General features: G+C 52.2%; 1 protein-coding gene across 9 annotated transcripts; it reads left to right on the top strand.

The window, feature by feature from the left end:
• Nucleotides 1-34,520: 34,520 nt before the first annotated feature.
• SCN8A (sodium voltage-gated channel alpha subunit 8) lies at nt 34,521-138,264 on the top strand. 9 transcript variants are annotated; one of them, XM_062202207.1, is made up of 27 exons: nt 34,521-34,796; nt 54,765-54,883; nt 57,219-57,308; nt 57,881-58,009; nt 59,771-59,862; nt 69,797-70,018; nt 71,262-71,325; nt 72,392-72,533; nt 74,332-74,538; nt 75,303-75,596; nt 82,293-82,494; nt 86,730-86,737; nt 93,908-94,040; nt 97,741-97,979; nt 103,376-103,549; nt 105,280-105,636; nt 110,543-111,013; nt 111,752-111,869; nt 112,362-112,516; nt 115,091-115,264; nt 120,804-120,926; nt 126,556-126,840; nt 129,376-129,429; nt 129,716-129,853; nt 130,707-130,811; nt 133,278-133,548; nt 136,815-138,264. In XM_062202207.1, the coding sequence occupies exons 1-27, from the start codon at nt 34,521-34,523 to the stop codon at nt 137,960-137,962; spliced, it is 5,790 nt and encodes a 1,929-aa protein (XP_062058191.1). In that variant the 3' UTR covers nt 137,963-138,264. The 9 variants fall into 9 exon arrangements, with proteins under 9 accessions (XP_062058191.1, XP_062058188.1, XP_062058187.1 ...); XM_062202204.1 differs by lacking the exon at nt 86,730-86,737 and adding an exon at nt 89,204-89,206 and having other exon boundaries at nt 82,293-82,655; XM_062202203.1 differs by lacking the exon at nt 86,730-86,737 and adding an exon at nt 89,204-89,206 and having other exon boundaries at nt 82,293-82,688.
• The last annotated feature ends 2,824 nt before the right edge of the window (nt 138,265-141,088 follow it).

The raw sequence follows: 141,088 nt of genomic DNA, 5'->3' as shown, positions 1-141,088 counted from the left end.
ATGTGTTTTGCCCTTTGGGTTGTAACAGGTTGTTTGCACTTTGGCACTTTGGCTGCTGAGGCCTCTGGCAGGTTCACTTCGCCTGCCCTCATCCTGGTAGGAGGTGAGTCCCTCCTTGCTTTGTGGATCTAGAAGATGCTCCAGGCTCAGCTTGAACTGGTAGTGCCCCTGTCCCAGCTCTAGAATGGCTGTTTTTCTTTCTTATTTTCTTATGGGGTGGTGGGGAGTGAGAGCAAGATCTTCCATCCGCTGGTTCACTCCCCAGTTGGCCGCAATGGCTGGAGCTGCACCGATCTGAAGCCAAGAGCCAGGAGCTTCTTCTGGGTCTCCCACATGGGTGTAGGGGCCCAAGTCCATCCTCCACTGCCTTGCCAGGCACGTTAGCAGGGAGCTGGATCCGAAGTGGAGCAGCCAGGACTTGCAGCTGCACCTGTATGGCATGCCAGCTCCACAAACACCAGCTTTACCTGCTACGTCACAGCGCCAGCCCGAACAGGCTGTTTGTCAAGGAGTCCTGGTTCTTTTTTAGTAGAGATCAAGATCTGAGCACTGGACTGTGCCTTGCTCCTGGGGCCTCTCAGTGGGAAGTACACATACACAGGTTGAGTGTCCTATATCTGAAATGCTTTGCACGAGATGGGTTTTGGGTTTGTGATTTTTTTTTGAATTTTGGAATATGTGCTTATTATATGTAGTGCGGCACCTTGGGAATGGGACAGAATTCTAAATGCAAAAGCCACTTACATTTTTAAAGAAACTTCTTATTTATTTTTCACTGATGTAAAAATGTACAGCTTTCTAAGGCCATTTATGTTTTATATTCCATTTTTACAAAGGTGATTTCTTAGATTTATTTTTGACTGCTGCCTGTCCCATGAGGTCAGGTGTGGAATTTTCCACCTGTGGTGCCGTATCTATGCTCAAAGAGTCTCAGGTTTTTCAAAATTTTGGTTTTGGGCTTTGGAATTAGGAACATCCAGGCCTATATGTACTAACCCACGCGTGTGTACGTATTTAAAGCTGCTTCTGCGTCTGCCCATCTGTGTATGGCTTGGGCATGCTGCGGGCGCCCTCTTACAGTTCCGACCCTGATGGGTAGCACAGAGTTCATCATAGCATCCTCCCCCACCCCCCGCCTGGCGTATTTGCTCTTCCCTCTCTGACAGTGCGAAGCCTGCCCGTTGTCAGCTAGGGCAGGAGATGGTGGAGCTATTTCCTCAAGCCTGTGTGTGTGTGAGGCAGGCGTGGAACTGTGAACTCACACCCCAGCACGTTCACCAACTAGGGACAGAGCTCCTGCACAGGTCCTTTTAATGTCTGTGGTTGCCCTTCAAAGCAATACTTTCCAAGGTCACTTAGGTCAGCCCCCACCCCTTCGGTGAGTTTATGCTGTGCATTTTGTTCCCTCTGTCTTACCCGTGTTAGTGTCACTTGCCACAGTCTGTGTTCTATTCTGGGGTTCCCTGGCTTCCTGGAGCACTCTCAAGTTTCCATGCATTGTAGGGTACAGCTCTGTAGGCTTTTGACAGATGCGTGGTTGTGTGTGTGGCACCCCAGTAACATTGGGTTCCATCACCTTACAAATGTCCCTATACAACTCACAGCTGCCCCCCACCACAAACCCTGCCAGCTGCTAATCTGTTTTTCTGCCCTTTCCAGAATGGAGTCATATAATACATAGTCTTCTGCTCGCCAAAACGCGTTCAAGGCTCGTCCGCATTGTTGCGGGAATCGATAACTTCTTGAACCCTTTTGTCGCTGAGTTAATTTTCCGTTCTGCGGACACGCACCTCAGTCTGTTTGTTCATCTGCTCGTTAAAGACGTGCTGGCCATTCCTGCTTTTGATGCTTGTTAAGACAGACCTACTGTAACTGTTCGTGTCCATGTTTTTGTTTGAACAGGGTTTTCAGTCCCTTGGGGTAAACACCTAGGTGTGTGATTGCTGGGTCATGTTGTGGTATGTATGGGTCATGTATGTGGTATGTGTGTGTGTATATATATGTATATATATATATGTATATATATAGATATACATATATATATATACTACCAGACTGAATTGTTAGTGTTTAAACACTATTGGGGGGAGGGGGAGGAGAGCAGAGGGGATAGTTAAATAACTGCTAAGATTCAGGCTTTAAAAAAGTCCAAGTAGTTATTTACGTATCTGTGTAATGTTCAGCTCACCCCGTGACTGCTGTGCCTGCAGCCTTGCATTTGGGAAGTGGTGAGTGCCAGAGAGGAGCTTGCTTCAGTCTGCAAAGGGATTCGGGGTCTAGTAGGACAGGTAAGTTCTTCTAAGCACAGTGGAAGCCAGGGTGCAGGACTCAGCAAGGCTACATTCTGGTTCTTTGCATCTGTTGGCCGTGGGAATGGTTGTATCTAGTTGATGTGTCACCTTTAAGAGAGAGAGGGAGAGAGAGTATCTACCCACTGGTTCATTCCCCAGATGGCCACAATGGCAGGAGCTGGGCCAGGCCAAAGCCAGGAGCCAGGAGCCTCCTCTGGGTCTCCCACATGGCTGTAGGGGCCCGAGCACTTGGGCCATCCTCCACTGCTTTCCTAGGCACATTTGCAGGGAGCTGAATTGGAAGTGGAGTAGCTGGGTCTCAAACTGGTGCCTGTTAGGGATGCCAGCATCGCAGGCTGGGACTTCAACCCACTGCACCATGCGCTGACCCCCGTTAGTTAAATTTCCAAGAGAAGAGGGGGCAGATCCTGCCACAGAGGACCAGCTTTGCTCAGGAAGCAGAAGGAGCAAGTGGGTGTGAGACAGGGCAAGGGCAGTGGTTTAGGGCTGACTAGTTTGAATGCCTGCAGCTGGCCTGGGGGGGTGGGCAACAGGGGCCTGGGGAGAACCCGCGCTTGCGGTGTGGATACACGAGGTACGCCAGAGTGCAGCCCACAGGTCTCAGGGGAGGTGTAAATGCTTTGGCCCTGTGATCAACAGATGCCAAATACGGAATCTGAGAGATTCCTTCATAGAGCTCTCCCCGCCCGCCTGCTGAATGGTTTAAAACAGCGCAGAAGCAGGATGCAAGATTGCCTGTGTAGAAGGAAGGCTCCACCCTCGGATGCGCTTTCCAGTGAGCAGGCCTAGACTGGCCAGCTGTCCCGGGGGGCTGGCAAGTTCCTGATCTCCTCTCGCTTCTTTCCCCGGCACACATTCGTGTTGGAGACGGAAGTGCCTTGTCTCCCTGTGCTGTCTCCCATCCCCCACTGCCCCATGCGGCCCCCACCAGTCGCTTTCTGGATGTGTTGTTAGATTTCGAGACGCTTCACGGTTATGGATTCGAGTTTTCACATGGGCGAAAGATATAAAGGAAAGTACGTCACTGACAGATTTCTGTTTGACAATCTGAGGGCAGATATTGTAACTTAAGTTTCGTCTTTATTGAGCTAGCTTTTTTTTTTTTTTTTTTAATTTTAGTTTGATGGGTTTGAAAACAGAGAGGTGGGGGGTGGAGCAAGCCAGTGAGCAAGCACTCCCCCTCTGCTGGTTCACTTCCCAAATGCCCTCAACAGCCAAAGCAGGACCTTGTCAAAGCCAGTGGCCAGGAAGTCAGTCTAGGTCTCCCGCCTTGGGATAAGAACCTAAGTACGCCTCCCAAGATGCACATTAGCAGGAAGGTGGGTTCCAGAGTAGAGCTGGGACTTGAACCCAGGCCCCTCCAGTCTAGGACATAGGAGTCCAACAGCTAATGCCTGGCCCTGGGGAAGATTTTTTTTTCTTTTTTCTTTTCTTTTCTTTCTTTTTTCTTTCTTTCTTTTTCTTTTCTTTTTTTTTTTGACAGGCAGAGTAGACAGTGAGAGAGAGAGAGACAGAGAGAAAGGTCTTCCTTTACCGTTGGTTCACCCTCCAGTGGCTGCTGCGATCGGTGCGCTGCGGCCGGCGCACGCGCTGATGTGAAGCCAGGAGCCAGGTGCTTCTCCTGGTCTCCCATGCGGGTGCAGGGCCCAAGGACCTGGGCCATCCTCCACTGCCTTCCCGGGCCACAGCAGAGAGCTGGCCTGGAAGAGGGGCAACCGGGACAGAATCCGGTGCCACAACCGGGACTAGAACCCGGTGTGCCGGCGCCGCAGGCGGAGGATTAGCCTATTGAGCTGTGGCACTGGCAAGGGGAAGATATTTTTTAAAATGCACAGAGCTCTCATTGGTTGTCTTGGCTTTTTACTCTTTCTTTCTTTCTCTTTAAAGATTTATTTATTACTTGAAAGTCAGAGTTACACAGAGAGAGAAGGAGAGGCAGAGAGAGAGAGAGAGAGAGAGAGAGAGAGAAAGAGGTCTTCCATCCTCTGGTTCACTCCCCAGATGGCCACAACGGCTGGAGCTGCGCCAATCCGAAGCCAGGAGCCAGGAGCTTCTTCCAGGTCTCCCACGTGGGTGCAGGGGCCCAAGGACTTGAGCCATCCTCTATGACTTTCCCAGGCCATAGCAGAGAGCTGGATGGGAAATGGAGCAACCAGACTCAAACTGGTGCCCATGTGGGATGCCGGCACTGCAGGTGGCGGCTTTACCCACTGCGCCACAGCACTGGCCCCAGCTTTTGACTCTTGCATCTAACAAGCAGTAATGGAGGAAGCAACATGGTCATGTGCGTGGCCCAGGAGTGTAGAGATGAGCATGGGGGAACATTAGGGACTCAGGACCAGGGGTCAGGAGACTCGCCCAGCACTGTTTTTTGTTTTTTTTTTTTTTTTTTTTTTTTTTTTTGTTAAGGTGTGCATTTTGGGTAGAGGCTGTCTACCAGAGAGAGAGCTCCAATAGAGAGTTGAACTTGATACAAACTTGCTGTTGTCCAAGTGAAATGAGGCAGGGAAGCCCACACTCCCAGGGCATCCCAGAGGTGAAGGATGTTACAGTATAGCCTGCCGGAAGGAAGGGCCCAGAAAACCAGCAGGGGATGAATGAACCAATCTCCTTTGTTTGGATTCTGACCCTGACTCCAAGAAACAAGAACTGAGAGACCTTGACCTTCTCTGAACTTTTCTAGTGTTTGTAGTCTACAGCTGTAATTTAGTCATTGCATGCTGTTTTGGACGTGTTCGTGTTGGCAGTTTGAGGGCAGCAACTAAAGAGGATGGGTTTTCCTCTCCTACAGAACCTAGGGTGCAGGGTACTCTGCAGATACTCACGATCGACTGCTTAGCACTTGTCCTCAGTGTATGTAGTTTAAATCAAACCTTCGAGGACTCTTGGAAAGCAGCACATATGCAAGCGAAGGAGAAATCGGCATGCAGACTGGGAGGGTGAGGAGGGAGGTCCTGGTCTTGACCCTAGAGACGGTGTGGGAAACAGAAGAGGGGCGTGCTAGGGGCATGGGGCATGCTGGAGGCAGGAGGAGAATACCACCGCGGCAGAGGTCAAGTTGGTGCCCTTGTTACATTGCAGGTGTTCGCTGTGGCCGTGCACAACCTGCAGCTCTGTACCAAAGTGGGTCACAGGCATTGTAGGTGACGATGCCCTTCAAGGTCGGGACTCTGCCTACAGAGCCTCTCGCTTCTGCGGAAGGCATCCCTTAGGCTCTCGCCATCACTGACAGCATAGTCCTTGTCAAGAGGTCTGGCTTTCGTAGCAGACAGGGCAAGCATTAGCAGTCTTTGGAGGAGGTGTGCCAACGTTTGGGTTACTTTCCATCTGGAGAGTGCAGAGGATTCTCGCTCTTGTGAGGATGCTCACAGCTCGGGGCTCGGCGGCCTGAGTGCTGGCCCCAGCCGTAGATGACTGAGAGCGACTGTTTCCAAGTGGAGGAAAGAACTGAGTGTTGGTGCCCGCGAGCCTGTTTCTCCCCTGAAGTAAGGGCATCTTTCTTATCCGCGAGTTAACAGCAGGTTGGCTAGAAGCCGCTGCCTTCCTGTTCCTCATCGGTGTAGCTGCGTATTAGTCAGTACCAGGCTGGATGATGTCTTTACCGGAAATTCACACATTATCTGCTCTGCAGAATTTCAGCCTGAGATTCTCAAACCTCGATAAACCCAGAAGCATGTGTGACAGCTGTCCGAGTGTCTGGCTCACGTGTTTATAGGACGTGGTGGCTCTCTTGTGGTTTTGGAAACTTGCCATATGGAGCACGGGCTTGGCTATTCGTTGACCTCAAAAACCAACATTGGACCGTGAAAGGTCACAGAGACAGACGCCGACAGAGCTGGAGGAGTGAGCTTTTTAGCGGATGCCGTGTGCTGCCTCTGGGGTCGCTGTTCCTGTGCAGCTGTGCAGGGGCTGGCCTTTCCTTGGTAATCTGTGAGTGACTGGGCCACGGCCATCAGGGTGTCAAACTCTCAGCACTGTGGGAGGGGTGACTTGTACTTCATTGGTTTACAAATGACTTCTGCCCCTGTATCTCAGCCAGGGCCTCACTGCTTTCCTATTCAGGGAGGCTTGGGAGCCTGGAGGGTCTCCAGAATTCTTTGAGAGATGTGGGAGTGGAATGCCTAGGTCTGTCCTGTGAGTGTTTATCTGCCTACTCTTGGGAGAGTTGAGTGGGAAGTGGAAAGGAAGGTTGGACAAAGCCTGAGTGAGAAACCCGGGTGGCCAGCGGGAGGGGGAAGGCCAGGCTGTAGCAGGCCGAGCCTGGAGGCCTCTTGCTGTCGGCTGTCTGTCTTTGTCCTTGTGCCCCTGTCCCAAAGCCTATGGGGGAGGAGGGAGCAGCACCTGGGAAAATCGCAAGCTTTAATCGGAGTTTGAGTTCTGTCCGTTCTGTAGCCTAGTTTTGGTCTGGCTGAGTTTCCTAACCTCACTGTGCTATTTAAAACACTTGTTTTTGAATGGTGATAAAACATACATAACACAGAGTGCATCACTGGGGCCATGTTGAAGGGCGGGCAAAGTTTTGCGGCATTTGGTAGATTCTCTGTGTTGTACAGCCTTAGAACCCTCGCATCTTCCCCGAATGACACTCTGTGCCCAGCAAGCGACAATTCCCTGGGGGACCCTGTGTGAGAGCACTCATGGCTCTGCGCGACCGCCGGCCAGGTGTGCTGGTGTCGCAGGGGTGCGTGTCAGGTTGCCCCGCGTGGTGAGGCTGCAGAATCCCTTGTGCGTGTGCTCCGCCCCCTGCTTCTCTGTTCAGTTTTTGATGGGCACTTTGGGTGACTTCCACCTTCCGGCTACTGTGAAGAATGCTGCCGTGGTGTTTGGTTTTACGTTTCATTTAGAGTGGCAAAAAATAGCGCTTCCTTCCCAGGATTCCGGGCGGTGTCTGGAGACAGTGCTTATAGACCTGCTGAGTGCTGGGCGCTGGCCCCTGTTCCTTGCCTTGTTGGGTCAGTTTCTTGCTCTCTTGCTTCCCCAGCACCACCCTTCCTGTCTGGGTAATGAAACCCAAGCAGAGAGGGGTCATTGGCTGCTTGTTTTGTTGCTGTTATTGTTTTTCTTGCCACCACAGGTCCAATCTAAAACTGACATTTTGCAGTGTTCTCCAAACGGGTTATTTCAAGATCAGTTCGTCTTTTTGGTAATGTGGCTTTGTTCTAATGTTGCTTTATGCCTTCAGGTTCCCCTGGGCGGTTTCAGGTGTCCTCCCCCAGATCTCACCATCATACTTTTCCCTAAGATGATTTATTCCAAAACCTCACTCCTGGCAGCTCACTGGGCCCATGGTCCTGAGTTGCCATCATCAAGGGTTTTTGATTCTTCTGTCAGTCAAAAAAGAAGAAGGTGGGGTAGAAAGAGAGCGAGCGAGCGAGCGAGCGAGAGTGAGAGCGCATTGCTGTCCTGAGGACAAGTTTCTGATACACTTGGTGGGTCTTTGTGCTGTGTGCCCCTGATCCCAGCCTTGAAGCACCAGGCTTCTTTCCTCTGTGGGGAGGCGGATTTTTGGTCAGCCCCTTTCTGTCTCTGCTGTGCCATCTGTCACAGGGGTCACTGCTCAGGTTGGCTCCTTTCCTGCCGGGAGCAGGTTGGTCAAAACCAACGGCCATTGACAGGGATGGGTTGGGGCAGCTTTCCAGCGTGCCCCTCCCAGGCTAAATGAAGAGTTGCTCTGCTTCGGAGAAGCCACGGGAAGCTCCACTTGGGAGATGCTTTCTGTCACCAAGAGCAGCTGCAGGCGGGCCCCTAAGTCGTTGGTTGGTACCTGAGGTCCAGCCACGTGTCGGCCGGGCTGTCTGTGCCCCTCTCTCCATATCCCAGCTGCTCCTGGCCGCTACAACCACTTCCTGAAGCCCTGTACAGTACACAAAAATAAAGCAGTATCCGTGCAAATGACGGATGACGGAATTACTCAGGCCCAGCACGTGGCAAAGACTAGAGCGGCGACCATGCTGACCCTCGCGCCAACAAAACCAAGTGCCCCTGAAAGTCCCCTGACGATCTTAGGTGGCAGGGACCCTGGTTTTCAAAGTCACATTTAAAGAGATCATGTTTCCAAGCCCCCGAGGTCCCGAGCCTGACTCACAGGGGAGCCGGCCCAGTGCTGAGTCACTTAGCCAGCTCCATTCATAATCAGGTGCTTGTGCACAGCTTGGTGGCAAGGTGGGAGAGAATGACTATTTTCAAATGTTCCTTCCTGAGGTAGCATGGTCCAGAAGTGCGCCGAGAGACAGGATGCCAGTGTTCTATTCTGGGCCTGGCTGTGCACCTCTCCAGCAAGATACAGTCCTGTTTCCCCCACCCCCAACCCCTGCCCGGGTTCACATGCAAAGAACAGGGGAAATAACAGAACCAGCCAGACACATAAAGAACACAGATGTTTAAAAAAAAAAAAAAAAACTGTTTCCCCCAGAGAATATAAGGAAGTACAGCCCCCCAAGACCCCTGCCCCGCCGCTGGTTGGGGTGCCCTGCCCGGGCCGGCTCCCGTGACTTCTATAGGCTGCCATGGTAAAACAAAGAGGACTCTGTCCCCCGGAGGTGAAGCCCAGCCCCATCCCCAGCCCCGCTCTTGTCTAACTCCCTGGCACCTCACCCTTAGAACTGGCTGCCTGCTCTCTGCTACCCTGCCCTGTCCATGGAAACACAGGCGCAGGATGGGGGGAATAGGCGTGCATGGATCTCAAAATTTGTTGCACTGAAAATTTCCATTTCTCTCATTCTGTCTTCCTGCATCTTACCCGTGTGGTTCAGAGCCGCAGCTGCAGTATCAGCCCCGGGTACTAGGGGTCCTCCGAAAAGCCCATGGAAATGTGTGCTGTGAAAAACCTGTGCGCAGTTGTCAAAGGTCTTTGTTTGTTTGTGTGTTTGCACTAAATAAATTCATCTTTTAATTCCGTTTTCCCACGAGCATTTTGGAGTGGCCTCAGGTTCCTGAAATCAGCCTGGCCCAGTGTGGGTTGTGCTGGTTTCCTTGGGGCCTCCTGGCTCCCCCTGGTGGTTGCATAGCCCCGCCATCTGGCCGGCAAGCTCAGTCCTCCGGCTCCTCGGGTTCCTGGGGAGGTCGGTCTTTTCGCCCTGTATCCACGTGCAGGCCGCTTCCCGCATCCATGTCTTTCTTTTCGCTGGCTTCTGAACCTCAGCGTGGTGGCATCCCCTACACTTTGCTTACAGAATTCGTTTATGTTCGTTATGAAATATTTTAAGCGTGCAGAAAAAATATAGGAAATCAGACAATATGTACTTTGGATTTTTTTTTTTTTTGGTGAGTGAAAGAAAGCTTACAGGTGTGTTTGAAGCCCTGAAGCGCCGTGGCCACGCCCCTGCCCAGCTCTTGGGATCAGCCCGTTTTTACCCAGGGCTCCTTGCAGACACTTTGCCTGCCTGTAGGGGGCGATGCCCTCTGTGGCCTGTGTTCCTTGTTCTGCTTCCTCCAGGGCCTTCACAGCCCTGGCTGTGACCTCGGGTACATTGCTTCCCGACTGTGAGCTGTAAGGCCTTCATCTGTGAAATGAGAATAGCTACACCTGCCAGCTCCCAGTTATTTGGGGAATCCAATAGGGTAATATATGTACAGGTACCTTGTAAAGCTCTGTGTTACACCTGGCGTCGTCACCTGTGTAAAGGACACACGACAGTGTTTTCCAGGTCTTGCCAGGGGTACGCTGCCAAGGACGGGGTGGGGCAGAATCCCCAGGGCCTCCTCAGGCGGCTGCTTCCTGCCCCGTGTATATGTGTGTGTGTGTGTGTACACATAGATACTTACACATGCAACTGCTGCAGGTGCTTTTAAGGTAGGGACTCAGAGAAATATTTCTTTCTTTATCTCTCTTTTACTGTTTATTGCATTTTCTTTTATTTTTTATGCATTTTAAAATTTTGATTAATATAAAAAGAACAGATTTCATGTATTTGCTAGGTACAGTTGTAAGAAGATAACTATACTTTTCCCCTTCCGTCTCTTACCCTCAATGCCCCTCCATGCTTCCTTTTTTTCTTTTTTAATTTCTACAAGGCCATGCTTTCACTCCCCCTCTGTAATCCCAGGCTTAATTCACTACCAAACTTGATATTCAACAGGTAAAAAGAGGGAGGGCCAGAGTTCCACAGCAGTCTAGACAAGGGCCAAACATGACAATCACATCATGAGATGTCAGTTTTAGTCCTATACATTTTATTTGGTCTTCTATATTAAATGCCACATATCAGAGAAAACATAATAGTTCTATTCTGGAGACTGGCTTATTCACTAAGCATAATGGTTTCATGGAATACTACTCAGCCATCAAAAAAGATGAAATCCTATCTTTTGCAATAAAATGGATGCAATGGAAACCATTGTGCAGAGAAATCTCTCTCTGGAGTCCTTTCTGTAACAGCCAAGCCTCTCTGTTATTTTCTGACCTATTCCATCTCCCAGCTGGTTTTGCACTGGAATGGCCATTTAAAAAAAATCAGTTTCTCAGTCTGTTTGCTCAAAAATCAAGTTTTAAATAAGAATCTCCATCAGCTGTTTGGACAAGGAGGTTTGCTGTCACCAGGGTGCTTTGCGGAAGTTCTGTCTCCAGGTTGTCTGAGCTCATAGGACGTCCCTGTCCTCGACTCTGCCCTCTCTCTCTCGAGAGGCTGCAGGAGGCCTGCAGAGGGTTCTGCTGGGTCAGTGCCAGGGAAGACTCAGTGCCTCCTCTGTAGCACGCCAAGCTGAAGACATGGCAGTTGCTGATCAGGCTGGAGAGAAAATGACTCAGGTATGCCTGTTACAGCCCGGGCACGGAGAATTCAGGACCACGGAGAATTCCGTGGCATAAGGGCTGCTGTGCTGAGGTCTTGGAGTAGGAAGATGGGGCTGGATGCAAACACAGCATGGGGAGGTGGGGGTGCAGAGCCAGGGAGGGGTGCTGGGGTCAGTGAGTCAGTGACCAGGTGGTTCCCTGGGCCACGCCAACCTGACAGCCTGTTACCGCAATCAGACCCCCATACTCAAGTCCTGATTGCCTGAGCTTAGCAGGGGTCTTTTGCCAAAATCAGATGCTACAAGTGCAGAGGCGGATGGAACACAAGATTTAGGAGCCTCACCCAAGTGTAGCCGTACAAGGAATCTTCGTCCAGTCTTCCTGTGCCGCCATGTGCAGGTTCACCAGGGGCATTCTGGGAGTCCGCATTTATGTAAGCACTTACATTTTCTTTTAGTTTTTTTTAAAAAGATTTATTTATTTATTTGAAAGAGTTACAAGGAGAGGTAGATATCTATCCACTGGTTCACTCCCCCAAATGGCCACAGTAGCCCGGTCTGGGCCAGGCCAAAGGCAGGAATCTGAAACTCCATCCAGGTCTCCCACATGGGTGGCAGGGGCCCAAGCACTTGGGCCATCCTCTGATGCCTTCCTAGGCACATTAGCAGGGAGCTGGATGGGAAGTAGAGCAGCCAGGACTCAAACCGGCATCCATATGGGATGCAGGTGCCACAGGTGGTGGCTTAATCCACTGTGCTACAGTGCCAGCAGGTACATTTTCTTTAATTATGATACTCTGGCCTGGAGCAGAGAAGGGATAAATTGGTGAAGGTGTATTTTATTTTATAACTGTATAATTGTAAGTATAATTATATTTACAAACTATGCAGTTTTATTACTTAGAATCTTTGAGACCAAGAGGAAACCCTGTGAAGTCAAGTGTAGAAATAGGGGCTGGCACTATGGCTTAGTGAGCTAAGCCTTTGCCTGCAGTGCTGGCTTCCCAGATGGGTGTTGGTTTGAGACCTAGCTGCTCCTCTTCTAATCCAGCTCTCTGCTTACGTACTGGGAAAGCAGTAGAAGATGGCCCAAGTGGTTGGGCCCCTGCACCCACATGGGAGACCCAAAAGAAGTTCCTGGCTCCTGGCCTCAGATTGGCTCAGCTGTGGCCATTGCGGCCAATTGGGGAGTGAACCAGTGGATGGAAGACCTCTCTCTCTCTGCCTCTCTTCCTCTCTCTGTGTAACTCTGACTTTCAAATAAATAAATAAGTCTTTTTTAAAAAATACCAGGATTGATATGTTGCACCTACATAAAGTTGCAAAATAATCCTTCAGGTTGTATGTGGGTATATTTTTATATGCAAGAGAACAAGAAATGCCTGCTTGAGGATAGTGGCTGAAGAGGGAGGGTGGAGAGGAACTCGACCAGAAAGAATATGAGGATACTTCAAAAAGTTCATGGAAAATGGAATGAAAAGGTGTTTATTTTGGGGCAAAGAAGTTTTGACATCCATGTGTGTAGTTTTTCCCATGATACATATTTTTCTGAACTTCTTGAAGATACTACTGTTTTTATATCTGAAATATTTTGTAAAACAAAAGGATTCATTCACAATGCAGGGGAATATCATCCCCAATTTTTTAAAGATTACAGACAAAGGAAAGAACACAGAGATATTTAACTGTAGTTCCCTAATTATTAGGCCCATAGACAGTTTTGTTTTGCAAAGATACTTCAAAAGTTCCTATGGAAATGAATTAAAAGCTAAGTTTAGAGGCTGGCTTTGTGACATAGCAGGTAATGCCACAGACTGCAATGCCAGCATGCCATATGGGTGCCAGTTCATGTCCCAGCTGCTTCACTTCTGTTCCAGCGCTCTGCCAATGTCCTGGGAAAAGCAGCAGAGGATGGCCCAGGTGCCACCCACATGGGAGTCCTGGAAGAGGCTCCTGGCTCCTGGTTTTGGCCTGGCCCATCCCTAGTCGTTGCAGCCATCTGGGTAGTAAACCAGCAGATGGAAGATCTGTCTCTTGTGTACTCTCTCTCTCTGTAACTTTGCCTTTCAAATAAATAAATAAATATTTTAAAAAGATGTTTATTTGGGTCCAAACAAAATTTTGAAACCTGCGCATGCATTTTTTATAATATATATTATCCACAAACCGTTTTTTTGGACATGCCCTTATATCTTCCAAGTTGTCTGTAATGTGTATTATTTTTATAACCGGGAAAAATGGCAATAAGTATTATTTTAAAGAGATCACAAAGTAAGACCATGAGGTAGTACTTCAGGCTGTTCAGAGGGTTTCTCTGCATACGGGACTGAGAATATTTTACGATGACCTTAACTGGCTTCCATTTTCAGATACTTTAATCCTAGAGATGATTTAATGTTCTCTTTGCATTTTAAACTTTTTTTTTAAGGCTCAGGAAATAAACAGCCAGAATTTTAAAATCCAAAAAATGATGTTCAATATTTCATAAAGTCATGTTGAGACATACTGATTTTCTTTTTTTTCTTCTTTTTTAAGATTTATTTATTTAGGCCGGCGCCACAGCTCAATAGGCTAATCCTCCGCCTTGTGGCGCCGGCACACTGGGTTCTAGTCCCGGTCGGGGCACCGATCCTGTCCCAGTTGCCCCGCTTCCAGGCCAGCTCTCTGCTGTGGCCAGGGAGTGCAGTGGAGGATGGCCCAAGTGCTTGGGCCCTGCACCCCATGGGAGACCAGGATAAGCACCTGGCTCCTGCCATCGGATCGGCGCGGTGCGCCGGCCGCAGCACGCCTACTGCGGCGGCCATTGGAGGGTGAACCAACGGCAAAGGAAGACCTTTCTCTCTGTCTCTCTCTCTCACTGTCCACTCTGCCTGTCAAAAAAAAAAAAAGATTTATTTATTTATTTGAAAGGCAGAGTTACAGAGGCAGAGGCAGAGAGAGAGAGAGAGGTCTTCCATCTGCTGGTTCACTCCCCAGATGGCTGCAATGGCCAGAGCTGTGCATATCTGAAGCCAGGAACCAGGAGCTTCTAGGTCTCCCATGTGGTGCAGGGGCTCACCTATTTGGACCATCCTCTGCAGGTTTCCCAAGCACATCCGCAGGGAGCTGGATTGTAAATGGAGCAGCCAAGGACTCAAACCCGTACTCACATGGGATGCCTGTATCACAGACAGTGGCTTTACCCATGGTGCCACAACATTGGCCCCAGTACCCCTTTTATAGGGAAATATACTCCCCACCCCCAACTCACAGACCCCTGCCTCTGATTCTGAGTGATGTGAGTCCCTAGGGCCTGTCCTTGTGCTGTCGTGTGCTGTGCAGTGTCTGGCTGGCTGTGCATCTGTCTCCCCTGGGCTTGAAGCCCTGGAAAGCTGGGATGCAGGCATTCTGTACATCACTGAGTCAGTCCTCAGTACCCAGCACAATGTCTGTCACATAGAAAGCTTCATGAATGAACAAGCGAATGAATGAGAAGGTCGTGACCGAATGGACATTCTGGAAACTGAGTCATCTGATGGGAAAAGTCAGGTTTTCCATTCATAGGTGCAGGAAAGGTAATTATGTTGAGTAATAAGATGTGAGTAATTCTCCCTGGAACTGTTCAGTGAAGAAATGAAAAGCTAGGGCTTTAGATGCCAATGATTGATAGAGGTGATGAATGAGGAGATGGAGAAATGAAAAAAGTATACATAAGATTGAGACAAATAACGATTTTTAAACATTTGTTAATTCATCTGATATAAGTGGTGTTTTAGGCTGGCGCTGTGGCTCACTTGGCTAATCCTCTGCCTACAGCGCTGGCACCCTGGGTTCTAGTCCTGGTTGGGGCACCGGATTCTATCCCGGTTGCCCCTCTTCCAGTCCAGCTCTCTGCTATGGCCCAGGAAGGCAGTGGAGGATGGCCCAAGTGCTTGGGCCCTGCACCCACATGGGAGACCAGGAGGAAGCACCTGGCTCCTGTCTTCGGATGGGCGTAGCGTGCTGGCCGTAGCGGCCACTTGGGGGGTGAACCAATGGAAAAAGGAAGACCTTTCTCTCTGTCTCTCTCACTGTCTAACTGCCTGTCAAAAAAAATAAATAAATAAGTGGTGTTTTAAAATCTTGCTTTAAATGGTATGATTTCTTAACATTAGCGAAGTCTGGTCAGTTTTCTGACTAGTTTCAAGTTGACAAAACAGAAGTCGTGAAGTCGTACACAGTTCCTGTTGTACCCCGGACCCAGCTTCCCCTGGTATTAGTATCTTAGTTCAGGTGTCTGCCATGGCAAGCGAGCCTCGCCAGCTCTCTCTAACGTGCACGTAGAGAAATGCAGACGCCGTGAACGTGTGGCTGCATGCAATCCAGAGCACAGCAGCCGCCCCGCCCTGCTCTGCTCACTGCCTTTCCCAGTAGGTAGCCGTTGTCCCGAGCATGCGTTTTTTTTTTTTTTAATAGTACAGTTCTTTTGGAATGCCTTAGCCTATCAGGTGTGAGTCAGCCAGCTTCCACCTGGTGATCTGAAGAAGCCATGGCAACCAGAGCCCAGCGGGACCACCCCATGTTATTGACAACCAGTGTCATCGTGTAACCTTCATCACAGAGATCTTAGACAGTGGCTGTGTGGACAGGCGAAGAACAGAAATTGATAAATGTAGTTGCTCTGAGCCCAGGTCCTCTTGGATATTGAGGATCTCAAAGCAGTTACACTGTTGTGTAAGAGATGCAGGAGGCAGCGTGCTTTCTGGTGTGGCCGTTGTCTTACTTGAGACAGTAGCTGGATGCATGCTTTGATTCATGCCACACGCAGTCGCCCAGCAGGCTGCTGTGTTCCTCTCTGTTGGCAGAGTGTGATGCAAGGCAGAGCCTTGCGAAGATGTACTGATTTTACCCTTAAGGCACGTATGATAGCACAGGGAAAATGAAACCCATCAACACAAAACTGTACTTTAAAGTAATATGGGGACGGGGGTAGAAACAGCCACCCCAAGCAAGGATGGGCAACATAGCATTCTGGGCCAGGGGAATGGCACAACCAAAGTGTAGTGGGTAAAGTCGCAACACTGGCATCCCATATGGAAGGCGATTCATGTCCTGACTGCTCCACTTCCGATCCAGCTCCCTGCTATGGCTTGGGAAGCAGTAGAGGATGGCCCAAGTGCTTGGGCCCCTGCACCCATGTGGGAGACCTGGAAGAAGCTCCTGGCTCCTGGCTTCAGATCAGCACAGCTCCAGCCATTGTGGCCATTTGGGGAGTGAACCAGTGGATGAAAGACTACCTCTGTCTCTCTGTAACTCTGCCTTTCAAATAAATAAAATAAATCTTTAAAACGAAACAAAAAACGAATAGGCACTGCTGAGGTAGTTCTCGTTGCTTCTAAAAGGACAGGTGCTTTTTAAAATTTTATTTTATTTTATTTTATTTGATAGTCTTACAGAGAGAGGTAGAGACACAGAGAGAGAGGTCTTCCATCCACTGTTTCACTCCCCAGATGGCCACAACAGCCGGAGCTGCACCAATCCAAAGCCAGGAGCCAGGAGCTTTTTCTTGGTCTCCCACACAGGTGCAGGGGCCCAAATACTTGGGCCATCTTCTACTACTGATCTGAGAGCTGGATCGGAAGTGGAGCAGCCGGGACTCAAACCGGCGCCCATATGGGATGCCGGCACTTCAGGTCAGGGCTTTAACCTGCTGCGCTACAGCGCCAGCCCCAAGGACAGGTTCTTGTCCTATACCACATCCACAGTGTGTCATCATAACAGAAGCACTGGGGGAGAAGCAGAAACAGGGATTCCAGCCCATAGGTGGCCACATGCTGGTGTTTCTCAGATGTAACGAGAACTTTGTAAGCTGCCTTACTTTTGTCTTAAGGCATTGTTACAACAGAACAGCCACATATGTAAATATTCTCCTCTCTCTTTCTAACTCTTGTTCTAATTCAGTTCCAAAAGACATAATGAATTCTGTAGCTCTTTATTGGAGGATTCTCACTACATTGGACAGTGTTCTTGCAGACTTGCTAAAAGGACTTTCCACTGTGCTGGATAGCGGCCATCCCATCTTCTCGCTCTCTCTCTTTATTTAAAGATTTACTTACTTACTTGAAAGGCAGAGGCAGAGAGAGAGAGGTCTTCCATCCACTGGTTTACTCCCCAGATGGCCGAAACAGCCAGAGCTGCGCCGATCTGAAGCCAGGAGCCAGGAGCTTCTTCTGGGTCTCCCACATGGGCGCAGGGGCCCAAGGTCCTGAGCCATCTTCTGCTTTCCCAGGTCACAGCAGAGAGCTGTATCAGGAGAGAAGCAGCCGGGATTAGAACCAGCGCCCATATGGGATGCCGGCACTATAGGCGGTGGCTTTACCTGCCACGCCACAGCACCGGCCACCCATCTTCTCTTTTCTCTTTCTCCTCTTTGTCCCCAGAACTCCTTTACATCTCTTGGGCCACACTCTCCTGCATTCTTAGGTTTTAACTACCTGTCGTCTTCATTCGTCATCATCTCTGTTACTATACAGAGCTTTCCGCTTTGCTTTCCACCCGCCATTCTGTTCAGCTGCCCGCAGAGGTGGCTTGGTCTCAGAAGGAGGGGAAATCTCTTTCCTTGGCAAATGGGATAGGGGGCCGCTTAATTCTTGTCCCCAGTGTCACTGGCTGTTTTGCACAAGGAAGTCAGTTGGCCTCATTAACCCGGGACAGCTTTTATTCTGTGAAGTCGGACCTAGGAATATTTGCTCTTTTGCAACTTACCAGCGAGGACAAGATGAGGCAAAGCATAAGAAAATACTCTGTAAATGTCAAAGCACTCTGCAAATATGAGGTGGCATTAATTTGTAGGCTCAGCAACTATTTGCAGAGTTTGTTACTCTGTCAGCTGCAGCAGCCTCCCAAGATCCTTGCAAGCCCAAAGTCTTGTTCGGGAAAGATCTGCCCTGGTATTTTTTTTTTTTTTTTTTAAGCGTGGCTGACCCCAGGGAACCTCCTGCTGGTGTGCTGGTGTGCCGACCCCAGGGAACTTCCTGCTGGAACTTCCCTGATGTACACAGCCTGGCGGTGGCGTGTTTCATGTTCACATGTGTGTAGCTCTCCTGTCTGTGCCTCCATGTGACCCCGGGAGGCGGGTGATTTTATTACCCTGTGGATGAAGATGTAGCTCAGGCTGGAGTCACTGCGTGCAAGCACCCCAGCAGCTGCCTGGGGCACCTGGCTGCCCTTGCCCTGTACAGCCCCATGCAAGGTGAGCTCTGAGTTTGGCCAGTACCTGGCGGGGGCTGGGTCCTGTGGTCACGGTGTGTGCATGCGTGCACACGCTTGTGTTGGCGAATGAGGAGCAGAACCCCACTCTCTGCGCCACTCTGCAGGCTGGGGGCTCCCAGCTTAGAGTCTGGAGCTGCACGCCACTGTCTCACCTTACACTGGGCTCGGTGTCTTCTGCCAGGGAAGCAACTGTGTGTTGCCCGAGGGGCAGGCAGGTGAAAGGCTGTGGTTTTCAGAGGAATCACAGCAGACCCCCCGCCATGCTCACCCAGACCCCAGACCATTGCTGCCGGGGTGGCCCAGGGCATTCTTTCCTCTCCTGTGCAGGGCTCGCTTCAGGGCTGCCTTGGGAGGAGCCCGGTGGGCTTCAGGCCCCAAGCCATCTGGTCTCCCACATGTGTAGAGGAAGCCAAGCACTACATTATCTATTGACATTCTGTGTGCAGTTTCCTTTGGAAAAAGACTTGTGGCAACTGAAAACAAGAGCGCTTGAAACTTTGAGTGCCGGCTTCCCAGCTATCCGCGCGATCTGCTTTACAGCGTGACTTCGGTGAGTGGGACCTGGTGTTCACATCTGAGTTCTAAGCTTTCCGCTGCCTCCGTGAGTGAGCACGAGTTCTTGGTCATGCTGCTAGGGTCAGCTGTAGGGCACTGGAACCTTCGGTTCCGCCTCCGTCCTTTATTCAGCACACAATTCCGTGATGATAGGCTTTGCCTCAGTGCGTCACTCTTTCTGATTAAGCCTCTATAGGGTTTCTTAAAAGATTTATTTATGTATTTGAAAGGGAGAGGGAGAACGGGAGGCAGGAAGGGAGAGAGAGCGAGAGAGCGAGAGAGAGCTTGCATGTGCTGGTTCAGTCCACAAACGCCCACAATTGCCGGGGCTGGGCCAAGCTGAAGCCAGGAGCCAAGAGCTCCATCCGGTCTCCCACGTGTGTAGAGGAACCCAAGCACTCAGGCCCACATCTGCTGCCTCCCAGGCGCGTTAGCAGGAAGCTGGCTTAGAAGCGGGGAAGCCAGGACTCAAGCCTGTGCCCTGATACGGGTTGCAGGTGTCCCTGTCAACAGCTTCACCCCTACTGTAGCACAGCACCTACCCCCAGCCTCTGTAGGTTTTGGACCTCGGTAAACTCAGAGACATTTCCTTTGCCAGTCTTGAGAACGACTAATACGTCTAACTTGATGGACTCAGTCAGAGCTGGGAGGGAGGGAGCAGAGCCTGCAGCCAGGCAGCAGGGACTTGAAGCCCAGGTGTGTCCTCGAGCGAACTTCCCAGCTTCCTTGTGCTGGTTTCTCACCAGTGACCTGGCCTCGAAGGGTCGCTGGGAGGATCAGAGACTGCTGTCGAGCTCTTGGAACTGTCCCCAGCAGGCAGTCAGCGCCCGTGTTAACCACTGCAGGAAGCATTCTGTTAGTTATTAACACCCACTTCACAGGCATCGTCTGTGACACTCAGACAATGACATGAAGACTTCACAAATTTTATCTAATTTGGCCCCCGGGCACCCAAGTGGTAGATTGCAGGGCCAGCTCTGCAAATCCTATCACCGACCTGCCTCCCTCTTTTTATAAATAAGGCCACAATTTGGGTGGGTGAGTTGATTCATGAAGGGCCACATTGGGACCGGCACTGTGGTGCAGCGGGTTAATGCCCTGGCCTGAAGTGCCGGCATCCCATATGGGCGCCAGTTCGAGACCTGGCTGCCCCACTTCTGATCCAGCTCTCTTCTATGGCCTGGGAAAGCATTAGAAGATGGCCCAAGTCTTTGGGCCCCTGCACCCACGTGGGAAACTCAGAGGAAACTCCTGGCTCCTGGCTTCGGATCTGTGCAGTTCTGGCCGTTGCAGCCAACTGGGGAGTGAACCAGCGGATGGAAGACCTCTCTCTCTTTCTCCCTCTCTCTCTCTCTCTGCCTCTCCTCTCTCTGTGTAACTCTGACTTTTAAATAAATAAATAAATCTTTTTTTTTTAATTTTTTGACAGGCAGAGTGGACAGTGAGAGAGAGAGAGACAGAGAGAAAGGTCTTCCTTTGCCGTTGGTTCACCCTCTAATGGCCGCCGCGGCTGGCGCGCTGCAGCCGGCGCACCGTGCTGATCCGATGGCAGGAGCCAGGTGCTTCTTCCTGGTCTCCCATGGGGTGCAGGGCCCAAGTACTTGGACCATCCTCCACTGCACTCCCTGGCCACAGCAGAGAGCTGGCCTGGAAGAGGGGCAACCGGGACAGAATCCGGCGCCCCGACCGGGACTAGAACCCGGTGTGCCAGCGCCGCAAGGCGGAGGATTAGCCTAGTGAGCCGCGGCGCCAGCCTAAATAAATAAATCTTTAAAAAAAAAAAAAAAAAAAAAAAGAAGGGCCACACAGCTGTTCAGTGACAGCATCAGAGCTGTTCCCAGTCTTGGCCCAGGAGTGCAGTAGGGATCTTGATTTGATTGATACCCTAAACTTTTTTTTAAAAGATGTATTTATTTATTTATTTGAAAGAGAGAGAGAGATTTTCCATATGCTGGTTCACTTCCCAAATGGCCACAACAGCTAGGGCTAAGCCAAGCCGGAGCCAGGAGCCAGGAGCCAGGATCATCTTCTGCGTCTTCCACGTGGGTACATGGGCCCAAGGACCTGGTCCATCCTAAACTGCTTTCCTTGGGTCATTAACAGAGAGCTGGATCAGAAATGGAGCAGCTATGACTTGAACCAATGCCCGTATGGGATGTGGCACTGCAGGCGCCAGCTTTACCCGCTACGCCACAGTGCTGGCTCCTGATATCTTAAATTTAAACAGGCTGGGGCCAGCATCATGGCATAGCAGGTAAAGCTGCCAGCATCCCATATGGGTGCCAGTTCATATCCTGGCTGCTCCACTTCCTGTCCAGCTCCCTGCTGATGGCCTGGGAAAAGCAGCATAAGATGGCTCAAATCCTTGGGCTCCTGCCACATGGGAGACCCGGATGAAGCTCCTGGCTCCTGGCTTTGGCCTGACCCAGCCCTAGCTATTGCAGCCATCTGGGGAATGAACCAGCAGATGGAAGATCTCTCTGTCACTATCTCTGTCTCTGTAACTCTTTCAAGTAAATAAAAGATAAATAATTCTTTTTTAAAAATCAAGTCTATAGGTAGGGTGATGTCAGCTGTCCAAGACCGTTGTATTGGAGATTCTGAAGCCTCAGAGAAGCATATGGCCTAGAGTCTTGCTAATCACAGGAAGCAGAAAGCTCGCAATCTTCTCTCTAGTCAAGTCTGAGGATGGCAGACTTAAGGCCAGCTGTGAAATCACATGACTTCTGAACTCCATACACTTTGCAAAAAGTATATGTGGACCGGGGCCGGTGCTGTGGCGCAGCAGGTTACTCTTCCGCCTATGGTGCCAGCATCCCATATGGGCACTGGTTCTAGTCCTGGCTGCTTCTCTTCCTATCCAGCTCTCTGCTGTGGCCTGGGAAAGCAGTAGAAGATGGCCCAAGTCCTTGGGCCCCTGCATGGGAGACCCAGAAGAAGCTCCTGGCTCCTGGCTTTGGATCAGCGCAGCTCCAGCCATTGCGGCTGTTTAGGGAGGGAAGCAGTGGAGGGAAGACCTCTCTCTCTATCTCTCCCCCTCACTGTCTGTAACTCTACTTCTCAAATAAATAATACCAAGTAATATGACCCTGTGTGGTTACCAGCGTTGAAAGCCAGACTGGTGTCCCTGGTTGAAGAGTCTGCTTATGCCTAGTCAGTGTCTCCACCGTGTCTCTTTTCTCTGAAAGAGTGAAGTCCTCTTTGCTCCTCAGTTGAACTTGGCAGGTGCGTGTCTCATTCATTCTGCGTCTGGCCTGTGTTTGTCTTTCATACATGTGGTATACTGATGCTTCCTACCCACGTTTGGATTTTCCGTAGCAGCTGGGAAATGAACACTTTTAAAACTGGTATTTACTGTACCCCTTCCACATGTTAGGTGTGTTTTAAGCCCTGCACTTTCTTGTCGGTTAAGTAGTTTTCATGGTCCCTGTCCAGTTGGGGCAAAATGCAAAACTTGGATTTTTGGCCGGAATCTGAATGTCTCACCCAAATCCTGTACTCAGTGGACTTACGCTGAGTAACTGTGTTCAGCTGTGGAGGGAAAAAGCGGCATGGCATCGCAGATGTGTCAGTTTCCTCTGCTTCAGTTGCAGTTAGGGACATTGTAGTCGGGAAGTACATCCAGCTGTTCCTTCCTACAGAGAGAATTTTTTTTCCCTCCTAGTCCCACCGTGCACCATGAGTGCTTCTGGGGGAACACATGGAGTAAGAGTTTCTCAGCCAGGTTCCAGAGTGGTTCAGACGTTTCAGAGAAAATGCAGCGTCTGCAAATTCTGCTCCTCCCAGGAGTATGAGCACCTGCCGGTTGTCTAACGTGAAACTTGAACATGGTGGAGTGGAAAACAGGACGCCTTGGGCTCTGGTCTCATTCCACAGGGAGGGGAGCAGGAGACCATGCTGGTGGGTAGGAGAGGCCCAGTGTCACGGCAAGGCGGGCACAGAGAGTCGAGGGTGAGCCCTCGTATGCATGCTGCCACTGGGGAAAAATGAAACAGAGAATCACTCATCATGGAAGCAGAGCCCTTTGCTATTGGATTCATCTGTGTCCAGCTGGTCTGTTTGGCTCAGGAGTTTTCGGAACCTTCTAGCAGCCCGGGTTGTTATTCTGGGACTAGAGTTCCCAGGAACACCTCAGGGAGTACGACATTAGTCTGTGGGACGCCACTAACAGGTTTCAACCAAAGCGCCAGTTGGTCGGAATCACTCACACACCTTAGAAAAAAATCTCCCCTTGGGGCAGATAGACAGAAAGGAAATGAAACTGGAGGCAGCGAGACTAGTTAGATGGTTGCTATGGCAGCTACACAAGAAGTGACAGGAGACTCGGGACCAGTGGGCAGGTTTTTTTCTGGAAGGGGTCAGATGGGATGTGTTTCTGGCTTTGCAGGCCTCACAGCCTCCGTGGTAACTACTCAGCCTCGCCACCGCAGCACAGAAGCAGGCGTGGATGCCATGTAAAGAAACGAGCGTGGGCCGGCGCCGCTGCTCACTTGGCTAATCCTCCGCCTGTGGCGCCAGCACCCTGGGTTCTAGTCCCGGTTGGGGTGCTGGATTCTGTCCCGGTTGCTCCTCTTCCAGTCCAGCTCTCTGCTGTGGCCCGGGAAGGCAGTGGAGGATGGCCCAAGTGCTTGGGCCCTGCACCCGCAAGGGAGACCAGGAGGAAGCACTTGGCTCCTGGCTTCAGATGGGCGCAGCATGCCAGCAGTAGTGGCCACTTGGGGAGTGAACCAATGGAAAAGGAAGACCTTTCTCTCTGTCTCTCTCACTGTCTACCTTTGCCTGTCAAAAAAAAAGAAAGAAACGAGCGTGGCCGGGATCCAGGGAGACCCGATGCGCAGGGTTCTGGAGATAAAGTGGCAGGTGTGATCCTAACCAGGATTAAGGAAGCTAGTGAAAAATTGAGAATAGAGGGTCTGGTGCTGTAGCATAGCGGGTAAAGCCGCCACCATGCAGTCCTGGTATTTCACATGGGCACCAGTTCGAGACCCGGCTGCCCCACTTCTGATCCAGATCTTTGCTGTGGCCTGGAAAAGCAGTAGAAGATGGCCCAAGTCCTTGGGCCCCTGCACCCGCGTGGGAGACCCAGAAGAAGCTCCTGGCTCCTGGCTTCGGATCGGCACAGCTCCGGCCGTTACAGCCACTTGGGGAGTGAACCAGTGGATAGAAGACCTCTCTCTCTCTCTCTGCCTCTCCTTCTCTGTGTAACTCTGACTTTCAAATAAATAAATAATCTTTTTTTAAAAAATGAGAATAGATGCAGAGGCAGCACCTGGGATATGAAGCAGGAAGTTCGTGTGGCCTTGGGGAGGAGCTAAGAGACACATGGGCAGCAAGTCAGATTTGCAGGGCAGAGCAGTGGTGACAAGGGTGGTACAGCAGAGGACGGGTTGTAGCATCTGCAGGGTCAGGGAGACAGGTGCGACCACATCACAGCTGGGAAGCAGAAAGGATGGCCAGTGCTTCTGTGGACTTAATAGGGTGGAAACCTTTGAGCCAATGGCACCTGCTCAGAGAAAACTTTTGGGTTTATTTAAAAACATTGTAATCATTGGTTCTTACTTCATTTAGGTAGGATACATTATTTTTTAAAAGAGAGAGAGAGAGAGAAAGATTCTGTCCACTGGTCCACTTCCCAAGGGGCTGCATTAGCCAGGATGGGCCAGGCTGCAGCCGAGAGCCTGGAACTCCATCCCCGTATACCGTATGGATAGCAGGGACCCAAGCACTCAGGCCATCTTCTGCTGTGTTCACAGGCACAATAGCAGGAAGCTGGGTCAGAAGTGGAGCAGCCAGGACATGAACCGGCACTTACGTGGGCTGCTGGCGTCCCAGGCAGCAGCTTGACCTGCTGCACCACAGTGCTGGCCTCCTAAGCAGGACAACTTCTTGCCCAATAATTAGTATGTTTAGATCAAAATATCTATACTCAAAGTATAAGCGATTCACAGGGATCTCCTGATAGACTTACTTATATGGTTGACTTGTGTTGATATCCACACTGGGCTTCTATCCAGCACCCTTCCAGGAAGATCTATTCCTGAGTGAACCAGGAGTTGACTGTCTCAAAAGGGCTCGGGAGAGACCGAGTTTATGGGAATCAGAGGCAAGTGGCTGAGCTTTCGGTAAATTTGGTGGAGGTGAGGTGAGGGAGGTGAGAAGTCACAAGTGACCTCAGCTTGGGGCAGGCCAGCGCGACGGAAGAGTTGTGGGAACTCTTGGTGAGGGCGAGCCCCCAGGAGCTGGGAGCAGGGAGAGGCTTCAGGCTGCAACCCCTCGTGTTTAAAATGATTAAAGTCAGACTTTGGCAAAATGGTTTTGATTTCCATTTCTAGAACTGTTACAGGTTTTCCAAAATGAAATATGTAAGTGACAAAGTAGGAAACTGGCAGGCCAGCATCCCGGTGTCATTGGAAGAAGAAGGCGGCTTGGGGGGGGGGGGGGGCGGTGCAAAAGCTCCATCTGGCTGCTCTTCTCTCTCCTCCTAGGATAGGAGCCGCCCACTTCCTCCCAGCGCAGAGCCGCTCCTCTGGCTAATTCCAAATGAGTTAACAGATCACATGCAAAGAGCTGGCTTGCAGGCTCCAGCCCTGTACCAAGCTTCCTCTCTTCTGGTTCTCAACGCTCAGTCTTCCCCTAAGCTTTAGAGCCACCTGTCCTGCTGCCCATAGGGTGCAGCAAAGCACCTCACACGCAACCCCACCCCGAGCAGAGTCATCATCTTAGCCCCACGTCTCGGTCCCCATCTTGGAGAACTGCACTGCTGTGCATCTGTTTGTAGGGGACAGAAATCCGAGCGTCTGTCTTGACTCTGTCCTGCTGCCCTCCCACCATCAGCTGGCCAGCAGGACGGTTCAGAGCAGCACACCTGCAGCTGCCGAGGGCCCACACCAGTCTCCTGCACACTTGCTCCTCTCCTGCTCCACTCCCCTCTGCCCACTCATCCAAACACTGTAGCTAGAACAACCTCCCGCAGGTGTAGCTTTGGTCCAGCCATGGTAACAGGACTCTGCATTTCCGACATGGTCCCTGCTCGCCTGTTGGGTGACTCTCTGAAGCCCACATCCCCTGCACCATCAGCGCCTAAATGGCTTGATCTCCGATCTCCAACATGTGCACTTCCTTCTCTGCGAAGCTCCGCCTGGTTCCTTGCCATCCCCACTCCACCAGCCCGGCCTTCAGGCCTTGGGTAGATGGTTCCCTTCTCCGGGAAAGCCTTCCCTGCCCTATTCCCCCAGATGAGCTCAGGTGTCTTGTCATGTGTTCCTGTGGAAGCTGATTGTGCTTATTGGAGGATGAATAGTATTGCACTTTGCCTGTTTGTCTCCTACCCCGAAGAAGACCGCAAACAGGCATGAACTGCCTCGTTCATCAGAGTGTAGCTTCTGGCATATACGAGAAAGCATAGCAAGGTTTTCTTCTCTCTCTTAAAAAATATGGTATTTACACTTAACTTAAAATTTGCCACCTTGGCCGTTTTTAAAAAAAGATTTATTTATTTATTTGAAAGAGTAACAGAGAGAGAAAGAGAGGCAGAGAGAGAGAGAGGTCTTCCGAGGCCAGGAGTCAGGAGCTTCTTCCAGGTCTCCCACGCAGGTGCAGGAGCCCAAGGACTTGAACCATCTCCTACTGCTTTCCCAGGCCATGGCAGAGAGCTGGATCTGGAAGTGGAGCAGCCAAGACTTGAACCAGCGCCCATATGGAATGCCAGCACTGCAGGCAGCGGCTTTACCTGCTACATCGCAGTGCTGGCCTTGTGCCTTGGCCAATTTTACACGTACAGTTCGGTGGTATTAACTTACACACACATTGCTATGCAGCTATCATCTCCGGAACTTTCTCAGCCTACACTGACACCCATGAAACTCTTCCTCCCCGCTGCTTCTCCCCTGCACCTGTAACACTATTCTGTCCCCACGTATGGGACTGCTCTAGGTGCCTCTTATCAGTGGGATTATTCAGTGTTTGTCCTTTGTGTCTGGTTTCTTCCACTTAGTACCTTTTCGAGGTTCATTCATGTCGTAGCATGTGTTAGAATTTCCTCCTTTTTTTAGAGAGAGAGATTTATTTACTTATTTGAAAGTGTTGGAAAGACAGAGAGAGAGAGGGAGAGAGAGATAGAATACCCCTATCTGTTGGTTCACTCCCCAGGTGGCTGTAATAGCTGGGGTTGGGCCAGGCTGAAGCCAGGAGCCAAGACCTTTATCCAGGTCTCGTATGTAGGGGGCAGGAGCCCAAATAGTTGGACCATCTCCCACTGCTCTTCCCAGGCATTAACACGGAGGTGGATCTAGAGTGGAGCAGCCAGGATGCGAACCAGTGCCCATATGGGATGCTGACATTGCAGGTGGCAGCTTTACCCGCTACACCACAACGCTGGCCCCCAGAAGTTGCTTGCTTTGTAAGGTTCCATTGTTTGTACGTACCACATCTTACATATGTATGAATTTCAAGAGGTTTTAGCACCAGGAGAAATTTGTCTTTTCATTGCATTTCGTGCAAATGTTTTGAAGTACCCTTATATTTATCAACACTCGCGGACATTTGGCTTGTTTTTACCTTTTTGCTGTTTTGAGTAATGCTACTGTAGGAACAGGGGAACATGAGCATCTTAAGCCCCTTGTTCATCTGGGTGTGTATGTAAAGGTGGAATTGCTTTATCTGTGGTAATTATGTGTTTAATATTTTAGGGGAACTGCCATACTCTTTTCTGTAACAACTACACCATTTACATTCCCACTGTCATTGCATTAGGCTTATAATTTTTTAAAAAGATTTTTTATTGTTTTTATTTGAGAGATAATTACAGAGAGAGGGAAAGACAGAGTGAAAGGTCTTCTCTCCATTGGTTCACTCCCCCAAGTGGCCGCAATAGCCTGAGCCGAGCCAATCTGAAGCCAGGAGCCAGGAGCTTCCTCTGGGTCTACCACACGGGTGCAGGGACGCAAGGACTTGGGCCATCCTCCACTGCACTCCTGGGCCACAGCAGAGAGCTGACCTGGAAGAGGAGCAATAGGGACAGAATCTGGCGCCCCGACCGCAACTAGAACCCAGTGTGCTGGCACCGCAGGCGGAGGATTAGCCTATTGAGCCGTGGCGCCGGCCTTTAATTGCATTTTTAAGGTTTTGTTAAGCTATAATTTTGTGTATATCTGGGAATTAATTTCCTATCAGATATAAGGATACTTCAAAAAGTTCATGGAAAATGGAATTAAAATATAGGTTTAAGGGTAGGCATTTGTCTTAGCACTTAAGTCACTTCATGTCCCATATAAGGTTGTATGCCTGGTTCCACTCCTTTTTTTTTTTTTTTTAAGGTTTATTTTATGTATTTGTAAGGCAGAGTAACGAAGAGAGAGGGAGAAACACAGCGAGAAACAGAGAGATCTTCTATCCACTGGCTTGCTCCCCAGATGGCCACAATGGCAGGGGCTGGGCCAGGCTGAAGCCAGGAGTCCAAAACTCCATCCAAGTCTCCCCCATGGGTGCAGGGGCCCAAGCACCTGAGCCATATTCTGCTGCCTTCCCAGGCACATTAGCAAGGAGCTGGATCAGAAGCAGAGCAGCCTGGACTTGAACCAGTGCTCATGTGGGATGCCAGCACCACAGGCAGAGGCTTAACCTGCTGAACTATGATGCAGGCACCTTGGTGCCACTCTTGACTCTGGGTCCCATGTAATGCAGATACTGAAGACTATTGCAAGCATTTGGAGAATGAACCAATGAATAGGGATCAATGTTCTCTCTCTCCTCTCTCAGATAAGTTTGTTTTGGTGCAAAAAAAAATTTTGAAATCCATGCATAGTTTTTTTGGTAATATGGAACTACCATGAACTTTTTGAAGACTCCTCATATTACAGATTTCACAATTTTTTTGCACTGAAATAAACTTAGTTCATTTTTGCTAAGAACTTTGTAAAGTTCTCCTATGTGTGATTTGAAAATATTTTCTCTTGTTCTATCATTGCCTTTTTTTAAAAAAAGATTTATGTATTTATTTGAAAGTCAGTTACACAGAGAGAAGGAAAGGCAGAGATGGAGAGAGAAAAAGGTCTTCCATTTGCTGGTTCACTCCCCAGTTGGCCACAATGGTCAGAGCTGCACTGATCTGAAGTCAGGAGCTAGGAGCTTCTTCTGGGTCTCCCACACAGGTGCAGGGGCCCAAGGACTTGGGCCATCTTCCACTGCTTTCCCAAGATATAGCAGAGAGCTGGATCAGAAGAGGAGCAGCCAGGACGCAAATTGGTGCCCACATGGGATGCCAGCACCACAGGCGGATACTTAGCCTACTATGCCACAGCACTGGCTCCTGCATTGCCATCACAAAAGTGTTTGATTTTGATGAAGCTCACCTTATCTTTTAGTTTCATTGCCTTTGCTTTTGGTGTCACATCCAAGAAATCATTGCTCAATGCAATGTCATGAAGATTTGCCCCTGTGTTTTCTTGATCTGTGATCCATTCTGAGTCAGTTTTTGTGTATGGGGCAAGGACTCACTTCAGTCTTGTGCTTGTGAATATCCAGCCTGCCCAGCACCTTTTGTTGAAAATACTCACCTGTCCCCACTAAGCGGCCCTGGACCTCTGGCCAAAGGCATTTGACCACCCATGAGTGGTCATCTGTGTGCTGTCTAATCCTCTTCCATTGGCCCTTCCCTCTTCACACTCACACTACCCTGCAGATTTGTGGCAGGTTCTGAATCAAGGAAGAGTGAGCCTTGAACTCTGGTTTTCTTGATCAGATCTGAGGCAAGTATTTTTCTTTTAAGAATTATTTTATTTGAAAGACAGTTACAGAGAGAGGTAGAGACAGAGAGGGAGAGAGGTCTTCCATCTGCTGGTTCACTCTCCAAATGGCCATAAAGGCTGGAGCTGAGCTGATCCGAAGCCAGGAGCTTCTTTCAGGTCTCCCACGTAGGGTGCAGGGGCCCAGAGACTTGGGCCATCTGCTGCTTTCTCAGGCCATAGCAGAGAGTTGGATTGGAAGTGGAGCAGCCGGGACTCTAACCGGCGCCCATATGGGATGCTGGTGCTGCAGCATGGGGCCTTAACCTGCTATGCTGCAGCACTGGCCCTGAGGCAAGTTTTCAGCACTGCTCTCTGCTCTTCTCAGATCCCATCCCAGCCTGTTGTCTGATGTGTGTCCCCCTGGGCATTCCGTTAACCACTCCTCCACCTTTAATCCCTGTCACAGCCCCTCTTCAGAGCCGGTTTTCTTCCTGGCTTCCACCCCAGCTCTCAATTTGGATTCCTTTGTGCATGTGTCATGGCCACTACTGGCATTTTAAAACCATTGTGTCCCATTGTCCTTATCCACAGGACACCTGGAAAGAGACTTAAACTGAGCAACAAACAAAACGCTTATGGCAACTCTGAAATAAATATCACATCTCTGAAATACTCCCAGCATTGAAAACTTGGGACTTAATCCTCCTGGACAGCCAAGGCAAGAGAACCCTAGCCTTGCCTCCGGCTGTGAGTCTAGTTCCATCTCTTCTGGAGCTCCACGTTGCTTTTCTCACTCCTTCATCACCTGGGCACGGGCACATGGCCGGACAGACAGCCGGGACAGACAAAGCACGGTGGCTGGGGGACTGTGGGTTGGCAGAAAGTACATTTTATTGGAGGCCGAGAAACCTGGATCCCAGCTCCATCCGCTGCTACCTGGACAGCTCAGCCTCTCTTTTTAACTTATAGGTAGAGCAGTTGGACTCGCTGCTCCCTAAGTTTCCTGTAAATCTAAAAAGTTCCTGTCTCCCTTTTGCAGCCCTTTCTCAGAAGGAGAAGGAGCTGAAGCTGAGTCTGATGGACGAGGAAAGCTTAGGTAAGAAAGAAAGATTTCAGGAGGCTTCAAACTAAGATGAAAGCGAATTCAGTAGTCAGCGCAGGTTCCGGTGACTAGACATTTTGTTAAGTGGATTTCCGTGTAGGGGCAAATTAACATTGACTTCTTCTCACATCACACGCACAAATCAGTTCCTTGTGGTTTGCAACTGAGGAAGGTTAAGCAAACATGGGAGAATACCCGTATAACCCTGGGGCAGGCAAAGATGCTTGAACAGAACAGAACAGATTGATAGATTGGATGTCAGTAGCATAGGGACTGGTTGTTACAAGATGCCCCTGGGAAGTTAGAAGGGAGAAGGCAGGCGTTTGGCTCGGTGGTTAAACCAATGCCGCTTGGGGTGCCCACGTCCCACAGTGGTGCGCCCCGGTTGGAGTCCCAGCTCTGTACCGGTTTCCTGCAGGTGCACACCCTGGGAGGTGGTAAGCGGCAGCGCAAGTAGTTGGGTCCCTGCCCTGACTGAATTCCCTCGTCCTGACTTCGTCCTGGCCTTGCCCTGGCTGGTGTGGACATTTAGGGATGTACCAGCTGATGAGAGATCTCTCTGTCACTCCTTCTCTCTGTCTCTCTGCCTTTCAAATGAATAAATCAGACTCCCAGCTTTGGCCTGGCTCTCAGCCCTGGCTTCTCTGGGCATTTGGGGAGTGAACCGGTGGATGTGCGCTATGTCCGTCTGTCTTTCTGTCTCTCTCTCCCCCAACCCCTTTTCAAATAGTTTTTTTTTTTTTTTAATTTGGCAGGTAGTGTCATAGACAGTGAGAGAGACAGAGAAAGGTCTTCCTTCTGTTGGTTCATCCCCCAAATGGCCGCTATGGCTGGCGCTGTGCCGATCCGAAGCCAGGAGCCAACTGCTTCCTCATGGTCCCCCGTGCAGGTGCAGGGGCCCAAGCACTTGGGCCATCCTCCACTGCCTTCCCGGGCCACAGCAGAGAGCTGGACTGGAAGAGGAGCAGCCGGGACTAGAACCGGCGCCCATATGGGATAACGGCGCTGCAGGTGGAAGACTCACCAAGTGAACCATGGCACCAGCTCCCAAAGAGTTTTAAAAATCAATTAATAAATTAAAGGGGGACCTGGTAGAGATGACTGTGGTTCCATTTCATATGGCTGTCAGACAATAGTCCCAACAACAGAAATAAAAAACCAGGAGGAGGAGTTGGGGTTGGAAGCAAGATGCGTGTTTTTTTTTTTTTCTTTTAAAGATTCATTTATTTATTTGAAAGTCAGAGTTACACAGAGAGAGAAGGAGAGTCAGAGAGAGAGAAAGAGGTCTTTCATCAATTGGCCGCAATGGCCGGAGCTGTGCTCATCCAAAGCCAGGAGCCAGGAGCTTCTTCCGGGTTTCCCACATGGGTGCAGGGGCCCAAGGACTTGGGCCATCTTCTACTGCTTTCCCAGGCCCTAGCAGAGAGCTGGATCAGAAGTGGAACAGTCAGGACTCGAACCGGCACCCATATGGGATGCCAGCACTTCTGGCAGCAGCTTTACCCACTACATCACAGTGCTGGCCCCAAGAGATGGGTGTTTAACATGGGTTATTCCAAAGTGGGCTCGGCAGAGCTCTCAGAGATGCCTGTGAAAGGAAGAGTGTGACAGACGTTTCCCAGGCTGGCCCTTGGAGAAGGGAGGGGTGAGGCCGAGAGGACGCTGCAGCTGTGGGGGAACGAGCGTAGCAGAGGGTTGCCCACACCAGACGCAGAGTGGGGGACGGGTGTGCCCAGGGAAGTCGAGGGAGGATTGAAATGCAGCGGCGAGCCGGGGTAGCTGAGGGGACTGAGGAGCTGAGAGCAGGGCCCGAGTTGCAGAACCCGGCTCCCTCCAGTGAGATCACAAGAACTGTCAGCCTCTCCGGTGACTTAGGCTGCCCTCTGAGTAGCAACTGGGAGTGGCCTCGGCTTGCGCGTGAGCGTGCGTGCAGGAGCCAAGGTGCCCCGGGTGTTGGGTGAGTCTAGGCTGTTCTGAGTCCAGCATGTGTCGTTTCCTGGGGCGTGCAGCTTCGTTTTCTCTCTCTCCACCTGTCAAGTGGCCAGGATGGTACTGAGCTCGCTCGTGTTGTTCTGGAGGTTAAATGAGCTAATGCAGGCGAGGCGCTTGGGATGCAGTAGGTAACCAGTGTCAGCTGAGAGCCTGAGCGTGGCGTGGTGCCCTGGGAGCACAGAAGGAGGCATTGTTGGGAGAACTGTGGGGGAAAAGGGGCTTACTAGGGGGAGAGGGGGCACTGCAGGGATAGGTAAGGGGACAGGGAATTTTAGGTTGGGAAAAACATCACCAAAACCTCGGATCAATAAAAGCAGAATATTTCCATGTGATTTTCTCGCTGAGCCGAGCCGATGGGCAACTATGCAAGGAAGGGCGAGTCAGCACATCAGAGCCCTGTGACTTGGGGCAGACCAGCCAGTTCCCTTTGACCCCTTGTGTCCACATCAGTGAAGTTAAAGGGACTGGACCTGTGAAATCCCTCACAGCCGTGAAGCCTTGAGCCCTCCCACAAGGAAGTAATTTCTGTGAACCAATGGTGTTGGTACAATGGGATACCCTGTGTGGGGCCAACTTGTGGCTCTGGCCTCACGCATCCCGTGCTGTGAGCAGGTACCCACCTGCAGATGTCTGGGGGCCTTGCCCATGTAGCAGTCAGTAGCCCTGGAGAGGTTGGGATCTCAGCAGGTGGACTAAGGAGGCAGCCCCCTCCCAGATTACTCAGAGATAACTCTGCTGTGGGTTTCCAGAGTGGGCCCCAAGTGGGCCAAGTAGGAAGGGAAAGAACAATCTTCGGCCTTTAAAAAAAAAAAAAAATCCACTTCCCTGGCTTGTCCTTGTGCTCACAGACTAAAGGAGAAAAGACAGTGCTGTGCAGCCAGATGGACTGCCAGTGAAACCCTGAGGCTGTCACGGCCGCTCCCCTGCCCTGGCCTCTCGTGACGCTAGCCAAATGCCGATTGCTTTAACACCGGGATTCCTGCATATCAGGGCCCATGTTGAAGTAAGCCTGGACTCTGTGTAGACCCATGTGGGAACAGACTGGCTGTCAGATGGCATAACTTCAGCCATCCTTCGTAGAAAGGGGTTCTGCAGCCCCCTGCCCTGCCACTGGTGCCCAGGCGCGAGTTCCAGGGCTCCGTGGGAAGGGGAAGCCCCCTCCACGGGGGCAAGTGCTTTAATTGCTTGACCCTGGCCGGAGCCTGGCCACTGAGGGAGACGCTTCCAGACAGCCATTCCTCTGCGTGGTGGACTGGAAACTAACCTGAAACAGGAGGACCCACGCAGGTGGCAGCTGTTTCAGCCACGTTCTGTGCCTCGTGGAGCTTTTGCTTTCTGGAACTGAAAGTTGGGAGGAGGGACCGACCTTTGTGTCGTCCTTAAAAGGGGGAGCAGCTCCCTGGGGGGGGGGGGGGCATGAGCTCCAGGAAAGGCAGGTGGTGTGGGCGTCTGGGGCCTCCCTGAACTGGAGCTGACTGTGCCACTCTGGTGTCACGGGGGTCTTAGCAGTTCAGCAAAGAGCCCCCGAGAGTGTGGACTATGCCCTCTTGTTGCTGTAGTTGTCTGTGGTCGCCTAACAGGAAGTGCCTATGATAAGTACTAGAGATTCTGGAGACTCCCATCTTTTGGCCAATGACTGGTCTATGGCCCAAGTCCATTCCTGCCACCGAGAAAAAAAAAATCACCAAGGCAAGGGGCAAGGGAGACACGCTGTGTGTCGCAAAGGTGGGGACCGGAAGCTGCGAGGGAGGTGGCCTGGGCTGGCCTCTGTTCCGAGCAGTGATTGATTAATGCTGTCTGTGCTGCTCTCTCCTCCAGAGCTGACCTGCCCCGGACGCAGCCCAACGAACGAAGCAGCTGCTGCAGGATGAGAAGATGGCAGCGCGGCTGCTCGCACCGCCAGGCCCCGACAGCTTCAAGCCGTTCACCCCCGAGTCGCTGGCCAACATCGAGAGGCGCATCGCCGAGAGCAAGCTCAAGAAGCCCCCGAAGGCCGAGGGCAGCCACCGGGAGGACGATGAGGACAGCAAGCCGAAGCCCAACAGTGACCTGGAGGCAGGGAAGAGCCTGCCCTTCATCTACGGGGACATCCCCCAAGGCCTGGTGGCCGTTCCCCTGGAGGACTTTGACCCCTACTATTTGACACAGAAAGTGAGTTGCAGGAGGAGCGGTGGCCATAGGTGTCCCCCACCCACCGCCACCACCGCCGCCACCTCCAACTTCCCAGCAGGCTTAGGGGGAGATGGGCTGGCAGGAAGCGTGTCTCGGGGCCAGAGTGTGGCCAAATCGCTCACCGTCAGCTTCAGGGCTGGGCTCTGGGGTGATCTGTCCTTGCAGCGGCCGCCCAGGGCCAGCCATGGGTGTCGGTGCTCGTCCAGCCCATCAGTTAAGACCTCTGGTTTGGGCTCCAGGCCACATGGAGGGTGGGGAAGAAGCAGGACTGTTCAGTGGAGTCCAGAAAACGACAGGGCACCATGCAGGATCACTCGCACCGTATCAGAGCTGCCTGTACACAGGAAGCGGCCATTGCAGGGCACAGGGTGGCCCCTCGGGGGGAAGTTCGTGCAGAGCCACCGGGGACAGGGACAAGATAGAGAGTAAAGCAGCACAGACCAGCAGGGAGAGGCACCAGAGCCTCGGCCTTGGCCTTGACTGTCTGGGTTGGTCCAGTTATTCCTGGGGGCGGGGCGCGCAGGTGACAGACAAACCTGTGTTCTTTTGCCCAGGGTTTCCCAACTTCCCAAATGATTATCTGAGTGAGTCTGGGGTTTCTTTCTCACAGTCATCTTCCGAAACAAGGCAACAGGTGGTGAAGTGGACTCTCCTGGGTGCGTTCCTGGTCCCAGAGTTGGTCATCGTCTTAGGGAACCCCTCATTGGACAGGTGTCACTTAAAGAGAGGTTTTTTCCTGACGAGAGGGGAAATGGCTTTTTGTGATTTTGTATTCATAAAGTCCCTGGCAACTTTGCTGTATCTCTGCACGTTGGGGGGCTTTCAGTGCGACAGAAGTCAAGGCGAGGTGCAGGAATCTCTTGACTTGGCTCTGGCTGTGGGATCATTTTTTAGTCCAGGATAACACAGGCGGTCCAGACACCAAATGCTCCTTTGCCCATGCAGCTTGGCTGCTGCCCAGAACAGCTACACCCTAGGAAGCAGTGGGACCAGTAAACTTTCTCTTCCACTGAGCAATCTAGGAAGTTTAAGGGAGGAAACGTGCCAGCGACACAGGGCACAGTAGATAAAGTAAGAGCTGTCGGCCCCTAAGTCCCCAGGTTTGTTGTTTTTCAGTTTTCCCTTTTTCGTATAAAGGAGGGGGAAAAAACTCCAAATGAATGCATGACTTTTAGTAAGTCACTTTATTTCCTTGGGCCTAAATTTTTACTCTTCCAACTCAAATGCAATTGAAACTTCATCTTCTTCCACTTAACACGTGGAAACCACAGGCAGCTGGCAGCTGTCAGAGCCCAGTTCCCTTCTGCATGCCTGTTCATCTGGCTCCTGCCTCTTTCCAGTCCCCACACCCCAGCTGTCAACAGCCTGGCCTGGCCTGGGGTCTCTGCTCTGGTGAGTGTCGGTCCTCTGATGGCCTGGACCATTGCCGATGGTGCTCCGTTAGGGAGCCGGCTCGTCATGATGTATAAAGGCTGATCTCGCCTGTTGGCCCTTACCACAAGGGTACATTGCTCTGAAAAGGATCACCTTAATTGTATTTTCCTATACTCTTGCTTTTTTTTTTTTTTTTAAAGTTTAATATACTTACACACGGAAAAGTTTAGAAGGAAGAACATTGCTAGCACTTCCCAAGTGGTAATTGTCCTTTGAAATGAGAGATCTTTCAGTTGATTAAAAAGAATACGCTGGCTCCAGTGTGCTCGCCAACCTTCGCAGGCATGCCTAACACTTGTTACTAATCAGGCCTTGTACCAGCCAGGCCTCCACTGCAGGGACGCACACAGGGAATTAACCCACAAATCAAAAAGAGATACAGGTAGGAATGACCTTAAGGGGACGTTCCTTTCTGCTTGTTTCCCAAGGGCGGCTCTCTTTGCCGAATGATACAGTGGGAGTCCTTGTTCTTGTCCTTGTGGGCCACAGCTTCTGATTTGTGACTGCCGTGGAGACGCGCTGCTCGCTCCCTTCTCTCTCTCTCTCTCGCAGTCGGCGAGAACACATTCCCCATGAGCAGACTTCTGGTTTCTCTGCCCCGTGGGTTTCACACTCCAGGGCCCACACAAGGCCCTAACAATCGTGTGTCACGGTTGCTGGCCTGGCTATCACAGACCTCTGGGCACATGCTGGGACCCACGGGGCCTTCCCCAGTGCCCGTGCAAACCCACTGGATGGTCCTCGCTGACGAGCCTCGGAACTTTACTCGCCCTTTGCCTCCTGCTACTTTGTCCTAAGTGCCTTTTTCCTTTGGCTGTCTTGTTTTCCAGTTGTCTGCTACAAACGCTTGCATCGAATGTTTAGACAAACGCATCTAATTTTTAAAATAGATAATTGCACACTCAACAACTCGGAGATATTCTGTAAAAAGTCTCTCCTTCACACCTATCTCATCTTCCCATGTCTTCTCTGCCTGCACAGGTTACTGCCTGTAGTAGGGTCCTCCAGACCTAATGTGCACACATATATGAGCAAAACCTGCCACGCGTGTTCTGGAACTTTAACTCTCCCAAATGCCTTTGTTTTTGGTTTCCTTCCTTCTTTTTTTTTTTTTTAAGATTTATTTATTTATTTATTTGAAAGAGTTACACACAGAGAGAAGGAAAGGCAGAGAGAGAGAGAGAGAGAGAGAGAGAGAGAGACTTCCATCCACTGGTTCACTCCCCAATGGCCAGAGCTGTGCGGATCTGAAGCCAGGAGCCAGGAGCTTCTTCCAGGTCTCCCACACAGGTGCAGGGGCCCAAGGACTTGGGCCATGCTCCACTGCTTTCCCAGGCCACAGCAGAGAGCTGGATCAGAAGAGGAGCAGCTGGGACTAGAACCAGCGCCCATATGGGATGCCGGTGCTGCAGGTGGCGGCTTTACCTGCTACGCCACAGCGCTGGCCACTCCTCCCTTCTGAACACTGTGGCCTCTTTTCCCTCATTTATGCTGTGGCACCTCCAGTTTTAGCACTGTCAGCTCTCAGTGCCTCTCTCCAGTCTCCCTCTTTTTTTTTTTAAGTGAACTGAGAGGACTCTGTCTCTGTCTTCACCCTGAAATCACACCCTCCAGTGCTACACGGGGACGTGTGGAATTCTGAATGGCCCAGGGTGTGCCTGAAGACTGCCTGACACAGGCACAGAGTCAGCGGAAGATCCCCTCCCTGGCTGACCCCCACCCGCCTCCCCGTGTGTTGGAACTGATGACTCGTGTGCATGTGCCTTTCATGTAGCGCGTTCGCCTTGAGAGAAGAGAGGCTTCTATAAAGGCAAAAATCCCAATCACAGCGCTCTGTCGTGCCTGTAAGTAAGACACGGGCCCGTTAGGGTGAAAGCACCTGTATATGGCTTCCCTGGGTCCGTTTTATTGCCTGCAGCTCTTGGTGTGTCCGTTTTCCTGCAAAGCGGAGTGATGGGGTGGGGCAGGGCTGCACTTAGAACCATAGAACATCACAGTTGCCTGGCCCAGCCCAGCCTGCTCATTTCATAGGGGTTTCTCGAAGTTAAGTGCTTTGTCAGAAGTCAGCGCCGCCGTCAGTGGCAGAACCCGGACGAGAACCACGCCTCCTGCCCCTCCGCTCACCACAGCATATTTCTGGCTCACCGCTCTCCTGGTTTTGCATCAGTTGGGGGCCAGCCTCAGTGGGCTCGGGCCTTCTGAAGTTGGGCCAGCAAACAGAGAAAGAGTGATAATCCCCTTTTTCACTTATGCTCTTGGGGGAGCCCCTTCTGCTGGGAGGGTGGGATTCACGTTGTAACCAGCACTGCGTCTTCTCCCTCAGCAGCCCCCACAACAGCCTGTCCCAGGGCCCGGGCTCAGCATCACCGCTTCCGGGGTTCAGCTAGGCCTCGAACCTTGCATGACCTGGAACCTCACCTCCCCACCTTTGTCACTTTTCTAAGCAGATTATCCCTCCCCCCTACACACACACTGCCCATAGCCCCTCCCCAGCCTGTGGCAAGGGGACATGGTAGAAAGAGCCCCCAGCTAGGAAGTAAAACTTTGGTTTTTGTTCCCACTTTGCCCTGGGTTGGGTCATTTAAGCCCTCAGAGCTTCAGCTCCCTTCTCTGCGGTGCACGTTGTCTGTGTCTTTCTCAGTGAACCTCATGCTTTTGCCTGAAACAGGTGATGTGTGCGGCAAATAACTTTACATTTGTGTAGTGTGCCCCTCCCAACCCCCAACACACACACACACACACACATACCCACTGCGTGTTCCATCATTTAACTTCACCTCTGGCATCCCACCCATCTGTCTGGGCCCAGTGCATGGTCCCTTGCTTCCCTCTAGCCTTGGCTGGTTGTCCTACACCAGTGCCGATTGTTGCTTCTGGAGCTTTCTTATACACTAAGGTCTTCAGCCCCATCTCAGGTAGGATTCTCATTTCCGATTTCACTCGTATTAGGTGTGGCCGAGCACCTGTGTTCCCAACAGTGGTTACAATTTTCTCCTGACCATCAACTCCCTCAAATAAAGAACTCTTAAGTGATACACACACACACACACACATACACACGTGAATTCCTGGCTAGACATTTTCCCCCAATCTATCTCACAACCTTTCAGTAGGTCCAGGGCAGAGAAAGGTGATTAAAGCAGGATTCGTGTTCATCACCTGTGTCTTGAAGTGTTGCTAATGAGTTGTTGCATTGGGTCTTTCACCTGACAAGCCGAGTTGCTTTATGCTTTATCTAAAAGTAAATGTTTTTAAACTTTGATTTACTTTGTTGTTAACAAATAACAAAAGAGAACAAAAGGAGTTTTGCAGCTATTCTATCTTCCAAATAAAATTAAGGTAATATTCGGGAGCCCTTGAGACATGGGCCATTCTCAGGATGATGGATCCATTAATGGCAGGCATGGATGGTGGGGTGGGGTGGGGGACTCTTGGCTGCTGTCCGAGTGTTGTTACACAGAGGGCAAGGAGCCTGGTTCAGCATTCCTAAGCAGGATCCCTCTTTGATAGCCTGAGCAGTAGACCAGGAATTGGGAGGTCTTCCATCCTCATCTAACTCCCCAGTGATCTCGGGCATGGCACTGGATGGGTCATTCAGGGCCTCAGTTTCTATAGAATATTAAGATGATGCACGTAGGCAGCATCTCACTGGCGTCTCGGAGTGCTGGTTAGCATCATTTCTGGACTGTCTGGACAGCCCGGCGCCCCGCCCCCGCTTCATTGTTCTCCATGGGGCTTGCCGCCTGGTGCATACTGTGTTTATTTGCTTCTCGTGTCCTCCTAAGCTGGAGCGGTGCCTGCCCTATAGTAAGAGCTCTGTGTTTGAATGAGTGAATGAATGAATCTTGTGAGCTAATGCATGGGGAAGCGCCATGTACTTTTCTAAGTGCTGTGGATACAGAAAGTGACATTTAAGCTTTTCCTAATGAGACATCTTCCCATTTTCCAAAAATACAGCCCTTAAAAGGGGGGTGGGTGGGTGGGGGTGGGGGGAGACTGATTACCAGTATGTTTCTTTCTTTCCCAAAGCATTGGCGTGGTGGAGGAGCTGAGGAGGAAGAGGGTTGGGAAACAGACTTGCTAATGGAGATGTTTCAGAGGGCGACACAGGTGGAGTCCAAGCTTGGAGAGTGGACGCTGGGAAAGGTGCTTAGGTAGCAGCTGCCGCGCTGGGCTTGCCTCTCTTCTGGTCACTTAGTCACAAGGGTGCATTGCACAGAGGGTGTTATTTCCTGAACATTCTAAGTCCTCTCGTGTCCACTTTTTTTTTCTTCAAAGATTTATTTATTTACTTGAAAGTCAGAGTTACACAGAGAGAGGAGAGGCAGAGAGAAAGAGAGAGAGAGAGGCAGAGACAGAGAGAGAGGTCTTCCATCCACTGGTTCACTCCCCAATTGGCCACAATGGCCGGAGCTGCTCTAATCTGAAGGCAGGAGCCAGAAGTTTCCTCCAGGTCTCCCATGTAGGTGCAGGGGCCCAAGGACTTGGGCCATCTTCTACTGCTTTCCCAGGCCATAGCAGAGAGCTGGATCAGGAGTGGAGCTGTCAGGACTTGAACCAGCACCCATATGGGATGCCGGTACTGCAGGCGGCAGCTTTACCTGCTCCGTTACAGTGCCAGCCCCCGCACCCACTTTTATTAAGCATTCTGCTAGTTTGTCAGCCACATGAAGACAAAGTCCACTCCTTGTCTCTGTGTGATTATGGCTCGGTGGCATATGATGTGATGTCATCTTTGACCCGGGGGGTTAGGGGGGATCCCCAGAATGGTTTCATGGTAAGATTAGCATTTGAATCAGGCCTTGGATTTTATTTATTTTTATTAGAGAGAGACAGCTCCCCTCTGCTGGTTCACTCCCCACGATGACCATAGTGACCAGGAGGGCTAATGCTGCTGTCTGAGGACTCAACCCAGGTCAACCATGTGGGTAGCAGGAACCCCGGGTGTCCTGCCCAGGGACAGTTAGCCGGGTGTCCTGCCCAGGGACTCCCTTATGAGACACAGGCCCTTCCCCACGGGGCCACATACCTGCCCCAAAGCCTTGGATTTTTAGGAGGGGGGCCGAGCTTGCATTCTAGGCAGAGGCGCAATATGAACGGAGATGCTGCTTTGAGAAGCTGGGAGCAAAAGCCAGGTCTCATTCCATCTGAATCTGAGCTGGCAGCTGAGGAGCAGGGAGAGCTGAGGCGTGGCAGGCTCCCAGTGTTGGGCCAGCACAGTGGTCTTCACTTGCTAAGCAGTAGAGAACCCCCGAGGGTCTCTGAGTGGGAGTATGATCCCAGCTCTGGTGCAGGGCAGTGATGTGTGGGGTGACAGAGCTGGGACGAGGGGACCAGCAGTACAGTAGCGAGAGTCTGAATTCCAGTGGTGCAAGCGGAAATGAAGGGGCACGGAGGAATTTGGGATTTTCAGAGAGAAGTTGGCAGGGTTTTGTGATGGGCCGTGCAGGGTTAGGAAGGAATTGAACAACTCTTTCATCTGATAATTGATGAAATTGGGACCAAGCATTTTCTCTCTGTCCGGGCTCGTGCTCCGTGCCTTTGGGAACAAAGATAAGTTAGATAGACTCTTGGAGTTTAGTTTTTGTCAAGGAGACAGATAACACACACACACGCACAGAGGAAGTCATTGTAGATAACTATGGATGCTCTGAGGAGGATGGCATGCCATGGACGGTCGAGGTTTGGGGTTCTCTAAGTTGGTACAGAGGCTGAACTTTGGGAGACTCCAGTTTGTGTTTTCTCAAATATTGTGCCTTCAGTGGGTCTTTAGCAAGTACCAAATTGTAGTCTCTCAAAGGACCCATCCTGCAGGTGTTCTGGGTGGTTTTACAGCCAGTGCTGTCGCCGTGTTGAGAATGACCTGTTTTTATGGGCCTGTCTTAGGTGTCTGCATAGGTGGAACTCAGCCATCTGGGCCCATTGATTAGGAAGTGAATAAGACTGTTAAGGAACTGGTCTCTCGGTTTCTCCAGGGTGTGAGTTAGGAACTCCTATTCTTGTAAGAATTGACCCTATCAAGTGGCATTCTTTAATAACGCACACAGAAATGTCAGAGAGTGCCACAGTGACCCTGGTCGTCATCTGACACTGATTAACTGTACTTTTTTAAAAAGATTTATTTGTTTATTTGAAAGTCAGAATTACTGTTAGACACAACTTAAGGTAAGGGTTGCCCTGCCCTGTCATCTGCCAGTTTCTGCCAGCCCTGGTCCCAGCCGGCTGCAGGCTTTCCCAGACAGGCTTGGAAGGGGTGCACCTCATGTTCCAGGCTGGGAAGGTGGGCCTGTGGCCTCGGTGTGAGTGAAAGAATGCTCTAGCTTCAGGGACGGGTACCCCCCCGTACTTGGCCACCCCCTCTCTGTTCTGTGTGTTGCGTTGTTCCCTCTCATGGTGGTTCCTTCCCCGGTCTGTGAACACACGTCTAGCCTCGTCCTGGCAGCTCCTTAACATGGCCTCATCTTCCCAGCCAGGCTCATCTCTCCACGTGCCGCTGGGCATCGTAGAGAGGGACCTCTGCTTTGCACTGCTCATCTCTGCCCACCTCCACCGCCCTTGCAGCCTGCACATCCTCAAGATAGGATTTTCCCAGGAAGATGAGGGCTCAGATCTAAGCCCTCTAACCCTCTCTGCCGTGTGTGGTGCATTGGCCACTCTTGCAAGCTGTCTGCCTTCTTGGCCTGTTTGGCCTTGCTTCTCGAACTGTTTGCTTTCTCTTTCCCTTCCTGCTCCTTTCCCATCAATGTTGCTATTGCCCCGCCGGGTTCCGCCCTTGGCCCACATTCCTCCCATTTGGCACTCTCTGGCTGGGTGATCTCACCCAGTCTCTCAGTGGGGGGCTCCTGGCGCCGTCTCCAGTCTGGAATGCTACTTAAATACTCAACACCTGCTTGGCCGGGCACCTCTGCCCGGATTTCCCATAGGCAACCCCGTGTGTCCCAGGCCAAGCTCAGTCTCTCCCCTGCTTATCTTCCACCATCTGCCATCTTGCTGACAGCACTCCCAAAATTCTAGATTCCATTACTGGCTCCCCCCAGTTTTCTGCTGCCCCACAAGGATGACCGGTACTGGGGTAGGGGGTATCAGTTATAATGATGAGCGTTTTCACAAGTAAGAGAAAAGTATGGCTCAAAAACATTTAACTCTCTCACAGGCCCTCAGCAAGTCCATGGCAAGGCCAGGTTCAGTGCCAGGAGTGTGTCAACTTAGTGCCCATGGTCACCACCACTCTATAAAGTATGAAGGGTCTTCAAAAAAGACTCTGTGGAAGATGCATTTTATGGAAAAAGTAGGCATGGCTTTCCTATTTTGTGCATGGAATTAAACTTGCCTTTCACAGCCACTTTGCTGTGAACTTGTCCCGGTCCCCTAGGATGTTGCACAAACACGCTGTTTTCTACCAGCATTTTTAGAGAATTTTCTCTCATTCTGCATTGCTGCCATTGCAAAGTTGGCACGTTAGTTTTTTTAGTTCTTTTTTTTTAAGGATTTATTTATTTTATTTGAAAGGCAGTGTTACAGAGAGGCAGAAGCAGAGAAAGAGTGAGAGAGAGAGAAAGAGAGAGGGAGAGAGAGAGAGAGAGAGAGGTCTTCCATCTACTGGTTCACTCCCCAGATGGCTGCAACGGCCAGAGCTGCACTGATCTGAAGCCAGGAGCCAGGAGCTTCTTCCGGGTCTCCCACGTGGGTGCAGGGGCCATCATCTGCCGCTTCCCAGGGTGTGCATTAGCAGGAAGCCACACAGCAGAGCCAGGATCTGAGAGGGATTGTGGGTGTCCTAGATAGCGGCTTGTACCATAGTGCCTGCCCCAAACTAAATCATTTCTTCACACCTGAGAGATTCGTTCATACATTTTAGCAAGCGTATCTGAACTACCTGCCTTGTGCCAGACGGGTGTCATATTTCATTCTCTGCTTGCTAAGCCGAGGAAACCTGTGAGACACAAATAGGGTTCCTACCACCACTGGTCTCCCGGGCCAGTGAGAAATACCGATGTGAAAACAAAAATGCCAGTGTCTCTGTGTCAGCTGTTCCAAGTAACAAGTGAAGTGCAAGTGTTGCGAGACACCCAGGAGGGCGGGTGATTCAGCATGGGAGAGGGGAAGGGGGCTGTCTCAGGAGGTGATATTTCAGCTGGACCTGAATGTGCTAAAATACGGCAGTGGGTGCCTGGCACTGCAGTTAAGATACCCCTTGGAACACCCGCATTCCATGTGGGAGAGCCTGGGTTCAGTTCCTGGTTCTGCTATCCCTTCCAGCCTAGTGCGCACCCTGGGAGGCAGCAGTTGATGGTTCAAGTGCTTGGGTCCCTGCCACCCGCTTGGGAGTGTGGTTTCAACAAGAACAGCTAAAGCCTCCCTGTGTCAGAGAAGAGCGAGGAGCTCAGATACGGAGAAGGGTGCAGACAAAAACACGAAGCATGAAAAATAGTGCGCTGTCCGAAAGAGCTAGCAGGAGCTGGGCGGGGGAGGCAGGGTGCGTCCTGGCATCAGCACGTTTTTTTCCCTCTCCCTTCCTGAGTGCCCAGGTCTGAAACACACTCGGGGGCCCATGTTGAGCCAGTGCGTTCCCAGCTGCCCTGGACCCTTGCTTTAGCTTGTGCACAAGGGTCCTGCTGGCCTGTGCCACGTGTGTGGGTGCCGATTAATGTGTGTGTGAGCCCCCTGAAAGGGCCTTCCGACAACTGCCCCTGGTTTGGAGCCTCAGCTCAGGAGTGGCCGCTGGGTGCGACAGTGGCAAAGGTGTCCCAGTCACAGCACTTGCTGGGCGCGTGTTCTGTGCCAGTCACCATGTTAAGGGCTTCTTGTGACCTTTCATGGAACCCTCAACCTGGTCAAGCACTTCTCAGGGGTACCAGTCACTACCCTTGTTCTTATCAATGCCGAACCGAGCCTTTAGAACCTTAAGTCATGGCCTGAGATCACAACAGCTGATAAGCCAGAGAGTTGGGTCTTAAATCCAAGCTTCTAAGTCTCTCTGTTCTGCTGCTTTCTGAGAGAGAGAGAGAGAGAGAGAGAGAGAGAGAGAGAGAGAGAGAGAATGAATATGAATGACAATACAGAATGTAAGTTCACTTAACCAAGGGGCTAACGTGCTTTGCGTAATGGACCTGCAATTTGCTGCACCCTGGAGCAGCTGTGGTCTGCATGCCCTAAGAGAGCAGAGGGGAAGAAGGTCAAGGGCAGGTGCACCGTGAGAAAGAATAGTCCTGCCAGGGTGTGGGTAAGGGAAGGTGTGGGTTGAAGGGCGTGGGGTTGCAAGGTCAGACCCAGCGAGAGCGAGCGTGCAGAAACACCTGGAAAACCATGGCACCACCGAGCTTGGAGGAAGGACCAGTGTGGTCTCTGAGGCTGTCTTGTGGGTGTTCCGGGGATGTGTGTGATAGCTTTGTGGACCTGAGGGTTGGACCCGGCAGCCTGGCGTATAAGCAATGCGGGGCTGGAAGCCCTGTGACCCCTGCACCCCCTGCCCACCGGCTATGCAACCTTAGCGGAGGTGGAGCCCTCAGCCTGGCTTCTTATCTGTGAAATGAGGAGTTGGGTTTGATTGATGGTTCTGAAGCTTTTTGTAGTTACTGCAGAATGGCATGAAAATTACGAGTTTAGGCTCTGGAGTTTGCCTGCCTTGGGCTCAGGCCTGGTGTCCCACTTAATAGCTGTGTGGTCTTAGATAAGTTACCTAACCTCCCGGGCTCAAGTTCATCATGTGTGGAATAGCACGGACCTCGTGGAGGGGTTGCGTTGAGACAGCTGTTATATGGAGAAGCTTTGCAGGGTGCCCTCCACACAGTCAATTCTTCATAAATATAGAATGTTATTATTCCTTCAAATAGACTCACACATAAAATTATCAGCGACTAAAAGCAAATTTTAAAAGAGATTTATTTATTTATTTGAAAGAGTTACACAGAGAGAGGAGAGTTAGAGAGAGGTCTTCCATCCGCTGGTTCACTCCCTCAAATGGCTGTAATAGCCAGAGCTGGACCAATCTGAAGCCAGGAGCCAGGAGCTTCTTCCAGATCTCCCACGTGGGTGCAGGGGCCCAAGGACTTAGGCCATCTTCTACTGCTTTCCCAGGCCACAGCAGAGAGCTGGATCGGAAGTGGAGCAGCTAGGTCTCAAACCGGCACCCATATGGGATGCCAGCACTTCAGGCCAGGACATTCACCTGCTGTACCACAGTGCCAGCCCCTAAAAACAATTTTTAAAAGTGATTTTTTTTTTGAAAGATAGAGTTATAGAGGGTAGGAGGGAGAGTCAAAGAGAGAATCTTCCGTCCACTGGTTCATTCCCCAAATGACCACAACTGCCAGGGCTGAGCCAGACTGAAGCCAAGAACCAGGAGCTTCTTCAAGGTCTCCCATGTGGGTGCAGGGGCCCAAGGGCTAGAGCCAACTTCCACTGCTTTCCTAGGCCATAGCAGAGAGCTGGATCGGATGTGGAGCAGCCAGGATATGAACCAGCGCCCATATGGGATGCCGGCACTGCAGGCAGTGGCTTTACCTGCTATGCCACAGTGCAGGCCCCAAAATTTTTTTTTTTTTTTTGACAGAGTGTACAGTGAGAGAGGGAGAGACAGACAGAGAGAAAGGTCTTCCTTTTCCGTTGATTCACCCCCCAATGGCCACTGTGGCTGGCATACCGCGCTGATCTGAAGCCAGGAGCCAGGTACTTCTCCTGGTCTCCCATGCGGGTGCAGGGCCCAAGGACTTGAGCCATCCTCCACTGCACTCCCAGGCCACAGCAGAGAGCTGGACTGGAAGAGGGGCAACCGGGACAGAATCCGGCGCCCCGACTGGCACTAGAACCCAGTGTGCTAGCGCCACAGGCAGAGGATTAGCCTATTGAGCCACAGCACTGGCCACTCAGAATTTCTTTTTAAATATAGCTTTTAGGGACCTACATTGTGGTATAGCAGGTAAAGCTGCCTCATGCGATGCTGGCATCCCATATGCTGCTGATTCAAGTCCTGTCTACTCCTCTTCCCATCCAGCTCCCTGCTAATGGCCTGGGAAAAACAGCAGAAGATGGCCCAAGTGTTTGGGCCCCTGCCACCCATGTGGGAGACTGGGGTGAAGCCGGGGCCAGGCCGTTGCAGCCATGTGGGTAATGAACCAGTATATGAAAGAGCTCTCTTCCTCTGTCTCTATGACTCTAACTTTCAAATAAGTAATTAAATAAATAATAACTGTCTTTTAAAAAATGTGACTCTGAGAGGTCTCTCTTGCTTGGCTCTCAGTTAAGTGCCTTGGGAGGCACATTCAGAGGGCTCTAAACATTCTAAAAGTGTAAGCTTCGGAGAGAGTTTTGGCCTTTGTCCTCATATCCTGCTTTAGTTCATAATTCCTTTTTAAGAGACTTTTTAAAATGCATTATACTTATCTGAAATGCAGAGAGACAGAGACAGAGCAGCCATCAGCTGGTTTACTCCCCAAATGCCCACAACAGCCAAGACAGGGCCCGGCCAAAGCCAGGAGCCAGGAACTCCATCCGGGTCTCCCCCGGGTCTGCGTTGGCAGGGATCTGGGTTCTTCAGCCATTGCCTGCTGTCCAGAGGTTGTACCTCAGCAGGAAGCCAGTGTCAGTGGTAGAGCTGGGGCTCACACCGTGCACTCTGAGCTGGGACACGGGTGTCCCAGGTGGAGCCTCCCCTGCTGCCCTGGGCGGCCACCCCTGGTGTGCCGCTTCCAAGGGCAGCTGGGTGGTGGTAGAAGCGCTGCCCGGCGACCCGTGGGGCTGCCTAACCTGCGCTGTGGTTCCGCTCACGGGCTGCAGCCAGCCAGTGCATACCCAGAAACACATTGGGACCCTTCAACACGGCTCTGTCCTTGTCACATGGCAGGCTGCTGACCTCTGAACAGCCAGCCTGCCAACGTCTGCAGTAGGTTTTCCTGTGTCTAGACAGGGAAAAGTCGGAAAGGACATTTAGTTGTCGTCAGCTGTATACACGGTGACTCAGAAGTGAGTGCCTGGTTGTTCATGATTAGCGGACAACTGGCCAGCCGTCTAGTTCAGGAGAGGTACATGGATGATGGAGAATCCTTTTATTTATTTTTTAAAAGGGATTTATTTATTTATTTATTTATTTATTCGAAAGCCAGAGTTCCAGAGAGAGAGAGGGATAGACAGAGCAAGCTGGTTCACTCCCCCAAGTGGTTACACAAGCAAAGGCTGCGCCAGGCCAAAGCCAGGAGCCTGAAACTCTATCCAGTTCTCCCACATGGTTGCAGAGGCCCAAGGACTTGGGCCTTCTTCTCTGCTCTCCCAGGCACATCAGCAGGGAGCTGGATTGGAAGGGGAGCAGCCAGGACTCCAACCGGTGCCCGTATGGGTTGCCGGAAGTGTTACAGTCTGCAGCCTAACCTGCTGAGCCACAGCACTGGCCCCTGAGAAATTCTGTATCTTAGGTTCTGGGTGACAAAGATTTAGGGCCACAGAATTCAGCTAAAAATGAACGGGGTAGATCGAGGGTCCAAGGTGGTCGTAAGTCCACACCACTCACAGTTACAGCTGCAGAGGCTCAAAGGACTCTGGTTTAGATTTGGCTAAGCCTCTGAGCCGCCAGGTGTCCATTGCAACCGGGACACCATCAACCCTGGCCCTAGTGGATGGGGAGAGCTTGGCTGTGAACAGAGCTGCCGGCATGGCCGTGTGCCTGCAGCCGACCAGGGCTGTCGCAGGTGCTTCTCTGAGAAGCTTCGTGTCCTGTGAGAGACACCACCCCTGCAATCATCCACACAGTACCCTCGCAGTTTCGTGCACCCTTTGCTGTTGTAACTTACACTCTGCATGCGGCTAAGACAAACGGTGCCAGTCTTGGGGGCCGAGCGGGCACATGCTCAGTGCTGGGAGGACGTGCAGGGTCACCTTAGCGCCTTTGCAACATGCTGGGCAACGTGTCTGTGCATGAGCTGGTGGCGGGCCACCCCTCCCCCTAGGACCGTGGGCCCCCAAGGCAGAGACATTCTGTTCACTTGGGGCCCAAGCCCCAGCTCACTTCCCAGGGAGGGAAAGCCGGGCTCTGCAGGAGGCGCGTCTTATGCCGCCAGCTCACTGTGCCCTTACTAGCCCCGTCCGTGGCTGCTGTTCTAAACCTATGTATCCCCTGGGGTAGCCAACCGCAATCTAATTTCAGTTTCCCTTTTGGCTCATTTGCTGCACGAAGATTTAATTTAAGACAGATTAGGTAAACTACTATCAGGCATCATGGGCACCAAGTGGTGGCTACTTAAGGAGCACCCTCCTGCAAGCCATGCGCATCCGGGCTTCGGAGGAGCCCAGGGGCTAGAGCGTGGTGTTCAACCAGGGTCCCCATGTCCTCCTCTGGCCTCACACCTGCAGTCAGTGTTTACAGAGGGTGCATCGGGCGGGCCAGTGGCTTCGACGTTCATTTATATATTAAAAAAAAAAAAAAAAAGCCATCACCAGCCGACACTGGTCATCCTCTCTTCCTAGTCACTGTGTGCTGAAAGCCAGTGCTTCTGTCACGGCTTCCCCATGCTGCCCCCTGCCGGCGCCGCCCGGGGTTGTCAGGAGAGCATCCAGCGCGACCCTGGCCTGGACACACCCAGCCAGGAGAATTCTACCAAGATGTAAAGCAAGGGGGTTCAGTAACAATGGGCTTTCTCCCTGACAGGGGGCTTTGCTGCTGGCTTGTACTTAATCCCAGCGGCTCTGTGAATTCCCTAAACCCCAGAACCCCACGTGAGAGCTGGAAAGGACCTGGGCACCCCCCTCACCTTATGTGAGACCAGGAGAGATACAGGTGCTCAGCCAGACCCTAAGCCAGGTGGAAGCCTCACTTTGCAGGGCCCACGTGGTCTGGGAACAGAGAAGTGATCTGGGGACCCCCCCAGACCCGGTGAGCTCAGATTTCGGGATCATCCTGCAGGCGTGTTTAGTGAGAACTCTGCAGGTGGGATTTGTGAGTGTGCATTTTTTTTTTTTAAAGAAGAGTGCTCAGATGACTCTCATGCAGCAGTCTGGCCTTAGTCTGGCTCCCAAGCAGGCGTATCAGCCCTGCCATCTGTCTTTGCACAACCCACGAGCTAAGGACGGTTTTTACATTCTCAAACGGCTGGGCGTGTGAACCTTACATGAAGCCTTAAGGTCTGTGTCCACAGAGTTTTACTGGGGACACCGCCACAGCAGCCGATATTTGTGTGCGTCCGGGTGTCATCAGTGGTCCTCGGGCTGCACACTGGTAGAGCTGCATAAAATTATGCAATGCATAAATGCGGAGGGCAGGCAGCATTTACATCCTGCACTTCCCTGGGGAAGTCTGCTGACGCTCATGTGTGCCATTCTCTCTCTCTCTCTCGCTCTCTCTCTCTCATCAGCATCACCAGCGTCAAAAGGCAAAACTCCTAAGCTTTGAGTATCTGGGTTGGTCCAAACCGCATCTTGCTTTATGCAAAAGATGCATTTATGAACAGCTGTGTATAAGCTCTCTGTACACCTTATTGGTGATGGAGTTCATCTTACCATTGTGCAGTCGGCTGCTCTATGTACAAAGGACTCAGCTGCCTCTCGGGAGGTTCAGTGCAGACCAGATGTTGATTTCTGTCCCAGTCGAATTAAGATCTCCTGGTTTTACGCTTGATGAAGACGTGGGCAGTGACAGACAGCTTTTATGCCAAGTGCAGCAATCACTATGCAATCTCTACGTCACATGTAACGTGTCCTAAACAAAACCTCTCTACCTACAACATCACAGCCGCTATAGTAGTCTCAGCTGGTACACAAAGGCTGTCCATGTTTATGGGGTGCCGTGTGGTGTCGAGACACAGGTACACCTTGTTCAAGTCAGGGCACGCACAGGTGTCTTCTCCAGCATCCGTCGTTTCTTTAGGGTGAAGACATCCGAGACCCCTTTTCCTAGTGTTTACATGCAGTGCCTAATCATTGCCCACAGTAGCGGAGCTTCCTACTCTTGTGCACCCTTCCCCATCCCCCACCCCCACTCCACTTGCTCTGCCCAGCCTCTGGACATGTAGCTGTGTGCCTCACTGAAGGTACCCAGCCTCCCTCAGGCCGGGCGCCCCCTCCCGCGTGCCACCTCATTGCCGCCCTGACTCAGAACGCTGGCCACCTCCTGGCTTTTCATCAACCAGAGCACACGTTTCAATTCCCTCCTGTCTTCCTCTCCTCCTCCTTCCTCTCCTCCCTGCCCCGCCCCCAACCTCGTCCAACACAGGCATTTGTCCATCAGCCACTCGACATTTATTATGAGCACCTGCTGTATGCCAGGCACCGCAGGCATTGATTCTGTGATAGGAAATACCCTCGAGGTACCTCTAGCTCCCTGTGTGTCCATCACGGCCAGACCAGGGCAGGGGGGCTGGGAGGTGGGGACTGTGTTACTTTTCAGAATTCTGCCTACCAAGGTGGGCGGGTGCCTTCGTAAAGGCCTGGCCTGGTGGGTTTTAGGTTCTGTCACCTGGGCCAGTCCTCTCTTTGCTGTGTGGTTGCTTTAGAATAGAGGACCCCTGGGGTCCCCCTCTCTTGCTCACTAGCCCCCACACTGACTTCAGCCTGTAGAAGCAGGGGCGTGGCTCCGAGCGCTCACATTGACCGCCGATAGGTGGCGCCTCTCCTGGGCTTTCGTAAGGCGGGAGGGTGCCGGTGACCCTTCCTGCACGGGAATATCCTGAGCTTGAACGAGGAGGTGATTGAGAAGGGCCGGATTGGCGCCTTGTGATTTGCCGTGGGAGCACAGAGGCCTACAGGTGCTTTGCAGAGGGCGGTTTGGGGATGACTGGGTGCCAGCTGGGAGCTGTCAGGGGGAAGTGCCAGCTCGGGCCCTGCCCTCAGCTCAAAGCCTGGCTGCGGAGGGCAGGGCAAGAGTGGAAACAGAAGCAGGGGTCACGTTAGCTGTGGGGCCCTCACAGGTGACTGCACCAGGGAAAGGAAGTGCCTTCTCCGTCTGGTTTCCATCGTCGACTGCTCCTATGATGGAAAGTTGTTGAGTTTTGTCTGCTGCTTTCCTGCACCTGCTGGCGTGGTCCCCAGGGTCTTTCTCCACTGTTTTATTAGACTGCTCTGTTCCATCAGCTGAGTCTCATGGCTAAACCATCTCTCCCTTGGTCATGGTGTATGATTCTTTTAATATGCTGCAGGGTTCAATTTTGCTGGCATTTTTGCCAAGGCTTTTTATGTCCATGTTCCTAAGGAGCATGAGTCTAGAATTTTCTTCTGACTTTTTTTTTGTCTGGTTTTTGTATGCAGGTAATACTGGTCTTATAGAATGAATTGGGATATGTTCCCTTCACTTCTATTTTTTGGGGGGAGGTAGTGTTAATTCTCCTTTAAACACTTGGTGGAATTCAACAGTGAAGCCATCTGGTCCTGGGCTTTTCTTTGTGGGGGTTCATCTTCTTATTGCAAGATGCAGAAGAATATTTATGGTACAATCCCATGAGAGAGACTTTTTAAGGATCAGTCTATATGCTTATATTTACATGGAAATTTTCTGGAAGGATATAGAAAAAAAAACTGGCAGCAAAGTTCTCACTGGGTAATGGGATGGAACTTAATCTTATGATCCATTTAAAAACTATTATAAGCATGCATTGCTCTGAGTTAGAACAATAAAAAGCCATCTGCACCGTCCCTCCCCCAGGGAGCTACTCAGACCCTGCTTGCCGCTGGCCTGGTCTCCTGGGGCAGGCACAGTTCAGGAACCCCCTGCACCCTCCTGCAGCACCCTACATCCTGTGCTCCTGGGCCACCATGTCCTCCATCAGCGCTGAATTCCTGGTCCGTTCCCTGTAAACAACCCGCAGTTAAGAGCTGCTGTTGCCTTTCCTTGCTGGCCCGTCCCCCTTTATCTGCGCAATTGACTTCTCTACACACCTTTTTATCCTTTATTTTAAAAAAAGAATGTATGCATTAGTTTATTTGGAAGGCAAAGGGGGGGGGGGGCTCTTTCATCTGCTGAGTCACTCCCCAGATGGTTGCAATAGCCAGAGTTGGGCCAGGCAAGAGCCAGGAGCTCAGTCCAGGTCTCTAATGTGTTTGGCAAGGGGTAAAGCACTTGAGCCATCTTCCACTGCCTCCCACGTGCATTAGTATGATGCTGGATCAGAAGTGGAGTGGCCAGGACTTGAACTCACGCTCCCATATGGGATGCCAGCATTGCAAGTGGTGATATCCCTCTGTGCCATGGCATCGACCCCTCCATTTTACCCTTTGGGTCCCCTTCCAAATATTAGTGACCTTCCCTTGTGAGCACCCTGTCTCTCCCTCCTGCTGCCTCTCACACCTTACACCTACTGAGCTTTGTTAATTTCCTGCATCCTAAGTACCAGGCCGCGTGGACGTCCCCCCTAAAAGGACAGTTTTTCTCCTTGCATGTCCCTGGACTGCACACAATGCTTGGTGCAGAAGAGATGCTCAAAAAATACTTTAACTGAACTGAATTTTCAGAGCAGGGCATCCTGGGTAAGATGAGCAGTGTGCAAAGGCCCAAGTTGCACATCACGATGACCTGTTCCAGAGACAGGAACTGGTGTGGCCGCGCAGGAAGCTTCACACTGGGGAGTAGGACTGGATGATCTGGCGAGGCTGAGAGCGGAGGCTCTTAAAAGCCAGACAGTGCAGACTTGGCAGCTAGGCGCTGGCGAAAGGAAGACCTCTTCTTCCTTGCAGTCCTCACTCAAAGGTCTCTTCTTATCGGGCTTACCCTGCCCGCCTCCTCTGGAACCATCCCCCTCCCTTCAGCCAGCCCCTCGCCTGGTTACTTTGGTTTTCTCTCTGGCACCCCTCCTTTTCTTTTATAATAGCACCTGCCACTTTCTGGGTGTCACGCTGTCTAATTCCCTTACTCATGTTTTTGTTAAATGTATTGCCTTCCTTCTCCATTCGCGTATAAGCTCCAGGCCAGGACTGCCCTGTTCACTGACAATACCAAAGCGCCAATCAACATTTTAACCAAGTGCAGTCAACATTTCTTAAGCAAGTGAATCCTAAGCGAACGACCAGAACCTGGAAGGATATCTTAGGTGTAATTCACACGGCTTGTTTCTCCAAGAGCCACGTTTCTTCTGTAGCACTGCTAAGATTCTGCCAACCCGCTGTAAAGACCCATTAAGTATCTCTTTCCAAAATGTCCAGGGCCAGCAGTGGTTTTTCAGATTTGGGGATATTTGTGCAGACTATACAGGTTGAACACCCCACATCCCCAAACCCTGAAATCTGGAATGTCTCGAATTCCAGAACTTTCTAAGCATCCTATCAGCACTCAGGAAGTTTTGGATTCTGGAGCATTCTGTGGTTTGGGTTTTCAACTTAGGGGCTCTCAGTTTGTGTAACCTGGGGGCATGGCAGGGGTGGGAGGTGGGGGGAGGGAGGGGAAAAACATTGCCTTTAAGGTGCCTTGCCTTAAAAACCAAATCGGGAAGTAGAACTGTTAAGTGCCTTTGAATTTCTTTATTTCTTGCATGGAAAAAGAACTGTTTCAGATGGTGATGCATAGCTATGCTTAATGATCTCTCTCTCTTTCTTTCTCCACAGACCTTTGTAGTATTAAACAGAGGGAAAACTCTCTTCAGATTTAGTGCTACGCCTGCCTTGTACATTTTAAGTCCTTTTAACCTGATAAGAAGAATAGCTATTAAAATTTTGATACATTCATATCCTTTTCTGCAAACGTGGAGCCAGTGGAGTGACGGCGAGGTGACAGGTGTACACTTCCCAGGTTCGACAGCTGAGCTGGGTGTGGAGGTTTTGGTTATTGTTTTTGTTTTGTTTTGTTTTGTTTTGTTTTACCTGTAGTGCAATTGGCTGTCCGGCCAGGCATGCAAGGCCTGCTGAATCCCCCAAGCAGAGCCTCGGCTGGTTCTTTTCTCCTGGGATCGGCGTAGTGGGAACCTGGGGTTCCACAGGTGTCAGGACGAGGGACGGGAAGATGTCAGCTTTCAGCGAAGTCTTCGCTTTTTCTAGTGACTCCAGCCGTGGCACACTGTTCAGCCCGCTCACGCAGTAAGATAACAGTGCTCCTACCTGAGTCCTGGAGAGCTGAATGAATGTTGTAGGGATCTGCCTTGCATTTTTGCGACATCTTGAGCCATAGGCTTGGAAAGTCTGGGAGACAGTCTCCAGGAGAGAGAGCCTCCTTCGTGGCGGGGTTTAGATGCCAGCTGCAGCCAAGGTCTGGGTCTCTTCTGGTATTTTTGCTTGCCTCAAATGGAAAAATGCCAATTTGCTCCCTTTTGGCCCATGACATCTCATTAATACATGAATATACACGACAAACGAAAAAGTTACATGGTAGGCTTAGCCATTTTGCAGAGCGACTTTGAACTTTCATGGCTGGCTTTTAACACTATCTAGTCCCATGCTTTGGAGAGCATTGCACCCTGAGTGAGTTTTGAGACTTTAGCTACCCAATTCTTTTTTTTTTTTAAGATTTATTTATTTATTTGAAAAAGTTACACAGAGAGAGGAGAGGCAGAGACAGAGAGAGGTCTTCCATCCTATGGTTCACTTCACAAATGGCTGCAATGGCTGGAGCTGCGCTGATCTGAAGCCAGGAGCCAGGAGCTTCTTCTGGGTCTCCCATGCGGGTGCAGGGGCCCAAGGACTTGGGCCATCTTCTACTGCTTCCCCAGGCCATAGAAGAGAGCTGGATTGGAAGTGGAGCATCCGGGTCTTGAACCGGCACCCATATGGTATACCGGTGCTGCAGGCCAGGGCATTAACCCTCTGTGCCACAGCGCCTGCCCCAAGCTACCCAATTCTGAAGTCTGTTGTTAAAGAGCAGCCGAGGCCTGAAGTCCAGGGTTTGGAAAGAATCAGTGATTCAGAATGGACTCCTATGCTTTCCGCTAGAGTGGGAGATGGTTCTAAATAGCACGTTATTGATCCAGCTGTGAGGATATTCCCTTCATACAGCCCCACGGGGAGGGTATGGACAGCAAATATGTGAACAAGAGGGAGGGAGTCAGCTACAAGTGAGCTGCGGCTCCCCGGGCTCGTGAGAGGAACAGTGTGAGTTTGAAGACCTCACGCAGCCCCCAGATGGCCTCATTTCTCTCCGTAGACAACACATAAACAGCTGAGCAAGGACCTGGGTGCAGCTGACATGGCGACAACACGGGTTGCTGTGGGCGCTGCGGGAAAGGGAGGCAGGCTTGCTGCGCTGCGGCCTCTCAGGAGTGCAGGGGGGCAGGTGTCCTCGACCCTTCCCAGATGGGGCATTTCGCTGGTGTCTTGCCCCCGAGGACAGACAGCTCAGCTCTGTGGAATTGGGGACAGGGGGAAGAGGGGATGTTAACCACTAAGTACATGGAGATTTGCCAGTATAACTTGAGATGTGAGCTTGTTAACAATAAAGGAGGACTGAGTAGTGCACATTTAATTTACCCTCGCCCCTGAAGGATCGGGAGGCCAGTGGAGGGGGAGACTTCTGATCACAGGTACAGTCAGTGCACAGTACAGCCGTGCACAGGAACAGCCATCAGTGCACAGTACAGCCGTGCACAGGAACAGCCATCTGTGCACAGTACAATCAGTGCACAGGCACAGCCGTCAGTGCACAGGTAGTTAAGTGCACAGGTACAGTCAGTGCATAGGCACAGCCGTCAGTGCATAGGCACAGCCATCAGTGCACAGGCACAGCCATCAGTGCACAGTACAGTCCATGTACAAGCACAGCCATCAGTGCACAGTATAGTCCGTGCACAAGCACAGCTGTCAGTGCACAGTACAGTCAGTGCACAGTACAGTCTGCACAGTCTGTGCACAAGCACAGCTGTTAGTGCACAGGCATGGCCATCAGTGCACAGTACAGTTAGTGCATAGGTAGTCAGTGCACAGTACAGTCAGTGCACAGGCACAGCCGTGAGTGCACAGTACAGTCAGTGCACAGGCACAGCCATCAGTGCACAGAAGCAACCGGGGCAGGGTCAGGGCTGCGAGCCCATGGAGGCCAGGCTGGCGTTGTCTATGCCCTTGACTCTCCCCCACAGTGTTTAGCATGATCATCATGTGCACTATCCTGACCAACTGTGTATTCATGACTTTCAGTAACCCTCCCGACTGGTCGAAGAATGTGGAGTAAGTAGCTCACAGATTCCTCTGCCTGTTTGTTTTAAAGCTTTCTCAGTCCCCAAATCTTGCTTTGCCACAGTTTATCCACAAAGGGAAAGAAATGGTTGCTCTCTGTCTCACAGCGGGCGGGCTGGCTGACGGTGCATGTGGAGTTCGGGTAGTAGCCCCAAAAGCACCCACTAGAAAGGGGAGGCGTGCCCTGGAAGTCGCTGTGGCCTGGCTGCCCACTCACCCTCCGCCAGCCCCTGTGCTTCCAGACGCCCTGTTCTCAGAGTCCAGGCCTCCCTTGCTTTTTTGCCTCCTCTAAGGCTAAAAATAGCTCCTGGGGCCTCCTCCCCGCCTCCAAATGATGGAGAATTCGGCTGGCCGTGCAGAGTGAATCCCTGGGAATCCCTGCAGAACGCCGCTCGGTGCCCTGGAGGGCTTGGTGGGCGCACGCCCAGGGCGCGTCTGCTCCTCCCCGCTCTGCTCCCTCTGTCTGCAAAAGCCACGCATCAAGCCCGCGTTAGGTCTCTGCAGGGTCACTTACAGCCGCCGCCCGTTGAGAAGCCACCTGCAGCCTCCCGTTTCTTTGACAGGTACACATTCACAGGGATTTATACGTTCGAATCACTAGTGAAAATCATTGCCAGGGGCTTCTGCATAGACGGCTTCACCTTCTTGCGGGATCCGTGGAACTGGTTAGATTTCAGCGTCATCATGATGGCGTAAGTTCGCTGCTTCCTTCCTTTCGGGGTGTGTGGTCGTGTGAGTTTGTAGACGAAGCTGTGTGGGGAATTACTGGGTAACCGTGTGAGGAGAGCCCTGGAGGCTCTTGCCTGCAGGGGCCAGAAGTGGGGCGGGATTCCCGCAGGTGCTGCCTCCTAACTTATTCCCAGCACCTGTCACAGGGGAGGGGCCGGGGCTCTGTGAAGACTTGACACTTTTTTTAGGTATAAACCTTCAGCTGAAAATGAATTTCCTGGATATGTTTTTTTCCGTCTCCCTTTAATCGCATGTTAATTTAACGAGGCTGCATGACACAGACCTCAGAGCACATTTTAAAATTGAAACGTGAGCCAGGGCATGCCAACTGGCCCTCCTGAAGGGTGACTAACTCGAATTTCCGGCCACTGCGGGGCCCAGTGTCCCACCCCACCGCTACGCCAGCCGCTTGGAGTAACCTGTTCTGTTTTAGCAAAGCAAATGTTTCACTTTGGGGAGTTTAGCTGACGACAGAGAATGACAGCGGGCTTTCTTATTTTTATTCCCAGGGTGGGAAAGCACTTTGTGGTTTGGGGGTGGTGTAGAGGGGTGTGTGCGCGCGTATGTGTGCATGCGACAGAGAGAATGCATTTGCACATTTGGGTGTGCACGTCAGCTACAAAGATATCTCCCACCCTAGAAATGTGGGTGCATCAGGCACACTGGGTATGTGCCACTGGAACTTTGACTTTCTGCTCTATGAAGGCATTTTTCTAGCTTCAGCCTTATGAATATACCCTGGTGTTCATTTTCAAACTTAAGTGTCCTTGCTAGGCACGGAGCTGGTGATCAGACGAGCAGTTAACACGCAGGCTTTGCTCCGATCCCCTGGTCTGGATTTTCCTGAGTCCTCTGCTTTTGCACGGCACAGGCTAAAACGTCACCTATAGTCGTGACTTAACCAGCATTTGCACTCGGCTCTCGGATGAGGAAGAGCGCAGACTTTTGGCATCTTTGCCAGCACCAACTGGGAGGTGACCTCAACATGGACCTTCCCTGGGGGCTCATGCTGTACAAATTTGTCTCCCTGTTCTAAGAAATTCTGTGCAGAACTTGGGGACGCGAGCCTTGGATACCCCCTGGCCTTTGGTTTTTGCTAAAAAAGACGTAAATGGGCCAATAGTTAGGTCATTCCGGATTGAACCCAGCGCATCGCTGGCTGGCTCGGAAAACCAGCTCCAGGACTTCCTGGTGGTACCAGTTCTTTCCAAACCATACTTTGGAATTCTCTTTTGCCCAATGAAAAGAAAAAACAAATCAACAACAACAACAAAAAAGTGCTCCTTAAATGTTTGTATTTTGAAACTTTTTTTCTTTTGCAAGGAAAAAAGTGAACCTATAGCTTGTATATAGACCCTTTTTGACTCCCCCCTCCCCCACCCCTACCCCCGCCCTGTGATGAGCCCCTCGCCCAGTGGCACGGTTATAAGTTAACTCTGGTTTGATTCTGCAGGTATATAACAGAGTTTGTAAACCTAGGCAATGTTTCAGCTCTGCGCACTTTCAGGGTTCTGAGGGCTTTGAAAACTATTTCAGTAATTCCAGGTAAGACGGCCCCGGGGCTGCTGTTAGGTGTTGGGTTAGGCCCCGATGTGACGTATTGTACTTTTTGTTTTGTTGTGGTTTCGTCTTGGTTTCCTTCTTTTTTTTTTTTTTTCTTTTGCTCGTTCGTGTTTGTGTCTGTGTTCGTCATTCGTGTCTGCGTGTCGCCTCCCTTGCTACAGATATGTGACAGAGTTCGTGGACCTGGGCAATGTCTCAGCGCTGAGAACATTCAGGGTTCTCCGAGCTTTGAAAACTATCTCTGTAATTCCAGGTGAGAGAAACGTGCACACGAGACCCACCTCGCCGCCTCCGCTCCTCATTTGTACCCCCCACCACCACCGCCGCCCCACATTCTAAACTGGCGTGGGCACAGGTGGCCACGGCCTCGCATGCTGCATGCTTGGCCCAGGAGGTGGCCTGGGGTCTGCACGCGGCTTCCTCTGATGGCGCTTGCCAGGCATGCGGCCCCCATTCCATCCACGCTTTTGAAAAAAGCACGCGCTTGAGAGTCACTTGGATCGTAACACTATCTGGGGGGAGGGAGAAAAAAAAAAAGCCGACACAGAGCCAGCTGTGTCTTTGTCCGTAAATCATTTGCTTCCTGGCCTCATGGAATTACAGTGATTTTCACATTTTCCCTGCCATTCCATCGCCTGTGACTTCCAGACTTCCTGGAGCTCAACTGGCTGGTGGGATCTTTTCCAGAGCATCACCCTGTCGCTGTTCCTGTATATTAATGGAATCATTTACTCCCAGGAGGGACTTTACCCAGTGACAGGAGGTAGCATGCTGACCTGGGGTAGCCCCCCCCCCCCCTCGCTTCGTGAGAGCGAGCAGCGGTACGCACCTGCCCCACGCACGCGCAGGCGGCAGCCGCACACAGAAAGCCCAGTGAAAACTTACACAGGGGCTGGTTTTTTTTTTAATAATAAAAAAAAAATGGCAGGTAAGGTAAGAGGCAGCTGAAGGTATGGGCAAGCAGAAACCGCAGAAGCCCAAAGGAGAATGACAGGCGTCAGTCGGGCGGGTTGACAGGCAGCTCATGGACAATTTCTCTAAAGGTTTTGCCTTTTTCCTTTTTGTCCTGGTTGAGCAAACCCCAGTGGTTCTTAACGTTCTGAAGCTTTTGAAAATCAGATGAAAGTTGACAGGCCCCCACCCCCCTCAGAAACCTACCCTTGGACCCTGGGTCAGGGTTCTCGAAATTACCGGACCTGGAGGGTACTAAGGACCAGTCCAGTTAGAGGATGGAGGGAGTCGTGGAGGTCAAGAGTACACAGCCGCTCTCTGGACTCGAGTTGGGCTCAGGGCTCGGGCTTGGGGGGGTTTCCAGGAACCACGCTGTCTAAAGCAGGTGTGAGGGCCCCGGCAGGCAGGTGTCACGTCACCTGGCTCCCCCGCCTTGGAGGCTGAGAGATGTTTCTCTTCTCCCCTTAGCCATGTTATCCAAACACCTGGTACTTAGATGATGACATGTGGCCCATGGAGGGGCTGGGGCATTAGCACCTCACGGAAGGTGAACTCCTTTCTTTTTAAAGGCAACTGTAGCTGAATCCTTGTCAACCAGAGGCCAAGCATCAGGCCAAAAGCTACCGCCCTGATTTACCAAGATTTTCCTGCCAAGCACCTTAAACCTGCTTAAGAGAAACTCCAGCTCGGTGTCCAGGCAGCCTCACACAGCACTGATGTCGGCCTGAGCATTGATCTTAACCTTCAAGGCCTCTGGAGCGCCAAGTCTTTCCTTTTGCCTTTGATCTCTCCTCTGGCCCCTTCTGTTTTTTATTTGATTATTTTTTCACTTTATATGAAAAGCAGAGAGGCAGAGAAAGACACACACACACACAGATCAATCTTCCATCTGCTGATTCACTCCCCAGCTACCCACAGGAGCTTGGAGCTCCATCCGGGTCTCTCAGGGAGGGAGGGATGGAGGGAGGGAGGTGTCTTCATCCACTGGTTCACTCTCCAAATGGCTGCCAACTGAAGCCAGGAGCCAGGAGCTTCCTCTGGGTCTTCCACATAGGTGCAGGAGCCCAAGCACTTGGGCCATCTTATACTGCTTTCCCATACCATAGCAGAGAGCTGGATTAGAAATGGAGCAGCTGGGACTCAAACCAGAGCCCATATGGGATGCCAGCACTGCAGGTGGCAGCTTTACCTGCTACACCACAGCACCAGCCCCAGTGTGGAGCTCTTACTGAACTTCAGGAATGTCTAATCCATGAGTGGGTGGCAGGGACCTGAGCCCTGGAGCCACCTCCTGTGCTTCCCAGGGTGCAGCAACAGGAAGTTGCGTTGGAAGCAGTTGGGGGACTCGAACCCAGGCACGCTTACATGGAGATGTCCCATGTGGCATCTTTTTTTTTTTTTAAGATTTATTTATTTACTTGAAAGAGTTACACAGAGAGAGAAGGAGAGGCCAAGAGAGAGAGGTCTTCCATCCGATGGTTCACTCCCCAATTGGCCACAATGGCCAGAGCTGCTCCAATCCGAAGCCAGGGGCCAGAAGCTTCTTCTGAGTTTCCCATGTGGGTTCAGGGGCCCAAGGACTTGGGCCATCTTCTACTGCTTTCCCAGGCCACAGCAGAGAGCTGGATCGGAAGTAGAGCAGCTGGGTCTCGAATTGGAGTCCACATGGGATGCCAGCACTGCAGGTGGTGGCTTTACCCCCTAGGCCATAGCGCCAGCCCCCCATGTGGCATCTTAACACTGCTCCAGACACCGGCCCCCTGGCCCCTTTTCAGTGAGATCTGTGTGTTTCGCTCACCCCTTCCCCCAGCGTATTCTGCAAGGCCTCTGTCCCTCCATGCTCTTGTGATCTCCCGACTGCTCTTCCAGAATCAAGTCGGAAAGCCGCGTTCTGCTAAGCCAGACAGCAGGTGCTCCCTGTGGACTAGCCCAGGGCTCCCACCACCGTCCCTGCTGCATGGTTGACCTGGGGGCACAGCGTAAGCGACTGACGCCACGTCATCCATCCTTAATACCGCAGTAACACGGTATGCGTACGCGCCTGTACTTATACAGCATCCAACACAACAGTGGGCCCGCAGCTGTGCTCCGCACGTGCCTGGATCATAAAGAAGCGAAGCAACAGAAGTCCACATGCAGGGATTATATCAGGATTTAGGCCTCAGCCTCACTGTTTGAAATAGATTTCCAGATTGCGATTTCTAGAAGCGCCCGCCTCATCCACATGTCCTAGGAGGCTGGGGTCGGAGCCGCCAGGGTGCCACCAGGTGGCAGAGTAAGGCTCCTGGATTCACCCCAGCCTTTTGCAGCATCTTTCTGTGTCTTAGTGAAGACCCAGCACACCCTCTGCCCCTTCTTGTTCAGCCAGGCCAAAAACATGCCAGTTGCATGTGGTCCCTGGACTGCCTCCAGCCTCAGGGGCATCAGCTCAGGGAACAGTACACACCAGGGTCTTTCTCAAGTGGCTCCTGGTCTGGAATTTGCCAGGTTCAACCTGACATTGAAGGATTCTGCCCAAAGATATGTATGTCAAAGCCTGGTTTTTACTGCTTGTTCTGGAGCTTGGGCCCAAAAACGAACATGCAAGTGAGTCTGTGAGAAGTTCCCAGTGGGCAGGTGCACCCAGAGAGAGTGCAGGAACCTCAAGGAAGGTGTCCCAGGTCTTTCTCGACTCGCACTTAATGGTATCAATATAAGGAGACGTCCGAAGCTTGTGGGGAAAGGGGTGGGCCTTTGGCCTGGCAGGTAAGCCTGTGTCAGAGAGCCCGTGTTCGCGTCCCAGCTGTAGCTCCCAACTCCAGCTTCTCCACAACTCAGTCTCAGGAGCCAGCAGTGATGCTCAAAGGCTGGGTCCCTGCCATCAATGTGAGAGACCTAGGTTGAGTTTCTGGCTTCTGACTCAGGCTCTGGCCCAGCCCCAGCTGTTGTGAGCCTTTGGGGAGTGAACCAACAGGTGGAAGGTGCCTCTCTCCGTATATATATATCTGTCTCACTCTCTGTGTTTCTCAAATCAGTGAAAATTGGGGCCAGTGTTGTGGTGCAGTGGGTAAAGCCACTGCCTGTAACGCCAGCATCCCCGTATTTATCACAGTGCCAGTTTGGGTCCTGGCTGCTCCGTTTCCAATCCAGCTTCCTGCTCATGCACCTGGAAAGGCAGTGGAGGGTGGCCACCCAGGTGGGAGACCCAAATGGAGTTCCAGGCTCCTGGCTTCAGCATCACCCAGACCTGGGTGTCGTGGCCATTTTGGGGAGTGAACTGGTGGTTGGAAGCTTGCTCAATCATTTTTCTCTCTTTCTTTCTCTCTCTCATTCTGCCTTTCAAATACATACATCTTTTTTTAAAAAGTAACAAAAATCGCTTTAAAAATAAGTTTATTTTGGTGCAAGAAAATTCTGGAATCCATGCAGTTGTCTTATAATGCTCATTTCCCATGCATTGTCTGAAGACCCCCTGTAGAGTGGGCTGGGAGCGCCCCCATGTCCTTTCCTCCTGGTTCCCAGCGTCTCAATGGCTCCTCCAAAGCTCTGCTCTCCCGCCGCCCGTCAGTCCTGCTTTCAGCCCGTTTTGCTGTCTGGAGCATTCTGACTCCTCGATCATCTTTCTCCTGGATATTCACTCTCTCTTCTGCGACTTGGTGGCTTTCACTGCCGACCGGCAGGTCAGGCAGAGAGCAAGGGCCTTCCTGCTCACAAGGAAGAATTTTTGTTAAAGGTAAAGGCTGTGAACATGGCGATCTCCACCAAGTGGCCGAGGGACCCTGGGAGTGTTTAAGACCTTGTTCGACACATTGCTTCTTTTAGGATTTCTGGTTGGCAAGCATGGTGGTTTTGAGCCTCTTCCTTCCTGCTGCTTCTCAGGAAACAGAACTAAAACCTAACAGTGGTCCTGAGTGGACCAGCCTCAGCCTCGCAGGTTCCCCTCACGCACCTCTGAGAGCCAGGTATACTCTGTGACGTGCATCTGGTCCGGAACAGACAAATCTATAGCCTCCACATCTCTTCCAGATTACTCTTGGCCTGGAGAACCTTCCAGAACTGTAGCTGGGAAGCGTGTGTCTGCAGCAGGAGGGTTGGCAGGCACCACCTTGCCCCTAGGACTTCCCCGCACCCCAGCCAGGCTCTGGCAGCCGGCGGGGAGCTGTTCTGTTCCTTCCCTCTGGTTCCGAAACTTCCTGTCACTGCCAGCGGGGCCTCGTTCCCGTGTTAACTCTGCGGAGGAATCAGCTCGCGTGGCTCCACGCCGCTTTGCATTTCCCAACCTGACCTGTAAACCAGGGAGTGCGAGTTAGCTTTGTCTGTAGTCTGGCCATCACTGCGCTGGAAGATTGTGGTCCTGTTTGGAAATAATGGATGGAGCCGGCTCCATCCGTTCGCTCAGGGGATTGCTGGACATTCTGGAAGGTGACAGGGGCTCAGAGGTGCCTTTGGGCGTAGCATGAGATAGAATTCTGCAGCCATGGCTTCATCTGCTCCTCCAAATTCCATAGACAGACAGCTGCTTCTCCAGAACTGACCTTCCTCTACGTGGGTCCGTGCTCAGACACACACCGATGCCAGCCTTTCCCGAGAGTTCTCACTGTCCAGTGGGCCCCCTACTTTGTCGCACGCACACTGCTCCATGCAGGAGTCATCTGGAGGCATGTTTTGCTCTGTTTGGGGTCATCATGTCAGGATCTTGCTTGTTCCGGTGTGCGGTGCCAGGAGCCAACAGAAGAAGCAAACAGTCCCAGCCGGAACAGGGGCGGCCTGCATTCTCGCTTGCTTCCTCCGGTCAAGGCTTGCACCTGCAACTTCTTGGCCTTTCTCGACCTGCGCTGGTGATGGAGGGAGCACTTCGGCTGGGAGGGGCAGCCCCTGGCTGCGGATCTGTGGAACCTGAGCTCCTGAGCTGCAGTGCTGGCGCCCCCTCCAGCGGATGGGCGCTGGTGCCAGCAGATACGGGCATTCCTCATGGAGGGAGGAGGGGTCTCGGCAGCTTGGAGCCCAGGGACCACTTAAAGTCAGTACTGCCGGGGGGTTGTGTGCCTCCCTCCCCCCACCAAGCCTTCTGCCAAGTGTTTCTCTGTGACCTGGGTGAGAGTCTTGGAGAGTAAGTGTTTTGCATGGCCACGATTAATATTACGAGCTGATTATTCTTGCTGAATATTGACTTGTCCCTCCGAGCCCCTGCGAAGCACAAGCAACTGAAAACCATTTCCAGCTAAGTTTCTGCTTCAGACATTCTCAAAAGCCGAAAGAAATCTCACATGATCTCAGCCTCAGGCTCCAAAGCAAAGCCCTTGAGGGAAATTATTATTATTTTCTTTTGCTTCCTGGCCTCTTGTATCCAGATGCCATCAGCAGTGACATCTGGTTCACGGAGAAGAGATGCCACACACCTGTGTGTGAGCATCCAGGCCCTCTCCCAGGAAAGAGATGAGCTCCTTCCATGGCTGCTGTGTGAGCTGAGCATCTCTGGCTGCAATTGAAGGGACGCAGGAGTCATTCAGGGAGCCCAGGGGCTGCCAGCACCCTCTGCATCTCTTCGCATACTGACGTCGTTAAGGCTCACGCACGCCCTAAGTGACGACAGAGTTCCCAGGTGTACATGCTCCCGTCCCCACACACGAAGAAACTCCTCACCTGTCTCTTGTCCCGTTATAACGCCTGTAGGAAAGGATCTGAGTTTAGGTCGGGTGTCCACCCAACACCCCGTAACTTCTGAGAAGGACCCCTTCCTGGAACAGCAGGTGGTTGGCACTCATGGCTTAGAATTTCCTGTCGTATAAATTAGAACTGTCCGAAGAGTTCCCAGAAATAGAAAACATTTGCATAGAAAAGTAGCAGTCAAGGGGCAGGCTCCGAGGCACAGCAGGTGAAGCCGCTGCCTGGGACGCTGCATCTCATAAGGGAGTGCCTGGGATGCAGTCTCAACTCCACACACTCTGGGAGGTGACAGGTTATGGCTCAAGTGCTTGGGCCCCTGCCACTAACCTGGGAGACCCAGGCGGAGTTCTTGGCTCCTGGCTTTGGCGTGGCCCAGCCCTGACTGTTGTGGGCATTTGGGGAGTGAACCAGCAGATGGAAAATCTCTTTCTCTTCCTCTCTCTCCCTTTCAGACAGATAAAAAGAGGAAGGAAGGGAGGGAGGGAGGCAGGAAAGAAATAGCAATGGGCAGGGCCTTGAGTGACCACCGGTGTTGAGAAGAGACAGAGCTAAGTGAGCTCTTTCCAAAGGAGCGGGGAAGACCCCAGCAGCTGTGCTTCCCTGCCGCTTCAAGTACTCTTTGTAAAGTTCCTGACTTTCAAAACAACAAGCCAGCTGCTTTGTGGACCCAGACCCTCTTCCTAACCCAGGCGAACACCACGAGGACTATTTTTATTTTTAAAGATTATTTATTTGAGGCCGGCGCCGTGGCTCCCTTGGCTAATCCTCCGCCTACGGCACTGGCACCCCGGGTTCTAGCCCGGTTGCTCCTCTTCCAGTCCAGCTCTCTGCTGTGGCCCGGGAAGGCAGTGGAGGATGGCCCAAGTGCTTGGGCCCTGCACCCACATGGAAGACCAGGAGGAAGTACTTGGCTCCTGGCTTCAGATTGGCACAGCACGCCAGCCACAGCAGCCCCTTGAGGGGTGAATCAACGGAAAGGAAGACCTTTCTGTCTCTCTCATTGTCTAACTCTGCCTGTCAAAAAAAAAAAAAAAAAAAAAAAGTGGAGCAGCCAAGACTAGAACTGGCACCCCTATGGGATGCCAGAGTCACAGGCTGTGGGTTAAAAAAAAAAAAAAAAAGATTATTTGTTTGAGAGAGATACAGAGAAGCAGAGGCAGAGAGAGAGAGAAAGAGAGAGGTCTTCCATCCGCTGGTTTACTCCCCAGATGGTCACAACAGGCAGAGCTGGATCGATCCAAATTCAGGAGCTAGGAGCTTCTTCCCAGTCTCCCAAGTGGGTGCAGGGGCCCAAGGACTTGGGCCATCTTCTACTGCTTTCCCAGGCCATAGCAGAGAGCTGGACTGGAAGTGGAGCAGCCAGGAGTAGAACCTGTGCCCGTATGGGATGCTGGCGTCACAGGCAGAGGCTTAGCCACAGTGCCAGCCCCAAGAGGACTACTGTGTTCATCCGCAGCTGCGCAGACCTCAGTTCCGCAGTAGGGGACTGGCGCGCTCACCTCCCGGCGGCCTCCTGGGTCAGGCCACCCGTGCCTCCCACCTGGCTGTGTACTGCGAAGCAGCTCCCTGGTACCTTAGGTATGAAAGACAAGTTTGCACTGTCAGCCACTTCACCTCCAACAAATTAAAATCTCTGCCCTATTCTTTGAATGTTTTATTTCTTTATTTTTTATTCTAAAGGAAGAGAGGGAGGGGTAGGGTGGGGGAGGGAGAGAGAGAGAGAGAAAAGATCCTTCACCTACTGGTTCTCATCTGCAAATGCCTAGGCCAGGCTGAAGCCAGGAGCCAGGAACTCTCTCCGGGTCTCTCACCTGGGTGTCAGTGACTCGAGCACCTGAGCCATCATCTGTGCATCGGCAGGAACCTGGAGGAGCCAGGACTGGAACCAGGCATCGGGTTGCGGGCATCCCGAATGATGGCTTCACGCTGTGCCACGACACCTGCCCCTCATCTTGCTTTTTGAGGCTTCTAGGGAAGATTGGCCACGTGCCCTGCAGTGTCTGCTGCCATGTGGACCTGTGTGTGTGTCCCGCACTCTGCAGCCGGCAGCGTGAGCCCGAGAGGTGACCTGAAGTCCGCTCTGCACACAGTGGCCCTCACGACTGAGCCAGGGACAGAGTTCCCACTCTTGTTTCCCTGCCTGCTGTTCGTTCTGCCCAGCCCTGGGAGGAGGCAGGGACTCCGGCTGGAAGGGCCTTGCTTCCTCGTCCCTGGGGAGGCTGCAGGAAGTCCCAGCGAGCCCTGCACACCCTGCACCTGCGAAGTCTAATCCTGGGCTCTCTTTTCTGGGCTCTGTGTGTGAGAGATTTCTCATTCACTTGCTTCTTCAGTAAAATCCAGAGTGCCTGCCCTGTGCCCGGGTCTGTGCGAGGCACAGCACCCACTACTGCTACTGAGCTCGGCTTACGGAATTCTGGCTTCTTACATTCACAGCCATCCCCCCCTAGAGCGCCGGCCTCCTGTGCAGTCAGCCGCACAGTGCGTCATCCCAGCCGGGTCCCTTGGCAGAGGGCAGTGCGTGGGCCAGGTGCCGTGTTTTCCCTGAGCGATGTCTAATCCTTGCAGCAGCCCCATGATACTCAACCACTTGTCCCCCATTGTAAAATGAACCACTGAGATCCCTAGAGCTGTATGGCTCAGGTCCTGCAAGGAGACACCAGTAGCTTGGCTGAAAGGAGTGGTCTTCCAAGGTCAGGCCTGCATGGGAGCCCTGCTGAGGCCTGGGTCTGCCTGGTGCTTTGGCCTCCGGGAGGGCTCCGTGCCTGTCAGATCGCCTGGTGTCTGAGCGTGCCGAGGAGAGCCATGCGTGAACTCAGAGATCTGTGTCCTGCGGGCAGCCTGGTGTCCCAGCCCAGGAGAGCCCCACGCAGGCTTGTTCCGGTCCCTAGAGCACGGAGCCCCCTACGACCGCTCCTCGCGCTGTCACGAAGTCTCCCTTCTTTAGCTTTAAGTGGGAACCCGTGGCTTGCAAAGCTCAAGTTTTGTCTTTCCCCTGGGACAGAGCAAAGGTCGTCGTCGTTGAAGGGGGACACGTCCCTTAATGGAAAGGCAAACTGAATCCTGAGTTCAGAGCTGACCTCTACAATGTGCAGGGATTGTTACTGAGCCTTCTTGCTTGCTGTGGGCACTCAAGCTCCCCAGTGTTCCTTTCCAAACTAAAAGCCTCCTTGATCCCTCGTCTTCTATTTGCTGCCTCAACAAATGTGTCCCGCGTGCCCGCGGCGGGATAGGCACTGTAGAGACAGCCGTGAACAAAACAGTCATGGAGAATTCATCATCATAGCAATCCCTATGCCGGAGGAAGTATAAGGTGCTCCTTATCTGAACTCCCAGAGACTGATAACAGCAGAGGAAGGAGGGTTGTCAGGGAGGGCTTCCTGGAGGAGGTGGTATTTACACTGACGCCTGAAGAGTAAGCAGCCGTTAGGCAGGTAGAATGCAGGTGGAAGGGAACAGCATGTGTGAAGGTCCTGAGGCCCGCAGGGAAGAGCAGACGCCAGCGGCCGGGAGGGCGGGGGGTAGGGGTGAGTGGGTGGGGAGGTGGGGAAGGGCTGGGGACTGAGGCCGGTGCCGGGGTGCTGTGTCCACAGGCCTCAAGACCATCGTGGGCGCCCTGATCCAGTCGGTGAAGAAGCTGTCGGACGTGATGATCCTGACTGTGTTCTGCCTGAGCGTGTTCGCCTTGATTGGCCTACAGCTGTTCATGGGGAACCTGCGGAACAAGTGTGTCGTGTGGCCTATCAACTTCAACGAGAGCTACCTGGAAAATGGCACCAAAGGCTTTGACTGGGAGGAGTACATCAACAACAAAAGTAGGTGGCTCCTCCTCCGTGGGGCGGCACCAAGCCAGCCCCGGCCTCCAAAGAGCGGTTAGGCCCCAGGGGGAAGGCGGGCGGCCGGGCAGGTGTCCCCATTCCCTGGGAGTAGAGGGAGCACGGGCCTCTGACAGCAGCCCCCGCCATTGGTCCTGGCCTAGCCTCTTGCAAGCAGGCAGGACTTGAGAGCATCTTTGCGTATGCCCCTGGAATCCACTTCGAAATTCAAGCTTCCAAGCCGGGTGAAATCAAATTCATTCTTTTTCCCCTGGCTGGGTTCCCTGGGATATTTAAACATTTAGTTCCCAATGTCCCTGTGGAATGTGAGTGGGTTTCTTTGGTTTTTTTTTTTTTGTTTTGTTTTTTAAGATTTATTTATTCGGCCAGCGCCGCAGCTCACTAAACTAATCCTCCACCTGCGGCGCCGGCACACCAGGTTCTAGTTTCGGTCGGGGTGCCGGATTCTGTCCCGGTTGCCCCTCTTCCAGGCCAGCTCTCTGCTGTGGCCCGGGAGTGCAGTGGAGGATGGCCCAAGTGCTTGGGCCCTGCACCCCATGGGAGACCAGGAGAAGCACCTGGCTCCTGGCTTTGCATCGGTGCAGCACGCTGGCCGTAGCGGCCATTTGGGGGGTGAACCAACGGAAGGAAGACCTTTCTGTCTCTCTCTCACTGTCTAACTCTGCCTGTCAAAAGACAGAGTTAAAGAGGTCTTCCATCTGCTGGTTCACTCCTCAAGTGGCCACAACAGCTGGAGCTGGACTGATCCAAAGCCAGGAGCCAGTAGCTTCTTCTGGGTCCCCCATGTGGGTGCAGGGGCCCAAGCATTTGGGCCATCTCCCACTGCTTTCCCAGGTGCATTAGCAGGGAGTTGGATTGGAAGTGGAGCAGCCAGGTCTTGAACTGGCGCCCATATGGGATGCTGGCACCACAGGCAGCAGCTTTACCTGCCACGCCACAGCGCCAGCCCCATGAGCATTGTTTATCCTATACGGCCTTTGTCACCCACCAGGCCCAGGGAGTCAGGCTGTGCCATCCGGTTGCAGTTAGGGAGTTCTCACCCTGTTGTTGGAGGAACCGGAACACTTGGGGATTCTGCTGAGAGCGGATCCATGGCTGCTTTCACTGTGGTCAGGGAAGGTTACTAGGAGCTGAGGCCATTGGCTCCTTAGGAACAGTGTAACTCTATCTCTGGTCCACCTAAACCTGCCTGTTCCTTTCTTCCCTCTTCACACTTCCCTAGCAAATTTTTACATAGTTCCTGGCATGCTGGAACCCTTACTGTGCGGGAACAGCTCCGACGCTGGGTAAGTTAGCTCGGCTCCTTTGGTTCTCTGGCCTTAAAAACACTGTGCCTCTTGTTAGTGGATCAGATTGGGTGGTGTTTTCAACCTTCCTTTGTGCCCACGTGGTAGCTCTTACAGTCGGGGTCAGATTCTCTTTCTGTTTCATATTTACCCATCCAAAGTGGACATTGCACCTGTAGCTGGCTGCGGGAGGTACGGGGCAGGGGGAGGATAGATTCTGTAACACCAGATGGTGTCACAAAAGTAACACAGTATAGAGTGAGGACAGTGTCACCCAGGGGTGACCGGGAATCCACCAGTCCTGACCTCACATAGGTGAGGGCCCAGAGGTGCATGTGTCATGATTCTGCTGCGTCCAGCCCTGCGACCTCTGGAAGCCACTCAACTCCGCTGAGCCTCAACTCCTTCTCCCATAAAATGGGTATAGTAGGCACTGTGCTTTAACACGGCCCCAGCAGCCACCAAGCCCACCGAATTCCCCGTACCGAGGTAGATACTAAAGACCACATGGCAAGGCACAGCTGGTGAGTCCAGAAGCAGAGAAAGTCGTGTAACCAGGGGGTCTCTGGCACCCCAGCATGAGCTAGGCTGTCAACGGTGAGGGCCAGGAGAGCCGAGACCATGAAGAGGTACTCCCGGGGCCCTTGGCACGGGAGGCGGTAGCTGGCTTGAGCTTGGATTGGCTGACTTGCCTGCCGGAAGGAATCTAGGACAGCGGCCCTCACACTCGGGGCAGGCACAAGAACCCCCTGGCCTCACCGCTTACAGCGCAGACGCACAGAAGCACAGACGCCACCTGTAGAGCGGGCAATTCCTAAGTTTGGGGAAGAGCATGGGAAGCCACATTCCTAAGGGATCTGCTGGTTCGGACCTGGCCTGCCCCTTCCCAACTTCCTACTAGCTGCGTGCCTACTTGTGTCTCTTTCTCTTGCCCTCTAATCTGTTGGCCTGGCTCTTCGCGCTGTCCCTTGTCCTGGAGTGGGAGGAGTCACAGTATTCGCCCTCTTGGAGGGCGTGGATGAGCGGGTGCTTTTGACCAGTGCTGAAGTGCCCGTTCTGTCTGCAGGCAATGCCCGGAGGGCTACCAGTGCATGAAGGCGGGCAGGAACCCCAACTACGGGTACACGAGCTTCGACACCTTCAGCTGGGCCTTCCTGGCGCTGTTTCGCCTAATGACCCAGGACTATTGGGAAAACTTGTATCAGCTGGTGAGTAATCCCTCTCCTCCCTCTCTCTCTCTCTCTCTCTCTCTCTCTCTCTCTCTCTGGTGGTGGAGTTTGCACGAGGGCAGGTGGGCTGGGGGCTTTCTGTGCAGGAGGGCCATGGGGGAGCTGTCCAGTGGGACCCCCCGGGGGTAGATTTCTTTCCATGTTAAGTAAGTCACGTGTCCAGCGAGTTCTGCTGGCTCCCATGCCTTGCGTCTTGGATGCACAGGCACGTGGAGCTGTCAAAGCTCTCTCCACCATGGCAGCTTCTTACCCAGCCCAGGAATCTGCTGTCTCTGCCTACTTCCTGTTAGTTCACCCTCTCGTTTTGGGTTTGGGGCTCAGGGCATCTAAAAAAAAATACTGAATACTTCCCTGTGCACGGTCCTGTGCCAGATGTTATAGAGATGGGCTGTCTGCACACAGGGACCTTGGGAGTCTGAGCGTATCTCCATGTCTGGGATTTGTAACGCATCTGGAGTTGGCACAGCTGAAAGCAGGCTGAGTCCCATTCTGTTGGGTGACTCCGTGACTCCGGGCACAGTGCTGAAGTTTGCTGGCTGGAATGGAAGAGGAGCTGCAGGCGACTGCCCAGGCTCTCCCAGCCTCAGAGTCCCACAGCAGTCCCTTAATTTTCTCTGTGACTCCGGCAGCTGGTGATAAAATCACGCCCCTGTGACAGACGGAGGGACCTCTTTAAGGAAAGCTCCCCGTTCACCCCACCAAATGAGTTCTCCCTTTTCTACTGGACAGTTCACTCAGATGCAAGTCTTTCCCATAAAATATTTGTGACTGGTGCTATGTGCCATTATTTAAATTACTTTAAAAACATTTATTTTGAAAGGCAGAGAGAAGAGAGAGAGACAGAAAGATTTTTTCATCCGCTGGTTCACTCCCCAAATGGCTGCAACAGCCAGGGCTGGGCTATGCCCAAGCCAGGAGCATGGAACTCCCATCTAGGTTCTCCTATATGGGTGCCAGGGACCCAAGCACTCGGGGCATCCTCCGCTGCTTTCCCAGCTGCACCAGCAGGGAGCTGGATTGGAGGCAGAGCAGCCAGGACTCGAACCTGTGCCTTGATGTAGGATGCTGGCTTTGCAGGCAGCAGCTTAACCTGCTGCACCACAACACCGGCCCTCCATTGAATACTTGTGAGGGAGAGAAATAAAGATAAAAATTGGGGAATATGGTCACATGTACTTGTTCTAAAACCCAGTTGTTCTTAGATGGCCATGTGCTCACTGTTAGTGAAAAGAAGGAGCCCAGGGTCTTCTTCTTTTCTTCCCGCTATCTTTTATGCCCTGTCTCTCTTTTTGAAATGTACCCTATTGCAAAAAGATAAGGTAGGGTGTCACTCAAGAAGGGGACCTCCTGTGACTGGGACCTGGTTCCCAGGAGGGAATTTGTTAATGTTCTTTGAGGACCAGTAGATAAACGAGGCAAAGTCTTGCATTCTTTCCTTTAAAACTGTCTTCCAGCCAGCCACTGAAGTCAAATAGAATTCTTAACTCAGCGCATTTTTCCCTGAAAGTAAAAAAAAAAAAAAAGAAGAAGGCACTTTTCTGTGTAATGAGGATGTGGGGAGAATTTGGTAACAGGAGGGGATTTCTCTGTTACCATGGGTGGAGGTTAATAGTGCCATTGTGCCATTTACCGTGAGCTGAGGATGAGGCTGTGTGACCAGTGGGGACGCCGTGTATCCCAGACAGGACGGGCTGTCCCCATTCAAAAGGCCCACAGAGCCTTCCCGGCCCTGTTAAGTTGACGCAGCTGACTCAGAAAATGATCTCTGCTTTTGCAGACTCTGCGAGCAGCCGGCAAAACATACATGATTTTCTTCGTCCTGGTCATCTTTGTGGGATCCTTCTACCTGGTGAACTTGATCTTGGCTGTGGTGGCCATGGCTTACGAGGAGCAGAACCAGGCCACGCTGGAGGAGGCTGAGCAGAAAGAGGCGGAATTCAAGGCCATGTTGGAGCAGCTGAAGAAGCAGCAGGAAGAGGCACAGGTCGGTGGTGGGCTTTTTGCCTGCCCTGGGCTTCGGGCGGATCCCGGTGACCGAGGCTGCCTCTGGGTGTTGCTGTGTAGGCACACCGCCACGCAGAGCTCGCCGGTCTGATGAAAAGAACCCAAGGGACCCCTACGCATGGTTGATCCAATTGGTCTGTTTGTCTTAGCGGCCAGATCATTTGCGGACGTGACCTTTTGTTGAATTTCCCAACTGGTCAGCTGGAAGGAAAACGTAGGCAGCAGGGCAGTTTCTGGAGTGCTTCATCTAAGCATCGTTGCCTATCACGGAGAAAAACAGGAGGAGCCCCTGCAGAGGTTCCCTCTGCTCACAGAAAACATTGTTGCCAATGGAAAAGAGGATACAGGCAAAATGATCTCCCACCCTCACTTGCTGAACCTTGTTCAAACACAAGCAACCGTGGTTGCATCCCTAGCATCTAAGTAACGTGGTTTCCTAGCGTTCATTTCCAGAAGGTTCTCACAAAGCGGCCTGTGGTGCTGAGAAGGCAGTCGCATCCTTGGCCGAGATACTCCAAAGAGCAAGCCCCAAGATCGGCGCTGTGGGTTCTGCTCTCGCCAATGAAGGGCCGGTGCAGGTGGCCAGGCTGTGGCCGCGGTGTCCACCAGCAGGTGGCGCTGCCCTCCTCCTGGTTCCCCGCCCTGTTATCCCTGTGGAAAAGGGGGTGCCGGCTGCTAACTGCGACCGACTTTTGGGGGGAAGGAAACTTCTGGTCTCAAATGTGACTGTGGCTCCTCTCCTAGGCTGCCGCCATGGCCACCTCGGCAGGGACCGTGTCAGAGGATGCCATCGAGGAAGAAGGGGAGGAGGGGGTCGGCTCCCCGCGGAGCTCGTCCGAGATTTCCAAGCTGAGTTCCAAGAGCGCCAAGGAGCGGCGGAACCGGAGGAAGAAGAGGAAGCAGAAGGAGCTATCGGAGGGCGAGGAGAAGGGGGACCCCGAGAAGGTGTTCAAGTCCGAGTCGGAGGACGGGCTGCGGAGGAAGGGCTTCCGGCTGCCGGACAACAGGATTGGGAGGAAATTCTCCATCATGAACCAGGTGAGCGTCCCCGGGGCGGAGGCACTTCCGGCGGGTGCGGCTGGCCCTGTGCTGCCCTGCCCTGCCCGAGAACGCACGGGTGGGTTCCGCGCCGGCCCGCGTCTCCCCCTGAGCACCGAGGCACAGAATGCACCCAGACGCCTCTGCTTAGGAATCTCGTGTCACCCGTCGTCAGTAAAAATAGCAGCAGGAACCCTGAAGCTCCGGAGGAGACCTGATTGGAGCATGGCCTGTTCTGGTAATTAATTATTCCAGGGACACGGAGTCAGGCGGAAAAATTAGCCGAGCCGTGCATTGAACGCCTCCGGTTTTCTCCAGCCTTAATACCTAAGGGGAACTGGGAGAAAGGGGAGAGGCCTCGTGGATAACTGGTGGCCGGTTCTGTTGCTATAAACATCATCATAAAATAGATAGCTCGGGTTATCAAAAAAAGACTACCCAAGTCCCCAAGGGGTTGGATTGGATTCCGTTCCACTGCCCATTTTAAAGGAATGTGGCCAGGGTGTAGGTGGAGAACAGGGCATATCCCTGCCCGTGGCACTGTCCTCAGCATCGTTTCTTTGTTCCCAAAGATGAGTCACTGTGTGCCTCTTCCTTGTAGCTCTCACTGCCCAGTTCATATTTATTTATTTATTTATTACTTTTTTGCCTTCTATCACAGCACAATCTCCTGCTCCCATCCCCATGAACCTCTCTCTATCCCCATTAACCTTAACCCGGTTGTTACTTCGTTCCACTGTGGTTGGCCACTATGGTTTTGTTTTCTCTAATCTTTAATTTTTTTTAAGATTTATTTTATTTATTTGAAAGGGTTACACAGAGAGAGAAGGAGAAGCAAAGAGAGAGAGAGGTCTTCTATCTGCTGGTTCACTCCCCAATTGGCTGCAACAGCCAAAGCTGTGCTGATCCGAAGCCAGGAGCCGGGAGCTTCTTCCGGGTCTCCCACGCGGGGTGCAGGGGCCCAAGGACTTGGGCCATCTTCTACTGCTTTCCCAGGCCATAGCAGAGAGCTGGATCAGAAGTGAAGCAGCCAGGACTCGAACCAGCACCCATATGGGATGCTGGCACTGCAGGCTGTAGCTCTAACCCTGCCATGCCACAGCACTGACCCCTCTTTATTTTTTCATACCATTAGCAGATCAGGTGCCAGAGCCTAGCTCTTGCTATCTGTGTAGCAGGCACTGCCTGAGCGTCCGAGCGTCTGAACCAAGGCTTGAGGACCAAACAGGAATCAGTCAGACAACATAGATGTGTGTTGATGAGGCAGCTGTAAGATGGAAGAAACGACATTCCAGGTTTGGGAGGAAAGTACGAGTGTGTTCCAGTTTGGACATCTCAGGTTTGAGTGGTTTGTTAGGAAGCCCAGTGGAGAGGTGTTCGAGACAAATCTAGCTCTAGATAGTCAGATGATAGCCCAGGGGAAGAGGCCCCGAGCTGAGAAGTGGTGCTGAAACCATGAGACTTGCTGAGATCACCCAGCGTGAGTGGGCCAGAGCCGCTGACAGCTGGCGGGCACAGGTGTAGGAGGGGGGCCGACCCAGGAAGAGCATGCTGGGCCCCAGAGGTGCCGGGAGAGCCGGGAGCGGAAGGGTTAGAGGAGGCAGGGCAGTGGTGCGTGCGTTGGAATTTCACGCAGCTGCTCGGTGAGATAACTGGAAGTGTCCGCTGGGCGTGGTGGCCAAGAAGGCACCGAGGACTCTGGGAAGCCATGTCAGATGGGAAGTGAGACAGCGAGTGCCTGCCTCCCACCCCGCTTCTTTAAAGGGTTGGGAGGCCAGAGGGAGAAGTACACGCTTGGACAGTCCAGGAGATGGAGGGCGGGCGTGGGAAACGGAGGATGTGGAGACAGATGTGGCCTTTAACTGCACTGGGCAGTACCTTGTGCCCTGAAATGCTGGGAAAACGGGACAGTGGGGGGTGGAGAAGGTTGCAGATGGGCGGTAGGGGGTTGAGGACGATGACCCTGACAGGTGCAGGGGATTAAAAATCTTATTGAAGGAGTTGGGTGTTCGAAGAAAATACTGACAGTGCAGAAGAGCTAGTGGGAGGTTGAGGGCGTTCCCCTAATCAGAGACATTCTGTTTGCTTTGGTTAAAGTCCCACAGCCCTAGCACGGAATTCCCAGCGTTGCCCTGCTCCGTGTTTATACAGTGTTTCAGTCTCTGGCTATCACACCCCATGCCCACCAGATGCGCCCCTGATGCCATGCCCATCTTCCACCCCTGTGCTTTGCTCCAGAAACACCACCCCTAAGAAGACCCCACTTCTGGGGCCAGCGCTGTGGCGTTGTGGGTAAAGCCGCCACCTGCAGTGCCAGCATCCCATATGGGCACCGGTTCGAGTCCCGGCTGCTCCACTTCCAATCCAGCTCTCCACTGTGGCCTGGGAAAACAGCAGAAGATGGCCCAAGTCCTTGGGCCCCTGCACCTGCGTGGGAGACCCAGAAGAAGCTCCTGGCTCCTGGGTTCAGATCGGCTCAGCTCTGGCTGTTGCGGCCAACTGGGGAGTGAACCATTGGATGGAAGACCTCTCTCTCTTTCTCTGCTTCTCCTTCTCTCTCTGTGTAACTCTGACTTTCAAATAAATAAAATAAATCATAAAAAAAAGAAAAGAAAACCCCACTTCTTGCTGAAGCAAGAAGCCGGGAGCTCCATGCCAGTCTTCCCACGTGGGTGGCAGGCAGGGACTCAGCTACTCGAGCCATCCTCTGCCACCTCCCAGGGTTTGTATTAGCAAGAAGCTGGAAACAGGAGTGGAGTCAGGACTCGAACCCAGGCTCTCCGATGTGGGATGCGGGCGCCTCAAGTGGCGTCTTGGCTGCTATGCCCAGTGACCACCCCAAGATGAACTGCTCTCTCCAGGGTTATGTGACTAGTAGGTGTTAGAAGCAGGCCTGGCCAACGCTGGAGTGTGCGAGTCTGTTGCCCCTCTCCACCCACCTGCACAGCCCCCACCACCACCACCTCTCCCGTTGGCTTTGGCTTTCCCATGGCACAGTTCAGATACCTGTAAGTTTCTGTGACTTGCGTGTCTCCTGCCCACCTGTCTCCTACTCACCACCCTCTGTTTATAATGCTCAAGACAGTTTCTAAATTTTATGTAGAATGTTTTGCAAAGTATTTTAATTATTATCCTATCATAGCCATTCCCAAAAGTTTTTGCCTTAGGATTCCCCCTATATCTTTTTTTTTTTAAGATTTATTCATTTATTGAAAGAGTTACACAGAGAGAAAAAGAGAGGCAGAGACAGAAACAGAGAGAGGTCTTCCATCTGCTGGTTCACTCCCCAACTGACCACAACAGCTGGGGCTGTGCGGATCCGAAGCCAGGAACCAGGAGCTTCTTCTGGGTCTCCTACGCAGGTACAGGGGCCCAAGGACCTGCGCCATCTTCTACTGCTTTCCCAGGCCACAGTAGAGAGCTGGATGGGAAGTGGAGCAGCCAGGACTCAAACTGGCACCCACGCAGGATGCCAGCACTGTAGGCGGCGGCCTCACCTGCTATGTCACAGCGCCGACCCCCATCTCATTATTAACCTGACATAATTCTGAACTTGTGGGCCCTGCTACAATAGTCTCAGGGACCAGCAGGGGTCCCCAGGTCACATTTTACAAACTAACTTTGACATAGAAATAGAACCTTTAAACCACACACACACACACACACATTCAGATGACATTCCAGACATCTGAATCTTTCCAAGCCCACGGATGCCCTGAGCTCCCCAAGCGCAGTTTTTCTATGGAATGTGAGGGCCATCATCCCAAGTCCTGAACACCCCAGGGCTTGTTTTCCCAAGCCAGCAACCATAACGCCACTGGCTGGAAAAGGGGGCAGAAACCCCTGGTTTTGCAGGAAAGATTTTTGTGAACAGGAAGTTCCTCACATGAAGACCAGGCAATCCAAAGCTACAGCCTCAACCACCTCCTTGAACTGCCTCACTCACCAACCCTTGCTCTGCGTCACCCAGGGCCAGTCTGCTCCTAGGGGTCTGGGATCCTCTCTGGTGGAGGTGGGGCCAGAGAGCAAAGCCAGAGTGCCCGCAGATCTTACAGTCCCTAAACACTTACCAATTCATGCAAAATGAGCTCCTTGGTGACTGGTTTTCTCCATGTGGCCCCTAGGGATCAAATCATGCATCTCAGAAGCACGTGGGCTGCTTAGAGCCAGAGCAGGAAGAGACTGAGTCCCCGGGCAGAGACACAGGTGGGAGGCTGGACTGGGAGAGAACTAGAATTGCCTGAAGAAAAGGCAGTGGTCTGGGCCTGGGGGCTCTGTACCTTCTAAGGAGCTGCTGGAACTGGAGGCATTTTGAGCGTAGCACCGGAAATGGATTCTCCACAGCAAAGAGATAAGGGCACGAATTAAGTAAGGAGGAGTCCTGTGGCCCTTCAGGGTTCTCACCAGAAGTTATCATCAGAATAGGTCTCCCCAGCAGGTACGGGATCTGCTGCCACAGCCCCTCCTGCGATAAGAGGTGCAAAGCACTAAACCCTAAAGCAAAAGTCTCATCCACTTAAAAAATTGGTGTCAGAGTTCCCTCAGAGTCCCCCTCAGGCAGACTGTCTCAGGCCAGTGCTTTGCCAAGTTTCCTCCAACTGGACGGGCTCCCCCTGTGAGGCTCTTGGGGACTTTCTAAGCGCAGTCTCAAGAGCTTGCTTTCCAGGCCTTTAACACAGTGCACCCCAGGGCCTGAGCCAGCCCTGCACACCTCGGCCACGGCCACGGCCTCACCCATCCTCCCTTCCCGCTTCTCCTTCCAGCACCCCCTTCCCTCCCTGCGTGAGGAAAGCGTGTCCCTCTCACCCCACCGCTCCCTTGTCCTGAGGTGTAGTCATCTTTAGGATGCCGGACGAAAGGACAGTTAACAAAATTAGCATCTATAACATTTCCCTGGATCCAGAGAGCTTTAGTTCATCATCAGGCTTTTTGCAGTACTGCTTAGATATTTCTGTTCAGATCAAAGTTAATAATTGGGAGTGCTGGGTGTTGGAAGTTCAGCAGTGGGGCGGCTGTCACTCAGATCTGCATACATTTATTAAAAGTGAAAAGTGAGTTCACATGTTCAAACATGTGGGCTGACGTCCTTGGATCACGTGGTGGACAGTCTCATAAAGCAGTGAGCCTAGCTTGCAGGTAAAGCCTGTGAGATTAGAATGATTTGATTACAAATTAATGATATTTTGATTATTCCATGCTTTTCTGTTTGGTTAAACTAGGTAGTTTTACATGAAAGAGGAACCCCTGTCAATATAAATAAGTAATCATTTGCAGAAATCAAGAGAAGCAAAGCCACTAATAACCAAGTATCCAGTCCCTTGGCAAGAGCTGGGCTTTTAACGATTTGTTTTCAACAGAATTTAAAGAGGAACTAATGTAATTTTCGCTGAGACATCATTATAATAAATTTTGCTGATGGTTTGCTGTGTCATTTTTGGCAGATAACTTGGAAGGAGTTTGAAGAATTACTATAGTAGTACTATAACATAATTCTTCTGTTCCTAGTAGTCTTCCAGTGAAAAGGATACTAGAAAGTATCTCATTCTAATGATAAGTAATACCACCAGCAAATATTTAACCTCTAGTTGACAAAAAAAAAATCCCATCCATCTCTTTGAGAAATGCATTCTAATATGATTTTCTGTTGAAAGCCAATTATGACTGGCGCCACAGCTCAATAGGCTAATCCTCTGCCTGTGGTGCCAGCACACTGGGTTCTAATCCCGGTCGGGGCACCGGATTCTGTCCCGGTTGCCCCTCTTCCAGGCCAGCTCTCTGCTATGGCCCAGGAGTGCAGTGGAGGATGGCCCAAGTGCTTGGGTCCTGCACCCGCATGGGAGACCAGGAGAAGCACTTGGCTCCTGGCTTCAGATCAGCGCGGTGCGCCGGCTGCAGCGGCCATTGGAGGGTGAACCAACGGCAAAAAGGAAGACCTTTCTCTCTGTCTCTCTCTCTCTCACTGTCCACTCTGCCTGTCAAAAAAAAAATCCAATTATAAAATATGTAATGTTTTATCTTTAAAGCCAGTTGTTTATAAATAGTGCAATACATTTGTGTAGCTTGATCGAGGGTTTTCATAAGCATTGCAGTAACACAAGTCAGGAGAAGTTTTAAATTCCTCAGAGACTTGGCCACAGAGAGACTCACGTTTTGAGTACAGTTTGTAACGCTTCTGTTGCAGAGAAGTTGTTCAAGGGTGGTCAGTAGCAGACATTAAGCCACAAAAATACCCAGGTGCATAACATATTCCCTAGGGAGTGAGGACTGGCAGGAGAAATGGGGGTGGGGGGGATTAGGCCACAAAGGAGATTCGACTTGAAAATATCAACGCTGAGAGCGCTGTCATTCACAGCTGGTTTCCACTGGGGGTTGTACCGTTGGCAGTCACTCAGACTTCCCATGGGGAGGTTACTGAGTCGGCTTTATCACTGGGTGGGACGGGGCGCGTGATTGGCAGGAGGAGCCACACAGGGTGTGCGGTGTGAGCATCGCGGGTACCGCGTGGAGCGTGCAATGTGCGGGAGAGGGCGCGGGGTAGGGGTGTGGGAATTCCTGAATCGCTGTCCTGGTGCGCCGCCTGCATCCAGAAGTTCTACATGCACCTGTGCTCTGGTCCCTGGGCTGGGGGCTGGGCCCCGGGAGTCCAGGGACCGCTGGATCTCACATTCTCACTCTTGATCCCTCTTGCCCCTGCAGTCGCTGCTCAGCATCCCCGGCTCGCCCTTCCTCTCCCGCCACAACAGCAAGAGCAGCATCTTCAGCTTCCGCGGGCCCGGGCGCTTCCGAGACCCGGGCTCGGAGAACGAGTTCGCGGACGACGAGCACAGCACGGTGGAGGAGAGCGAGGGCCGGCGCGACTCGCTCTTCATCCCGATCCGGGCGCGCGAGCGCCGCAGCAGCTACAGCGGCTACAGCGGCTACAGCCAGGGCAGCCGCTCGTCGCGCATCTTCCCCAGCCTGCGGCGCAGCGTCAAGCGCAACAGCACGGTGGACTGCAACGGCGTGGTGTCCCTCATCGGCGGCCCCGGCTCCCACATCGGCGGCCGGCTCCTGCCAGAGGTGAAAATAGATAAGGCAGCTACCGACCACAGTGTAAGGACTTAACAGAGAGAGGTGGAGGCTAGGCATGGCGCCCGGTCCCTGGTCCCTCGGGCTGCCCTGGTTAATGCCCCCCAGCCATCTCCCTCTAACGCCCACCCCCTGGGCCCTACCCTGTGTGCTGCTGCCATTTCTTCAAGCCCCCTCTTCTCCTTCCCCTTCCCACCCTTTCTCTCCACTTGGAATTCTGTCTCTTCCCACCCCCGCTTTGATTGACAGCCTCTGTCCCCACCCCAGGCGACTTGAGAATGCCACTGCCAATGACCAAAGTCTGAGCCAGTTTGGAGCTGCCATTGCTTCTCCTGCCCCCACTTCTTCTCTCCTCCTAGGGAGACAGCTTGGAACTTAAAGATCTTATTTTTTTCCATTTAAAAAAAAAAAAAAGGTCACACGATGTGTGATTTTTTTTTTTTTCCCAAAGAGGCCAATCCATGCGTGATGTCAAGGTGGCAGGTGCGTAACCCAGAGAGGCAGGCAGGGAGAGGTGTTGGAGACCAGAGATAACTGGACCCAGACTTTTAAAGGGATTGAAATGGAGATAAAGGAAGGACGGGGAGGCCGGATGTTTGGGGGGGAGGAGATGAATTTCAGATGTAATCAGTTGCCAGGCTCTGAAGAGCTGCACATCATAGTAGCTCCACAAATTCACTCGCCTAGGGGTTTGCATCGGGGTCTCCGCCTGCTCTTGGGGAAAAGCCATCTCTGAGCCGCCCTTTAAATTCTAAGCTGTTTACACCTTTCTCTGTCCAACCTTTCAGTTCTCAGAACCTCCAAGGCCCCGATCCTTCCCACCTCCAATCCCGTAACTGCCCAGCAACCCCCCCCGCCCGCAGTGGACACCTTGGGGGCAGCATGTCCCAACACCTCAATGGGCTCTAACACAGCATGACAGCAGCCAGGCCTGTATAACCAGCATGACGCATGTGTGGAGGAAATGTTCCAGAACCATCTGTCCTTAGCGGCTGGTGACCGACTGCACAGATAAACACTCAGAAGCATTTGAGTATCTCCCAGGTGGTCCCCTCTCTTCCTACCCTTTTCTTTAAAAGCAAAAAATCTTTCTCCTTTCACTTGTATGGAGCCTTTTACAAGCTACAAATTAATTTCACTTGCATTATTTAATGTCGTCTTAAAAAAAATCCTGTAAGGCGCACCCAGTGGAAATTATTATTCCCGTTTTTGAGATGGGGAGCAGGCTCTCTGGGAGTCTGTGTTCCTTTAAGTCTGAGTTACACAGAGAGAGAGGAGAGGTAGACAGAGGGGTCTTCCATCCGCTGGTTCACTCCCCAATTGGCTGCAGCGGCCAGAGCTGAGCTGATCAGGAGCCAGGAGCTTCTTCTGGGTCTCCCACATGGGTGCAGGGGCCCAAGGACTTGGGCCATCTTCTACTGCTTTCCCAGGCCACAGCAGAGAGCTGGATTGGAAGTGGAGCAGCCAGGACTCAAACTGGTGCCCATATAGGATACCAGCACTGCAGGTGGCGGCTTTACCTTATATGCCACAGCACTGGCCCCTACCAAGTTCTTTCTGATGTCAGAGTTACCTGACACCTTAAATGTTAACTCCAATGGAGAGTGGGAAAACAGTCATTTACCTTGGAACATAGTTTATGTAGACTTTTCTGTTTTTAAGTTGTTTATTTGAAAGGCAGAGCAGGGGTAAGAGGGGGGAGGAAGGATGAGCCTTCCATTGACTGATTCACTCCCCAGGACTAGTCCAGGCTAAATCCAGGAGCCTGGAACTCCATCTGGATCTCCCACAAAGGTGGCTTGGACCCCAGTGCTTGAGCCATCATCTGCTGTCCCCCACCCCTGGGGTGTGCATTGGCAGGAAGCCAGACAGGGATCAGAGGAGCCGGGGACTCGCACACATGCAAGGTGTCCCAAACAGAAGCGTCACCTCCGCGCTATGATATTTGCCCCTTAGGTTATTTTAATATTGTAAAATTTGATTACAAATTCCAGAGTTACTAATTGCTCATCTGGCAGCCCAGGCTTCCCAGTGTAGGGAAGGCAGGGAGGCAGTGGTGACGGCTCAAGTAATTGAGTTCCTGTCACCCACCTGGGAGCTCCCAGCTCCTGGCTTTGGCCCAGCCCGGCCACAGTCATTGTAAGCATGTGGGGAGTGAACCAGCAGATGAGAGCTTCATCTCTATCTCTCTGCCTTTCAAATAAGTTAATTAAATAATTTATATTCTGTTTTTTAAAAAGAGTTATCTACTTAACTGAAAGAGAGAGATCTTGCATTTGCTGATTCACTCTCCAAATGGCCACCGCTGCCAAGCCAGCCCATGCCAAAGCCAGGAGCCAGGAGCTCCACACAGGTCTCCCACATAGCAGCAGGGACCCAAGCCCTCGGGCCATCTTCCCAGGCCATTAGCAGGGAGCTGGAACAGAAGCAGAGGAGCCAGGACTCAAAGCAGCACTTTGGTAAGGGATGCCGGCATTACAAGCAGCTCCTTAAACCACTTTACCATGATGCTGGCCCCTCAAATAAGTAAATGACTGAACATTTACATTCATGCTTAGGCTGTGCCTTCTGTCTTCAGACTCAGAATGAGCAGGACACTACGCCATTAAAGAAAAGACATCACCTCGTTCGCGTCTCCTCAGAACCAAGTCACACGCTCATTAATTACTCAGTCGTGGTTGCATGGTGTTGAGTTCCCTCAGAGTTTAGGAATTTCTATGTTTGCTTTTGGCTGAAGCAGAGCGTAAAGGGACTTTTCCCTGTGCCACCATCTCTGAGCTGGGAAAGTGGATGACGAAATCATTGCTCTTTGCTGATGGAGACGGCAGGTGCCCTTAGAAACCCAGACTCCCGCTAACCCAGAAAGCACGTCGTAGTAGCTTGCAGATGTACAAGCGTGATTGCACTTAATGCCCACAGCCCCCGCCCTGCGAGAGAGGCAGTGCTGTTCTCCACATCTTACTGAGGAGGGAACCTCGGCTGGCAGGAAGCAGTAACCTCTCCGAGAGTGCAAGGCGGGCCGTAGCATTAAGACGTGAATCCAGGCATGGAACTCCAGAGCTTTCCCCATGAGCCCTTGCATGATCTGAACAACTGGAATCCAGAATGCTCCAAAATCCAAAAGTTTTTGAGTGCTGTGTGGTGGTGCTGCAATCGGAAAATTCTATATTTGACCTCCTGTGACAGGTCATAGGCAGAACACAGGTGCACTAGCAGTGTTGTCTGAACTACACACACACACACACATTTCCTGGGCCCCATCCCCAAGACACCTCATTATGTGGATGCAAATATTCCACAATCCAAAATCTGGAACACTTCCGGTCTCAGATAGCTCAGGTAAGAGAGGTTTGGTTTGCAAGAGTTCTAAAGCCAAGCTGAATACTCGCAGGATTCTGGGAAGATAACATCACCAAGCCATTTTCTCCTCTGTTTAAAAAAAAAAAAAAAAAAAAAAAAAAAAACACCTCCGGCATAGACCTATTGTGAAGATTAAAACTCACAGGTATAAAATGAGAAGCGTATTGTATGGCCCACTCCTGGTGTTCAGAGAGCCGAGGTCCCTTCCTCTCTGGTCTTTTTCGTTCTGAGAAGCAGATGGTGGGAGTGCTGTTTGAGTTGATTGAGTTAGAGAGGGCCAGGTGTAAGAAGGAAAAATTGTTGTGCAATTATTTTAAAGCATTGAAGGAAGCCTTGAGTAAGGGAACTGATGAATGGCTAGATCTTAGGAACGCTTCTAAGACGCTGTGAGTTTTAGTTCTGTAAAGGTAACCAGCTGATAAATTTCCATTGCATACAAGCAGCTTGGGATCTTGAGGCCACTGAGCTGCCTTGGTGGTGGGCATCAGGACGCGGGTGTTCTGCAGGAGCCGCGGGCCATCGTCTCTGGGAGGAGAGGGGCTGCTCCAGATGAGGAGGTGGTGGGTCAGCGGCGAAATGCTCCCGTAAGCTCTGCATTGGAGTTCAGAGAACTGGAACAAACTACGTTTAGCTTCCAAAGTACTTGGTGAAGGTACATAGTGGCTGCTTCTGTGACTCACAGCTTTGCTCCCAGGTGCGCCGCAGGCGGAGGGGTTGGCGATACCTGCTGGCAGGTACCATATTCGTGTTCGGGGCGGTGAAGTGTTCTGGGGCCAGGTACCAGTGCCGGTTATATGATGTGAATATACCAAAATGGAGGGGTCAGCCCCAAGTGATGACAATGATGGATTTTGTGTTGTGTGCGTTTTGTCTCAATGTGTTGTTGGAAAGAAGGAAAGGAAAGGGAGGGAGGCAGGAAGGATGAGCGTTCGTCCCAGCTTCCCACCCTCACCCTGGGAGGAGGGGCTGCCAGGGACTGCCCGCCTGGCTTGGTATCCAGTGTTCTGGGGTCTCGGTGGATTAGGGTTTCCTCATACAGGTGTGTTTGTCTCTGGAGACTGTCCTGCCCCTCCCACTTGGGCGTTCTCCCACGTCTGAGTGATGTGGCAGTTTGGGTTTGGATCATTGTGGTGGTTCACTGCAGTGCACATGGGTTTGTTCTGTCTCCCCGTTAATCTGATGGATGCTCAGATGCTGCCTGTACCAATGAAAATGGCCAGCCACACACAAAACAGAACTCTGACCTCCAGCCTGCTGGGAGGCAGACCCAGATCTACAGTCAACAGACCCAGAGGCCTGCCTGTTAAGAGGCCTGCCTAAGGGAGCCAGGTGCTGGCTCTTGGGACAATGCAGGAGGCCCAGCAACCTGGGCTTGGTGACTGCTCCCTCACATTTACAATTTCTGCCCAGGGTGACTGCAAAAACCATTCTTAGGCAATCACGTGGGACACCCCACTTCTCGCTGGCCCACCTGCAGGCTTCCCCCAGGCCGCTGGCCTCAAGTCAGGACACAACGTGCAGCCTCCCCTCCTTGCCGCCTGCCTCTGAGTCTCCTCTAGGGGCTTGCTCCCTCGGTGCATGAATTATGAGCAGAGGTAGATATGTGGATCCAGAACGGATCTGTCAGGCTCTGAGTGAACCAAAGCATTGTCCTTTCCATGGGGTGGCGTTTTACATGCATCCGCACCCTCTGCATTCGGCAAACTGCAATAGTATGGTGGGTAGGCCTCAACCCAGGAGTTACCAAAGATGGCAGTCAGAAAGAGGTAGGGAAGGAGCTTCCAACCAAACAAACGATTTTCCCCTAAATCTCTTCTTGCCACGAGACTGTTGAAAAAAGAACCCGGATACCCCTTTCTAGCCGATCCCCATCCACTACCAGCAACCACTATTTTTTAAAATAGAATTTCTTTTTTATTGCTCCTCCCTCCCCACTTATTTATTTTAATTTTATCTGAAAGGCAGAGAAACAGAGCAAGACAGACATAGAGTGATCTTCCATCTGCTGGTTTATTCTTAGTCCCCAAATGCCTGCAACAAGTCAGGGCTGGGCCAGCCTGAGGCAGGAGCATGAAACTCCATCCAGGCCTCCCACATGGGTGGCAGGGACCCAAGGACATGAGCCATCAGCTGCTGCCTCCCGGGGTGCGCATTAGCAGGAAACAGGAGTTGGGAACAGAGCCTGGACTTGAGCTAAGTACTGTACGGTGGAGGGTGGGCACCCCAAACAGTGAGCTCACAGCCGTGCCACAGGCCAGTGCCTCAGGCAACCACTCCTGACTCGTGTCATCATCCATTATTTTTCTTTCCTATGTGTAGATTCAGACACTGTGTATTTTTTTTATTTAACTACTTTCATTCCATGAGATTTAAATATATATATAATGTATATATGTAAACACTTATAATATACACACACACATGCACATTCGTGTTGTGTTTTATATGCATATCATCAAGCTATATTCCTTGTTGCTAAGCGATGTTTCTTTGTATAGATATACCCCAGTTTGTTCATCTGTTCTCCTCTTGGTGGACATTTGAGTTGTTTCCAGTGTGCAGGTAATATGAGTAAGTTTTCTGTGAGCATTTGTATATAGCTTTTTGCAGATAAATGCTTTCACTTAGAGTGAATAAGTCCCTCAGGGTGAAGTTCCTGGGTTGCATAGGACATGTGTGTTTAGCTCAAGTTTTTACATGTTTTGCGTATGAGTCATTTATGAGGTCCATAATTTTTACTTTTGGTGAGGTCCAGTGTATCATTTTTTTAAAAAGATTTATTTATTTATTTGAAAGTCATAGTTAGTCATACAGAGAAGGAGAGGCAGAGTGAGTGAGAGAGAGAGAGAGAGATCTTCCGTCGCTAGTTCATTCCCCAGATGGCTGCAATGGCCAGAACTGCGCCGATCCGAAGCCAGGAGCTTCCTCCAGGTCTCCCATGTGGGTGCAGGGGCCCAAGGACTTGGGCCATCTTCTACTGCTTTCTCAGGCCACAGCAGAGAGCTGGATCAGAAGTGGAGCAGCTGGGTCTCAAACCAGCTCCCATATGGAATGCTGGTGCTTCAGGCCAGGTGTTAACCCGCTGCACCACAGCACCAGCCCCAAACTAATCTTACAACTATTATTTTGCTAGTCTTGACCTTTTTTTTGAGTGTTTTCATTTGCTTGAGTCAGCGGAGGGAGTGGTGTCTTACATCCCCTAGCACAGCCAGGAGCCTGGAATTCTGGCCAGCAGAGCCCCAGGACCTTGAACCATCATCTGCTGCTTCCTGAGATGCATTAGCAGGAAGCTGGATCAGAAGCAGAGTCACTGAGACGCAAACTAGTGCTTTGGTGTGGGCTGCAGGCATTGCAAGAACCACACGTAACCACAATGCCCACTCTAGACCTCATCCAAAGTTTGCATTTCTATTCTAGAGCCTTCATTCGTCCTCACAAGTTTTAGAAGACCTGTCAGTTCCTTCCAGAATCTGTAGTGTGGGGAGGATGAATGGCACCCTCCTACAGTCCATGAACATAGTATAGTTCTTCATGTAGTTAGGTCTTAACTTTCTCTCAGCAAAGTTGAGTGGTTCATAGCGGGGTCTTGCATATCTTTCGTAAGATGTATTCCTTGCCTTGATATTTTTTGATTCTGCCATCGAAGTATTAAAAACATTAAAATATTAAAAATATTATTTCTCAATAAAATTAAAAGTATTATTTCTCAAGTGTTTCTTGCCAAAGTGTAGAAATTCAGTTGGTCCTATGTATTGACTGTGTATCCTGTGACCCCGATAAGTTAGCATATTGGCTCTGTTAGCAGTTTTCTTAAAGTTCCATGGAGTCTTCTATGTACACGGTAGCATTGTCTATGGATAACGGCAGATGCAGTCTTTATCTTGCGTTATGCCACTAAGTAGGAGTTCAGATGCAAAACTGAATACCTGTGATGAAGGCAGGCATCATTCCTTGTTTCCAGTGTTAGCAGAGAAAGAGTTAGTGTTTCACCAGGAAGCTAGCTACAGGTTTTCATAGATGTCTCTCCTCAGATGGAAGTTGCTATGTGCTATTCTTGATTTGCAGAGAACTTGTATTATTCAGAGGTGTTGAACTTCGCTGAATGTTGTTTTTCTGCATCCATGACGTGATCACGTGCCTTTCCTCCGTTTCTCTGTCGGGGTGAGAAGTGACATTGACATTTTTCCTGAGGTTAAACCAATCACGCTTTCCTGAGAGAAACTCAGTTGTTGGTCAGGATGCATGATCCTTTGTATTTATTGCTAGATTTCATTTGCTTATAATTTGTTAGTGAGTTTGCATCTCTGTGAGGGATGTTGGTCTCACATTTTTCTTCTAATGTTTTTGTCAGGTTTGATATCAGGATTATGCGAATCTTATAAAATAAGTTGAGAACTATTCCCTCATCCTGTTTTCTGTAAGGATTTGTGTAAGATTGGTATGACTTCTTCCTTAAATTTTTGTTGGAAATCATTTGTAGAACTATCTGGGCCTGGAGTTGTTTTTTGTTTTTTGTTTTTTAATAAGGTTCGTTATTACAGTTTCTTAATTAATATAGACTAAGGTTTTCTATTTCTTCTTTTTTAAATTTTTTTTTTGACAGGCAGAGTGGACAGTGAGAGAGAGAGAGCAAGGTCTTCCTTTTAACATTGGTTCACCCCACAATGGCCACTGTGGCTGGCGCGCTGCGGCCGGCACACCGCGCTGATCCGTAACCAGGAGCCAGGTGTTTCTCCTGGTCTCCCATGGGGTGCAGGGCCCAAGCACTTGGGCCATCCTCCACTGCACTCCCAGGCCATAGCAGAGAGCTGGACAGGGAAAGGAGCAACCAGGATAGAATCTGGTGCCCCAACCGGGACTAGAACCCGGTGTGCCAGCGCCGCAGGCGGAGGATTAGCCTATTGAGCTGCAGTGCTGGCCTTCTATTTCTTCTTGGATCTGTTTTGGCAAGTTGTGTTTTGTAAGGTAGAGGGATGGCGTAAAGCTATTCACAATATATCCTTAGTATCCTGGAAATATCTGTAGGATTTGTAGTGATGTCCCCTTTTAAATAAATTAAAAAAAAAAGATTAGAGTTACACAGAGAGAGGAGAGAGAGAGACAGAGTCAGAGAGAGAGACAGAGGTGTCTTCCATCTGCTGGTTCACTCCCCAGTTGGCCACAGTGGCCAGAGTGGAGCTGGTCTGAAGCCAGGAGCCAGGAGGTTCCTCCGGGTCTCCCACGCGGGTGCAGGGGCCCAAGGACTTGGGCCATCTTCCACTGCCTTCCCAGGCCATAGCAGAGAGCTGGATCAGAAGTGGAGCAGCTGGGACTTGAACTGGCACCTGTATGGGATGCCAGCACTGCAAGCGTTGGCTTTACCCACTCCGCCACAGCACTGGCCCTCCCTTTTTAATTCTTGAAAATAATATTTCTCTTGATCAATCTTGCTAGAGAAATTAAAAGTTTGTTAATCTTTTCAAAGAATCAGCATTTCACTTTTGTGAAATGTTTTTCTGTTCACTGTTTCACTGATTTCCACTCTTGTTTTTATTATTATTCTAGAAAACTAAGATGTAGTCTAAAACAAGTCACAGAACATATTTTATTTATTTTTTTATTTATTTATTTTTTGACAGGCAGAGTGGACAGTGAGAGAGAGACAGAGAGAAAGGTCTTCCTTTTTGCCGTTGGTTCACCCTCCAATGGCCGCTGCGGCCGGCGCGCTGCAGCCAGCACACCGTGCTGATCTGAAGCCAGGAGCCAGGTGCTTCTCCTGGTCTCCCATGAGGGTGCAGGGCCCAAGCACTTAGGCCATCCTCCACTGCACTCCTGGGCCACAGCAGAGAGCTGGCCTGGAAGAGGGACAACCAGGACAGAATCCGGCGCCCCGACTGGGACTAGAACCTGGTGTGCCGGCGCCACTAGGTGGAGGATTAGCCTGTTGAGCCACGGCGCCGGCCAACAGAACAGATTTTAGTGTTCTGGAAGTTGTCATCATGTATTCCTGCTACAGCTTACTTCCATTTCTCTCTCTCTCTCTTTTTTTTTTTTTTTTTTTTTTTTTGACAGGCAGAGTGGACAGTGGGAGAGAGAGACAGAGAGAAAGGTCTTCCTTTTTCCGTTGGTTCACCCCCCAGTGGCTTCTGCGGCCGGCGAGCTGCGGCCTGCGCACCGCGGCCAGCGTACCGCGCTGATCCGAAGCCAGGAACCAGGCACTTCTCCTGGTCTCCCATGCGGGTGCAGGGCCCAAGGACCTGGGCCATCCTCCACTGCACTCCCAGGCCACAGCAGAGAGCTGGCCTGGAAGAGGAACAACCAGGACAGAATCCGGCACCCCGACTGGGACTAGAACCCCGGGTGCCAGTGCTGCAGGCGGCAGATTAGCCTATTGAGCCACGGTGCTGGCTGCTTACTTCCATTTAACACAGACAGATCATAACTACCAGCCATTAGGTCTTAGTATGAAGTTGGGGATGAACTTTTCTCTATATGTAATTTTTAAACGCCCACGCTAAAGATTATCCTATTTATCAAATAATAAGCTAATAATTTGACCATCTTTTTGACTGTTTTTTTGTTGATTTTGTTTTTTAAGCCAGACCTTTCTATTTTAATGTGTAGAATAATCGTCATTTTAAAAATATAATAGCTTTATCTGATTTATTATCTACCTGAGGACTATAGCAAAAAGTAGCTTCTCAAGGAAATATACCTTTTGATCTGAGATAATGGTTAACAAGCTATTCTTACACATACAGTGTTTATATAACAGCGCAGCCAGGAATTCCAAGGAAATCTATTCTTTTTCCAGTTTCTTTTGTAAGTCCACCAACAATCAAAATCAGCCCCTCAGCTGCATACGTGAAACAATCTGATGAGGTAAATCTCGTCGTCTGCTAGGGACTTTGTCCCATAGGCTCCTTAAAATCTTCAGAAGCGTAAGGTCAGAAGGGCTTTTTGCTGTAACTCTGCAGAGAGAAGTTTCTGCCCACAACAGCTAGGACCATTCTGGCGCGGCTCAGGGTACACTCCCGCAGCCACCTGCAAACTCTTCCCTTCTCTGTCCTCAGAGATGGCGATTACCTCTGTCCCCTCCCGACTTCCCATGGGTGACCCAGGACAGTGGAGGGTGTGGTCCCTGGAGAACCAGCCTGCGAACCACCCCCCTTAAGCCTCACACAATTTAGAATCTTCATAAAAAGCAAAGAGACACAAAGAAAGCCTTCGCCATCATCCTCCATTTCAGTATGGCCCAGGGTGGAGCATTTAAAAGCAGATGGCTTTTAAATAACTATCCGATGATGTCCCCTTGCCATTTTTCTTTGAGTGGGAATTTGAGCATTAGCTCACGAAATTGCGACAGGGCCAGATGGATGTAAATCCCTATAATTAAGCCAGCAGATTCTTCCCCTGCTTCCCTCCTGGCCAGGGAGAGGTTTGGAGTAGAACCTCCCTAGCAGCGCTCAGTGGGGTGCGGGTTTGGCATTAAAGCGGGCATTTTGTTAGTGGGACCCCGGGAAGCAGCAGATGCAGTATCCATGTGACCAGGGACTCGGCCTCTGACTGACTTTGTCACGTACGCCATGCTAGGCACGTGTGGCCTAGAGACATGGACGGGAAAACATGGGGCTGCTTCCGGTAGCGTCTTCCACCTGCTGAGCTGCGCAGGTCTTGGCCGGTCTCTCGGATTCGTTGCAGATTTGTGCAGACTTGAATAACTCGGTGTGAATTGACCACTGAGGGTGATCCATGGCCAACTGGGTTCATCTACTTCTTCTTGAAGGGACTGAGATTAAAGAAGCAGTGTTTGAAAAAAAATGCATGGATTGCCTGTCCAGCATGGCCCGGCCTCACGAGACTTCCCTCACCATGGTTTTGTTTGTTTTTGTTTTTGTTTTTAGGCTACAACTGAGGTGGAAATTAAGAAGAAAGGCCCTGGGTCTCTTTTAGTCTCCATGGACCAATTGGCTTCCTATGGAAGGAAAGACAGAATTAACAGTATAATGAGTGTTGTTACAAATACTCTGGTAGAAGGTAAGTGCGCTGGGGGTGTTGGCCGTCCACACTACTGGTGCGTAAATATGTATAGCGTGACCAATAAACCAAATCCCAACCCCTTGTCTGAGCTTTGCAAAAACGGCCCCTGGGCTTTTGACACAGATCCTACTGAGCATAGAAACCAAGACCATGAATTCTTTTCCCAAATCTAAATGCAGACAAACAAGATCTTCACCTCTGCTGCCAGCCTCGCACACAGATTGTGAGACGTTTGTGGCACAGAGGGTTGAGCGGCCACTTGCGACATCTGCATCCCATGTCGCAGCACCAGTTCCACTCTCAGATGCTTCCTTCCAATCCAGCCCCCTGGTAATACGCCTGGGAAGGTAGCAAGAGATGCCCTGAGTGCCTGGGCCCCTGCCACCCTATAGGAGAACGAGATGGAATTCCAGGTTCCTAGTTTTGGCTTGGCCCATCCCCAGCTGTTGCAGGTATTTGGGGAGTGAACCAGTAGATGGAAGAGATTCTCCCTCCCTCCCTCCCTCCCTCCCTCCCTCCCTCTCTCTCTCCCCCTCCCATTTTGTCTTGCAGATAACTCAGTTTTTTTAGAAAATGAGAGAGACTTAAAAAAACTATAGCGATAGAAATGATGGAGTTGCCCTGTGGCCAAGCCCCAAAACACAGCCTTCCTCTTTTCCCTTTGTAACTCCTTCACAGCCTTTTGATTTTTCTCTTCAGGAGAAATGTGCCGTGCGTGTTGATTGCACCTAATTCTGTCTCTCTTCAAACACCCCCACATCTCCATAAATATATTTAATGTGTGACTAGGCAGGTGGCGGCCCCTCTTGTCCCAGACGCTCGGTGCCACGACAGAAAAGCAGCCGCAGTGGAAACGAGTACGTGCGTGGTGACACCAGCGTTGGTGCCTGCGTTCTTGGCGCAGCAGACCTTCCCTGAGCAAAGAGCTGCCCTCCCTCCCGTGGGGGCTTGCAGCCCGGGCTTCTCTTGCCTTAACTGGGTAGTAAACTCAGCAGCTGGGCTGTCTCACAAGATCATGGCTGATTCTGCGTGCGTCCCCTTTCCTCCAAGCCACAGAGGTTCAGCTGAGTGGTCCCGCTGTGGGTTCGTCAGACACCCAGGCCATCCCAGTGACAGCCAGAGGCCTTCAGATGGGGAAACTCAAAATTATCCTGGTGTCATTTCAGCCCGACACCACTCCCACTCCATACAGAGGAGGGGGCGGGAATCCCTCAACAGGAGCTCCCTGGGGCTGTTTATACTCCCCACAAATGCACAAGAAATAAGATCACAATTGCACTGATCTTGTGAAACTATGGAGCACAAAGAATACAGAACTCAGGCTTCCAGCTGCCTGACAAGCTCCAGTCTTTGCCGTTTTCTTTTGCTCCCGTTGAGGTCTTTGTCCAGTAGAGCCTCTTCCAGCTTGGCCACTGAGCCTCGGAGAGTACAGACAAATAACTACAGATCGCAGAATTCCAAGCTAAGAAACCCTAGCTCAAGAACCGCAGCTAATTCTGTCACTCACTTGGAGACGGACACAGGATTCCTCCCGGGTATTTATGGCAGTTGAGAAAGCGAAACCCACAGCCTCTAACGGGTACATGTTGTTATTGCTGGAGACATCAGGACGGGAGAGCCGTGCTGCAATGCAATGGTTGTTGGTTGCTACGCTGGCTGGCAAAGGGAGTTGTCTGGACTCTCGCCAAATTGAACTTGGCCGCTTTTGGAGCAGTGGGGAGTGTTGGCGCTGCAAAGGTCCCTTTGGGGGGCCTTGGAGCTCCCCTCCCTCTGCTGAATTGGATACCATTGGGGCATTTTAAAAATTTTCTCCTTCTTCTGCCCATCCTCCTCTTGGTCTTTCTCTCCTGCTGGCAAGGAGTGGCTGGACTCAGGGACATGAGGAAGGATGTATTCCTCTTTAACTGTTGGTCCCAGGCTTGCTGCAACATTAAAAGCCAACGTTAAACAGTGAGGAAGCTCTGATGTGATTTCAACCCAGAGTCCAGAAGAATTCTTTTTTAAAGCCAAAGAAGCAGGCTCCTGCTTACCAAAGAAGCCACAGTGGAGAATTCTAGAATCCTGCAAATAAATGAGAATTGTTGCAGACATGTTCACCGTGATCCAATAACCTCGGGAGCACCACAGCCGGCAGAGCCATTTGCCTTGGGGTTTGCTCAGCGGGCCAGGGCTGGGACGCGGGCACAGAGCCACACAGCCAGGGAGGAGGAGCAGTGAGGGCACTCGGAGCAGGGACAGCTCCATCCTCAGTGCCTGGTAGATGCGTAAAACGTGAATGGAATGGAGCAAAGCACCTGCCCAGGGAGAACTGGGGGCCTCCCTGCTCTGCCTTCGTGCAGAAGACAGATGACCCCCCCCCAAAAACAACTTCAGGACGTCCGAGACATACAGGGTGTTGTCCGTGAGAGCGGTCCCAAAGCCCTGGACAGCCCCATCTGCTAACCCAACTGCCCACTGCAGGCACAGGGCGCGGGGAGTGGTTCTCAAAGGTTGTCTTCCCCCAGCTGCTGGTGGGGCTGGCCCCTGCAGCGCCACGTGGTCTCACTTTGTGTGGGCCACGCCGCATCACCCCAAGGGTCCTCCTCTTCTCCGCATGCGTGGGTTAGAAATACCCCAGTCCCCCTGAAGGAATCTCCCGAGCGCCTCGGGGCGTGGGAGATCCCCTGCCTGACGGTTCACTGTCAAACAGTACGATGGTGTCCGCACAGTCAGAGCCTCAGCAGACCCCAGGGGAGGAGAACCGGGTTCCCAAATATGTACTGTAAGAATTTATAGAAATAAGAGAACCTTTGCATTTTCTTTTTTGGGGCAGGGGGGAGAAAACTAAATTTACCTTGGAGAAAGAGGGATCCTATGAGGAAGCAGCCAAAGCGAATTCTCCTTCACAGACCTCCTTTTCCCACGCAGACTCCCACGTGGCGCTTGCCGTGGCCCTTCCATCCCGGAAACCAAGGCAACCGTTTTCCTAGCAACCAGGGAGCCAATCAGAATGCCCAGCCCAATCACCCCGTCTAAAATAAAGCCATCACCTGGGCACCATCCAGCTGGCTGGGAGAAGGGAAGGTAGACTAAGACAGCTGTCTTCTTCTCGGTAAAATGTTAGGAGTTTGTACCAAAAAAAAAAAAAAAAAGTGTTTGTTTGTTTGTTTCTCACTTCACTTGAAAGTCAGTGAGACACAGACGGACTGAGAGATCTTCTATCTGTTGGTTCACTCCCCCAGTGCCGGGCCAGGCCAAAGCCAGGAGCCTGGAACTCAGTCCGGGTCTCCCTCGTGGGTGGCAGGGAGCCAGCCACCTGAGCCAGGCTCCCACGATGTACGTGGGCAGGAAGCAATCAGGCACTCTGATAATGGAATGCAGGCATTCCGAGCTGTGTATTGACCATTGCGCCCCCTGCTGTATAAACATCTCGCTTACTCCTCAGTCAAACCCATGGAACCTCCTTCAGGGAGCTTATAATTTAGTCTCGGAACCTACAAAGGGTTGAAGCCAGGTTAAGCCCAGGGAGTCAGGCTCAGAGGCCAAGCTCCTAACCTGGGGACTGGAGATCCCTATAACTGAGGGTCAAGTTCTCCTACAGCTACTTCATTCTCAACATTGAAACAGCAGTGGCGGTGGCCAGGGAGGCCCGGCCTGGGTCTCCTGTGTTTTTCTCACTGTGATTGACAGCTATCTTTTTGTTCTTCACTCACTACAGAGCTGGAAGAGTCCCAGAGAAAGTGCCCGCCATGCTGGTACAAATTTGCCAACACGTTCCTCATCTGGGAGTGCCACCCATACTGGATAAAACTAAAAGAGATCGTGAACTTGATAGTCATGGACCCTTTCGTGGACTTAGCCATCACCATTTGCATTGTGCTGAACACACTGTTCATGGCCATGGAGCACCACCCTATGACACCGCAGTTTGAACACGTCTTGACTGTAGGGAATCTGGTAAGTGGGTCGTGCTGTGGACACATTCCACCTGCAGCACGCCTCTCCCTGCTCCTCCACTCTTGAGCTTGATGGAAGCAGACATATCCCACATAGGCCTGGCACCGCTCAGCTGTTTCCTGCTTCTGCAGAACTTTGAAGGTGTCATGGAAGAGCTGTTGGCAGGGAACCGACCACGGTGACAGAATGAGAGGTGCGGCACAGTGGCTTGGTTTCAACCGCTGAGCCAGGGACTTCTGGATTTTTTTTTTCTTTTCTCATTCTGGTTCTTAAATGGATTCCTGCAAATTGCTCCAGCAAATCCCTCCCTCCTTTACCTTAATTAAGAACCACTGCAAAACAGGGAGCTCCTAGTACATTCACTGGTAGCCCCGTGCGTGCCCACACCGTCATCTCTTCATTATCCAGATGGGAGCTATTTGTGAGAAATTGAAAATTCTATTCCAACTTCTGGGCCATCACCCAGCTTCTGCTATTAGTCGATATGGGCCAGGCTTATTTTAACGTTAGCTGAAGTCATACTTTTAATTTGTCATATCATTTAGAATCATGCAGTTTCTGAAGAATAGATTATACAGTGTGTTCCAGAGTCAAATAGTTGTGAGTTGAGCATTGTTTGTGTTCCTTCTTTAGTACAAAAATCAGGAGTTCATTGAGTTTTGATGGGTTGAATAATTGGCTGATTGAATTTTTGTTAAGATTTATTTATTTATTTATTTATTTATTTTAAAGAGTTACAGAGAAGCAGAAGCAGAGAGAGAAGGGTCGGGCTGGGGAGTCTTCCATCCGCTGGTTTACTCCCCAAATGGCCGCAGCAGCTGGAGCTGTGCCAGTCTGAAGCCAGGAGACAGGAGCTTCCTCCAGATCTCCCATATGGGTGCAGGGGCCCAAGGACTTGGGCCATCTTCTACTGTTTTCCCAGGCCATAGCAGAGAGCTAAATCAGAAGAGGAGCAGCCAGGACTCAAACTGGTGCCCATATGGGATGCCGGTGCTGCAGGCAGCAGCTTTACCCGCTACACCACAGCGCCAGCCCTGGCTGATTGAATTTCGATGGTTGCTAGAGTTGTTTGAATGCTGAGGGTCTCATGGCATTGATGGGATTTCCATAGGCTGCAGAGTTAATTGGGCCAAGTCCTCTAGGTCATTCTGGGCCTTGTTCTTCCCCAGGAGTCACAGCCTGGTGTCTTCAGGCCTAGCTGTTGCCATTTCCTTTGAGTAGGATCTCTGCCCAGTGCCAGTGTGTGTGCGCTCGCGCGCGCGCTCTCTCTCTCTCTCTCTCTCTCTCTCTCACACACACACACACACACACACACATACACACACACACACACCCCTGAGTCCTGGAGACACTTACAAAGCATTGCAACATCATTGCTAGTTCGAATTCTGAAAGCACAGACCCTGCACCCAATTAGGTCTTGTAATGTTCTCTGGCACCCGTCCTAGATGGTTCTGCACTCCTTCCCATCTGGGGTTGGGGACCTGCCCCAGCCTCACTGCCGCCCCGCGAGACACCTGCCGTCTCCAGAACACACTGCTCCCACAGGCTGCCCGGCCCCGTAGCAGTGCCTGTGGGTGGGCGCACTGTGTGATGCCTGACGCTGGCACAGGGCCTGGGCCACAGAGTCGAATCTCAAGCCCATCGTAATGCTCCCACATATAAGCTTCATACTATTAGCCAGGAGTTAAAGCAGTGAGAAATGTGACATCATAAACTGTGTTGCTGATGGTGGCATTTTCCCCGGAGAGCTGGGTTTTTCCTCTAAGTCTCTGCTCGTCCTCGCTCATCACAGAATCAGTCCTTGCTTCCTATGGTGTTTTGGGAGGCCTTGCTGTCCAGCGGCAGCTACTATGCCCTCGGACCAGGCTGGCTCACAGTGATATGTTTCCCTGTCTTAAAAAGGCATGGAGGGGCCAGAGCTGTGGCATAGCTGGTAAAGCACCACCTGCAGTGCCAGCATCCTATATGGGCGCCAGTTCGAGTCCCGGCTGCTCCACTTCCGATCCAGCTCTCACTATGGCCTGGCAAAGCAGTAGAAGATGGCCCAAGTCCTTGGGTCCCTGCACCCACGTGGGAGACCCGGAATAAGTTCCTGGCTCCTGGCTTCGGATTGGCACAGCTCCAGTCATTGCGGCCATCTGGGGAAATGGAAGACCTCTCTCTCTGTCTCTACCTCTTTCTGTAAGAAAGAGAGGTCTTCTATCCGCTGCGTCACTCCCCAGTTGGCCCACGCAGGTGCAGGGGCCCAAGGATTTGGGCCATCTTCTACTGCTTTCCCAGGCCATAGCAGAGAGCTGGATCGGAAATGGAGCAGCTGAGTCTCAAACCAGCATCCATATGGGATGCCAGCACTGTAGGCAGTGGCTTTACCGCCACGCCACAGCGCCGGCCCCATGAATAAATCTTTTAAAAAGGAAAAGAAAGAAAGCCAGAAAAGTCTCAGGCCAGTAGGGATGAGTTGGTCACCCTGCCCCCGGCGAGTGAGTTATTCATCGTGACCACTGTTTTTTTCAGGTCTCCACTGGCACTTCCTGAGCTCTGGGGGAGGGCCCGCCATAGAACAGGAGCCCCCATTCCAAGAATACTGCGAGGACCGTGCCACACCCTGGTTACTCCCAGTGAAGCCCACACTGTGCAGATGCAGTTAATGCAGAAGGAGGGGTACTGCTGCAGCCCCAGGGCAACCCCCAAGCAAAGCATCCCAGGGCACCGGCTATGAATTCAGAATGTTCTATTAAAACAGGGTCTCGATTGATATGTAGTCTCAAGACCCTTTTAATCTCTTAAAAGAGCTAAAGAGCGGCCGGCGCCGTGGCTTAACAGGCTAATCCTCCGCCTTGCGGCACTGGCACACCAGGTTCTAGTCCCAGTTGGGGCACCGGATTCTATCCCGGTTGCCCCTCTTCCAGGCCAGCTCTCTGCTGTGGCCAGGGTGTGCAGTGGAGGATGGCCCAAGTGCTTGGGTCCTGCACCCGCATGGGAGACCAGGAGAAGCACCTGGCTCCTGGCTTCGGATCAGCGCAATGCGCCGGCCGCAGTGGCCATTGGAGGGTGAACCAACAGCAAAAAGGAAGACCTTTCTCTCTGTCTCTCTCTCTCACTATCCACTCTGTCTGTCAAAAAAAAATAAAATAAAATAAAAAGAGCTAAAGAGCTTTGGTTTATGTGGGTTATATCCACTGATATTCACTTTTTGAATGATCTCCATGATAATGATCTCTGATTAAGAGATCATTTAAAAGTATCCACTTATTTATTTTTAAATCACCCATTACGCATTGAACATAAATAACACATATGGAAAAAAATTATATCTAAGACAAAGACAGAAGTATGGGAGGATTTGCCATTTTTGCAAATCCCTTTCGGGTCTTTTGTGTGTGTGTGTGTAAGATTTATTTATTTTACTTGAAAGTCACAGTTATACAGAGAGAAGGTGAGGCAGAGAGACAGAGAGAGAGATGTCTTCCATCTGCTGGTTCACTTCCCAAATAGCCACAATGGCCAGAGCTGAGCCGATCCGAAGCCAGGAGCCAGGAGCCCCCTCAGGGTCTCTCATGCGGGTGCAGGGGCCCAAGGACTTGGGTCATCTTCCACTGCCTTCCCAGGCCATAGCAGAGAGCTGGATCAGAAGTGGAACAGCTAGGACTCGAACCGGCGTCCATACAGTTGCCAGCACTGCAGGCAGCAGCTTTACCCACTACGCCACAGCGCCGGCCCCATTGGGTCTGTTTTAATAGGAGATAACTAGACCCCCTTCCCTGCTTCTGCACTTAGTCCATCATGTAGGGAGAAAAGCTGGCCTCATACGGATATGTAGTGGGAAAGGGGAGGACCGGCGAGGGTCTTAGGGCCCCCAGGGACCCTCAACTGCCCTTCGAGAAGAGCTAGAACATAAATTCTCAAGTGAGTATTTGACGACAGTCCTGTGTGATTGCTAATACATCACTTTTCCTTCTTCCTTCTTCCTTCTCCAAAAGCATCATCATAGTACAAATGAGAGCGGCCCCCTAGGGATAACCTTAGACCCACTCTTTAAAAAAAAAGATTATTATTTATTTATTTGAAAGGCTTCTCCCTTACAGAGAGACAGAAAAAGAGGTCCTCCATCCGCTGGTTCACTCCCCAATTGGCCGCAATGGCCGAAGCTGCACCCATCCAAAGCCAGGAGCCAGGAGCTTCTTTCGAGTCTCCCAAGCAGGTGCAGCGGCCCAAGGACTTGGCCATCTTCTACTGCTTTCCCAGGCCATAGCAGAGAGCTGGATGGGAAGTAGAGCAGCTTGGACTCAAACCGGCGCCCATATGGGATGCTGGCACTGCAGGCAGCAACTTTACTCAAAACACCACAGCACCGGCCCCTCTTCTATGATTTTGAATGAGAGACCCCACAGCATATATCTAGGCTTCATAAAACACGTAATAAGTCAGGAATAATACTGTATTTTTCTGTTCCAATTATAATACTATGAGTAAGCTTGTTTTTTTGTTTTTAACATAGACATTCCTGGCACACACCTACAAATAACTGCCAATCCTTTAAGTCATCCAGGTGGTATTGTTCTTGCTTGGTATATGTTTTTTTAGGATTTAATCATTGTTTGAAAGGCAAAGTTACAGAGAGAGTTCTTTCATCGGCTGATTCATTCCCCCAAATGACCACAACGGCCAGGGCTGGGCCAGGCTGCAGCCAGGAGCCAGGAACTCCAACCAGGTCTCCCACATGGATGGCAGGAGCCCAAGCACTTGGGCCATCTTCTATTGCTTTCCCGGGTGCATTAGCAGGGAGCTGGATGGGAAGTGGAGCATCCAGGACTCGGCCTGGCCCCTAATGGGATGCTGGCATTGCAGGCAACGGCTTAAACCCACTGCACCACAATGCTGGCCCCAAATGTTTTTCTGATTTTTCTTTGCAACAGTGTGAATTGAGTGGTTCTGGCAACAAAAAATGGGGACACTGGGGCTGGGGCTTTCATTCAAGATGCAAGTGAGTTTCCAGCTCATAGAACCATCGTGTTTGAGGAGGCGGGGTGCTGTTTCCCCCCAACTCCAGCCATTGCTCGGGATACACCTATGTCAGATTCTGATCGTCTACCCAGAAATAGGCACACCCTGTCAATTACAAACTCTTTCAACTTTTATTAATATTTTTTAATTCCAAGGAGTAGAAAAGAGAGAAATAAAGAGACTTTCCCACCTCCCGTGGGGCGCTTGGGGTGGGGACCCAGGTATCAGTTAAAGTCAGATGCAGAGTTTAACCACGGCTGGCCCGTGAGCTTTCTCGGACGTGCTGTGTTCAAAGAGAATGACAGAGGTGTTCTTTTCTCTATTATCTCTCTCTCTCTCTCTCTCTCCTTCCGCCCACCCCCGTCCCCCTTGTCCCACCCCCTCTTTAGGTTTTCACTGGAATTTTCACAGCGGAAATGTTCCTGAAGCTCATAGCCATGGACCCCTACTATTATTTCCAAGAAGGTTGGAACATTTTTGACGGATTTATTGTGTCCCTCAGTTTAATGGAACTGGGTCTAGCGGACGTGGAGGGGCTTTCGGTGCTGCGATCTTTCCGATTGGTATTCCATATTTCTCCACTTTCTTTCACTATTGCTAGCTTGCAGCTACTAGAAAGAGTTTGTGTATAAGTTAGCTTGATGAGTCCTTAACGCCCTTACCCTGTAATTCTCCTCTCGATTCCGCTTGGCTGTTTGGAACTGGCTTGGCTACTACTAAAAATCCTGACAGCATTCCCGCTGACCACCTAACGTAGAAGTTTGTTTTAAGACTCTGTAAGCAAACGGGAATGACTTTAGGATGCAAACAATGCTTAGAGATAACGCTTATTCTAGAAGCCGAAGGAGGATTCCCACAGGCCTTGCGTTGGTAGTCTGGTTTGATTTCCCGGGGAACCGTTGCCGTATCTGTCTCCCTGGAATGGCAATGGTCACTCTCCCATTCCTTGCTGCTCTGTCATCGTAACCCCTTCCAGAAAATCAGAATCAAATCATATTTTTTAACATTATGTTGAAATGGATTGTCATGTGGTGTGGCCTTATTTTCCGTATTATTAGCTAAGAAGGATTTATTATTATTATTAATATTAATGTATTTGAAGGAGGCCTGGGCCTGGGCTGGTTGAGTCCCTGGAGAAGCTCCAGGCTTCTTCAGGCTGCCCACTCAGACCAAACTCCCTGCTGCTTGCTGGGTGGCAGAGCTGGCTTAGGTCTCTCCAGCCTCCTGGGAAAGCACCCAGCCCCTTGCAACACCGATGAGCAGTTCTGAGAGAGAATCGGAACAGAGGGCCACTTTATAAAACGCACCAGTGTCACTTGTTCCGGGTCGCAGACAGCATCTGGCTGATTTCTGGAACCTCCGCACACTGTTCCATGGCTGCGATCCAGCCCACTTTTTAAGAATAGTTTTCATTATTTCAGTGACAAGAAGGGAGGGTTGAGAGATAAAGCCTTAGAACAAATATGCTCATTGACGTACAAACCGGTCAGGGAAAGGGAGACAGGCGACCCCAGTAAATGTCGAACTCAGATGGAAGACTCTGATTTTCAAACAGAGGAGAAACGCTCCAGGCAGCGCTGTTGTCTTCTACCAAAATCCTTGTCACCCTGTGTATCAGCTATGTGTTAACCCGCAGTATCTGCCATAACCATTGGCTGAGCCACCGTGGCCTTTCACGCTCCGCCAGGCCATTAGCCAAGGCCTCGTAGTCACCGTGGCAGAGTACATGCCCTCTGAGTTAGTGACGGTATTGGCCCTTTTCCTGAGAAGTTTGAGCTTGTGGCCCTCCCCCCGATCTAGAACTCTGCTTTTTCCTCCACGTTATCCCGAGCATGTCACGCACTTTCAGATCAGCTGCTGGGGTTATGTACTGGCAAGCAAAAGGGAGACATTGCAAATTTTTTTGAAATGCTTGCTTTTTAATTTTTTTTAAAGAGACAGATGACTTTTTGCCCTACTCCCCTTCGACAAGGCCGTTGAGAAGGCCAGGGCCCGCCAGCTGGGAGAGGATGTGTTCACATTTAGGTTCTGGGATTTAAGGTCCATGTAATCCCAGGAGGTTGGAGGCAGCATCCCTGCCTCCTACTTGTAAATGTTTCGCTTCCTATGAAACTCATCGGTTTTCCCTTACCTAAGTTCTCCCCGCTTGAGCCTGAGCCAGTCAGCAACATCCTGGGACTCTTCCCGACACTGCAGCTTTTACCAGTCTAGTCGTCTTTGTTTTCCCGCGTGCTGAGAGAGTGCATCGACTGGCATTTAGCATCCCTCCTCTTGTCTCCTTCTTCTCCCTTAGCTTCGAGTCTTCAAGTTGGCCAAGTCCTGGCCCACGCTGAACATGTTGATCAAGATTATTGGGAATTCCGTGGGCGCCCTGGGCAACCTGACCCTGGTGCTGGCCATCATAGTCTTCATCTTTGCTGTGGTCGGGATGCAGCTCTTCGGGAAGAGCTACAAGGAGTGCGTGTGCAAGATCAACCAGGACTGCGAGCTGCCCCGCTGGCACATGCATGATTTCTTCCACTCCTTCCTCATCGTCTTCCGGGTGCTGTGCGGGGAGTGGATCGAGACCATGTGGGACTGCATGGAGGTGGCCGGCCAGGCCATGTGTCTCATCGTCTTCATGATGGTCATGGTGATTGGCAACTTGGTGGTTAGTACAGACCTTGTGCCTGTTTTGGTTCTCCACCCTTGGCCTGGAAGCCCCTCCCTCAACCTCCAGCCCCGCCCCCAGCCCCCTCCGTCTCCTGCTTTCCCTGTCTATTGATTTTTTCCTTCTTGCCCAGCCCCCAGGGGACCCTAAGGTACAAGTGAGGGGGAGGAGCCCAGTGCTTACAGAGCTCCGATTCATGACCCCCCCCCACACACACACACACTTTTCACAATTAGAACACCAACAAACCTGAGTAGAAGTCAAGAGACCTTCCTTCCCCGAGATCACACGGCTGCCGTTGTGTGCACAGGGTGTGCACTTGAAGTTGAACTTCAAAGTCTGCTCTTGGAGCTCCAAAAAAAACCCCTTTTACCCAAACCAGATAATCTTGACTTAGGCACTGCTGACGTCCTCGGCTGGATAATTCTCCACTGTGGGGCTTTCCTGGGCGTTGTAGGATTTAGCCCTACCCGCTGGATGCCATTAGCGTCACCCACGCTGGGACAACCAGAAATGTCTCCAGACAGTGCCCAAAGGCCCCCTGGGGAGCACAGGCTGCCTTCCAGTGAGAACCACTGATCACTGATCCAAATCATCTTTGGGTTTGTATCTGTGTAAATGGCAGGTCAGTTCCTGGCTATGTTTGGGTCAGTGCGCCCGCTGTCTTCTACCTGGAGAGCCAGCCTCGGGGACGCAGCACCTTGTCGAAGCGCGATCCAGGGACCAGCAGCCGTGAGCTGTGGACTCTGAGGCCCCACCCAGAACTCCCTACTGACTCAGACACTGCATTTCCGACAGGGTCCCCAAGGGATCCGTGTGCACACCACCGTTGGAGGAGTCTCCATCTCGCAGTGCAGGCCTCCAGGTCCCCTTGCAAGCATAGAGCAAGGAGAACTGAGAGAGGGCGGGCTTAGGCAACCCTGGCAGGCTCATCCACTTCATTTCATCCCCCTTTTCTGCCGTAAAGAAGCCAGGACAGGGTTCTCCTCGCCAGCCCTGGCTCGCCTAATGCTTTCATTTGACCTATAAAAATAACCGTCATGATGGTTCTCTCTTATTAAAAATGTTTTATGTATTTGAAAGTTTGTAGAGAGACACAGATAGGAAAAGGGAAGGCTCTTCCATCTTGATTCACTCCCCAAATGCCCGTGATGCTCGAAGCTGGGGCAGAAGGTGGGACCAAAAGCTCAATCCAGGTCTCCCATGTGGGTGGCAGGACCCCAGTCCCATGATCCATCCCTGCTGCCCCCCCAGGGTGCACGTATTAGCAGGAAGCTGGAGTCAGGAGTGGAGCCAGGTGTCATGGGTGCTCTCGATGTGAGATGTGGGTGTCCTAACTGGCATCCGAATCCCACCAAGCCAAACCCTCGCTGCTTCTCTAATTCCTCCCATTCTGCATCCCCAGCACCCTGTCCCTCGGCCCCGATCTCTCTGGGCTTCTCACTGCTTCGGTGAATCCACCCCCTGCCTCCTGGTGGGGTGCCGTCACATTTCCTCGCCTGACCTCTCTACTTGGCTGCGCTCAGCTGTCTCGGGATGCCCCCGCAGTGTCTGTCCCCAGACACCTGAACCCAGGACAAAGCGCGTCTCTCCCCTGGGCCCCCGTGATGCTGTTCCAGGCCCTTCTTTGTCCCATCCCTCCGGTGTATGGCTTGGGATGTACCTTCATTTAGGAGGGAGGGAGGGAGGGAAAGAGCGAGAGAGAGAACACGTGCTCTTAATCAGTGGTTCACTTAATCCGGGCCGCCCCCACCTCTACCTCGCATATGAATACAGTTTATAAAGTTTAGGGGGAAAAAAGCCACATCCCAAGCCCTATATCAGATCTGCTGAATCAGAATCTCTTCAAGGTAGGCCAAGGGAATAGGTATTGTTGTTGTTGTTATTGTTATCATTATTATTATTATTATTATTATTATGAGAGAATGCCTACCCCCTGGTTCACTCCCCAGCCAGCAATGCCTGAATGCCTGAGCCTGGGCCAGGCCGAAGCCAGCAGCTGGGAACCCCATCCAGATCTCCCACATGGGTGCCAGGGATCCAGCTACCTGAGCCGTCACCTGCTGCCTCCCAGAGTCTGCATTAGCAGGAGGCTGGACTCAGAACCCGAGCTTACTGTTGAACCCAGGAGGTCCCCAGGCATCTTGACTGCTCGGCCACATGCTGAGCACCCCCCCCCCCCCAGAGAGGAAATATTTCTTTGTAACGAACAGCCACCCCCAGCAGGTTCTTCCGTATGCTAGGGTTTGGTGTTGTTACTGCCTGGTCCAAACTCTTACCAGTTCATACCTGCAGCAGCCCCCTAACTCACATAGCTGGTGGGAATGGCTATCTCAAATCCCTGTCGTCATGTGCGACTCCTTTATCCAAGAACCAATAGTGGATCCAATTAGATAAATTCCTGTCCCTCAGCGTGGCCTGCAAAACTGTCTCGAATTCACCCCAATTCCACCAGCCACATTCCTTTGAATAAATGCCCTAGAGAATCCAAATACTCACGGGTCGTGTGTCTGCCACCTTGCCCTTATGTTATTTCCGCCTCAAATGCATACCTTCCTTTCCTTCCAAAGTATGACAAAGCACCAAGTGTCAATCAAGAAGTGACTCCCGGCCGGTGCTGCAGCTCAGTAGGCTAATCCTCCGCCTTGCGGCGCCAGCACCCCGGGTTCTAATCCCGGTTGGGGCGCCAGATTCTGTCCCGGTCGCCCCTCTTCCAGTCCAGCTCTCTGCTATGGCCCGGGAAGGCAGTGGAGGATGGCACAAGTCCTTGGGCCCTGCACCCACACGGGAGACCAGGATAAGCACCTGGCTCCTGGCTTCGGATCAGCGCAGTACGCCGGCCGCAGCGGCCATTGGAGGGTGAAGCAACAGAAAAAGGAAGACCTTTCTCTCTGTCTCTCTCTCTCACTGTCCACTCTGCCTATCAAGAAAAAAAAAAAGTGACTCCCTTCCACTCTCCAAGATTATGTCTTAAGAACCGTAATGAATTTTGATGTTCATGGTAGTTAAAATGAATATGGAGAAAGAAAGCATATGTTTGAACGCCTGGCGCTTGACTATGCAAGAGAACAAGGAAGCAGCTGTGTTGCTAAGGCTGCTTCATTTTTGTAAATTTAGGTAAACAAGGACAGAGGAAGGGGGGGGGGGGGCGGTCTCCCATCCGCTGGTTCACTTCCCACATGTCCACAACGGCCCAGAACTGAGCCAATCTGAAGCCAGGAGGAGCCTTCTCCCAGGTCTCCCACACGGGTGCAGGGGCCCAAGCACCCAGGCCATTGTCCACTGCTCTCCCAGGCCACAGCAGAAAGCTGGATGGGAAATGGAGCAGCCAGGACCAGCCCATATGGGATGCTGGCACTGCAGCAGTGGCTTTACCCGCTATGCCACAGCGCCAGCCCCAAGGACAGTGCAGTCTTAAGACAGCATGAAGAGTTTCAGTTCTACCTTCTTGGTTTGTTGTGTGAAAGGCTGGCTCTCCTAGCCTCATGGGCCCAAAGTACTTGGTATGCGCCTGCTCTCTTGGACACAACCCTCCCCCACCCCCAATAATTCATATCCATCATTTTTTAAAAAATTTTTTGACAGGCAGAGTGGACAGTGAGAGAAAGAGACAGAGAGAAAGGTCTTCCTTTGCCGTTGGTTCACCCTCCAGTGGCCACCGCGGCGCCGGCCATATCCATCATTTTCATTTTATTTGGGGGCCATTTTCCCCAAAATAAATACAACCCTTGCTATTTTTTTCTGGTTGTAAAAGAAGTAATAATGGCCAGCGCCATGGCTCAATAGGCTAATCCTCCGCCTTGCGGCGCCGGCACACCGGGTTCTAGTTCCGGTCAGGGCGCCGGATTCTGTCCCGGTTGCCCCTCTTCCAGGCCAGCTCTCTGCTATGGCCTGGGAGTGCAGTGGAGGATGGCCCAAGTGCTTGGGCCCTGCACCCCATGGGAGACCAGGAGAGGCACCTGGCTCCTGCCTTCGGATCAGCGCTGTGCACCGGCTGCAGCGTGCCAGCCGCGGCGGCCATTGGAGGGTGAACCAACGGCAAAAAGGAAGACCTTTCTCTCTGTCTCTCTCTCTCTCACTGTCCACTCTGCCTGTCTAAATAAATAAATAAATAAAATTTAAAAATAAAAAAAAATTTATAAAAAGAAGTAATAAGTACATTGGGGCTGGTGTTTGGCACTTGGGAAGCCTGCATCAAATACAGGGGGGTCTGGGTTCAAGTCCTGGCTCTGTTCTTGATTCCGGCTTCCTGCTAATGTACAGCCTGGAAGGCAGCAGCAGGCAAAGGCCCACGTCCTTGGTTCCCTGCCACCCTTGTGGGAGCCCTAGATCGCATCCTGGGCTCCTGGCCCAGCCCTTGGTGTTGCAGGCATTTTGGAGAGTGAACCAGTGCCATGGACAATCTCTGTCTGGCTCTGTCCCTGGCTCTCTTGGTCCTTCTGCTTTTCAAATAACTAAAAAAGATAGATAGATAGATAGATAGATAGATAGATAGATAGGTAGGTAGACAGACAGACAGACAGAGAAATGAGAGAACAATGTGGAAAGGGAAGTCGTGTATGGACTCACAGGCATGGATTTCAAAAGGGTCCGTCATCAAAACACACTTCTTTCTTAATTATCTTTTCCATGAACTTTTTGAAGTTCCTTGTCTGTAGGCAAGCTATGCAAGAAGACAGGTATGAAACTCCTTGTGTTTGCAGCCAAAACCAAACACTTAAGATGACTCGTGGGCCCCACAAATGCAATGGAAGCTCCTTTTCCATGTCCACTCCTCCCACCCCCACCACCACCACCAAGAAGCCTTCCAGCTTGTGGTGGGCAACCCCGGGGGGTGAGCGGCTAGCTCTCCCTTCCCTCGGCCAGTTCCTCACTGCCTCCTTTCCCCCAACGCCGGCCGCTGCAGGTGCTGAACCTCTTCCTGGCCCTGCTGCTGAGCTCCTTCAGCGCGGACAACCTGGCGGCCACGGACGATGACGGGGAGATGAACAACCTCCAGATCTCCGTGATCCGCATCAAGAAGGGCGTGGCCTGGGTCAAGGCCAAAGTGCGCGCCTTCATGCAGGCGCACCTGAAGCAGCGGGAGGCAGATGAAGTGAAGCCGCTGGACGAGCTGTACGAGAAGAAGGCCAACTGCATCGCCAACCATACTGGCGCCGACATCCACCGCAACGGCGACTTCCAGAGGAATGGCAATGGCACGACCAGCGGCATCGGCAGCAGCGTGGAGAAGTACATCATCGACGAGGACCACATGTCCTTCATCAACAACCCCAACCTCACCGTGCGCGTGCCCATCGCCGTGGGTGAGTCCGACTTCGAGAACCTCAACACCGAGGATGTGAGCAGCGAATCGGACCCGGAAGGCAGCAAAGACGTAAGGTCCCAAGCCGAGAAACCCAACCTCACTGTCAACACGAGCTGGGAGGGGAGGGCCTTTGGCATGGCCGATGCCCCTTTGAGAGATACCTCCCCCACGTCCCCAGTACCGACTGTGATGGCCGGAGTGCCTGAGATGCGCCTGGACCGAGCAGCTTCGTTCTGGGTCATCTCCGCCCAGGGCCGGGGCACAGTCTGAGTGCTTCCCCCTGAGCCGTGGCCCTGAGACCCACCCAGAACCACCTTTGGTTCCAGGAGGGTCCCTATTTTCTCTGGGTTTGGACGTGATACTCCCAACAGAGGTCCTGGGGAACCCTGGTTATGGTATAGCTCATCGTGGCTTGGCCAAGGAGGAGTTGTACTAAGAATTTAGGGGCAGAGAAGGGGCACAGGTGGATGGTGTTGGGGCGCAGCCGGTGAAGCCGCTGACTGAGATGCCGGCATCCCGTATCTGAGCATCGGTTCCAGTCCCAGCTGCTCCGTTTCCAGTCCAGCTCCCTGCTAGTGCACCTGGGAAGGCAGCAGAGATGGCCCGAGTATTTGGGCCTCTGCCACCCATGTGGGAGACCTGGATGGAGTTACTGGCTCCTGAGGTTGGCCTGGCCCAGATCTGGTTGTTGGGGCCATCTGGGGAGAGAATCAGCAAATGGACATTCCCTCGCACGCGCTCTCTCTCTCTCTCTCTGGTGGATGCATGGCCGCAGCCTTGCCTGATCTCCCTCTCCCTTGCTTCTAGAAACTTGATGACACCAGCTCCTCTGAAGGCAGCACCATTGACATCAAACCGGAGGTGGAGGAGGTGCCCGTGGAGCAGCCCGAGGAGTACTTGGACCCGGACGCATGCTTCACCGAAGGTGCGTGCGCAGGGCCAGGCACGTGACACCTGACGGCTCCTGGGCACAGCTCGACCAGCAGCTAGGGGGCCTCGTGTCCATCTCCAGGACTCTGTTCCTCACCCTACCCTCCTGAGAGATGTCTGTATTCAGCTTCGAGCTATAGCAAGTTTCAGTTCTCAGACTTTGTCCGTTTTCTCTCAACTTTCAGCCCCAAACCTTCCCGTAAAACGTCCTATCCATCACAGCCTGCGCTCCATGTCCCTGCCTTCCATCCTCCCACTCACTGCTGCTTCCTAGACTGACAAGGGCCCTGCCAGCCCCTACCACACTGTCCCTATCTGAGCCGGGCCTTCCGACTCGGCCCCCATAGCGGCTTCCGGCCATGCGGTGGGCAGCACCTGTTGGGAAACCGGGGTTTTGGGGGGTGGAGAGGAGTGGGGAGGGCAGACCTGGGCTGAGCCCCGGGGGGCCCCCGGTCTGACCCGCCTCTCCCTCCCTCCCTCCCGCCAGGCTGTGTGCAGCGGTTCAAGTGTTGTCAGGTGAACATTGAGGAAGGGCTAGGCAAGTCTTGGTGGATCTTGCGGAAAACCTGCTTCCTGATCGTGGAGCACAATTGGTTTGAGACATTCATCATCTTCATGATCCTGCTCAGCAGTGGTGCCCTGGTAAGGCCCCGGGGGAGAACGCAGTGAGGGCTTGGCTCGGGGGAACGGTTCAGCGAAACCAGCGGGGCCCCATGCCCAGGTTCCCTGAACACCCAGATCAGCTGTGGTCCCTTGTGCTGCTTGGGGGGGCCGGAGATCGCACTGCAGGAAACGGACAGGAAGGGACAATGCAGCGGTGAAACATGACCTGAGCTTTTGCGTTACTGCATTTGTCAAAATGGAATGCTCAGGGAGCCGGCGTTGCAGTGCGGTGGGCCGAGCTGCCGCCTGGGATGCCAGCATCCCGTATCAGAGTGTCACCCACTCTACTTGGTCAACAGCTTTTGGGCTGGCACTGTGGCATTATGGGTTAAACTGCCACCTGCCACGCCCACATCCCATATGGGTGCTGGTTTGAGTCCTGGCTGTTCCGCTTCCGATCCAGCTTCCTGCCAAGGTGCCTGGGAAAGCAGCAGAAGATTGCCTAAGTGCTTGGGCCCCTGTACCCACGTGGGAGACCCAGATGGAGTTCCTGGCTCCTGGCTTTGTCCTGGCTCAGCCGTTGTGGCCATTTTGGGAGTGAACCAATGGATGGAAGACCTCTCTCTGTGTCTCTCTGTATCTCAAATAAATAAATAAGTAAATCTTTAAAAAGAAGAAGCAGCGTGCACAAGGAACCTTGCAACCACAGGCATGAGATTAAAGAACAGCAAAGTGAAGCCGCAGCTAAAACACCGAGAGGAGACTAGAGTGTGATCACGGCGTGACTTCCAAGGGCAGGGACTTGAGTCCCAGTGACATAGATCGGTCCCAGGCCCTCAGATCCCTGGGTTTACAGAATATATTTTCTACAAATGGAGTTAAGGGAAGCCTGACGTAGAAGCTGTTGCTTTTTTTTCCCTTCTTTTAAGATTTATTCATTTATTTATTTGAAAGGCAGAGTTAGAGAAAGGGAGAGACAGAGGGAGAGAGGTCTTCCATCCACCGGTTCACTCCCTAAATGGCCACGACAGCCAGGGCCGGACCAGGCCGAAGCTAAGAACCAGGAGCTTTATCTGGGTCTCCCACGTGGGAGGACTTGGGCCATCTGCTGCTGCTTTCCCAGGCACCTCGGCAGGGAGCCAGATCGGAAGCAGAGCAGCCGGGACTCGAACCTGTGCGCATATGGGATGTGGGCATGGCAGGTGGCAGTTTAACCCATAATGCCATAGCACCGGCCCAAAAGCTGTTGACTGAGCAGAGCAGTGGCGCTATCTGGACCTGAGAAGAACCGTGGGACCCACGAGTTCTGGCTGTACCTGCCATTGGCCACTGGAGCACCTGCCTTCTGTGTCTATACCTGCTGGGGATGGGAGGGTGCACACAACCCGGTCTCCCTGTTCTTCCAGCACTGCTGAGAGTAGGCACTTCCCACTGCCTCACCGCGGACTTTTGCACCTCTGCGTCTCTCTCACACTCTGGGCGTTCCCTCCCCTTGGCACCGTACCTGAACACCTGTGTGTGGCTCTCTACAGGTGGGGACACATGTGTCCTCCCTTATCAGGAAATTGCCTCGTCTGTGAATCCCTCCCTTCAGTGGGGCCACAGGACTGACAGAAGGAGCGATTCTTTCATGTCTGGAATCCTCATACTCCCCTGGCGGGAACGTGAAATGGCACAGCCAACTCTGGAAACCAGATTGGCAATTTCCTCAACCCAAAAAAAAAAAAAATCAAACACAGATTTACCCTATGATCCTGCAATTTTTTTAAAAGATTTATTTATTTGAAAGTCAGAGTTACACAGAGAGAGGTAGAGAGAGAGAGAGAGAGAGAGAGAGAGAGGTCTTCCATCTGATGGTTCACTCCCCAACTGGCCGCAATGGCCAGAGCTGTGCCAACCCAAAGCCAGGAACCAGGAGCTTCTTTTGGGTCTCCCATGTGGGTGCAGGGGCCCAAGGACTTGGGCCATCTTCTACTGCTTTCCCAGGCCACAGCAGAGAGCTGGATCGGAAGAGGAGCAGCTGGGTCTCGAACCGGCGCCCATATGGGATACCGTTGCTTCAGGCCAGGGCGTTAACCCGCTGCGCCACAGCGCTGGCCCCAATCCCGCAATTCTAATCCTAGGCATATACCCTAGAAAAATAAACTCATATGTCCACGCAAAAACATATCCGGACGGTGGCCAAAAGACACGCACACCACGAATGTTCATGGGTAATAAAGTGCAGTGTGGGACAGCCAGCCACACATTAGCATGTGCTCGGTCACAGGTGGACAGGGGCTGGCATGGGCTGCACACGGGTGAGCCTTGAATGTGTGGTGCCGAGAAGCCCTAGGACTTGCCGGGGGGCAGGGAGAGGGAGGTGACTGACAAAGTGTGTGAGAGTTCTTCAGGGTGGAAGGTTCTAATGTCAATGTGGACAGAAAAAAAAAAAACAGACACCTGATCCCAACTATGCTGGAAGTCATTGAACGATTTCAGGTGGCTGAATCGTGGAGCGTGGACATGACACCCTGCTCAGCTCGGCAGAGCTGTTTGGGAAATCAAGAGCGCGCGCGCAGCAAGGGGCGGCCTCAAGGCCACCGTCACGGGCAGCCGCCGCCTCTCTTTCAGGCCTTTGAGGACATCTACATTGAGCAGAGGCGGACCATCCGCACCATCCTGGAGTACGCCGACAAGGTCTTCACCTACATCTTCATCCTGGAGATGCTGCTCAAGTGGACGGCCTACGGCTTCGTCAAGTTCTTCACCAACGCCTGGTGCTGGCTGGACTTCCTCATCGTGGCCGTACGTGTCTGGCTTTCTATTTTGCCACCGCCGCTAGTGGGAAAACGGAAAGCAGGCTGGAGGCAGCCTGGGGTCCAGGGTGTAGAGGAGCCGGGGCGTGGCGTGGGCGTGGTATGGGCGTGGTATGGGCGTGGGCGTGGGCTGGGCTTCAGAAGAGTCCCAGGTCTTAATGCCAGGCACAGGAAACTCGGGAGTCCCTGCAGTTACAGCTCTGGCGGGTCTGCTTCGTGTAGATTCAGGGATTAGGAGAGAGCGGGGTCACAGATGAAGTCCCAGGAGCAGGGAGGGGCTGTGCTCTCCTGCTGCGGGCAGAATGGGGGGGGGGGGGGCTCTGGGCTGGAGGTGGTTGTCTCGGGACCTACGTGGACTCTCCTGCTGGCCGTGCCCGTGGACTCTCCCATCTGACCCGAGTCTTGGTACCAGGCTCGCCGGAACCAGTCAGTTTATCTGGAAGAAGGTGTCTCCACCAAGCACAGGCACTCCCCTTCCCCCTTCTAACCATGCTCACCAGACCCGATCCGTCTCTCTTTCCCTCCAGGATTGGGGACCATCTCCCAGCATGGTGACCGTGCCGCCGCCCCCCACCCCACCCTGTGTTGCTTTTCAGGTTGGAAGCTGCGTCTTCTTCCACCGCGGCTCACGCCAGCAGTGCTCACTCCTCGTCAGCTTTCCTAACGATGGTGGCTCTTCTCTCATTCAGTGTGATAACTAAAGCCATTTTTTTTCTCCCAGCATGCAAGGAAAGAGTAAACGGGAATGCGGGCCCAGGACCCATGGGCAGTTCATGTCCTGTGTAGCAGGTGGATGCTGGGTTGGTGCGTTTAGGGCTGGGCGGCCAATGCTGGGGCCTAGGGTAGAACAGCACAGCAGCCTTGCTTAGGGGACAGGAGCCCACCATCCTATAAATGATTCCCTTCCTGACACATAATCTGCAGGTGCCACTTACCTACCATCCTGACTTCTGGAGGGCGGGCCGGGGGAGAGGGGGAGCTACCCTGTGCCCTTAAGGTGAACCAGATCGGCCAGCCCCAGAGAGTCCTCGCACGAGGCCATGGGAGCACAGAGCTTTGGCACTCTCTTCCACAGCTGTGGACCACACCTCTCAGCAGAAGGCCCTCCACTTCCCCCAGACAGGCAGGCAGGCAGACAGACAGACAGACAGAATGCTGCGGCTCTGAGTCTTAAAGCGCCACGGTGCAGAGAACTGAAGTGTGGCTGGCCCAGCCCTCTCAGTAGAAGGGGAGACAGCACTATCCTCGCTTCAGAGTAGTTCTTCGGGACCTGTGGGACCCCTGTGGGAGCCCCTCAATCTCTTGCACCTTCCAGAAACTCAAGACAGACGCCAAGGGTCTTCAAGAAGCTCATGGAAGAATGGGCATTTAGCCTTGTGGTTAAGACACTGGTTAAAATGCCTGTGCTTCACTTATGGTTGGCGGGGGGGGAGGTGTCTGGCACCAATTCCTGGCCCCAGCCCTGGATTCCAGAACCCTGAGAGGCAGCGGTGGCGGCTCAGGTTCTTGGGTCCCTGCCACCCACATGGGAGATTTGGATTCAGTTTTAGGCTCCCAGCTTCAGCCTGGCCCAGCCCCAGCTGTTGCAGGAATTTGGGGAGTGAACCAGCAGATGGAAGATCTCTCTCCCTCCTCTCTCCTCCCCCCGCCTTCTCTCTCTGCCTCTCGAATAAATTATTTTTAATTTGTTTTAAAGTTCTGGGAAATGTGTATTATGAAAACAACTATGCATGGATTTCAGAATTTGTTTTTTTGCACCAAAATAAGCTTGTCTTTCCATTCCATTTTCCATGAACCTTTTGAAGTCCCCATGCACAGACATGGGCACACTCCTACCATCCCTAGGGAGGCTGTGGTTTGGAACAAAGCTTCCCCACCATGGCTTAGCTTCAGCCACCATCCTCTTCCCAAGGAGGGAGGCACCTCAGAATTCCCAGAATATTGACCAGGGACTCCCACTTGCCTTGGTACCCAGAGATGTGGCAAAAGGCTGTCAGCATGTCTCACATCACCATTCATTCCAGACACATTCTTGTTACTTCTGGTGGGATGAAGTAGCAAGCATAAAGCAGGCATACAGCCAGCTGACAGCGCCCGCCAGTCCCTCCAGCTTCTGCTCCGTTAACCCCGTTGCTGTAACACTGGCTTCCGAGAACCTTCTGTGCCAGCTGTTGGTCAACAACACAAATGGAATACAGTTCTCTGTGTAGCAGTTGTCCCAAGAAGTCACAAGTACCCCCAGGGGACAGGCAGGCATGGTCCCAGCTTCCAGGGGCCCCTGGCCCGCTTCAGGCCTGAGGAAATTCAACATTCTCCCGACAAGGCACTCCCAGGAAGATTTCATTTGCTCTTGGCTCACCAGATGTGTGTCCACAGCGCCTCCTGCCGGGTGTTGTGGGGACTGCAAGAGGATGCAGCAAGGGCAGCTCCCCTTGAACCTGCAAATTTGGGGCTCCTGCACTAGTCACCAGCACGGCGTGCTCAGTAGGGACTTCCCCAATCCATCATGCTGGCTCCACTGGTTGCCCCTTGTGCACTGTGGACTGGCAAGGCGGCTCAGCCCAGCACCTGGCCAGCCGGAACCGCGGGAGCTCTTGCTGTCTGTTTGGGTCTGTGCGGCTCCTTGGGTGTTTGCGTGTGGCAGGTGCACATTTAGGTACTAGCGCAGCACTGTCCAAGAGCCTCTTCCCTCGTTGGGTCCCTGGGAGGCCGTGATGTCTGTGTCTGTTTCTCCTCCCCCTACCCCGCCCCTGTTTGCTTCCCTAAGAGATTGTCAGTCATCCTGTTGCCCCCCTGAAAGCTGCTGAGAGCACATTTTAGACTCCTGGGGATAACCCAGACACCGTCCAGGCTCAGCTGTCTTTGCATACAAGCCAGGGTTCCAGCCGGACACAGCATTTGCCTCTGCGCAGGTCCTTGCCCTGGACAGCGTGTGCTATAGGATAACTCCGCCTTTTTCCTCCAGGGAAATTGGTTTCCAGTCACGTGCGGGACTGCGTCTGTTCCAGGGGGCTTCCCGAGACCACGCACTCCGTCCTGAGCGTGCATTTCCGAAAACCTTCTCTGTTGGACAATGTCCTGTGGTTTTGAAAAAGCACCCCCCAGTGTCTCTCTCTGTCCTCCACCATGCCTGCAGCCGGACAGCCGCCCGGACCTGTCGCTTTCTCACCACTCGCTTTTGTGTTAAGGTTCACCGCTTTCCTGCAAGCTTACTTTAAGCAATGTTCTGCTTGTCTCCGGCGGGGAGTTAACATGGAGACTCAGAGGATGACAAGAGCGCCCTCACCTGCTGAGGATGAGCTGTGCCTTGGGCCACCCTGGCCAGTCTGATGGGCGGAGCAGCGGGGTCCCTGGGAGCAGCGTGGAGAACCAGCCCGCCCATGCCTCCTCCCCGCTTCTCCCCATTTGGTAGCAGACAAAGTCGCCCACCTTCAGGAGCTGGGGTCTCTGTCTCTGGTGTGAGGCCAAGAGCCACTCCAAGCTGGATGCTTTGGCCATCTTTCCCTGGCATGTTTCCCAGAACGGAGCTGACCCAGGGGCGTTCTGAACAGGGTAGCTCACCCCAGATGTGTCTGTGACAGCCTCCCTAAGAGTCTGGTAGCTTTTGGTTGTTTGGGGTTAAGAGTTGGTTGCACCTGCCGCTAGTAGGCAAAAGACGCCTGTGCCTAAATTTCTTAGCAGAAGGAAAGTGGCCATGGCCGGTCCGTGTTGCTGTGGGGAGACCGCGGAGGCAGAGATGGACTGGGGACCGTGCACCCGTCAGAGGACGTGGGCAGCCGGGAGGGGCTGCCATCTGGGGCCAGATTTGCTTTGGGTACTGCCGGAGTGCAGGCATAGGTCAGGGTTCACACGGCTTTGTAAACTTGGAACCTGCTCACACCTCTTCTGCCCCCTGCTGGCCGGCTGCCTAATTGCAAGTGTTTCATTTTAAAAAGTGTGTGTGTGCACGCGCCTTCTCGGGCCTTGGCGCCCTGAGTCTCTAGGATCAGGCCTGACAGCCCGAGGTGAACGCAGTACCCCAGGGGAGGGGGGTCCTTGTGGCCTCTGCCCTGACAGCTCTGGTAGAACAAGGTAAGTTTGCCTGTGCAAGAACCGGAGAGCGCTTGAGCCTGGGAACCTGAAGACTTCTCTCCGCGGAAGCCAGTGCAGGTTTTCAGATGCTTGTTCACTCCTGTTGGGACATTGCCACAGGAGAAATTGGCCTAGGAGCTCGCAACGGGGGTCTTTAATCTTGGCTCCAGAGCAGGCAAATTCTGTTTAGGTCGCAATTTCCTGATCTATAAAATAAAGGGAAAAAAAATTTTTTCCCTTAAGAATTCTCCCAAGCTTTTTTTTTTTATTTTTTTTTTTTAAATATTTACTTATTTCAAAGGCAGAGCAACAGAGACTGAGACAGAGAGAGAGAGAACTTCCATCTGCTGGTTCACTCCCCCAAATGCCCACAACAGCCAGGGCTGGGCTGACCTGAAGCCAGGAGCTTAGGGCTCATCTGAGTCTCCCACCTGGGTGACGGGGACTCAAGTTCTCCGTCCATCACCTCCTGCCTCCCACTCTGCTCACGAGCAGAGGGCACAGTAGCCGAGACTCGAACCAGGCGCTCTGATGCGGACTGTGGGCATCCCAAGAGGTGGCTTCACCCACCGCGCCACAGCACCCGCCCCCTCCTCCAGCTGTGAATCCAACCACACTGGAACCATAGAAGACTGTCCCGGAAACGGACAGAGCGGAGGCCAGTTCTTTGGAAGGCAAGCACGGGGAACGCTAAGGAAAAGTCTGGATTCCGTTGTCCAGACCCACCCACGTTCTGGTCCCGCGAAGGTCTCGGGATTGTGCTTCCAAGACGGAAAGATTGCTAGAGTTACAAGGGAGAGCAGGGGGAGCGGCTTGGGCGAGTTCTCCCGGAGCCGCAAGCGCGCTCCTCCCCGGGGGCTGCGGGGACTCGCGCAGCTCCGGAACACGCAGCTGTGTCCCCCGTTGGTCAACCCAGGGTCGTGAGTGAGCTGAGGAGGGGCAGCTGGCGTGGGGCACGCGTATTTACCTGTATTCTTTTCCATAGGTGCCATTAAATTTGTCTGGCTTAATTTAATGGGAACTGCTGGGACCCCGCAGACTATGCAGGGCGAGGGTAAGGCTCTTGTCAACTCTCAGGCTCCTCTTCTTCCGGTGGAAACTCGCTCATCCTCACCCTCCCCGCCCCCACCTCCTCCCCTGTCCAACGCCTGCGTGTGCCCGACCGCCTCCTCCTCGCGACTGCCTCCTCCCTCTGTGTTGTTGTTGTTGTTGTTTTCTTCTGCCTCTCTCAACCACCTTTCCTTCCAGGTCGTTTGAGTCAAGTTGAAGTAGGCAGCTGGTGTCACCCACCGTCCTTGACCGGGGCGGGGCGGGGCAGGGGTGGGGGGAGCGATCCGTGTCACCAGTGCTAGGGGCTGTGTTCTAACTCTCTGGAACCTCTGCTTTCTTCTCTTCCCTTTGTTTTTTTGTTTGTTTGTTTTTTGTTTTTTATTTTTTTCTCCTCTGTTCCGGTGTAGGTCTCTCTAGTCAGCCTTATAGCTAATGCCCTGGGCTACTCGGAACTAGGTGCCATTAAATCCCTTAGGACCCTAAGAGCTTTGAGACCCTTAAGAGCCTTATCACGATTTGAAGGCATGAGGGTAAGCTACCGAGAGAGAGAGCGGGCTGATCCTTCTGCATGCCACCGGGAACTGTCAGCATGCCAGAACCGATCACACGGTGCGGGGGGTCGTTAAGATGCGACCTGTGTGACGCAGCTGCGGTCCGACCCTCCGCCGTGCGCCCCGTCCCCCGCCCCGCGCGCGCGCACACACACGCGTGGGCAGGGGCGTTGCACCGGGCTGCCTCATCACAGCAGTGTGGGCCCCATCGCAGAACGTGTTCACGTGGGCTGTCCTCATGTGGCCTGGCTTACCTGTAGCGTTCGGGGACGGCTTTTTTTTTTTTTTCTTTTCTGGGCTGTTGATACCATAGGGAGAATCACCAGGTGCAAAGAAGGGGAATTGTGCCCCCCCACCCACCCAAGACCCACCGAAAAGCACGGGGCTGCAAGGCAGGGAGAGGGCCGCGAGGGGGCGCTGTGGCCTTGGAGCCACCACCGAGAAAGCAGCTGAGCAGGGGCCTTGGGAAGTGGGGACCGAGCAGAATTTGGCATGGCCCCGGGAGAAGAAATGCTTTTCTGTCTATCCTGATTCCTCTTATTGCACCTTGTTGTTCTCAACCCAGTCCCCGCGAGGACTGGCAGCCTCTTGTCTGGTAGCAAAGCTTCTTCCTCACCCCACGCTGTCCGGTCCGCCCAAGGCTGACACTGCCGGAGCAACGAACCCTGGGCAGGTGCACCTCTCAGCTAGGTGCCTGCAAATCTCTCTGGACCCGCCCACACCCAAACAGTACAAGGCGCCCCCTTGGGGGTGCCACCTTCTGTCTTTCTGTGTGAATAACTTAATGCACACCACGCAGCCAATTGCCTAAAATCAAACAAACAACCGGCCCTGGTTGGTCAGCGTTGTCCTACGGTTACCAGAGAGGTCTGTTAACGCTTAAGGAGACCAAGAAAACTCGTTTCGGACCACGTGTTGAATTCATGCAGGAGAGCAAACCAGAGAACACATTGTTTGAAACGTGCAGAGCTCAAGAGTCTAAGTGAGAATTCCCCTGTGAAGGTTGCCTAGGCGAGGCAAGACCGATTGGACAAGACGAGGTGCCAGGGTGGGGCTGCTTCCTCTGTGACCCCACCACCACCTCCCCCAGCCACCAGCCGGTGACGCCCCCCATGGCTGCAGAGAGGCGAAGTGGCCGTGAACCATGCGGGTCTCACTTTGCTACTGAGGTTTGCTCGGACCCGGACCCAGGCGGTTTCTTGTGTAGCACAGTGCAGTTTGGTTTACTGCACAAATGCAGGACAGGCAGCTCCACAGCGGGAGACATCCAGGTTTATTATTTAAACAGACAAGCCTGGGCTTCTGAGCCTTTCTCCCACAGATAAGAGAGGTTTCAGAATGTGTGCAGTAGAGTTATTGCTAGACTTGGGCTAGGTTGAGAGAGAGAGAGAAAATAGATGTTGCCCAGGGCTCACGTGCAGAATCCCCCCCGGGCTACCCTCCCCCCGGCCACCCCACATTTTTTCAGGAGAAGTGCATGTTGTCGTGGATCATACTTGTTCTGTTCAAGCTGATTATCCACTTTGCTGGCTGAGACACAGGCCCCTGGGCCCCTGGAAGCTCACTGGACAAAGGACTGGCAGCATTGGAGCTGAGCTCCGTAGCCCAGGGGACCCCAAGGCTGTTCCCGGGGCTCCTCACAGGAGACTGGCAATCCCTGGAGAAAGCCCCAGTAATGCCCGCCCCAGCCTCTGAACTCACCTGTCCATCTGGATGCCGGTTCCTGCCCGGCCAGGCTGTGGCAGAGGCGGGCCTCACAGGCCAGCTGGTGCCTATTTGCAGTAACATGGATCCAGGAGCCCTGGTGGCAGCTGTGTCTTTCCCTGTCAGCTCTTCTCCTCCCCTTCCCTGGACTCCCAAATAGCTCACCCATCAGCTTTCGCAGAGTCAAGGAGCCCAGGGGTCCAGAGTGGGTAAGTTCTGGAAAGTTCTATTTGAGAAGCACTAGGGAAAAAAAATAGTTCTATTTGAAAAGCATCTGCACCGAAGTCTTTTCTGATCCAAGGTGGCAGCCCTTCCAAAAGTTCATGGGAAATGCACTGGGTGAAAAATAAAAAACTGTCCACAGGATTTCCCAAGCTTTTTGCACCAAAATAAAGTCTGACCTCATCATCCTATTTTCCACGAACTCTTTGAAATGGCCTCGTAATGTGGGGAAGAAGGGCTTTGAGCCCAAAGTGGCAACTTGATGCCAAGCGTTGCAGGAAAGGACGCTGTGGTGCAGGGTGTAGCCGTCAGTGCTGACACTGGCTGAGTCCCTGGGTCCCATCCCTGTCCTATAGTTTCCCAGCCCTCCTATGGAAGAGCGACTGCAAGGAGGCGAGATGGAATTCGAGCAGGCTCCTTGTCAAGCTCCCCTGGGAATCAGCAGTTCGGTCTGCCCGTTGCATTGAGATGGGTTTTGAATAGAGAAGGTGCATGTGGTGGTTTTTTGTTTTTCATCGTTCGGTTTGGGTTGCTTTGAGAGCCTGCCCTTAGATGGTTTCAGTCAGCGATCCTGAGGAAGTGAAGTGAACAGCGTCCGTGGGGATGGCCTCAACTGTCACTCTGCTGCTCCGATCTTATAGGCTCAGATGCCTTTGGCCCCAGCCTGTCCTGGGATGCTGACTTCCGTCTGCTCCTCCTCTCCTTCCTCAAACCAAAGACCAGAAAATTGAAACACTCCCGCTCCCGGCAAAGGAACACTTCCCTAATGTAGTTCTTTGCTTTTCTCTCCTCCATCGTCATCTTCATTCAGAGATTTTTTTTCTTTGCCGTGCTGTGAAGTTTCTGAGAGGCCCTCATAGTGGCGCTATGATGCATGCATGCGTGTTTGTTGGTCGCCAGTGCGTGGTTGTCCATGAAGGCCATGTTCCCTCTGCCAGATGTCCAAAGCTATTTGACGGACCTGGATCTTGTTTAGCAAGCACCAGCAGTGTCCCAGGCATTACAGAGAAGACACAAATGCTGTAAAATTAGTCTCCATTGGAATGTTCTCATCAATTGGGTGAGATGCGTATCAATTACTAGGTGTAAGCTTCCAATGAAGAAACTCACTCTTTGTGGATTGCTGGAACCTAACTTCGAGCACCAGGTCTAGGCTGGCTGGGTTCTCAACAGTAGTGGATTGCGTCCCTAGTGAGGGCAACGTGGAGCTTCTGGAGAGCAGGTAGTGAGCAGACGGGGTCATGCAATTGCTTAAGTGACTCTCAGGGGAGACTGGAGTGGCCATTCATGCTGTATCTTCAGCAGGGAGCCCAAAGTAAAAAGCGTAGTCTCTTGCTCTTTGGTTGCCAAGAATAGTGGCAGAACGACACATTCTATGCGTAGCCCAGCTCAGTTCTACTTAACCTATGAGACTGCCACTTAGGAGCCAAGGCTCACAGCAAAGAACTTAAATCAGTGAATTGCATCAACTCTCTCTGCTGTTTTAGGCACAGAACCCAGAAGTCTTTCCTTTGGTAATGATTAACAAATAAAAGTACTTCTGTGTCTTAACAGAGGCAATGGATTTTACAAGGTTCTGTGTCGCTCCAGGGAGCAAGGTTTAGCAAAAAAATATATATATATAGTTTAATGCATCAATGCCTTTGGTGAGATCTGTGCATCTACACGTTCAAAGAGAACTTTGTACACTGGCCGATGACCCTCCTGTGCTGTGACCCTCACCCTGGATCTCACTGTGGCACACAGACCCCGCTGGGAGTTTAACCTTTTGGGGGTCTGCTTCCCTAGATCCCATCTGCAGTGGTCTACTGTAAGGTCATTGTCTCTCACCCAAGCTCACGTAGACTTGACCTTTGAACTCTTCCCATAATCCCCTTTCTTCCTGGTTGCGAAGTGACCATTCCATCTGTGGACCATCCCCCCCACCTTGCCTGTTCTTTGCCACTTTGCATTGCTTTTTGGTGTTCTCACCAAAGAGTGAGCCATGGCCAAACCAGCTCAACCAGTAAATACAACTCTCATTCTTCCAAAGTTAACATGGAGCATTTCCTGAGTTTTGGATAGTCTGGCTTTGCTTGCTCAGAGTGATAATCCATTGAGAAAGTGGTGAGCATTCTATACCAGTGACAGAGCCATCAGGTCTAGAAGAGCTTTCTTGGTCTAAAATTAAGAAGTAACTGCCTCTCGATCCAAAAACCTCCATATAAGAATCGGAGAAACACAGAACAAATGTGCTCACCTAAAAGGAAGCGTGGCTCCGTAGCAGGCTTCTTGTCACCTTTGTTCATGTAGAATGGAAGAGAGGGCTCTTCCCCACCACCCGGTCTAATGCGTGACCATGCAGGCTAAGGCAAAAACAGAACCCAGCTTTGGAAAACCCAAACCTGCTATGGCCCGTGAGAGCTCAGCACTGCCCCCTGGTGTCCCTGCCCAGTATGACCGGCCCATCTTTGCGCTGGGCTGACTGATAGAGCCAGCCACGCCTGTCATTAAGCAGGGACATTGGTGATTGACACCTGTCACTGCCTCTGAACAAAACTGTAGAAGACAGACTTCACTTGTACCTGGTGTCTTAACTCTCCTAGCCTTCCCGGATACCAGGAAAAGGAAGGAGCATTATTTTTGCTTATTAAAATCAGGGCAGAAATGGAAACCAGCCTTCTTTTCCGTCCCACCACCTGAAGTGTTAGTGTGAGCACTTGAACTCCCCCCACGAAAGCTGCTACAGCAGTGCGATGTTGTCCAAGTTCTCTCACCACCCATGCAAAGCAAAACCCAGATTAACAAACACCCCAGAAGCTTCTGTTCTCAAAGGGATTTTTCCTTTGCTTTTTATTATTATAATTTATTGTTATTATTATTGTTATTCCTGACTCTTAACCATCTGCCAGTTTTTAAGTTTCCAGGGCAGTGCTGTCACCCAAACCTTTACACACACACACACACACACACCCCATCTCAGTCATTCTTTTGGGTAATACATCGGGAAGAATGGAATCAAACCCTGGAATTCGAGCAGACTCTTAGATGCACCAGGCAAAGAGAGGCTCAGCAGAACAGTGACCCCGAGTGACAAGCACACCTGTTCGGATTTGATTCTATTATACTGTTTGGTAGAGGGAATATAGCTTTTTTCTTTTTTCTTGAGCCTGCAAACTATGCATGCTCAGCTATTGCCTGACATCTGATACATGGCCTTGCACAGACAAGAGAGATGTTAACTTGCCGCCGGTCTCGAGGGCGGCTCTGTGTGGTTTGAACGGTCCTATCTTGTTTCTCAGAGGGGGAATGTCCATCGGAAGACAGCCCATGAGCTTGAAATTCCTCACAGTTCGCCCACAGGGGCAAATTTCCCTGAGTTGAGGCAGAGGGAGACTCCAGTGGGACTGAGCAGTACTGTGTTCAGTCCCAGGTTGTGCCGAGGAGTGAGCTCTAAGCTTGGCAGGGACAATTTGCCTGCGTTTCAGTAAAGATGTATTCAAATTCCTCAAAGTCAAGTTCAGAGACTTAGACGTTCCGGATCCTGCCTGCGGATCCATCCGATTACTCTGATTGCAAAGGGAACTTGGGGCTTCCCTAGAGGAACAAGGCACAGACATGTCATTCCCCTCCTGGAAACGAAAAGAACGCGCCTGCCCCTCTGTGTTTCCGGACACTCAGCAGCCTCCCCCTTCCAACGCAGGTGGTGGTAAATGCCTTGGTGGGCGCCATCCCTTCCATCATGAATGTGCTGCTGGTGTGTCTCATCTTCTGGCTGATTTTCAGCATCATGGGTGTTAACCTGTTCGCGGGAAAGTACCACTACTGCTTTAACGAGACCTCCGAGGTCCGGTTCAAGATCGAAATTGTCAACAATAAAACCGACTGTGAGAAGCTCATGGAAGGGAACAATACCGAGATCCGATGGAAGAATGTGAAAATCAACTTTGACAACGTCGGGGCGGGGTACCTGGCTCTTCTTCAAGTGGTAAGTGGCACGCATCCATCCTTTAGCGCCCTGAAATCCAGGCGGCAGCCGGCATTCCCCCATGCCCTGCCTTCTCAGCCCTGCTCCCCGAATCATGGTTACTCTCAGTAGGGTGGTGGGAACGAGATCATTCCCCAACCTGGATTGGGGGTGGGGAAGGAGAGGGCTCGCCTGCCTGTTCTCTGGCCCCTCCCAGGTTTCCACGCTAAGGGACCCCTGAGCTGTGCTCAGAAGCAGAGTTGTACGTACAATAAGATTTCTGCCATGTAAGACGGCACTTCTCTCCCCAAGTCATTGTAGTTGAAGAATTGGGAGGAAAAAAAAAACAGGAGAACAAGTGCATAGACAAAAAAAGGGGGGGATCATTTTGGTGGAATCCAATCACCCTACATTTTAGCTACACTAAAGAGGGAGAACCCAGGGCTGCCAGGCGGCCGCTCGCGTCCCCGCCCTCGGAGACAGCACCAGTGGGATCGGTAAGGAGGGATTGACTGCAACTCCGCAGACCGATCTCTTTGGGCTGGATTTTGTTTTCATCACTTCTTTCCCCCCCAGATTTTGGGGACATCCGGACAGCAAAATGACATAGTGCAAACGCACATGGCAGATTCAGCTGTAGAGTTGAGCCGCCCTCTGCTGTGTATTGGATAACTTGGACAAGTTCCTTGGCCCCTCTGTTTCTCCATCTATTAAGTGTGGATAATAACAGCTTGCGTGGATACTCACGGGATTTGTGATTTCTTTTAAGATTTATTTATTTGAAAGTCTGAGTTACACAGAGAGAGAAGGAGAGGCAGAGAGAGAGAGAGAGAGGTCTTCCATCCACTGGTTCACTACCCAGTTGGCCACAACAGGCAGAGCTGTGCTGATCCGAAGCCAGGAAACAGGAGCTTCCTCCAGGTCTTCCCACGTGGGTGCAGGGGCCCAAGGACTTGGGCCATCTTCTACTGCCTTCCCAGGCCATAGCAGAGAGCTGGATCGCAAGTGGAGCAGCCAGGACTTGAACTGGTGCCCATATGGGATGCTGGCACTGCAGGCGGCGGCTCTACCCGCTACGCCACAGCACCGGCCCCTGTGATTTTTTAAGTTTCTTAGCACAATGCCTGCCACATAACAGTGCTTCATTAATGGTAATTGCCATTGTGTATTTTCATGATGGTTATTACTAGGCCTACGCTATACTGTTGTTGAGAGGATTAAATGTGTTGGTGCAGGCAAAGCTCTCAGCCTAACGGTGCGTGCGTAGCAAGCAGGCACACCCTGTGAGCCGGCAGTAAAATAAAGTGAGACGGAATTTATCCTGCCCCAAAGCTCTTTTGCTGTTGTCCCATCCCAATTCAAGAGACTTGCAGCCACAAATCAAAACTGAATGGGGGCTGGTGCCCCGGCTCACTAGGCTAATCCTCCGCCTGAGGCGCCGGCACCCCGGGTTCTAGTCCCGGTTGGGGCGCCAGATTCTGTCCGGTTGCTCCTCTTCCAGTCCAGCTCTCTGCTGTGGCCCGGGAGGGCAGTGGAGGATGGCCCAGGTCCTTGGGCCCTGCACCCGCATGGGAGACCAGGAGAAGCACCTGGCTCCTGGCTTCAGATCAGTGCAGCACACCAGCTGCAACACGCCAGCCGTAGCTGCCACTTGAGGGGGTGAACCAACGGAAAAAGGAAGACCTTTCTCTCTCTCTCTTTCTCACTGTCTAACTCTGCCTGTCAAAAAAAAAATCGAATGGAGGCAGCTCCAGAAAACAAATGTAGCCAGGGTCACTCAGCCAGCCAGCTCCTGGGTTCCGTGAGTCCACACCCGATACGGACAGGCGGTGTTTAGGGTCTTTTCCATGAATAAAGAACTTCCTGTGTCCTGGAAAAAGGTAGAATCCGGCTGGAGACTATTGGATTGCCTGGCCATGATTGTTGGCAAGATGCAGTAGAATGACGGACTAGAACTGGTAGGCCAGGAAGTTCTGGCCTTGGTTGCCCCGGAAATGCAACCAGGAATTGGCATCTTTGCTTTTTAAAAGGAGCTCCCAGTGGGAGGCTGTGTTTTGGCCCCTTCAGTAGGTCCCGCATTCATTCGCTCATGAATATGCATTTGCCACCACCCCTGTTAAAGAGCTTTTGTAATAGTATTGATCCAGTTACCACTGTCTGCTCAACTCCTTGCCAAATGTCGATGGGTCCCCAGAGCTGTCCTGGGACCTGCAAAGCAGGGGTTCTTGAGAAAGTTTGTGGGGAAAATGAATGCAAAGTTTATTTTGGTGCAAAATAATGTTTAATTATAAAGATACTTTTTGTCATAATACACACTTTCCTGGGAACACTTTGGAGACGCCTCATCACGCCTCAGTCTCAGACTTTTGCACCAAAGTAAGCTTAAGCTGCTAATGCCATTTCCCAGGAACTTTCTGGAGGCCCCTTGTGTTAACCAGCAGACAGTTCTGTGTCCTTGTGAGGCTGTGCTGAACTTCAGCCTGGCGCTCGGACCCCTGTCTAGACTCCCAGCCAGCCCTTTCGCGGCACAGGCTCATGCCTTGCTCTGTTTGCCAGGCAACCTTCAAAGGCTGGATGGACATCATGTATGCAGCCGTGGACTCCCGGAAGGTAAGGCAGGGCGCACGCGATGAAGAGATCTGAGATCCGGGGAAAGCAAGCTGCTAGCCAGAGCCCAGCCAGAGAAAAAGGGAGGGAGGGAGGGAAGAATGGCTTGGAGGTAAGTGTGGCTCCCGGCTCCCAGCAGGCAGACAGCCCTTCCCTCCTCGTCCACTTAGCAGGCCAGTAGGGCGGCTCGCGGGCCCCACCCTGGCCCCCGCCTGCTCAGCAGCTCAGGTGGCCAGCGTGAGCTAGAAGAGCTGACCCTTCCTCGCCTCTGCTCCTTCCCCTTCGACAGCCTGACGAGCAGCCGGAATACGAGGACAACATCTACATGTACATCTACTTCGTCATCTTCATCATCTTCGGCTCCTTCTTCACCCTGAACCTGTTCATTGGGGTCATCATTGATAACTTCAATCAACAAAAGAAAAAGATAGGTCTCCTCCCCTCCTTGCCCGTGGTCGGGGGCGGGGTCCTCCCAGATGGACAGCACTCTGCCCTCCCCCCTCTGGAGAGCAAACTCCCCTCCTGCCCTCTGCAAAGCCGGCGCCATCACCGTGGTGTCTCAGTGGCCTCCACCAGCTCTTTTTGTTTGGGGCTGGATTGGGTGCTTTGTGACAAAGACCTGCCGTCTTAGAATTCTTGGGGCTTTTTACCAGTTTGGGTCCCTCCACCAATGGGTGCCCCTAACAGCTGCAGGGTGGAGCGGAGGTGGGAAGTGGCCTACACTGGCAGCCAATTACGTGAAGCCTGCAGAGTGGGAACTGAGAGATCACCCTTGGAAAATTCACTTCCTTCTTAGCCCAGAGGATCCCGAGTTTCCCAAAGCAAATGGAGTGGATGACCCTTGTCATTCACTGGGCAAGTGTACTCTTGCCCAGCAAGCACTAAGGAACTTTCCGGATTGCCTTCTTGCCCCAGGACTTCCGAAGGTTGAAGATCGGCTCAGATGCATGAGCCATTAACCAGGACTTTTGGAAAATCATCTTCTTTAAGACTTTCCTTGCAAAATTGCCATGGGGAAAGCAGGCCAGAAACAGGTTGTGAGACCGTGGGTTGTAACTGGCTTCAGCAAGTGGCTGGCCTCAGGGAGCCCAGGCCGCCAGTCAAGGCAGGTGGCTCCTGGAGTTGGGATCAGTCACGCCAGGTCCGCCTCACGCCATCGGGAGACAGCCTGGAGCTGAGCCGGCCCCAGGACGGGGGAGAAGGGCAGGTGTGGGCTCTGGGTGAGGGGACTGTGGCCGAGCACCGGTTGTAACAGCCCTTCCTCTCTCTCCTCCCCTTACTTCGGAGGTCAGGACATCTTCATGACGGAGGAGCAGAAGAAGTACTACAATGCCATGAAGAAGCTGGGCTCCAAGAAGCCCCAGAAACCCATCCCCCGCCCCCTGGTGAGTGCAGGCGGGAGCCCTTAGGGGAAAGGCACTGCTAGGGTGACCCTGGCAGAGAAGGGGCAGGTGAGAGCGCCCGGCACCCACTACGCCAGCAGGGCTCGCAGCCTGGGCTGGCTCTCGGGTTGGCTCACACCGAACCCATCCTCCAACCCCGCCTCCAGAAGTGGCCGAGCAGCAGTGCGCTAGCCACGTGGGCGCTGGTCCTGGAGAGACGGACAGAACGGAACAGCAGAAAACCTGAACAGAGCCTCTTGTGGCCCAGGCCAGGGAAGGGGACAGAACCCCCCCAAAGCCAGACTTCCTCCTGGAACTTTCCTTTAAGGCAGCTTTCAAAAGCAAAAAACAGGCCGGCGCCGCGGCTCACTAGGCTAATCCTCCACCTGCGGCTCTGGCATCCCATATGGGTGCCGGGTTCTAGTCCCAGTTGCTCCTCTTCCAGTCCAGCTCTCTGCTGTGGCCCGGGAAGGCAGTAGAGGATAGCCCAAGTGCTTGGGCCCTGTACCCTCATGGGAGACCAGGAGGAAGCACCTGGCTCCTGGCTTTGGATTGGCGCAGCGCACCGGCCATAGCTTTGCCTATCAAAAAAAAAAAAAAAGCAAAAAGCTGACCTTGGCCGGCGCCACAGCTCACTAGGCTAATCCTCTGCCTTGCGGCGCCGGCACACCGGGTTCTAGTCCCGGTCAGGGCACCGGGCTTGTCCCGGATGCCCCTCTTCCAGGCCAACTCTCTGCTGTGGCCTGGGAGTGCAGTGGAGGATGGCCCAAGTGCTTTGGCCCTGCACCCCATGGGAGACCAGGAGAAGCACCTGGCTTCTGCCATCGGATCAGTGCAGTGCGCCGGCCGCAGCGCGCCAACCGCAGCGGCCATTGGAGGGTGAACCAACGGCAAAAGGAAGACCTTTCTCTCTGTCTCTCTCTCTCACTGTCCACTCTGCCTGTCAAAAAAAAAAGCTGACCTTGGCATTCTAGTGTGTAGATGGGAGAAGAAAAGTTGGAACCCAGTGTTGGTGTCCCTGAGGGCCTGACTCCCAGCACCAGTCTGAGGCTGTGCCCGGTTCTTTGCGTACAGGGACCTGAATGCATTTTCTTCCGCAGTCAGACATGGGTAAATGAAGCAAGTGTTGTGGCACAGTGGGGTAAGCCACAGCTTGGGACACTCACATCCCATATCTTGAGTGCTGGTTTCAATCCTGGCTGCTCTGTTTCTGATTCAGTTTCTTGCTAATGCACCATAGGGGAGCAGCAGCGATGACTCAAATAGTTGAGCACCTGCCAACCATGTGGGAGAGCTGAACTCGGCTCCCAGCTTCAGCCTGACCCAGCCCCACCTGTTGCAAGCATTTGAGGAATGAACCAGTGGATAGGCTTTCTCTCTCTCTCTCTCTCTCTCACACACACACACAAATAAATAAGCTGTTTAAAAAAAAAAAAAAACCTTAGCATGGTAAGAAGCATTCATAAAAAAATGATTACCATTCATTCAGCAAATATCTAAATATCTATAAATATTTTGTGATGAACAAAATTTAAGACACTGCTACCATGGAGCTTGCAGGAGAATGAGAGAAAGAAAATAAATAAACAGCTACAATAAAACCTGGGGCATCACGGGAAATAATTACAGGGCCATGGCCAAGAAAAATGGAGGTCATGGATTGGGTTGGGTCTGCTTCAGCCCAGCCCGCACTGAGGAGGGCCCTCTGGAGTGGCCATGGTGGCACAGCCAGATGAGGGGGTGGGTTCTGGTTCTGTTGTGGGGAGGAAACATTAACAGGGTCTTCTTGGAGCGGGTGGAGGCTGAAGGAAAAGAAACTGCCCCCTGGCCCAAGAGATTGGAGGAGCCGGCGCCGTGGCTTAACAGGCTAATCCTCCGCCTTGCGGCGCCGGCACACCGGGTTCTAGTCCCGATTGGGGCACCGGATTCTATCCCGGTTGCCCCTCTTCCAGGCCAGCTCTCTGCTATGGCCCGGGAAGGCAGTGGAGGAGGACCCCCCAAGTCCTTGGGCCTTGCACCCGCATGGGAGACCAGGAGAAGCACCTGGCTCCTGGCTTCGGATCAGCACGATGTGCTGGCCGCAGCGGCCATTGGAGAGTGAACCAACGGCAAAGGAAGACCTTTCTCTCTGTCTCTCTCTCTCACTATCCACTCTGCCTGTCAAAAAAAAAAAAAAAGAGAGAGAGAGAGATTGGAGGAATTAGGGATTTGAGATGGGTGCGGCTTGCGGGCTGGTGGGGGCACAGGTGTGCTGGTGTGTCACGTGCAGTAGGCATGAAGGAGCTCTCCCTGCACCACGGGGCCAAGAGAGAAGAGTCAGGGTGAGGCCGGCGGGGAGGCACGCGGGATCAGATACGCGAGCGGGCAGCGCAGTGAGGCCGTGCAGGTGGGGCCCGAGTGCGGACATCTGGGAGCCCGCCAGCCCTGGGAAAGGCCTTGCTGAATCCCGTTCCCTCTCCTCCTCCCCAGAACAAGATCCAGGGCATCGTCTTCGACTTCGTCACGCAGCAAGCCTTCGACATTGTCATCATGATGCTCATCTGCTTGAACATGGTGACGATGATGGTGGAGACGGACACGCAGAGCAAGCAGATGGAGAACATCCTCTACTGGATCAACCTGGTCTTCGTCATCTTCTTCACCTGCGAGTGTGTGCTCAAGATGTTTGCCCTGCGCCACTACTACTTCACCATCGGCTGGAACATCTTTGACTTCGTGGTGGTCATCCTGTCCATCGTGGGTGAGTGGGTGGGGCGCGGCGCGGGGAGCGCCCCCTGCCGGGCGGGGCGAGCACACAAGTGTAGCAGGGGCTCCCCCTGCCGGGCGGGGCGAACACACAGGTACAGTGAACAACCTCTGCTGGGCGGAGCACACACACAGGTGTGGTGGGGGCACCCCCTGCCGGGCGAGGCGAGCACACAGTGAGTTTTGTGCTGTGTGCCCGCAGCTCTGTGGGATTGGAAAGGCTGTGCTGCAGAGGGGAAAAGGGAACAGAGTGTTCAACTTAATGAAATCACCCGGAAACTTCTTGTGATGGTGGCACAGTTGTGCCACTGCCAAAGGAAACACCCGTTTACTGGGGTCTGACCGTGGGCCAGGGTCAGCTTGAGCTGGGCACCTGGGCGACCCTGTCCAGGCCTGTGGCAGCCCAGGAAGCAGCCGTGAGTTAGCATCGCCCCTGTGCACCTGCACAGGGTCACGCAGGAGGCGGCAGCGGCAGAACTCAGGTAGGCCCCAGAGGCCGTGTTTCCCTCTGTGACTGCGTGTACTCTGCTGGGGCCTACAGCGTGGAGAGGAAGATCCTGGAAGGTGGGCCGAGAGATGCCACCCATCGGCTCCCACCCCGAGCACAGCATCGCCTCCTGTAGGGCATCTTGTGTCCCGCAGGTGGGACTGCCTGACACCAGCAGAGACAGGGCTCCGGCCCTGCTGAGCGATGCGGCAACTCCGGCCTCCCTCCCCCTCTCCCCGCTGCCCCCTCCAGGCCTGTGCTTCAGAGCAGCACAAAAGTCTGCTGGCCTTGTGCGTCCCCGTGACAAAGTCCCCTTGGGTAACACAGCACCGTCATTCCCCCTGCAGGGTCCTGGTGCACACTGCCCCCTGGATCCTCTTTTTTTTAAAGATTTTATTTATTTCTTTGAGAGGTAGAGTTACAGATGGTGAAAGGGAGAGAGAAGGAGAGAGAGAGAGAGAGAGAGAGAGAGTTCTTCCACCAGCTCACTCCCCAAATGGCCACAATGGCCGGAGCTGTGCCAATCCGAATCCAGAGCCAGGAGCTTCTTCTGGGTCACCCACAGTGATGCAGGGACCCAAGGACTTGGGCCATCTTCCACTGCTTTCCCAGGCCACAGCAGAGAGCTGGATCAGAAGTGGAGCAGCCGGGACTCAAACATGCACCCATATGGGCTGCCGGCACTGCACGCAGCGACTTTACCTGCTAGGCCACAGCACCAGCCCCCATAAGTCTCTTTTTAAAACCTCTGAATAAGGGGATTCAGTAGCCTTCTATCTGAATTCCTGTGGATGAGAGAGACTGCCCTGTTAGACCAAGCTGCCCTGTGTCAGCGGAAACCTCACACTGCTCAGGGCCTGGACAGGAAGAGACCCTGAGTGGGGAAAGTGTGGCACTGCCTCCCCATGCCCCGCCCTCTCCTCTCTGCCCCTGCTGTGGCGCCTGGGGCTCGCGGCTCGCTCTGCGGTCTTACAGACAACCTTCCTGAATTTCCACGCTCTGCTTCTGTGTCCTGCTCCTGCCGTGGCCCCATGGCCCACTGAGAGTGGTCTCTCATTTATGGCTTGCAGCACAAAATCGGGATGCTCTGAGAGGGGCCCATTATCTTTCCAGCTGGGGAGATGGACGATAAGAAAAAAGGTATGAAGAGGATCTTGAAAATCAGTGGTGTTAATGGAACAGTGGGGACAGCAGAGTGAGAGGGAAGTGGGCCATGTGGGGAGCAGGGACCTCGTGCCCATCATTTATGAATATGGATATTCAACAGCATCGTGGAGAACAGCCATAATATTCCGGAAAGCCGTGTGTACACACATCAGGAAAACTTGCTGTTCTGGCACAGGAAGACAGATAAGTGAAAGGAAATACCACTGAATTGTTAAAATGAATCATTTCAACCTATTTTTTAAGGTTTATTTATTTATTTGAAAGAGTTACACACACAGAGAGAGAGAGAGAGAGAGGTCTTCCATCTGCTAATTCACCCTCCAATTGGCCAGAGCTGTGCTGATCCAAAGCCAGGAGCCGGGAGCTTCTTCCAGATCTTCCATGCGAGTACAGGGGCCCAAGAACTTGGACCATCTTCTACTGCTTTCTCAGGCCATAGCAGAGATCTGGATCGGAAGTAGAGCAGCTGGGACTCAAACAGGCGCCCATATGGGATGCCGACACTGCAGGTGGCGGCTTTACCTGCTACACCACAGTGCCAGCCCCTGAACCTATTTTTTTTTTTCATTTTATTTGAAAGGCAAAGAGAGAGACAGATGGAGAGAGATATTCCATCTACTAATTTCACTCCCCAAATGCCCACAACAGCCACAGCTGGGCTGGGCCGGGCCAAAGCTAGGAGCCCAAAATTCAATGTGGGTCTCCTGCATAAGAGGCAGGGGGCCCAAGGTCTGGGGCAGAAGCTGGGCTAGAAGCAGAGGAGCTGGGACTTGAGACGGCACTCTGGTATGGGCTGTGGGCGTCCCTGGTGGCGACTTGAACCGCTGCGCCAGACGCCCGCCCCGACACCTATTTTCACACAAGATCCATCTCATAAACGTGATAAATCTCAGGAAGAAATCCATATAGATCTAAAAGGATAAGCTACATAGAATCGGGCTGACGTCAGTGGTGCAGCAGGTTACGCCACCACTTGCGACACCCGCTGGCATCCCACATCGAAGTGCCAGTTTGAATTTTGGTAGCTCTGCTTCTGACTCAATTTCCTGCTGATGCGCCTGGGAAGGCAGCCCCTGCCACCCACCTGGGAGACCAGGATGGAGTTCCTGGCTCCTGGCATCAGTCTGGCCCAGGCTGGACTATTGTGGGCATTTGGGAAGTGGCCCAGTAGGTACAAGATCTCACTCTCTGCCTCTCTACGTCGCTCAGCCTCTCAAACAAATCTTTAAAAATAGATGCAGTGGGATTTCCCGAGTGTGATGGGATGCTCTCGGTAGCTCGTGGGTTTCATCCTGTGAAACTAGACAGATGGCGGCTCTGGGGTTGTGGACGCCCTGGGGAATGCAAGGGGCAGAAGCAGATCTGGGAAGAAAGGTGCTCACCTCTGTTCGGGCTGCCTGCTGGGCACAGAGGCCTCTGTGTGAGGCTTTCTGTCTCCTTTGCAGTGAGGACATGCTATGGTGCTATTAGGAGAGTACAGATTGCGGAGCGAGGCACTTGCTCTTATTACAAAGCCCTTTGGACTCCAGGTGCCAGGTGAAAAACAAGGAAGGAGACAGGGCAGCTCCGATGTCAGTAACACAGCGTCTTCTGTCCCTCGTCCTCAGGCATGTTCCTGGCTGATATAATCGAAAAGTACTTTGTCTCCCCGACCCTCTTCCGAGTCATCCGATTGGCCCGAATCGGGCGCATCCTGCGTCTGATCAAAGGCGCCAAGGGGATCCGCACCCTGCTCTTTGCCTTAATGATGTCCCTGCCTGCCCTGTTCAACATCGGCCTGCTGCTCTTCCTGGTCATGTTCATCTTCTCCATCTTCGGGATGTCCAACTTCGCCTACGTGAAGCACGAGGCCGGCATCGACGACATGTTCAACTTCGAGACGTTCGGCAACAGCATGATCTGCCTGTTCCAGATCACCACCTCGGCTGGCTGGGATGGGCTGCTGCTGCCCATCCTCAACCGTCCCCCGGACTGCAGCTTGGAGAAGGAGCACCCGGGCAGCGGTTTCAAGGGTGACTGTGGGAACCCCTCGGTGGGCATCTTCTTCTTCGTGAGCTACATCATCATCTCCTTCCTCATCGTGGTCAACATGTACATCGCCATCATCCTGGAGAACTTCAGCGTGGCCACGGAGGAGAGCGCAGACCCCCTGAGCGAGGACGACTTCGAGACCTTCTACGAGATCTGGGAGAAGTTCGACCCCGACGCCACGCAGTTCATCGAGTACTGTAAGCTGGCCGACTTCGCGGATGCGCTGGAGCACCCGCTGCGCGTGCCCAAGCCTAACACCATTGAGCTCATCGCCATGGACCTGCCCATGGTGAGCGGGGACCGCATCCACTGCCTGGACATCCTGTTTGCCTTCACCAAGCGGGTCCTGGGAGACAGCGGGGAGCTGGACATCTTGCGGCAGCAGATGGAGGAGCGCTTTGTGGCGTCCAATCCTTCCAAAGTGTCTTACGAGCCCATCACGACCACGCTGAGGCGCAAGCAGGAGGAGGTGTCCGCAGTGGTCCTGCAGCGTGCCTACCGGGGACACCTGGCGAGGCGGGGCTTCGTCTGCAAAAAGACAGCTTCCAATAAGCTGGGGAATGGAGGCGCGCACAGGGAGAAGAAGGAGAGCACCCCTTCCACAGCCTCCCTCCCGTCCTACGACAGCGTGACCAAGCCCGAGAAGGAGAAGCAGCAGCGGGCAGAGGAAGGGCGGAGGGAAAGGGCCAAGAGACAGAAGCAGGTCCGAGAGTCCAAGTGCTAGAGGCGAGCGGAACCCGGCCGCCGCTCGGAGCTCAGACTCGCGCGGGCCAACGGTTTGACGATTGTTTACAAACTTCCTGCATCTTATCCATTCAGAACAGCTGTGGGGACACGAACCCGAAGACCTATGCGAAGCGTACGCTGCTTTCCATGTCACACGGTTGCATCTTGAGCAGTGACCTGCCAAGGGCACAGGACCCCGCTCCCTGGACTCACAGATTTTTTTCTACTGCTTGGGCAGGTGGTTACTGCATGTTCCACATCAGTCAATGCAACTTAGGACAAAACCAACAGGATACAAACACCGAGGAGAGGCTGCTGGGGCCAACGTTGTCTCCGCCGCAGCCAAAAAAAAAAAAAAAAAATGGATTTGATTTTACTTTTTTCCGTTCTGTCGATTCTCGGAAGCAGAAAGCATCGCTTTCAAAGTTTGTTTGTCCATGCAAACTATATTTGCATTCTCACATTAGTTAAGCTAAAGCGGCAAAAAGAAACCACACACACACACACACACACTACACACACTCACACACACACTCACTCACTCACTCACATTTAGCCCATGTCATTTAATTGTCAGTTTCTTTGACATAACGCGCATCTTCTCCACATGGGCTTTCCGTGGTTTGGAGATGGGTAGGGGGAAATAATCCGGTTTTTTCCAGGCTGAGGAGGACTTGCTCAGGCCGATTCCGAACATCGTGCTCGTTCAATGCGTAGAAATGATTTGCATGATGGCATGCCGTGATCAGAACTCATGCATGAGATCCATACGCCACAGGACACTACTCTCCTATCCCCTGCATTGGGTCAGCCTCTGGACGGGACCCAGCCCTGCACCATTCACTGTATCTGGGAGAAAACGGTAAGAGTTCCATCCCGGCTGCAATTTTTTTCTGAGTTCTTAGAAGTCTTTCATACACAGTTGCTGGGTGGGAAAGACCTAACCAATCAATTGACCGCCGCCGCCACCAACAAAAACAAACCCAGTCCAACAAGCAGATGGATCCGTTGCGTGTCCGTGGTTAACAGACTTCTCTCAGACATGCAGCCACTGTTGCACATTTTTTTTTTTTTTGCAAGATGAACTAATCAGTACTGCTCTGCGGCCAGTACGAGGGGAGACTCAGATCCCGAATGGCTTGTACCATTAACAACACTGTAAAACCAAATCCTAGGGCTGAAAAGAAAACAAAAATTTCATTTGTATTTTGCAATATTCACGAGGATTGTTTACCTTTCATATTGAAGAACTGACACATACTTGAGGTAGAGATGAAAGCGCTATGCAGAATAGCTTGTCATCTCTGGGGGCCTTCTGCTGGGGTTGGGGGTGGGGTCACGGTGGGCTCGCTTCATTCGGTATCCTGTCTTCCTGCATCAGGGCTGTCTCCCGGCTCACGGGCCCCTGGGGAATCCGTGACCCGGCCTCTCACTTCTGCAGAGGGGTTGTCACAAGATCACGCCTGCATGATGCCTTCTGCCTCCATTGCTCTTCTCCACCAAGCAGGGCTGCCCTGACCCGCCCAGGTGGGCGAGGGCAGCGGCATGGGGGCGTGGCTGTGGGCTCTTTCCTTAGTGGCTCAGGGCCTGCTCCTGAACCAAGCCCTCCTGGGTTCCTCACTGCACTGGGGTTCCTGAGAAAGCAACCTAGTCCTACGTCTCTAGAATGTTCCAGCTCCTTCTTCCCCCCCACCGGCGGCATTCTCTTTCACGCCAATCTCCCTCCCTGCTTAGCGACCTGCCATTTGTCACTGAGGGTGGCTTCTGGGGGGGAGTATCCCAGCTTGCATTCCATCTCCTGCTGTGCAGAAGTGAGGGTAGGGGGTCCGAATCCAGTGACTTAGCTCCAAAGCCCCTGCAGGCTGCTGTTGGCTGTGTCTTGGGCGGGGGGAGTCTACCCAGAGACTTGAGTGCAAACAAATTCTTCCCGAACCATCCCACAGAGGAGGAAAGAGTCCCACCCCATCTTGGCCACGCACCGATCTGCCTTGTAGTGGAAGCACCTTGGAAGCTACCGCGCAACCCACCTGGCTAGTTTTGCATAGAACAAACCACGGCCAAGTTAGGACACAGAGCTCCACATCTTTCAGACCGGCTCTCTTAAGCCTGCTTCTGCAGTGTCGTTAGAATGTTCATACTACACCCAATACCAACCGGGGAAGGGCATTCTCTCCATGCCCCCGCCAACTGCTAGGACGAATGTATAGTCACGTGTACAGGCTCTTACTGTAAACAGCACAAAACAAGCTGACGTGGTAATTCTTTTTTTTTAAAAAAAAGGATTATAAATACTGTAAGATATCATTTTATTTTATTGGCATGCCTTTTTGTAAATACAAAAATGACTAACTTATTAAATAGGAAGTGGCTTCTGGCTTATGCCATTGTCATGTTTATTTTTTATTTTTTATACTTTTCTTTCTTCTCAGAACATAGATGCTTATCAGCCGATGTACATCCCCGAACCAGACAGACAGACAAAAAAATTTTTATCGCTAATGGTCTTTTCCAAAACGACATATATATGTGTATATATATACATATATACATATATATATATATTTGTTCCAATGTGCAATAAATTCTAACCACTTCTATGCAAGATCTGGCTAAACTCCGTAAATTGTTCTTAGGTTTTGAGCTAGACGACAGGGTTCTGTGGTCCTGCTTAGGTACGCTGAGCACTCGCACCAGCCGTGTCCCGAAGCTGCTGGAGCCTGACCACAACACTTGGGCCTTGCTCACCGACCGCCATCAGCCAGCTTCCTAGGAAAGGAGCCCCCCCGCCCCGGACTCCCCCCATGCCCCTCCGCTATCTCTGAAGCTTTACTTTTCTTTCTGACTTCTCCCACCACCCGCCCCTCCACCTGCTCGCTCGCTCACTCACCCACCCATCCCACTCAGCACTTCCTTGGTAGTAACCGACACACCATCACCAGCAGTCTGCACCCGCAGTTAACAGGCACGGAACCAAGACCATCAGTGAGGACAGTGTCGCACTTCCTTGCTGAGTGGGTCAGCAGCCAATCAGAAGCAGCAGCAGCCACAGCGTCACCACACACACACACACACACACACGCACACACACATATAGAGATATATAAATAGAGTATAAATATTTATT

The sequence above is a fragment of the Lepus europaeus genome, chromosome 10 (assembly GCF_033115175.1).
Source record: "Lepus europaeus isolate LE1 chromosome 10, mLepTim1.pri, whole genome shotgun sequence".
Taxonomy (NCBI): domain Eukaryota; kingdom Metazoa; phylum Chordata; class Mammalia; order Lagomorpha; family Leporidae; genus Lepus; species Lepus europaeus.
Note: the sequence above shows the minus strand (reverse complement) of the source record. Positions and strands in the feature narration are given on the sequence as shown.

What these genes read in the sequence shown, in the direction of transcription:
- SCN8A (XM_062202203.1), top strand. Translation starts at nt 34,521, where the DNA reads ATGGCAGCGCGGCTGCTCGCACCGCCAGGCCCCGACAGCTTCAAGCCG. An exon ending in ATTAAAATTTTGATACATTC is followed by an intron (nt 54,884 to 57,218) that starts ATATCCTTTTCT and finishes ACTCTCCCCCAC; the next exon opens with AGTGTTTAGCATGATCATCA. An exon ending in TACAAATACTCTGGTAGAAG is followed by an intron (nt 94,041 to 97,740) that starts GTAAGTGCGCTG and finishes CACTCACTACAG; the next exon opens with AGCTGGAAGAGTCCCAGAGA.